This window comes from Carcharhinus amblyrhynchos, chromosome 3 (genome assembly GCF_965287045.1).
Source record: "Carcharhinus amblyrhynchos chromosome 3, sCarAmb.v2.hapA, whole genome shotgun sequence".
NCBI classification, from domain to species: Eukaryota; Metazoa; Chordata; class Chondrichthyes; order Carcharhiniformes; family Carcharhinidae; genus Carcharhinus; species Carcharhinus amblyrhynchos.
In genome coordinates, this window is record NC_137326.1 from 6,939,870 (window position 1) to 7,084,048 (window position 144,179).

Consider the following 144,179-nt stretch of genomic DNA (forward strand, 5'->3'; position numbering starts at 1 on the left):
ACAATCCCATCCAGGTCCTATCCCCGTAATCCCCACTCATTTACTCTGCTCATCCCCCTGACACTAGGGTCAATTTAGCCTGGCCAATCCACCTAACCTGCACATCTTTGGATTGTGGGAGGAAACTGGAGCACCCAGAGGAAAACCGCACAGACACGGGGAGAATGTGCAAACTCCACACCGACAGTGACCCGAGGCTGGAATTGAACCCGGGTCCCTGGCGCTGTGAGGCAGCAGTGTGCCACCAGGCCACTCTATCATTGAGGAACACAGAATAGGCATGGAATTTGGAAGGGGCAGGACTGGAAGAGGTTATTGGAGAAAAAAGGTCGGTTGTTGTGCACAGATCCCTGAAAGTGAGCTGGCCCTGGATCTTTCTGTGGAGATTACAGGACTCTGGAGAGGGAGGGAAGGGAGTAAGTGGTGATCGGCACCCTGACCACCATGTTGTGGGGTTGGCTCGATGGACCAATTACCTCGGGTCAACATTTGCATGCTCCTAAGGAAGTAACCTTGCCACCCCTGTCTGGCCCACTGAGTGTGGGGTTGGCTTCTGAGGAGTCTGTCAAGTTTGAAGAAATAATCACTGGAGGTAGAGGTCTCTCTCCTTCTGAGGACAACAGGAGATAGATCGAATGTTTTTTGTCTGAGTGGTTCAATGAAACAAAAAGGGTGTGTCGTGGCATTAAGCCAAAATGAACTGATTCACGATGACTGTAAACTGGTCATGGCCACTGCAAACAGGAGAGTTAAGATTCCACACTTACCTGAGGACCTTGTGGGCCAGGTTCCCCCGGGTTACCCTGATTAATAAACAGAAGTTAGTGAGCGTGCGACAAGCAAATCTGCTCGTTCCATCAATGAAATTACCATGCACTAAAGTAAACAATCCTTTATGGATAAGGTCCAACGATGGACCTCTCTCTCTCATCACTGCCTCCTCGCAACCCTGCCTTGCCATCCCCATTCCTAGTTTCCATCCCTTCCTCTTTCTTTAAGGAAATGCTCCTTAGCTGGGCTATGTTGCCATGGCCACCCTGAGATATCTCAGCTAAATGTCCAATCTTTATAAGGACACAACTTAAGATCGTAAGAATGGGGCATTTGATCCCATCTTCTGCCATCCAATAAGATCTTGGTGGACCTGACTGCAGCCTCGACTCTACTCTCCCATCCGCCTCCCGCAACCTCTGACTCCCTTGTCACTCAAAAATCTACTGAACTCAGCCTTGAATATCGTCAATGAGCCAGCCTCCACTGGTCTCCAATTCTCTCCACTGTGGAAGAGAATTCCAAACACTAACGACCCTCTCAGAAAGAAATTCCTCCTCACCTCCATCTTAAATGGGAGATCCTTCATTTGGAAACTGTGTCTCTCCCCCCCATTTCTCGGTTCTCCCACGGAGGGGGACTCCCCTCACCCTCTCGAACCCCCTCAGAATCTTATATGCTTCAATAAGGTCATCTCTCCAAACTCCAATGAGTATCGGCCCAACCTTTCCCCAGAAGATACGAATGAGTCTAGACATCCAGGCTGCAGGGAGCACCACACCCTGTCCTGATGTGTCCGGGTGATTCACTCTCCTAATTTCCTTGGCCGCTGGTTGTGGGAAGGAATTGCCACTTCAAGCAGCATTGTAAAGGCCCAGAATCAACGGGCAGGGTTTTACAGTCCACCCTTCGCCCACTACGATGCCATGGAGGGCGGGATGAGAAAAAGTGTCCTATTGTGATGATATCCTATTCTAAACTTTCTCACCCTCCTCTCTGTAAATGTTGACACAGCTGGTGGATGAGTTTGGTTGTCCAAAAGGATAGCAGCTCTCCAGCATCTACCAGAATGGCCAGTCACTTAATACCAGGTTTTGGGGGTACAAGAGGAGGAGGCAAAGTTCAAGTAGAAGTCACAGCACAGCCTGGTCTTGTCCTTAACCCCAGGCATGTGTGCGTAAGATTGTGGAATAGAAGTTCCAGCTATTAGTTCTCCCTCCTCTCTAGCCCTGGATTGCCAAGGTCGATTAGTGTTGCCATTGGCCTGACTCCGATCTGCTAACTCAGCTCTGAGCAGGGTTCAAATCCGGGACTCTCCTTAAACCGGTTCAGTTCCACAGCGTGTTTACCCACTTGGCCAAGGCTCCAATCACCTTCTCCATTCCTGCAAGTGACCCTTCGAAGAACCGCCTAGAAAATGGTCAACTCCAAAGAGGGCCGACGGTGTTCTCGACACAGGGGTGCCAGTGGGATAAAGAAGCTTTATTGTCACATGCAGAATCGCGGTAGTGGAAAGCAATGCTTGGCAAACCTACCGGCCGGCCCAGAACTCCAGGGAAGCCTGGTAATCCCTGCAAACATTTTGAGTCATGCCAGAAAGTTAAGAAAAGAAGAAAAAAAAGTGATTGAGCAAAGCAAGTTCACTGTTGGCATTCTACATTCAAGACTTCAAAATCGGAGACTGATCAAATGTGCGGCAGAAACCAGACTTTGGTGGGCTTTACAAGACGGAGACAGAGACAGGCGCAGACAGACAGACAGGACTGGAACCACATCGCAATGTCACACTTAATGCCTGCTACATACCAGCGCCTGGCCCCTACCTTCAGGTTTACTTGTTATAACATGTACTGTTTTTAATTCTCACTCCCTACACACTCTCCCACCTCACCCCCTGCTGGGTTACGGTTCCAACTGCACCGCTACCTACTGCAAGTAACCCATATGATGTTATGTGGGTCCAGACAAAAGCTTTGCTCCTTAGGACCACACCCAGTTGTGGACTCGCCAACTTTAAGGGCATTCAAACGGTCAGTGGATAGACACATGGCTAACATTGGAATAGTTTAGGTTAGAGGGTCATTAGATTGGTTCCACTGGTCGGTGCAACATCGAGGGCCAAAGGGCCTATACTGCGCTGTAATGTTCTATGTTCTATTGACGTCTACAGCATCCATGCCTGAGAAATTACTCATTTTGATGAGCTTTTCAAAGTCACAAAGGTCAGAATTGTGAGCCAACTGCTTAATGCCTTGGTCTAAGTCCACATCAGGACCTGTTGGTCATTGATACAGAATTCATTCAGCCCGAAGGTTGATAACTTTGTGGGGGGTTGGGGGGGCGGTGCTGGCCTAGTACTATTGCTAGACTATTAATCCAGAGGCCCAGGGTTATGCTCTGTGGGCCCAGGTTCGAATCCCACCATGGCAGATGGAGTTTGAACTCAATAAAAAAAAAATTTGGAATTAAGAGTGTACTGGTGACCATGAAATGATTGTCAGAAAAAACATCTGGTTCAGTAATGCCCTTTAGAAAAGGAAAGCTGCCATCTCTTAGGTTATCTGTTAGGTTGATTGGCCCTGCAAAAATTGCCCCTTAGTGTCCTGAGATGTGGGTCAAATATGTAGGGGTATGGGGTAGAGCCTGGGTGGGATTGTGTTTGGTGCAGACTCAATGGACCAAAGGACCTGTTTCTGCACTGTAGGGTTTCTATGATTCTATGATCCTTACCTGGTCTGACCTACATGTGGTGACTCCAGAGACACAGCAATGTGGTTGACTCTCAACTGCCCTCGGGCAATTAGGGATGGGCAATAAATGCTGGCCTGCCAGCGACACCCATGTCTCATGAATGAATAAAAAAAAATAGTTTGGAAAATGCTGCCAAAGCTCCTCCAAGAGAGGAGAGAGTATGAAGATAAGTTTCAACCACAAAATGCATTTGTATCACCTTCTGGTGTGCAGCATTTACACTGGAGTTAATTTGGAACAGGCTAAGATGTACATGTTTTAAGCATCAGTGCTGAGGGAGGCGATGGTCTAGTGGCTTTATCGCTAGACAATTAATCCAGAAACTCAGCTAATGATCTGGGGACCTGGGTTCGAATCCCGCCACGGCAGATGGTGGAATTTGATTTCAATAAAAGATACCTGGAATTAAGAACCTACTGATGACCACGAAACCATTGTCGATTGTTCCCAAGTGGTTCACTAATGTCCTTTAGGGAAGGAAATCTGCCGTCCTTACCCGGTCTGGCCTACATGTGACTGCAGAGTCACAGCAACGTGGCTGACTCCCAACTGCCCTCTGAAATGGTCTATCAAGGCCCTCAGTTGTGTCCTGGAGTGGTTCAAGAATAGTCATGATGTGGATGTGCTGGCGTTGGACTGGGGTAAACACAGTAAAAAGTCTGACAACACCAGGTTTTAGTCCAGCCGATTTATTTGATCAAATAAATCGGTTGGACTAAAACCTGGTGTTGTCAGACTTTTTACTGTGGTTCAAGAAGGCAGCTCATCACCACCTTCTTAAGGGAAACCAGGGATGGGCAATAAATACTGGGCCAGCTGTGAGGGGTGGCACTGGTGCCATCTTCAGCTTGGCAGTTCTAAAAAAACTGGCACAAGGAAGGGTAATTTTCAGAAAGCCAATCCTTGGGATACCGTATAGTCACTAAGGGTCTATCAGTCGATCTCAGTCCCGTGCAGCGATTCATTCTACTATGTTTATATTTTAGACTAGTGAATGAGATTTCTCAAGCTCTGAAACTTGGTACTGTTGCTGCCATCTAGCTGAAGGTCTCAATGATGAAGATGGGGGATACATGATTATTCACCTCAATTCAATGGGGCGAAAATCAACTTTTTCTGGCAGCTTCAGAAGCCCGACACAGAATCATACAGCGGGCTCGCACCCAAAGATGTGTGGGTTAGGTGCGTTGGCCATCCGAAATCCCCCTTTGTATCCCAGGATTCGCAGATTAGTGGGGTAGGGATAGGTGGGATTGTTTTTCAATGCAGGCTCGATGGGAAGTGTGGGGATTCTATGGGATTCAATGTCACGTCTTCCAGATCATAACAACACCAAGTGAAATATTTTGTCTTCATTTTCCTCTTTAGCCAATTACCTTAAACCTCTAACCTCTGGTTACCAACCTATTTGCCACATTTCCTCGATGGAAATCCCTCTTAATTTTGAATACCTCCATTTAGGTTTCGCCTTAACCTTCTTTGCTCGGAGGAGAACGTTCAGTTTCTCTGATTCCTGCGATATGCACTTTTCCAGTCTTTAACATGGGAGCATCGTGAATCTTGCGCGATCCCAGAACCCTGGGTCTGAATCGTTGGCTCCCATCCCTTCTCACATCAAGTGAGACTCTGTGCCAGGCCGAATGGATGCTCCTGTCCTAGTTCCAGGAGCTGGATATATGAGCAGGCTCAGAAGTAGGTGGCGACATTGGCAATACTAGCAGAGCAGAAGCAGCTTTGCAAGGCAGTGGTTCTAGACTTACAGAGAGTCACTACTGTTAGCACACTACAGACCAGACACAAAGGCCTAACAATGGCAGAGGTGGTCATTGTCCTGGGAATGTGTCTTATAGCCCATTCCAGCACCAAGCCAACTGATTTGATGCTCCAAGGCTAATTTGGTTTACTTACGGGAAGGCCAGATTGCCCTCTGTAACCCAGTCGACCCTGAATTCGGGAAAATAAACGACACAAGACAGAGTAACAAATAACATCAGCACTTGGTCAGCTGAGACATCGCTCGCTCACACACGACAGTGAATGTGATTTAACAGATAAAAAATACACACTTAAACAACCAATGAAGTGATGGGGAGTCCAATTTCCGCTTGGTTATGTTCAATCATTTGATGGATGCTTCCCAATTTTGGCCAGGATTATCCAATCCTTCTCCCGGTTGCCCTGAAAGTTCCCACCCAAATGGACCTTTGGGCTGGTCCATCAAATTTTCTGTCCCACCTGCAACGATTCCCACTCTCAAGTGGGACCAGAAAATCCCAGCCTCTAACACCCCTAAGAGCCGATAGAGATACATTTTAAACACTTTAGCTCCACTTATTCATTGTAATAACCCGTTGGTGTGTAACCCAGTTCAGTAGCGGTGAAGACAGAACACGATCATTGAACTGATTTGAAAGATAGAACGACACGAGAGATAACAAGCAACAGAAAAAGAGGAAGAGAGAAGGTTCGGGTAATGGAGATAGAGAGCAAAGAGGAAAGGGAGATAGTAAAAAAGAGGGTTAAAGAAGAGAGATGGAGAGCGGAAAAAAAAGAGACAGAATGAGTTAGAGCGAATGAAAGAGGGGGAAAAAATGATGCGAAAGGAATTCATAGAGCCAATGAAAGAATTGATTGGACTTGATAGAATGAGTGAAGGGGATGGAGTGAGGAGAAACGGTGGGATTTTACGGACTCGCCCCAGGTCAATGGACATTTCATTGTCCGCCCCTCACGCACTAAATTCTGGCGAAATAGATGTGGTTGGAGAAAATGAAAGATAGACTGATAGAGTGGAAGATAGAGTGAGAGATAGAGTGAGAAGTAGAGAACATGTAGAGTGATGGAACAAGACAGATGGGGGTAAGGGAATGACATAATAACACGCAGAGATAGAGAACCACAGAAAAAGGGGGACAGAAAGAGAAAAGGTGAGGTGAGGTCAGAGAGAAAAGGGAAGCAAATAAATCTGTGGCTAAACGATTCTGGGACTAGATGTAAGTGTCTTTCCTGTTATAAAGCTAGTCTAGTAGAATCTTTTAACTTCATGGAGCGCGTTAAGCTTGCATGGGTTCCCAAAGTTTATTTAACACACAAACATTTAAACATCAAACAACTCTCAATTAGGCTTACATTACCACAAAACAAAAAGACGTTATTGGCTCTCTGAGTTACCCAAAATGGTAACATTTGCTGAAATGCGCCATGGACAAAAATGACAAAGGTTTCGGAGGGGGTGAGACACAGAACGATGAACACAGCGTTACTCACAAATAACAACAACACAGAACACAAAAACCTCAGGCACACTCTGTGAGAATGGAAGACTCGGCACGGACTTACAGAGACCCCCCTGTTGTTTCTATCATTAGGAAGGACAAGTGTCTGGCACGCGGCCCTGTCCTAATGGCTTGTAGGGTGGTTCAAAGTTAAAATCAACATACTTTATACATGAACATGTTAAAACAAAACAAAGGGCTTAACCCCATTGATCACCCGGTTAGGGAAAACTCTCTCGTGCTTGCTATCTGTGAGCAATGGCTGTTCTTAACGGAGGGTATTATATTGAGGCCAATTTCAGAAAACAGCCAAGAAATTATTTTTGTGTCCATAAAGTTTTCGGTAAGTTAACCAGGCACCATGATTTGGCACTTATTGTCAATCTCTTTGGGTTTCAGTTCCTCTGGGAGTTTCTCCCCTCCCCACCTCACCCGAGGCATGATTACTGAAAGCAGAAGCAGCTTTCCACTGGCCACTGGTGGGACTTTCCAGTCCCGCCAATGCCTCTGGCATTTCGTGTGATTCACCCATTCCGCCACCAGGGAACGTGTTCTGGGGGCGGGGGGAGGTGGGGTTGCCTCCGACGGGACCAGAAGATCCCACTGGCTGGAAAATCCTTCAACAAAATAATTTATGCACTGAGCGCAGTTAGCAAGTGAGATCATCTTTCTCATTTGGCTTCTTAACCGAATCACAGGTCATGGGTCAAAGTTCAGAATCTGGTATGAGGTAGTTCAACACCTCGTTCCCCCATAGCAGCAACATAAACAGTTCGGATGTCAATGGTCGGTGCAGCGGTTGAACTCAGGGGAGATGTGGAGGGCGGAGAAAGTCACATCATGTTACCAACACGTCCCCCCAACCTCACCACCTCTGAAATGACCTAGAACCGGGCACAGAAAGGCCACCTCTCCCAGAGGAACAGGGGGCCTAATTTAAATACCAAAGTTGTATCGTGATGATGTCATTCTGGCCACGTGAAGCCCAACTATGATCACCAGGGTGGCACACTGGTTAGCACTGCTGCTTCACAGCTCCAGAGACCCAGGTTCAATTCCCAGCTTGGGTCACTGTCTGTGTGGGGTTTGCATGTTCTCCCCGTGTCTGCGTGTGTGTCCTCCAGGTGCTCTAGTTTTCCCCACAGTCTAAAGACGTACATGGCCATGCTAAATTGCCCCGTGGTATCAGGGGGACTAGCTAGAGTAGATGCTCGGGGTTGCTGGGATGGGGCCAGGGTGGGGATGTTGTCGGTGCAGACTCGATGGGCTGAATGGCCTCCTTCTGCACCGTAGGGATTCTATGAATCTCATGTCAGTTCCTCCACTCCATGTTGGGAGCCACTTTCCTGCAGCCCACACTGACTCTGAATTAAAATTGTGGCCTGTTATACAAGCTCCATGACTCTCTGTGGTACAGGAGGTTGGTTTTGAGGTGTACTCTGCTCTGACATGGGTCAAAAATCTGTTGTAGCAAAAGAATCCTAGAGTGCAGATGAGGCCATTTGGCCCATCGAGTCTGCGCCAACCACAATCCCATCCAGGCCCCATTCCCATAACCCTATGCATTTACCCGAGCTTGTCCCCCAGCACTAAATTACCATGGCCAATCCACCTAACCCTCACAGCTTTGGAGTGTGGGCAGAAACTGGAGCACCCAGAGGAAACCCACGCAGACACGGGGACAGTGACCCCAGCCGGGAATCGAACCCAGATCCCCCGGTGCTGTGGGGCAGCCGTGCTAATCACTGTGCCACCGCGCCAGTAACCCAGGAGCTAATGTGAAGTCCTTATCTGACATTTTAGTAAAGATGTCACATGTCCAAGTGGGCGGTGGATTTCAGCTTTCTCACTGCCAATAAAAAAATGTCCAGAGGAACTTCATCCCACTGAGAGTTGTGACTGACTCCACCCAATTTCAATCCCATTTTCTTTGTCGTCTTCTCACTGAGAGTGTTACTTACTGGCTTTCCTTCCGGTCCCGGTTCCCCTGCGTTCCCCTGGAAGACAAAATCAAATGAGTGAGAACAAGTCTGCTGCTTTACAGCCTCTTTGGGAAGCCTCATTACCGGCCAGTAATTACCAGGCGGTTACTACCAGCCAATTATTACCAGGCGGTTACTACCAGCCAATTATTACCAGGCGGTTACTACCAGCCAATTATTACCAGGCGGTTACTACCAGCCAATTATTACCAGGCGGTTACTACCAGCCAATTATTACCAGGCGGTTACTACCAGCCAATTATTACCAGGCGGTTACTACCAGCCAATTATTACCAGGCGGTTACTACCAGCCAATTATTACCAGGCGGTTACTACCAGCCAATTATTACCAGGCGGTTACTACCAGCCAATTATTACCAGGCGGTTACTACCAGCCAATTATTACCAGGCGGTTACTACCAGCCAATTATTACCAGGCGGTTACTACCAGCCAATTATTACCAGGCGGTTACTACCAGCCAATTATTACCAGGCGGTTACTACCAGCCAATTATTACCAGGCGGTTACTACCAGCCAATTATTACCAGGCGGTTACTACCAGCCAATTATTACCAGGCGGTTACTACCAGCCAATTATTACCAGGCGGTTACTACCAGCCAGTAATTACCAGGCGGTTACTACCAGCCAGTAATTACCAGGCGGTTACTACCAGCCAATTATTACCAGGCGGTTACTACCAGCCAATTATTACCAGGCGGTTACTACCAGCCAATTATTACCAGGCGGTTACTACCAGCCAATTATTACCAGGCGGTTACTACCAGCCAATTATTACCAGCCAATTATTACCAGCCAATTATTACCAGCCAATTATTACCAGCCAATTATTACCAGCCAATTATTACCAGCCAATTATTACCAGCCAATTATTACCAGCCAATTATTACCAGGCAGTACAACTACCATTGGAACATCAACTGAGAAATTACATAGGGACCTAAACAAATGGGAGCAGAAATAGACCACATGACCTCTTGACCCTGCTCCGCCATTCAATAAGATCATGGTTGAAATTCTGCCTCAGTTCTCCTTCCCCCATTAACCTTGATTCCCTCGGTGCCCAACCCCCTATCAATCTTAGCCCTGAATGTACTCACGATGTTGAGATGCCGCTGTTGGACTGGGGTGGGCACAGTAAGAAGTCTCACAACACCAGATTAAAGTCCAACGGGTTTATGTGGCATCACGCGCTTTTGGAGCGCTGCTCTTTCATCAGGTGCCAACTTGTGCTAGGGCCAGTGCCAGGGGGCATTGCCAGGGCACTGCGTGGCCATGCCCCTCTCCCTCGGGGGCTATACTGATCATTGCACCCCGGGGTGCGGGGGGGGAATGTTAGGTTTGGGTAAGCCTGTTGGGAAGCTCGCCAACGTGACATCACGGGTATAGTTATATTTAAATTGATTGACATCTGTTCAAAGACAGATTCACATCCAAACTGGAGGTGAGGCATTGGGTAAACCAATGATCCACACATTCAGAGATCATCGCACCTTGTCGCCTGGCCGAGCCTTTAGAGAATGCTTGGCAAATGTTCTGTTTGAGACCACATTAGCCCAAAGGTGAAAGAGCCCGGTGGCTTTTAATGTGATAATATCACTCTGAAAAAGTGCTTTCAAATCGGTTTATTTTACAATCAATTTCATTCATTCTTTTGGTTGGATATGGGTGGGCGTCATTGGCAGTGCCAACATTTGTTGCCCATCCCTAATTGCCCTTGATCTGATTGGATTGCTAGGCCAATTTCAGAGGGCATTTAAAAGTCAACCACATTGCTGCGGCTCTGGAGTCACATGTAGGCCAGACCAGCTAAGGACGGCAGATTTCCTTCCCTAAAGGACATCAGATAGGTTTTTCCAACGATCGATGATAGCTGTCACGGTCACCATTACTGAGGCTCACTTTATGTGGCACAGTGGTTAGCACTGCTGCCTCCCAGCGCCAGGGACCCGGGTTCGATTCCCAGCCTGGGTCACTGTCTGCGTGGAGCCTGCACATTCTCCCCGTATCTGCGTGGGTTTCCTCCAGGTGCTCTGGTGTCTTTCCACACTCCAAAGATGTGCTGGTTAGGTGTATTGGCCAGATTAAGTTGCCCCTCAGTGTCAGGGGAATTAAAAGGATAAATATGTGGGGTGATGGGGCTAGAGATTATTGTCAGTGCAGGTTCGATGGGCCGAATGGCCTCCTTTTGCACTGTAGGGATTCCATGATAATTGAAATTAAATGACACCAGCTGCTTTTGAACCCATGTCCAGGTAACTGAATTACTAACCCCGGCGACAATATCACTGTCCCTCTATCTCCCTGTTGTGATTCTGACGCATTCTTATGTAGACCGGGATATACTCACCGGAGATCCATCCCTTCCTTTCTCGCCCACTTCACCTCTTTCCCCTCGGTCTCCCTTTGCCCCGACATCACCCTGTAACCAACAGCGCCACATTATTGACAGAGATTAACGATGGACATCAACAGACAATCAAGGAGGGAAGAATATTCATGGCAACATTTCAATGCCTCTACATTGGTCATATATAAAAGCTGTATAAAAGCTGCCGTCTAATGCTTCAGTTATACAGAACGTTGGTTAGACCGCATTTGGAGTACTGCGTCCAGTTCTGGTCACCTTATTACCGGAAGGACGTGGAGTCTCTGGAAAGGGTGCAGAGGAGGTTTACCAGGATGTTGCCTGGCATGGGGGGACTGGGTTACGAGGAGAGACTGAAGAGACTGGGGCTATTCTCCTTGGAAAGAAGGAGATTGAGAGGGGACATGATAGAGGTATATAAGATACTGAAGGGAATAGATAGAGTTAATAGTGAGAGACTGCTCCCTAGACTGGGTACGAACACAAGAGGTCATCACTTAAGGGTGAGGGGGGAGAGGTATAATTTGGAGGTAAGAGGAAGGTTCTTTACACAGAGAGTTGTGGGGGTCTGGAATGCGCTACCGAGTAGGGTGGTGGAGGCAGGCACGTTGGACTCGTTTAAGATGCAGTTAGATAGGCACATGAGTGAAACGAGAATGGAGGGATATGGTAGGGGCTATTAAATAGGGTTAAACCTCGGGAGACACCGGAAGGGCAGGCTGTATGATTAATATGTTTTGTCTTTATTCCACAGGTGGAGGTCCACCTCGTGTCAAGCGAGGGGCATGCACACGGCGGGTCGTGCGTGGGCTGCTCTTGGAAGTCCAGGAGTGGCCTAGTACTTCATGTCGGTGTGTGTGCTTGATCCTGGACCGATAGACGGGCGCCACAACAGCTCAGTGACTAGCACTGCTAGCTGTGCAGATACATGGATTTGGGCCAGTGTCTGTGGGAGTTTGCGCATTCTCCCTGTGGTTGCGTGGGTTTCCTCCGGGCGCTCCGGTTTCCTCCCACACCCCAAAGATGTGCTCTTAGGCTAATTGGTTTCCACCAAATTGACACTATTTCTTCCCTGAATCTGACTGAGTAGGGTCCCATTCGTAGACATGCAGGGTAGAATAGGTGTAGGGCGATGCGGCGGCGCGGGCTCGTTGGGCCGAAGGGCCTGTTTCCCGTGCTGGGTTGTTCTTTGTTCTTTGTTCTTTGTTCTATATTGCCCGAGAATGATCAGTGCAATGAAGACGTTCTTAAAGCTGATGATCTGTACAGTGCCCACTTACACTAATGCCAGTTACTTTCTGAAACATAGAAACTAGAAGCAGGAGTAGGCCATTTGGCCCTTCGAGCCTGCTCACCATTCATCTTGATCATGGCTGATCATCGAATTCAATATCCTGATTTCCCCCGTCTCTATATCCCTTGAGCCCCAAGAGCCCTATCTAATTTCTTCTTGAAATCACACAATGTTTTGGCCCCAGCTACATTCAACCGAAAGGGAGATACAACCAAAATGGACTTTTTATGGCTCCGTACAGTGATGCAACATTGAATCTTCTGTCGTAGACTTTTCTCAAATTTGCTTTTTGGTTTTGAGAATTCTGAAGGAAACTCTCGCCAAACCCCTTGACTCAGCCCAGCCCCGGTTGGCCCCAGTGTTAACCATCATTAGCTTGTGGCCTTTGTGTAACTGTAGTATAGGCTACAAGAAACTTACTATACTCAGACCTTATCTCCTTTAGGTCCAACTGGTCCAACTGGTCCTCTGTCCCCCTGCGATAAAACAGAAAAGCAGATTTAATACCAACGCAGGAGGCAAAACGAAATCACAAAGCAAATATGTGGAAACAATTTGCGGGGTTTTCCAGCCGCACTTGTCTCCAAGGTTGGAAATTCCCATCCAAGGTCAACAGGTCTTTGCACAGTCCTCCCCTGGCCCATTACAATTCCCATGGCAGGTGGGACAGGGAAACTCTGCCCACTATTTCAGGGAAATAAATCATAGAATCATAGAACCCTACAATGCAGAAAGAGGCCCTTCGGCCCATCGAGTCTGCACCGAACACAATCCCACCCAGGCCCTACCCCCATATCCCTACATATTATACCCACTAATCCCTCTAACCTACACATCCCTGGATACTAAGGGGCAATTTCTTAGCATGGCCAATCAACCTAACTCGCACATCTTTGGACTGTGGGAGGAAACCGGAGCACCTGGAGGAAACCCACGCAGACACGAGGAGAATGTGCAAACTCCACACAGACAGTGACCCGAGCTGGGAATCAAACCCAGGACCCTGGGTCTGTGAAGCAGCAGTGCTAACCACTGTGCTACCGTGCCGTGCCAGAATAAGGTCAATCTGCGGGGACAGGCTCTGTAGGGAAACGACAGAAACAGTTGGGGTTAATTGCCTTAGAGTTAAAGGGAATAGATAAGCTAGTAGCAGGGAGGTTGTTTCCACTGACGGGTGAAACTAGAACTAGGGGGCATGGTACTAGGGGGAGCAGATTTAGGACTGAGTTGAGGAGGAACTTCTTCACACAAAAGGGTTGTGAATCTGTGGAATTCTCTGCTCAGTGAAGCAGTTGAGGCTACCTCATTGAATGTTTTTAAGGCAAGGATAGATAAATTTTTGAACAGTAAAGGAATTAAGGGTTATGGTGAGCGGGCGGGTAAGTCCACAAAAAGATCAGCCATGATCTTATTGAATGGTGGAGCAGGCTCAAGGGGCTAAATGGCCTACTCCTGCTCCTAGTTCCTATGCTTTATTCATCTTCGAGATTTTGTTTGGAACATAACATTTTAGGATACAGTACATGAGTACTATCTCAAAAAGGAGCAGGATAATTATTTCCCCTTGTCCTGGCTAATACTTATCTCTCAATCAACAAGATAAAAAGTAGACTCTCTGGTTATTATCACACTTGCTGTTTGTGGGAACTTGCTGTGCGCAAATTGGCTTTTGGATCCTCCGTATCACAACAATGACTTCACCTCAAAATAAAATTACTTCATTGGCAGTATCGTGCTTTGGGATGTCCCATGGTGCTGGCTGAATTTTTTTTTGCCTGTAAGTATTTCAGGCCATTCGGTAGAGATTAATAACTGTGATTAGCCAATGACTCCATTATCATTGGATCACATGGATACCAAGATGGCAGAAGGTGAATTGAATACCAAAGTAGGGAGAGTGTGCTTCAGTTGTTCAAGATATTAGGGAGACCACATCTGGAGTATTGTGCACAGTATTGGTCTCCTTAGAATCATAAAATCATGCGGTGCAGAAGAAGGCCATTCAGCCCATCGAGTCTGCACTGACCACAATCCCACCCAAGGCCCTAGAACATAGAAAAACTACAGCACAAACAGGCCCTTCAGCCCACAAGTTGCGCTGATCATATCCCTACCTACTAGGCCTACCTATAACCCTCAATTCTATTAAATCCCATGTATTAAATCCCAAATTTCAACCCTACCTCCAGAAATCCATGTATTTACCCTAGCCAGCCCCGCTAAAATAAAGGGGCAATTTAACAAGGCCAATCCACCTGACCCGCACATCTTTGGACTGTGGGAGGAAACCGGAGCACCCGGAGGAAACCCACACAGACACAGGGAGAATGTGCAAACTCCACACCGACAGTGACCTAAGCTGGGAATCGAACCCAGGTCTCTGGTGCCGTGAGGCAGCAGTGCTAACCACTGTGCCACCATGCCACCCCCTTATTTAATGAAGGGTGTATATGAAGTGGAAGCAGTTCAGAGATGCTCTACCAGACTAATACCTGGAATGGGTGTGGTGTTTTATGAGGAAAGGTTGGACAGGCTAGACTTGTACCCACTGGAGTTTAGAAGAGTGAGAGGCAACTTGACTGAAACTTAAGATCCTGAGGGGTTTTGATAGGGTGGATCTGGAGCGGATGTTTCTTCTTGTGGAAGAATCTAGAATTAGGGGTCATGGTTTGCAAATAAGAGGTCGCCTGTTTAAAACGGAGAGTCATGAGTCTTTGGAACTCACTTCCTGAAAAGGCAGAAGTGAAAGGTGGAACTTTACCGCCCCAGGTTCATACAATCCCGCCCGAGGCTAGTGCTGTCCTTGGCACCTCGACCGCCCCCGGAATCGGGGCGAGCATGCCGGCAAAATTCCAACCAGAGTCTTTGATTGTTTTGAAGGCAGAGGTGGATAGATTCTTGGTAAGAAAGGAGGTGATTAGGTTATTGGAGTTACGGGATGTAGCTCTGAGGCTACTGTCAGATCAGCTATGATCTTATTAAATGGCAGAGGGGGTTTGAGGGGCCGAATGGCCTTCTCCTGCTTGTTGTTTGTATGAATAAATAAACTTAGGGGTTTTTTTGTTTGGCTATTCCTGTAGTCATTGTATCATTAGCCAAGTGATAATGTTAATGGGTTAGTAATCTAGCAACCTGGATGAACGCTCCCAAGATTTATTTGTAGAAAATGCCACTTGCTTTCAGAACTGGCTGTTCCTTCAGTTCTGAAAACTAGTGGCATTCGCTATAAATAAACCCATTGGACTTTAACCTGGTGTTGTGAGACTTCTTACTGTGTTTACCCCAGTCCAATGCCGGCATCTCCACATCATGTCTACACATCAAACCAGGGAAAACTGCTTACTGGACACGGTTAGTTTTGGCACAAGCAGCCTGTTCGAACCTGGTCAAGATAGCTCATCCAATAATCCCCAAGTATTCCCAGCCATGCTTCTCGTCTTTGCGATACAGACCTTTATCCCTGCTGGTCCTGGAAGTCCTCTTTCCCCAGGAATTCCAAAGCCTTTTCCGGGCTGTTCGACCTGAAGTAGTGATGAGAGAAATATTAGGAGATGACTGCAATGTAAACAACCAGGTTTAGTTCTTGAAAACAATGTTCTACATGTGATACAAAAGACACAATGGAAACACATGCTCATGGCCATTGGGGTGATGGTGGCATAGTGGTATTGTTACTGGACTATTAATACAGGGAAAGATCCAGGTTTCAAATCCCACCATGGCAGATAGTGAATTTTGATCTCAATAAAAATCTGGAATTAAAAATAAAATGGTGACGTAAAATGATTGTTGCAAAATTCATTCGGTCACTAATGTCCTTTAGTGAAGGAAATCTGCCGTCCTTACCCGGTCTGGCCTACACGTGACTCCAGAGCCACTGTCAACGGCAGTTAGAGATGGGCAATAAATGCTGGCCCAGCCAATGACACCCACATCCAGTCCACATTCAGCCTCCAATGGCTGAATTTTTCCCAGGTGGAGGTGGGGGATTGAAACTAGGAAAATTGGGGGTTCCTCCTATGTCACTGGTAGGAGGAGAAAAAAAAACTGTGTGCCAGTCAGGTGACAAGAGTTGTTTTCAGTTTGGTTTCGGTCTCAGTGTTAGAAGCATAGCCAAAAGAAATCTCTGTTTTTCTTTTGAATGTTTTACCAGTTAGCTGAAAGCACATCTTGATTGTCCTCCTGCGCTAAAGTACCTGTGTTTTGGGGAGCTGATGACTACAAGCTGCTCTGAGTTTTCGAGATCATTTGAAATCAGCATTCAGCCCAGCGAACAGGATTCCAGTATCATGTGAGCTTCAGCCCGTGCAGTGATAAATCTGTTTAAAGGGTTTCATTGATTGGATTTTGGTTTTAATTGGAACACATTAGAGATATTCCCTAAGAGTTATTCATTATAGTGGTTGATTTGTTTCTTGTTTGTAATTGATAAAAGTTGTTGCTAACTTTCGTTATATATTAACTATATTCTTAAATAAACGTTGTTTGATAAATGCTCCCTTGTGGGTCACTTGAATCATACCTGAAGTGAAACATCCCATGCTTAATCTAGCCAAATTCAAGATGCAAAAACTTATGGTTCAGGCATTCTCCATAAAACACAGTGGAGTTTCTGACCTGAACTGTAACGCCCACACTATGTGTAATTCATCGCATCCCTACAGTACAGAAGGAGGCTATTCAGCCCATCAAGTTTGTACAACTCTTCAATGGAGCATCCTACCCGGGCTCTGTGCCCATAGCCCTTCACATTGACCCCACTAATCCCCCTAAAATACACAACTTTGAACACTAAGGGGCAATTTACCATGGCTAATCCACATAATGTACACATTTTAGGATGCTAAGGGGCAATTTAGCATGGCTAACCCACCTAACCTGCACATCTTGGGACACTAAGGGGCATCTTAGCATGGCTAATCCACCTAACCTGTCCATCTTTGGATACCAAGGGGCAATTTAACATAGCCAATCCATCTAATCTGCACATCATGGGACAACAAGGGGCAATTTAGCATGGCTAATCCACCTAACCCGTACATCTTTGGACACTAAGGGACAATTCAGCATGGCCAATTCACCCAATCTTTGGACTGGGACGAAACTGGAGCATCCAGAGGAAACCCACACAGACACGGGGAGAATGTAGAAACCCCATACAGATTCCTGCTAATTTCATGGGCACTCTATATCCTGAAGGGTTGCATCTCTCAACCTCAATCTCACAATACTTTTACGAAGAGTTAAGCTTGAAATGATTGACTGATGAGTCTACATCCAAGGCAGTTTCGCAGAGTGCGAGGTGATCATCTCGAAACATCTAAGGTCCTGAAGGGACTTGACAGGATGAATTTTGCAAGAATCTTTCCCCTCATGGGTATTAGCTATGAGAAGAGATTGAATCAACTGGGATTGTTCTCCCTGGAAAGACGGAGAGCCTGAGGGACGACCTGATAGAAGTTTGCAAAATTATAGGGGATATGGATAGGATGAACAGTTGGAATCTTTTTCCAAGGGCAGAAATAACAAGGGCGCACAAGTTCAAGAGGGAAAAGGTTCAGTGGGGATGTACAGGACAAGTTTTTTTTTAAAACAGAGGGTGGTGGGGGCCTGGAATGCATTGCCAAGTGAGGTGATTGAGGTAGATACATTAGCGACACTTAAGATTTATCTGGATAGACACATGAACAAACGGGGAATAGAGGGATACACACAGTTGGTCTAGACAGGACAACATGGTCGGCGTAGGTTTGAAGGGCCTGTTCCTATACTGTACTATTGTTTGTTCCCTGTTACTAGGACCAGGGCATGCAGTTTACGATTGTGACGAGGGGGACGAGGGGGACTTATTTCCCTCAGAGGACCATTACTGTGGAATTCTCGGACAGCACAGGGGGCTGGTTCACTGGATATTCAGGCTGAGTTAGGTTTCTGATTGGTAAGAGAGTCAAGGATTACGGGGGAACAGGCAAGGGAGTTAAGGTAAAGCCACCATCACATCAACCTTGGATCTAATCGAATAGGCTCGAGGGGCCGAACGGCCATACTAATTCTTGTATTCTAATGAATTAGCATTCTAGGTGACCGACCATCCTGGTTAAAGCACGAAGTGCATTGGATATTTCATTATGTTATGAAGGTTTGATAATTACCGCAGGTCCTGGAGGGCCTCTTGGGCCTTGTAGACCATCTCGTCCCTGTAATGAGAGTAAAAGCCATCATTAATGAGTTGGAAACATAAATTGGACTGAGTCGCATCCAGAACTAGGGATTAAAAATACACGACCAATAAATCCGTTAAGGATCTCACTCTTTCAATAGAAAGAGTCGTGAGAATGTGGAACTTGCTGCTCTGGAGAGTATTTGAGAGGGAATAACGTGGATGCATTGAAGAGGAAGCTAGATCAGGAGATGATGAGAGATTGAACAGTTTAGGCCTACACTCTCTGGAATTTAGAAGAATGAGGGGAGATCAAATTGAGGTATACAAGATGATAAAAGGTATGGAAAAAGTGGAGCGGATGCTTCCTCTTATGGGGCATTCTCGGACGAGAGGTCAAACTCTTAGGATAAGGGGCAGCAAATTTAAAACAGAGTTGAGGAGAAACTACTTCTCCCAAAGGGTTGTGAATCTGTGGAATTCGCTCCCCAAAGTGCAGTGGATGCTGGGACAGTGAGTAAATTTAAGGAGGGAGTTAGACAGATTTTTAATTGGTAATGGGTTGAAGGATTATGAGGAGAAGGCAGGAAGATGGGGATGAGGAGCACATCAGCCATGATCGAATGGCAGCGTGGACTCGACGGGCCGAGTGGCCTAATTCTGTGCCAATATCTTGTGAACATATGAAGAATGTGCTGATAGTGTGAGGGGTCATCAGGTTACTGCAAGCTGGTATGGAGTATAACCACCAACATGAACCAAGGGGCCAAATGGCCTGTTTCTGTGCTGTAACTTTTAGTTAATAGGGTATTAGATTCTGGATTGTCAACACCTCACCCCTCCTTACACAGAACCCTCAGTTCCGCATCTCATACAGATCAGCATCTCAGGAACTGTCTTCCTCCCAAACTCCCCTCCGTCTCTCCAGCTTTAAATCTTACCTCAAACCCCCAACACCAAGGAGCTGTTCCCCTTTCCAAACAGTCTGAAACAAGGAGCAAGTGTTGTGTTGGGACGGTGTGGGGATCGGAGATTTGCAGTGGGGGGGCTTACTGCGTTTAGCACCAGCAAGAACCCCCATTGGGTTCTCGCCCCTGCCCCTGCGACCAGTCGTAATCTCCAGTGAGGGCATAAGAACATAAGAAATAGGAGCAGGAGTAGGCCATCTGGCCCTTCGAGCCTGCCCCGCCATTCAATAAGATCATGGCTGATCTGTCGTGGCTCAGTTCATGAACCAGATTGGCAGAGTTAAATATGCTCAGTCGGTTCCAAACCGGATTCTGCCTGCTCCCGGGATTCTCCCACCCTCGGGTGCAAGTCAGAACCGGTCTTCACAAAAGGAGAGTAGACACAATGGCCACGTTGCTGAGATCAGTAGCCACTGAGGCCCCCCAGATGGTCGGGGACACTGGTTTTCTTACCCAGAATGCCACGCAGGCCGGAACATTCCGGCCGTTCGCGTCCCCCTGCCAGAGAGGATGGGGAATATGGCGCTCAGCCAAATCTCCACTCACCGCAGCAGGACTGGAAAATCCCACTGGTGTGAACAGCTGGAAAATTCCAGTCATTGTGTGGGAACATGCTGCCCAACACTTCGAGAGCACATTGTTGATTTGCTGTCATAGAATGTACAGTATGGAGAAAGGCTCTTCGGCCCAACCTAGTCCATGCTAACCAAAAAGCCCATCTAAGCTAATCCCATTGACTTGAATTTGGCCCATATCTCTCTACACCTTTCCTATTCATGTCCAAATGCCTTTTAAATGTTGTCAATGTCTCTGCCTCTGGTTACTCATTCCACACACGTCTCACCCTCTGTAAAACAGTTCGCCCCACAGGTCCCCATTAATTCTTTCCCCTCTTAACCTATGCCCTTTAGAAAACCCTAGTCATGGATTGTGTGCCTTAAATCAAAGTTGCTTCTCGTGTCTTGTAAACAGGTTTACTTATTGCTGTGGTTAAGATGGAAAATTGGATACTAAAGGCGCATCTGCCTGGAGTCCTCCTCTGAGACATCTTCCCAAGGCTCTACTGCTCTCTTCACTTTAAAAAAAGAACAAAACCTCACAGTTCCATCATATCTCTGGCTCCCCCATCCCCACTCCATTCTTACTTCCAGCATGATGTCCAAGCTCTCCTCTCTAAAGTATCTCAGGATCTATTGATGCAAAGCAATGGCTGCACATTCAAATTGTTGTAAGCAGTCACTTGGTGGAATGCACTGTAAACGCTCTATAACATAAGGACAGATCGTTAATACTTACTGGGACTCCTTGGTCACCCTTTGCCCCTTTGTCACCCTGCAAAAAGGAAGCATAATCAGTGGTGGCAAAGAGAAGCAATAAGTAGAAATAACATTCAGACATATTTGACCAATCGCTCTCCCAATCCACACAACAAAGGCCATTCTGTCTCCCTGTGGGATGTTTACCAAGAATGGAAGTAAAACACTCTAAGTTATCATTAAAATCTTTAATAGGGTTATAGTCTTAACAAGATGGTTTTCAAGATGGCGTCAGAGCGCGGTGACTTCTCGCAAGCTGTGCCCAGCGTACCTTCTAGTTCTATCTTTTACTCTTGTTCTAAACACAAAGATTTGGCACCAAAAGAGATCTCACTAAAGCTCAAGTTGAAGGTCTTAAGATCCAACAAACTTGTACACTCCTTCACTCTTGCCATTCATAAAGGTTGGTGCAACTGTGTAGGCGTGCGCATGGAGTAATGAAAATTAGATAACAATCTCGACTGAAGAACTTTGAGCGGCACGGTGGCAGAGGTTAGCACTGCTGCCTCACAGCGTCAGGGACCCGGGTTCAATTCTGGTCGTGGGTCACTGTCTGTGTGGAGTCTGCACATTCTCCCCATGTCTGCGTGGGTTTCCTCCGGGTGCTCCAGTTTCCTCCCACAGTCCAAAGGCATGCGGGTTAGATGGATTGGCCAGGCTAATCTACCTAACGTAAATTGCCTCTTAGTGTCCCAGAATGTGTAGATTAGGGGGTTAGCTGGGTAAAAAGATGGGCTTGGTCAGTGCAGACTTGATGGGCCAAATGGCCTCCTTATGACTGTAGAGATTCTATGAGGAACCCAAATGGAGTATATAGGGACAACCAGGGGAGGCAGTCGTGTAGTGACATTGTCCAGGGTCAAATTCAACGAAATAATTTGGAATTAAAAGTCTAATGATGACCATGAAACCATTGTTAACCATTGGGAAGGAAATCTGCTGTCCTTCCCATGTCTGGCCTACATGTGACTCCTGATCCTGATCTTCTGAACTGACCTCTGAAATGGCCTAGCAAGCCACTCAGTACAAGGGGCAATTAGGAATGGGCAGTAAATGCTGGCCCAGCCAGCAACACCCATATCCCATGACAGAACAGAAAGAAAAACACCTATTCACCTTATCAGAGGGGTCAAAAACCAGGGAGGTATAAACCTGGCAGCAGGATCAAGAGAGCATCGATTCCTTCCAGAGGGAGAACACATTGTCTAAAAGGGTAGTAAAGGAGGAAGCACAGAGACAGGAAAAGAAATTAGGGAAGAGAGTTAAGGAAAATGGGACAAGAGAAGCAGGAGGAGGTTGGGGTGAGGGAGAGAGGAAGAAGGGGAGAGTGCGTGAGACGTGCTGGCCTTTTACTCACCCTTTCTCCAGGACGCGCAGTTTCTCCTTTATCTCCAGCCCGGCCTGGTAGTCCCGGGATACCTGGTTTTCCCGGTTCACCTGGTTTACCTGGAGGACCTTCGGGGCCTCGTTCTGAAACCACGAGGCCCGGTGGCCCCTGGGGCCCGGGGAAACCTTGGCTCCCTTTGTCCCCTTTAAATCCTCTTTCTCCAGGAGCTCCTGGAATCCCCTGTGAAATGACACACAAGACAGAAATTGAAGCTTGTCCCAAGAAACTCTGATCTGTCAAAGTTCGGCCAATCAATATTTCTCATTACACATCCATAGATCTGATGGAAAAATATCTAGTGGTAGGAACCAGGTGAGAAACTCCAAAAATGTGTGGGTTAGGTTGATTGGCCATGCTAAATTGTCCCTTAGTATCTAAAGATGTGTAGAATAGATGGATTGGCCATGGTAAACTGTCCATTAGTGCCCAAAGATGTATAGATTAGGGAATTAGCAAGTTACGGGGTTAGGGTCTCTGTGGGATGCTCTGTCAGAGAGTTGGTGCAGACTCGATGGGTCAAATGGTCTCCGTTTGCATGGTTGGGATTCCCTGGTTCTATATTGTGAAGTTAGCCTGGACTATTTTTGATTTTGACATTAATGTGAGCATAAGGTGTTTCACTCCAGATTCTATTGACCCACTGGGAAGCTTTTATTTAATGATACAGTTAAAATATAACAAAAAGAATTAGAATAACTTTTACCAATTGAAATACTTAAACATGACAAGGAATAGCTGTATAGGGCATTGGTGAGGCCGCAGCTGGAGTACTGTGTGCAGTTTTGGTCGCCGCACTTACACAAGGATATTTTGGCCTTGGAGGGAGTGCAGAGGAGGTTTACTAGGCTGATGCCGGAGTTGAGGGGGTTGAGCTATGAGGAGAGGCTGAATAAACTAGGCCTGTACTCGTTAGAGTTTAGAAGAATGAGGGGAGATCTCATTGAGACATATAAGATGATGAATGGGATGGATAGGATAGAGGTGGAGAGACTCATCCCGCTCAGAAAGGACAGTAGGACTAGGGGGCACAGCCTCAGGATAAAGGGGGGACGGTTTAGAACAGAGTTGAGGAGGAACTTCTTCACTCAAAGGGTGGTGAATCTCTGGAATTCTCTGCCCATTGAAGTGGTGGAGGCTGCCTCGCTAAATATTTTTAAGACACGGGTTGATGGGTTTTTGATAAGCGAGGGGATTCAGGGTTATGGGGAGAGGGCGGGAATGTGGAACTGAGCCACGACAGATCAGCCATGATCTTATTGAATGGCGGGGCAGGCTCGAAGGGCTAGATGGCCTACTCCTGCTCCTATTTCTTATGGTCTTATGTTCTTATCTCTATTAGTTCCAATTTAAGCAATATTCCCTATAGGCATAAACTCCTCTGCAAAATCAGTTCGCAAAACACACAGGTTTAGGTAGGTCGCTAGCCCTCCAGTCTTTTAATTCCTCTGGACAGAGAGACATCTGTCTTCTGACTCTCAGGCAGCAGAACTCCAGTGAGAGAGATATGGATATATGTGAATATCCATTAGAAACACGGCAGTTTGAAGTTGTGGGGACTGTGTTGGTGTACGTACACTTACTCGCAGAAAGGAAATTCAGCAGGATGGGAACACTTTTCAATCATTCCACTTTGATATAGTTACTCATTTTTCATAGGGGATGACCATCAGGTAAACAATTTTGACACCAAAAGACAAATTCCCTCTTTATTTCTCAATAAATACACTCAAATTTCATTAAACCAAGAGGTAACACCAAAGACATCGGCTTAAATTATCTGCCGCCGATTGTAGCTGGGATTAACCATTGAAAGTGAATGGAGTTTTAGATGGGACGCCAGATTTCCCTTTCTAGCTCACAACAGATCCAGCCGTGGACAAGACTGGGAAGTCCCCCCCATAGGGTGGGATTTTCTAGACCTTCCTGTTGTTGGGATCTTCCAGCTCAGCAAAGGAGACCCCTCCCCTTCCCCAACGTGGCGGGTTCCCCAGAGGCGGGATGGCGAGCCACGTAAAATGCCATGGGCCTCAGTGAGACTGGCGCCATCGCCCCTTCCTTCCATCAGAAAACAAACCACAGGGCGAAGGGGGAGGGGAATCCCACCCACAAACTCTGATGTTAAATACACTCCTCTTCAGTGTGAGCCAAACATGCCGAGTAATGCTCTCAAGCTCTCGGCGGCCTACATACACATAGTTATGACTTAGACTTAGACTTAGAATCTCTACAGTACAGAAAGAGGCCATTCGGCCCATCAAGTCTGCACCGACCACAATCCCATCCAGGCCCTATCCCCTGTATCTCTACATATTTACCCATTAATCCGTCTAATTTATGCATCTCAGGACACTAAGGGGCAATTTTAGCATGGCCAATCAATCTAACCTGCATATCTTTGGACTGTGGGAGGAAACCGGAGCACCCGGAGGAAACCCACGCAGACACGAGGAGAATGTGCAAACTCCACACAAACAGTGACCCAATTGAACCCAGGTCCATGGAGCTGTGAAGCATCAGTGCCAACCACTGTGCTACCATGCCGCCCCCAAACATAACTACCTTGAGGCCAGTATTCAAACACTGGATAGCATGGTGGCACAGTGGTTAGCGCTGCTGCCTCACAGCACCAGGGACCTGGGTTCGATTCCCAGCTTGGGTCACTGTCTGTGTGGAGTCTGCACATCCAGCTGCTCCGGTTTTCTCCCACATTCCAAAGATGAGCAGGTTAGATGGATTGGCCGTGCTAAATTGTCCCTTAGTGTCAGGGGGATGAGCTGGATAAATGCATGGGGTTTTGGGGCTAGGGCCTGGGTGGGATTGTGGTTGATGGGCCAAATGGCCTCCTTCTGCTCTGCTGGGCTTCTATATTTTATTTGTGCCCTTCCATCATCCACATGCACTAACAGGGGGGAAATCTCTGATTACCTGGGTTCCCTGTTGGCCTCTATCTCCCTGATCTCCTTTCTCCCCCTTTTCCAAAGCTTGGAGATGGTCGGACTTCTTCACGATTTCCTGCAGGATCGATATCTGAAGAGATTCAAACAAGGAAATAGAAATGGGGTGAGTGCATAGTTACGCACATGTTTTCATCACAGAACAGAACATATAAAGGTGCTGGTGAGGCCACACCTGGAGTACTGTGTACAGTTTTGGTCTCCTTACTTGAGAAAGGATACACTGGCACTGGAGGGGGTGCAGAGGAGATTTATTAGGTCGATTCCAGAGTTGAGAGGGTTGGAGAGACTGAGTAGACAGGGACTACACTCTTTGAAATTTAGAAGAATGAGGGGAGATCTTACAGAAACATATAAGATTATGAAGGGAATAGATAAGATAGAAGCAGGAAAGTTATTTCCACTGGGGAATGAAACTAGAACTAGGGGGAATAGCCTCAAAATAAGGGGGAGCAGATTTAGGACCGAGTTGAGGAGGAACTTCTTCACACAAAGGGTTGTGAATCTGTAGAATTCCCTGCCCAGTTGAGGCTCCCTCATTGAATGTTTTTAAGGCAAGGATAGATAAATTTTTGAACAGTAAAGGAATTAAGGGTTATGGTGAGCGGGTGGGTAAGTGGAGCTGAGTCCACGAAAAGATCAGCCATGATCTTATTGAATGGCGGAGCAGGCTCGAGGGGCCTGATGGCCTACTCCTGCTCCGAGTTCTTATGTTCAATCATTCAGCGCATGGACTACCCTGCGAAACATTCCAGGTCAAAACCAACAGCCGGAAGTCTCCAACCTCGCCCATGGTTGGGATTCTCCGGTCCCGCTGCTGTGAATAGAGATCTGTCGGAGTGCCAAATTCTCCATTCTTGCTGGCAGTGGCAGCAGGGCCGTACAACATCGGAGCATTGAGGCCAACTTTTTTTGGGGGGTAAAAACAAATGACTGCGGGTGCTGGAATCTGAAACAAAAACCGAAAATGCTGGAAAACCTCAGCAGGTCTGACAGCCCCTGTAAGGAGAGAGAATAGAGCCAACGTCTCGAGTCTGACACTTCACCAAAGAAATATAAATCAATGCCAAAAAATGAAATTGGAAGAATGAAGCAATGGATGATGAGGGAATTATTGAAGCAAGGAAAGAAAAATTGACAAGTGAGTATGAGCAGAGGAACTTCCTCTCATTAAAGGTTCATTTTCTGCTGTTTACCTTAACACCGAATTTTGACAGAGCTTCTTCAACATTCTGCAAACAGAAATAAATTGAATTAATACAAAGAACAAAGAAAATTACAGCACAGGAACAGGCCCTTCAAGCCTGCCCTGCTGTCCAACTGAACTAAAACCCCCTACACTTCCGGTGACCATATCCCTCTCTTCGCACCCTATTCGTGTATTTGTCAAGACTCGTCAAGGCTGTTCCTTAAAAAGCGACGATAATGGTTTAGGTAAAGTTGTCATAGTCCCAGATGACCCTAGGCCGCTTTCCCCTCTGAGGCGGAGAGCTGATTGGTGATGATTTACCCTGAGGATCACCACACAAGGGGCATGGTTGAGAAGGCAGGGCCTTCATGAATAACCTCTGATGACGGAACTGAACCCATGCTGTTGGCATCACACTGCATCACTCACCAGCCATCCAGCCAACTGAGCTAAAACCTTTCATCATAGAACCCTAGAGTGCAGAAAGAGGCCTTTCGGCCCATCGAGTCTGCACCAAACACAATCCCACCCAGGCCCCACCCCCCATCCCTACATATATACCCATTAATCCCTCTAACCCCTGCTACCCTGGACACTAAGGGGCAATTTCTTAGCATGGCCAATCAACCTAACCTGTACATCTTAGGACTGGGGGATAGAAACCGGAGGAAACCCATGCAGACACGAGGAAAATGTGCAAACTCCACACAGACAGTGACCTGAGCTGGGAATCGAACCCAGGACCCTGGAGCTGTGAAGCAGCAGTGCTAACCACTATGCTACCGTGCTTTATGTGGGAATATATGAGAATGGTGACTACAGGAAGATTGGCAGCATGTTGAACCCTAACCAACTGATTCTCCCAAGTTCTTCCTGAAGTAATTCCGTTTCAATCACCACCCTTGGCTATTTTTGTAAAATAGAATGACCTGTGAGTGATACAATAGCCACTCAGCTCCTCAGAGAATGTAACCTTGTATATTTCCTTTGAGAACATGTGTCCATCTGCCACTTAGATTCTGCGGAGATTCAACCAACGAGCTTCGATGGGAAAATGAAGAAGAACTTTCAACACAGAGACAGGCCATTCGGCCCCACAGATCCATCCTGGCATAAACGCTCCAACCCAACTTTAGGTGTAGTATGAAATCTTAGAGCTGACATGCCATTTGCCTCATCCACTCATTCCCGAGCAGGGGGATTGATTCTCGCTGTTGGACGGGATTTTCCAACCAGTTTCGGCACTGAGATCTTCCAGTCCTGCCATCGCTGAGGCTGCGAGCAACGGGAGAGAATGCAGTTGACAGCAACAGGACTGGAAAATCCCACTGCCAGCCAACGGCAGGCTGCACCGCCACAAAACACACTGCCGGGGGAGGGGGGGGGCTGAGTGGTGAGATTCACAGAAGATCCTGCCCATTAGGCCAAATTCTCCAATCTCGCTGGGATTCTCCCGCCCCGCTGCAGTGAACAGAGATTTGGTTGAGTGCCAAATTCTCCGTTCTGTCTGGCAGCAATGGCGGAGCGCGAATGGTCGGAGAATTCTGGCCATTGGCTGGAATTTGACCGTCCTGTCCCCCATGGGAATCGGAGCGGGACATGGAAAGGTCCGCTGACCTCAGGCGGGATTTTACGGTTTCGGGACAAGTGAGGCTGTAAAAAAAAATCCCGCCTATTATCCTTTTCTTTGAGTTGAGTGTTTTAATGATGGAGCTTAGTGCACTAACTGCAATATACTGGTAATAACCTGCTGCAAACTCTTGAGAACATTACAATCAAAGAATGAAAAATCAATGCAAGTGTGACCATGGCATGTAATTGCTACAGTAAGAAGTCTTACAACACTAGGTTGAAGTCCAACAGATTTAGAACATGAAACATAGAGCATAGAACACTACAGCACAAACAGGCCCTTCGGCCCACAAGTTGTGCTGATCATATCCCTACCTACCAGGCCTATCTATAACCCTCAATCCCATTAAATCCCATGTACTCATCCAGAAGTCTTTTAAAAGACCCCAGTGAGTTCGCCTCCACCACCACCGACGGCAGCTGATTCCACTCACTCACCACCCTCTGAGTGAAAAACTTACCCCTGACATCTCCTCTGTACTTGCTCCCCAGCACCTTAAACCTGTGCCCTCTCATAGCGACCATTTCAGCCCTGGGAAATAGCCTCTGAGAATCCACCTGATCTATTCCTCTCAACGTCTTATAAACCTCTATCAGGTCGCCTCTCATCCTTTGTCTCTCCAGGGAGAAGACACCGAGCTCCCTCAACCTAATTTATTTGGAAGCATAAACTTTTGGAACGCTGTTCCTTTCTCAGGCACTTTGAAAGCTTGTGATTCCAAATAAACCTGTTGGACTTTGACCTGGGGACTTCTTACTGTGCCCACCCCAGTCCAACGCCGGCACCTCCACATCATGTAATTGTTAGAATGCAGTTGTGTCTGTGAGGCTCTGTGGCACAGTGGGAAGTGACCCTGCCCCTGAAGCAAAAGCTCTGGGTTCGAGTCCCACCACAGCCTGACGGTCAAGGACGGCCACTTCATGGCACTGTCAAACAGATTAAATGTACCAATCTGTAAATCCTTCCAACGTACGCCAAAGGCATGGGATTAAGAGTTCGAGAGATTGTGAGTCAGTCATGTGAAGGAAACAACGTTGGATCCTCTCCCATCACTATCCACATCTCCAGGCTACAACATACATGTAAAAAACCGCACACTGCCACAGCAACTCCCTGTCTGAATTATATCACACTGCCACAGCCATTCATTAATGGGTCTCCCATCTTTGCGACACCAAACTAAGATCGAAAAACAAAACTCAGAAAGCGTTCGGTACTTACAGCGGATGTCCCTGGTATCCCAGGCTGCCCAGTAAAACCAATTTCACCCTGTCAGGGATCAAAGAATGAGGAAGTTCTTCAGAATGTCTGACCAAGCTTCTCAAGATCAAAAAAGATCACAGAGTTGCCTTTAATAGTTTTTTAATATCGGTTTGTTTGAGGTATATTCACTGTGGTGATGTGGGAATCCCAAATTGTGGACTGCAAACTCTTACTGAGAGCAATAAGATAATCAGAGAATCCCTACAGTGCTATTTGGCCCATTGAGTCTGCACCAAACACCATTCCACCCAGGCCCTGTTCCTGTGACCCCACATATTTACCCCGCTGGTTTCCCTGACACTAGGGAAAATTTAGCATGGCCAATCAACCTAATCCACACTTTACTCTGGAGGAAACCAGAGCACCCAGAGGAAACCCACACAGACAAGGAGAGAATGTGCAAACTCCACATAGACCGTGACCCAAGGCCGGAATTGAACCTGGGTCCCTGGCGCTGGGAGGCAGCAGTGCTAAGCACTGTGCCATCGTACCGCCCCAATAATGATCTACTCTTCTTTCGTAAACTATTTCAACTTCCAATCTATGTTTTGTCATCTTTTTGAGGGATACACCTCAACAATGAGGACATCTGGGACAACTGCCTTGCTCTTCTCTGAGTGAATGTCCATGGGATCTTTAACATCCATCTGATTTGGTCTGACATCTCAGCCAAAAGATGACAGATATGTTAGTGTAGCCCTCCCTCAGTACTACAGTGTAGGGTCAGCCTGAGTGACACACTCAACTCCCTAGACTAGGACTTGGCTCAAAGGCGAGACTGCTGTACACCAATCTTTAAAGTTGCTGAAATGATGATGACAGATTTGGAATTCTCTTAAGATTAACCTGCAGGTTGATTTGATAGTTCAGAAGGCAAATACAATGTTAGCATTCATTTTGAGAAGACTAGAATACAAAAGCAGGATGTATAAGGCTCTGGTGAGACCCCATTTAGAATATTGCCAGCAAATTTGGGCCCCGTATCTAAGAAGGATGTGCTGGCTTTGGGGAGGGTTCAGGGAAGGTTCACAAGAATGATCCTGGGAATGGAAAGCTTGATGTATGAGGAGTGTTTGAGAATCCTGGATCTGTACTCGATGGAGTTTAGAAGGAAGAGGGGGGATCTCATTGAAACTTACAGGATATTGAAAGGCCTAGATAGACTGGATGTGGGGAAGATGTTTCTGTTGGTAGGTAAGACTATGACCTGAGGAGAAAGGCCTCAGAGTAAAAGGGACAACTTTTTGAGCTGAGATGAGGAGAAATTTCTTCAACCAGAGGGTGGTGAATCTGTGGAACTCATTGCCACAGGAGGCTGTGGAGGCTGGGTCATTGAGTATCTTTAAGACAGAGATAGATAGATTCCTGATTTGTCGGGGATCAAAGGTTACGGGGAAAAGGCGGGAGAATGGGTTGAGAAACCTATCAGTTGCTGAAGTGACGATCAGTCCACACCCAACTGGTGACCCAAAGAACTCGAGAGTCCTGTTCAGGATTCTCTTAAGGTTGATTTGCGGGTTGAGTTGGCAGTTGGGAAGGCAAATGCAATGTTAGCATTCAGTTCGAGAGGACTGGAATACAAAAGCAGGTACTGCCGAGGCCATAGAAGGTTCTGGTCAGACCACATTTAGAATATTGTGAGCAGTTTTGGGCCCTGTATCAAAGGAAGGATGTGCTGGCCCTGGAGATGGTCCAGAGGAGGTTCATGAAAACGATCCTTGGAATGGAAAGCTTGTCGTATGAGGAGCGTTTGAGGACTCTGGGTCTGTACTCGATGGATTTTAGAAGGACGAGGTCAGGAATTCATTGAAACTTATAGAATATTGAAAAACCTGGATAGAACAGATGTGGGAAAGATGTTTCCATGAGTTGGAGAGACTGGGATCCAAGGGCACAGCTTCAGAGCAAAGGGACGACCCTTTAGAAATGAGATGAGGAGAAATGTTGTGAGCCAAAGGGTGGTGAAATGTGGAATTCAGTGCCTCAGAAGGCTGTCGAGGACAGGTCTTTAATACAGAGAAAAAAAATGTCTTCATCGGTAAGGGGATTAAGGATTATAGGGAAAAGGCGGGAGAATGGGGTTGAGAAATCTACCAGCCATGATTGAACGGCGGAGCAGACGTGATGGGCTGAATGGCCTGATTCTGCTCCTATATCTTATGGACTTATAACCCATCTCCTCACTTTACAGATATTGATGGACCCAGACTGTATTTAGCACATGTACTTGCGAGAGAGAGAGCTTTAGATACTTACTTTCTGTCCTTTGGGACCCGTGTCTCCTTTCTCTCCCTGAAAATACAAGATATGAACTTGAGTGACACAATCAAGTGAATGTTATCCACACGATCGGTGTGGCTCAAGGTGACCCCTTCACCTTCTCCTTGACAATACCTACACTGCCCAATCAACCAAGCTGCTGCTCGTTACATAGGCCGTCTCCGCATCTCCCAAGACGTCACAAAGGACTTTGTACCCAACAGCTTAACATTCAGTCACTGCAGCTTTATAGAAAAACTCAGCAAATATTTCATAGGCAACATTGAGATGAGTGGCTAGTTCATGGGGTTTTGCTTTGACAGTCTAAGGTGATGAATAAATATTGGCCAAGGGGGATTTCTTGGTGTATTCAAACATCACATCACACAGAGTCTTCCTCAAGTTGTCTTCCTGCAACAAATTCTTAACCTCAATTATGTGCTGGAGGTCCCACAGTGGGGCTGGAATCATACAGCCATGGAGTTTACAGCATGGAAACAGGCCCTTCAGTCCAACTTGTCCATGCTACCCCTTTTCTTAACCTCTAAACTAGTCCCAGTTGCCCATGTTTTGCCCATATCCCTCTATATCCATCTTACCCAACTAATTTACCCATGTAATTACCAACCCTAGCCTTCTGAAACAGAAAGCGTTATCAACCAAGCTAACAATAAAGCTATTTATTGCTCACAATAAAGTGTAAACAAACTCAATACCCTCATCTCAGACCATGCTCTTCACTTGAAACAAAGAACAAAGGACAGTACAACACAAAAACAGGCCTTTTGGCCTTCCAAACCTTTGCTGATCATGTCCTATCGAGACCAACCACTTGTATCCTCTATTCCTCATCTGTTCAGGTGACTATCCAGATAACTCTTACTTGTCGCTAACGTATCTGCCTCAACCACGTCACTTGGCAGTGCATCCCAGGCCACCCTCTTTCCCAGTTCACTGGTCTGTAACTACCCGGGTAATCCTTGCTAACCTTCTTAAATAACGGGACAACATTGGCTATCCTCCAATCCTCTGGGACCAGGATGTGTGCAAAGTGCAAAGAGATTTGATTCTCTTCAAATAGTGAATGCTGTGGGTACTGTGAGGGATAGCACATGCTCAGAAAGTTGACTGAAGAACTTTAAGATTGATGCCCTCCACATTTCAATCTAAAAATTATTCTGAGTCACTTAAAGTGAAGGATATCAGTACTAGGGAACCGAGCCTATTGCATTTCAAGCTTCCTGTCTCAGGATTGGGCACTGCAGTGATAATTGAAGCTTTCAGATTTGAATCAATAGTGTTTGAATACCAGAGCAGAAACCCCAAAGAATGTTCTGAAACCCAACTAAATCCCAACGGTTGTTTTAATTTTACATTAGTGTGAGGATAAGGTGTTTCACTCCAAGTGTGATTCCACTCACCCACTTGGAAGCTTTTATCAAAACAAACTTAACAGTTCAGTTTAACTATAACAAATGAATTAGCTTAAGTTTTACCAATTGAAATACTTAAACATGACAAGATACAATTCGTAACTGCTAACCTATCTCTATTAGTTCCAATTTAAGCAATGTTCTTCTGATAGACTTAAACTCCTCTTCAAAGCCAGTTAGCAACACATAGGCTTACATGATTTTACTTGTTAACTGTCTGAGAGCCTTTGAACACTTCTGGAGACAGATAAAGAGAGACAACTCTTTTCTGATACTTCAACAGTGGCCTCGAGAGAGAGAGAGAAAGACACCCCTTGCTTCTTTTTAGACCAGGCAGAAACTGCTTGTTTTTTCCTATAAGCTTAGCTCCTCCCAATAGCACATGACTCTGTTTCTCGTCAATTAACCTAATCAAACCCCACTTTGAAAACCCAGGGGAAAAAAACAAAACAAACAAAAATGCATTAAGTCAGATTAAAACAAACACATCCCCAGCTAGAATCAATTATTCTCCTGCATTCTCAGCATGGAGTTGATGGGGAGGCAATGGCCTGGTGGTATTATCGCTAGACTATTAACCCAGAAACTCAGCTAATGTTCTGGGGGACCTGGGTTCAAACCCCGCCACGGCAAATGGTGGAATTTGAATTCAATTAAAAATATCTGGAATTAAGAATCTACTAATGACCATGAAACCATTGTTGGAAAAACCCATCTGGTTCACTAATGTCCTTTAGGGAAGGAAATCTGCTGTTCTTACCCGGTCTGGCCTACATGTGACTCCAGAGCCACAGCAATGTGGTTGACTCTCAACTGCCCCCAGGGCAACTAGAGATGGGCGATAAATGCTGGCCCATCCAATAACACCCGTGTCTCATGAATGAGTAACAAAAAAAGTTCTACAGGCTGAAAATCAACTCAGGAATCTTTCCTTTGCTTTCTCCCCCCAACTATTCCCCAAAGGGTAAAAAAAGCGTGTGAAGATGTGTTTAAGATAAATCTAAGAGAAAATAATGTAAAGAACTTACACGTGCACCTGCGGCTCCTGGGATACCTGGAATTCCCTGTAAAAAAAAACAAACAGAGCCAATCATTTATAAATGTTATATTCATGTTTGCATTGCATACTGGATTTCACTCAATATGATGAGGACTTGGTAAGAACATAAGAACATAAGAAATAGGAGCAGGAGTAGGCCATCTAGCCCTTCGAGCCTGCCCCACCATTCAATAAGATCATGGCTGATCTGTCGTGGCTCAGTTCCACTTTCCCGCTTTCTCCCCATAACCCTTAATCCCCTCTCTTATCAAAAACCCATCAACCTGCGTCTTAAAAATATTTAGCGAGGCAGCCTCCACCACTTCAACGGGCAGAGAATTCCAGAGATTCACCACCCTTTGAGTGAAGAAGTTCCTCCTCAACTCCATTCTAAACCGCCCCCCTTTTATCTTGAGGCTGTGCCCCCTAGTCCTACTGTCTTTTTTGAGCGGGAAGAGTCTCTCCACCTCTATCCTATCCATCCCATTCATCATCTTATACGTCTCAATGAGATCTCCCCTCATTCTTCGAAACTCTAACGAGTACAAGCCCAGTTTATTCAGCCTCTCCTCATAGCTCAACCCCCTCAACTCCGGTATCAGCCTAGTAAACCTCCTCTGCACTCCCTCCAAGGCCAAAATATCTTTGCGCAGGTGCGGCGCCCAAAACTGCACACAGTACTCCAGCTGCGGCCTCACCAATGCCCTATACAGCTGCAGCAAGACCTCCCTACTTTTATATTCAATCCCCCTCGCTATGAAGGCCAGCATCCCATTCGCCTTCCTGACCACCTGCTGCACCTGCAAGCTGGGTTTTTGCGACTCATGCACAAGGACCCCGAGGTCCCTCTGCACCGTCGCCTGCTGCAGTTTTTCACCCCGTAAGTAATAGTCCTTCCTACCATTATTCCTACCAAAGTGGACCACCTCACACTTGCCAACATTAAATTCCATTTGCTAGTTCCTGGCCCATTCGCCCAGCCTATCTAGATCCTTCTGCAGACTCTCCACACCCTCCGCACAATTTGCCGTTCCCCCAATCTTGGTGTCATCAGCAAATTTCGACACCCTACACTTGGTTCCCTCCTCCAGATCACAAGAATCTAATGTCAACTGCTTGAGAAAGAAACCATGGGTTTTGGGGTCACCGTCTCAGCTTTTCGCTCATGAATGAGGTCTTAGTTTGATGTCACATCCGCTACAAGGCATCTCTGACAGCGTAGCACTCTCTCAGTCCTACCGAAATAAAGGTAAAGATGCCATAGTGCCAGGGGACCACAGGCACTTTGAGGGAGAGAGTTGACTGGTGGTGATTTTAACCTGATGATCACCAGACTCCAGGTGAGGGGCAAGGTCGTGAAGGCCAGGCTTTCGAGAACAACTTCAGCTAATGCGGGAATTGAACCCACGCTAATGGTACCACTCTGCATCATTAACCGGCAGTCCAGCTGACCGAGTTAAACTGACTAAATACCAGATTACTCACTCACTCAGATCCTGGTGTGAGGATCAATTGCATGAACTATTGACCCCAGACGGAGGTCATGGTCTTCTGCTGATCATTACTCTTTTATAAACAAGAGAAAAACTGCACAGTCTTCCATAGTAGCAGCATCTCATCCAAATCTTCCCAGTTAGCTGAGAGAATCAACAGACAGGGGAATTAAGGGTTATGGGGAGAAAGCGGGAAAGTGGAACTGATCCACTTCAGATCGGCCATGATCTTATTGAATGGCGGGGCAGGCTCGAGGGGCGAGATGGCCTACTCCTGCTCCTATTTCTTATGTTCTAACTTGGTTCTTGCTTAAAAGGAACACAGGGCACTTAGGGCGGGATTTTCCCAGCTGCATTCGACCCAAAGACCCAAAAATGCCTATGTTTGCATGGCCCGTGTCCCGCCTGCTATGATTCCCATGGTGGGCTCCCACCCTTAGAACCAATTCATTTCTATAGCACCTTTCATGACCACAAGACATCCCAAAGTGCTCTGCAGCCAATGACTGAAGTTCCGTCACTGTTGTCATGGAGCAAATGCAGCAGTCGATTTGTGCACAGCAAGCTCCCACAGACAGCAACGTGGCGATGTTCGGGTAATAAAATTTAATGATGTCAACCGCAGGATTAATATCAATCAAGACTCTGCTTCTGTTCCTCGAAATACTGCCATGGGATCTTTTGCAACAGTTTGAGGGGGCAAATGTGGCCTTGTGTAATCCAAAAACCAGCACCTCCAATATGGAGAGCATTGGAATATCAATCTTGACTTTGGCGTTTGAGTGCTGGATGGAACTTGAACCCATAACATTCTAACTCAAAAGCAAGTTCAAGCTTCAAAATTTATTCATTAGTGTCATAAGTAGGTTTACATTAACGCCTCAATGAAGCTACTGTAAAAATCCCCGAGTTGCCACACTCCAGTGCTGTTCGGGTACACTGAGGGAGGATTTAGCACAGTCAATGCACCTAACCAGCACGTCTTTTGGTCTGTGGGAGGAAACCAGAGCACCCTGAGGAAACCCACGCAGACACAGAGAGAACGCGCAAACTCCGCAGTGACCCAAGCTGGGAATCGAACCTGGGTCCCTGGCACGGTGAGGCAGCAATGTTAACCACTGTGCCACCTAAATGTAATCAACAGGTTTTGGCTGACATAGATTGAAGTTTAGCCTTGGGATTGGCCTGTTATTGTAACCATAAAGACAGCACTAATTACCATGAGCTTTGTTCACTTTTTGCTGCAACTGATTCATGTGCACAGATTTACCAATTACTCAGTCAGCATCTACACAAAAGTTATCCAATTATTATTCCCCTTGTATAATGAATGACATCTCAGAACAGTGTAAAACACACAGTTATGTGCACACACAGGCACTTCTCCACTTCACAATGAACAGAGTACGCGAACACGATTCTAAACATGGATATAGGGTAGTAACTGTACAGGGATACAAGATGCTAGTTCTTTTGGAGAGTTCATGTTCTGAATGGAGATTCCTCTGCACAGTGTGTATAGGATGTCGTACAGGGTGTGTTGTATAGGGTGTTGGTGAGACCTCATCTGGAGTATGTGTGTCCAGCTGTGACCTCCTTATTTGTGACCTCCTCATTTGAGGAAGGGTGTGGTGGCATTGGAGGCAGTTCAGAGGAGGTCCACTCGACTGATTCTGGGGATGAAAGGGTTGGCGTGTGAGGAGAGATTATAAACAGTTTGGGTTTGTACTCGCTGGAGTTTAGAAGGATGAGAGAGGATCTGATCGAGGTATCTAAAATATTAGAAGGAATTGATACATTAAATGTAGATCAAATGTTTCCCCTTGTAGGGCAATCTAGAACAAGAGGTCACAGGTACAGATATAGAGGCGGTAGATTTAAAACTGGGATGAGGGGGATCACAGAGAGTGGTGAATTTGTGGAACTTGCTTCCCCATAGCGTGGTGGAGTCTGAATCATTGAATGGTTTCAAGAAGGAGATAGATATATTTCTAATAAAAATCAGGATAAAGGGATATGGGGAATAGGTGGGGAGGTGGATTTGAGACCAGGGAGATATCAGCCAGGATCTGATTGAATGGCGGAGCAGGCTCGAAGGGCTGAATTTGCCAACTTCTGCTCTCAATTCCTACGTTCCCATGTGTCATCTGCCTACAGTGGGGATCAACTTCCAAGAAACCAAAGGTTAGCTCCCCATTCGATCTCACATTTAGAATAAGATGTTGAATTGCAAAGAGCTGCACAGCTCTGGAAAAATGCTGCAGTTACGCCTAATAAAAGATTACATGGCAAGATATTGATTGAAACTATGAGACCCAGAGAGCACTCAGACTCCAGCTGTGAGATTTAAGTTATTAGAAACATTGGCCAAAATTTTCCAGCCCTTCCCACATACGGGATCTTCCTATGCCGTGGTCCCCAGTGGGGGAGGGTGTGAGGCATGCAAAACCCCGCAGACATCGCCACAGAGGGTTGTAGAGGCAGGAACGTTGAGTAGATTCAAGGCTGAGACAGACAGATATTTACTCAGTTAGGGCAGCAAGGGTTATGGGGATAAGGCAAGAATTTATCCCCATAACCCTCGTCGAAGATCATCACAACAGATCAATCATGGGGTGGGATTTTCTGACCGGAAATTCCTGACCTTTAAATTGAAATCCTGAAATTCAACAGACCTTTAAATGGACTTCCTGTCCCACCCGCTACGATTCCCACAGGGAAATTCTGCCAACGGTCTCATTGAATGGCAGAGCAAACTTGGTGGGCCGATTGGCCTACTTCTGCTTCTACATCTTATGGTCTGATGGGCCAGAAAGTCTTGCTGTCGGCCAATGGTGTGGCCACTTATGCTGTCAGAAAACAGTGCAGGTAGGGAAGGAGCTGGAAAATCCCCATCCGTTATGGGCATTTGTTCTAGAGCATTAATCATGCTTGACCAGTTGTTCTGCGGCTCTGCACTAGCTACAGGTGTTGTGAAACATGCTTTAACCTGGCTGGTTGCGGTGCCTTACTGCAGTGTTGTAGATCTATTTCAGGTTAATGCAATTCTGTACGATGCTTATTCCACATCAATATAATATAATGCAGGTTAACTAGCTGCTGTAGACTGATTTCATTGTAGGAGAGGTGACGGTATTATCACTGGACCAGAAACTCAGCTAATATTCTGGGGACCCGGGTTCGAATCCCAACACGGCAGATGGTGGAATTTGAATTCAATAAAAAATATCCGGAATTAAGAATCTACTGATGACCATGAAACCATTGTCGGAAAAACCCATCTGGTTCACTAATGGGAAGGAAATCGGCCGTCCTTACCTGGTCTGGCCTACATGTGACTCCAGAGCCACAGCAATGTGGTTGACTCTCAACTGCCCTCCAAGGGCAATTAGGGACGGGCAATAAACGCTGGCCCAGCCAGCAACGCCCATGTCTCATAGACGAATAAAAAATAGCATCCTATTCTAGAATGATGAGACATACTATAATGTCCCTGGTTATCAACAAGATAACAGGGTAGCTAGAACAATAAGTACCCGCAAATTATACACAAGATTCCTTCTAGAACATAGAACACTACAGCACAAACAGGCCCTTCGGCCCACGAGTTGCGCCAATCACATCAACACCTACCAATCCATGGACCTATCTATAACCCCCAATCCCATTAAACTTCTGTTTGAGAAGTATTTTTGTCCCCCTCAGCATTCCCCTCAAACTCACTTCACTGTCACGGAACGCAAAATCTGACATGAGCTGGCACATCTGGAAAATATCGCCTCTTAAAAAGAATTGTTTTGAAAGATTTTTTTCTATTTAAGAATGGTAACCTGATGCAGTTTGATTAATACAGCTGCAAATGCGGCTGTCACAAAAAAAGGATTTAAACCAGCGTTAATTCATCGCCTCTGAGTAACCCCAATTTTCAATGACTGACAATCATTTTTAAAATATTAAAAAACTCAGAGCATTAAATTTACCCCTAATAGTGAGACGCAGAATGGATTTAAAGGCTGGACTGCATTATGAATCGAAAAGGGCTGTAACATTAACCAAGCTGCTTCAATATATCAAGAGGATGAGAGATCTCGAACAGTTGAAGGATTGAATGGAGTTATCTTTTAAGGACGGTTTTGTTATGTTATTAGTTATATTAGAAGAGTGCTAAAGGAATTGGATTACTCATAGTTAAAGACTTGGATACGCAGATCTCTGTACTTACATGTTCTACAATCACTGGACCCTGTATTAAACCAAAGCAGGTCATTGTATGGACAACACTTCTTCAATATGAAATCCTCTCTCTTTTCCTCACACACAGAGGATTAGGACAGCTGTAAATTTCTTCATGCCTGTCCTTTCAAACTACTCTTCTTCAAAGTTCTTCAGAATCACGGAATCATTACAGCACAGGAGGCGGCCATTTGGCCCGTCATGTCTGCTCCAGCTCTCCGAAGGAGGAATCTGCCTAGTACCATCTCCCACCTTCTCCCTGTAACCCTGCACATTCTTCCTTTTCAAATCATAATCCAATTCCCTCTTGAATGCCTCCATTGAACCTGCTTCCACCACACTCTCAGGCAGTGTATTCCAGATCCTGACCACTCTCTGCCTCCACTACTCCTTTTGACAATCTCTTTAAACCTGTGTCCTTCCATTCTCGATCCTTCCACCAATGGGAACAGTTTTTCCCTATCGACACTCCCCCCGACCCTTCAGGGTTTTGAACATCTCAATTAATTCTCTTAATCTTCTCTTCCTAACCTCCCCAATCTTTCTACAGAACTGGAGTTCCTTGTGTCTGAAACTGTTCTCATGAATCTTTTCTGCAGCTTCTTGTAAGGCATCCACTTCTTTTTAAAAGTGGTGCCCAGAACTGGACGCAATGCTTAAGCTGAGGCCTCACTGCTGTCTTATACAAGTTAGACATAATCTCTTTGCTGTTGTACGCTATGCCCCTATTAATAAAACCTAGGATACTGTATGCTTTATTAACCACAGTCTCTACCTGGCAATCACCTTCAATAATTTATGTACATATACACCCAGGTCCCCCTGCTCCTGCATCCCTTCAAGAATTGCACCCTTCACTTTCTCAGAGGGCTAAGGAAATTTGGCATGTCAGCTATGACTCTCACCAACTTTTACAGATGCATCATGAAAAGTATCCTCTCTGGTTGTATCACAGTTTGGTATGGGCTCCTGCTCTACCCAAGATCTCAAGAAACTACAAAAGGTTGTGATTGTAGCCCAATCCATCACTCGAACCGGCCTCCCATCTATTGACTCTGTCTACACTTCCCGTTGCCTCAGAAAAGCAGGCAGCATAATTAAGGACCCAATGCATCTGTCAGTCTCTCTTCCACCTTCTTCTGTCGGGAAAGAGATACAAAAGTCTGAGGTCACATCCCAACCGACCCTTCCCTGCGGCCATCAGACTTTTGAATGGACCTAACCTCATGTTAAGTTGATCTTTCTTTATGCCCTAGCTATGACTGCATCCTCTCCTTTCCTTCTCTATGAATAGTATGCTTTGTCTGCACAGCACACAAGAAGCAATACTTTTCGCTGTATACTAATGCATGTGGCAATAATAGATCAAATCAACTCTTTGACTCTCCATGTTTGCAAGGGAATCACTTCACTTGCAAAATGAATCACTTCACAATGGTCTACAGCGAACTTTATCTGCCACCTATCTGCCCACTCTACTAACTTGCCTATATCCTTCTGAAGTTCTAACTGTCCTCAGTGTTTCCAGGTTCCCCATCATCTGCAAATTTGGGAGATGTAGGTCAGGAAGTTCACGGATCCCAATGCATGGGGAGGTCCACTACAAACCTTTCTCCACTCTGACAGACACCCATTAATTACTACTCTCTTCCCGTCATTCAACCAACTTCATGTTGCTCCTGTCCCTTTTACTCCAGAGGCTGTATCTTTGCTTACAAGACTGTTGTGCGGCATTGTAGCAAACGCCTTTTGGAAAATTACATAGACTACATTTGTACACCACCAAATTCTACGTGTTCGGTAAGGTGACAGGCCAATCCCGGCCAGAGCCTCAGTTCCTATGGTAACAAGGGCCACATGTGGTGTAGAGCTCCCTCAGTTCTGCTCAACAAGATGTTTGATACATTTACTTACATTATTTTAACCATATTTTGACTCAAAATTCTCTTTGGTGTTGTTTTTGCAATTGGAGTCAAGGGCTCCCAGCTTTCCATCAATTGGCGTCTGATATTGGTTAAGTTGCCTGAGTAATGATTATCTTGCCATCTTACCGGGGTTCCTGAGGGTCCCTGAGGTCCTTGTACTGGAGCAGCTGTATCAAGCCCTTTGAAAAATATGACCTGAAAATTTACAATAAATAAATTAAGCTTGTGACTGAAATACATGCGAATATACTCTACTTCCCACTTGCCTGGATGGGTGCAGCTCCAACAACACTCAAGAGGCTTAACACCATCCAGGACAAAGTTTGATTGGCACGCCACCCACAAACATCCACTCCCTCCACCACCGACCCTCAGCAGAGCAGGATTATCAGAATCATAGAACCCTACAGTGCAGAAAGAGGCCCTTCAGCCCATTGAGTCTGCACCGACCACAATCCCACCCAGGCCCTATCCCCATATCCCTACACATTATACCCACTAATCCAGCTAACTTACACATCCCTAGACACTAAGGGGCAATTTCTTAGCATGGCCAATCAACCTAACCCGCACATCTTTGGACTGTGGGAGGAAACCGGAGTACCCGGAGGAAACCCACGCAGACACGAGGAGAATGTGCAAACTCCACACAGACAGTGACCCGAGCCAGGAATCGAACCCAGGACCCTAGAGCTGTGAAGCAGCAGTGCTAACCACTGTGCTACCGTGCTGCCCCTATGAACTATCTACAAGATGCACTGCAGCAATTCACCACAGATCCTTAGACAGCACCTTCCAAACCCACAACCACTTCCATCAAGGACAAGGGAACACCAACACTTGCAAGTTCCCCTCCAAGCCACTCACCATCCTGACTTGGAAATATATCGCCGTTCCTTCGCAGTTGATGAGTCAAAATCCTGGAATTTCCTCCCTAACGACATTGTGGGTCGACCCACAGCACGTGGGCTGCAGCGATTCAAGAAGGCAGCTCACCACCACCTTCTCAAGGCCCACTAAGGATGGGCAATAAATGCTGGCCAACCAGTGACATTCATGTCCCACAAATGAATAAAGAAAAATTCTACCAGGGCAGTGTGCTTTCCTCAATCCCTTTACAAGCGGAATATTACATACCTGCCCAGGGGGTCCTGGAAGTCCAATCACACCTGGGAGCCCTGGTGGGCCGATAAGTCCTGGCAGCCCGACATCTCCACGTTCACCTTTAGCACCGTCTCGTCCCTGTTGGATCATCACATAAAATAAACAATGAGATACATTTACGTCAAAGAGATTGATCTGTGTCCATTTCCCCAGAAGTCTTCACCACACTTGTCCCACTAATCCATAAGAACATTAGAATTGGGAGCAGGAGTAGGCCATCTGGCCTTTCGAGCCTGCTCCGCTGTTCAATAAGATCACGGCTGATCTTTTTGTGAACTCAGCTCCACTTACCCGCCCGCTCACCAAAACCCTTAATTCCTTTACTGTTCAAAAATGTATCTATCCTTGCCCTAAAAACATCCAATGAGGTAGCCTCAACTGGGCAGGGAATTCCACAGATTCACAACCCTCTGTGTGAAGAAGTTCCTCCTCAACTCAGTCCTAAATCTGCTCCCCCTTATTTTGAGGCTATTCCCCCTAGTTCTAGTTTCATTCCCCAGTGGAAACAACTTTCCTGTTTCTATCTTATCTATTCCCTTCATAATCTTATATGTTTCTATAAGATCTCCCCTCAGTCTTCTAAATTTCAAAGAGTGTAGTCCCCGTCTACTCAGTCTCTCCAACCCTCTCAACTCTGGAATCAGCCTAGGGTTTTTCTCCTGCTCGGTACCTTCAATCTAGAAGTGCTTGACCAGTTCCGAAGAAGAATCATACGGCCTCAAAACATTGACCCTGATTCTTTCTCCACAGATGTGGCTGGGCCTGTGGAGCTTTTCCAGCATTTCTGTTTTTCATTTTGGAGAGCTTGGTTCTCAGACAGGTCAGAGCTCTGAGTTCAGGGACCTGCTTATTGCCTGAACCCCCATTGCCTCAATTATGGCAAAAGCACACAAGAAATCATAGAACGTTACAGCGCAGTACAGGCCCTTCGGCCCTCGATGTTGCACCGACCAGCGGAACCAATCTAATGACCGGAGCAGGAGACCCACTGTGCCTGCTCTACCGTTCAATAAGATCATGGCTGATCTTTTTGTGGACTCAGCTCCACTTACCCACCCACTCACCATAACCCTTAATTCCTTTACTGTTCAAAAATCTATCTATCCTTGCCTTAAAAACATTCAATGAGGGAGCCTCAACTGGGCAGGGAATTCCACAGATTCACAACCCTCTGTGTGAAGAAGTTCCTCCTCAACTCAGTCCAAAATCTGCTCCCCCTTATTTTAAGGCTATGCCCCCTATTCTAGTTTCACCCGCCAGTGGAAACAGCCTTCCTGCTTCTATCTGATCTGTTCCCTTCATAATCCGATATAAAATTGCCCCTCATCCTGCTTTTCACCATGTTCTTAATTCTTTGGGAGCCAGGAGGTCCCAGTCAGGGCTCTGAATTAGAACCTCACCGCCGGAGTAACATAAACTCGGGGCTCAACACGGGAAAAATCATCAGGAATTCCCGATCACGATTACAATCCAGTGAGCAGCACTGGAAAGCACACTGGGATGGGAAACAAATGATAGATTTTTCATCTGTAATGCCTTAAGACCTTTTTTTAATTCATTCTTGGGACATGGTTGGCATACTTAAGAACCACATTTATTGCCCATCCCTATGTTTAACTTTATTTATTAGTGTCACGAATAGGCTTACATTAACACTGCGATGAAGTTACTGTGAAGATCCCCTGGTCGCCACACTCCGGCACCTGTTTGGGTACACTGAGGGAGAATTTAGCATGGCCAATGCACCCTAACCAGCATACCTTTCGGACTGTGGGAGGAAACCCACGCAGACACAGGGAGAACGTGCAGACTCCACACAGAAAGTGACCCGAGCCGGGAATCGAACCTGGATCCCTAGCGCTGTGAGGCAGCAGTGCCCTGTGCTACCGTGACCTTGCAAATGTGGTGGTGGAAACTGAGTAAAATTGAAGTGTGACTTGCCATATCAGGAAAATTGTTAATCAGCGATCAGTGGGGTTATACAAATGATAATGGCTGAAACGGTCGCTACGAGAGGACACAGGTTTAAGGTGCTGGGGAGTAGGTACAGAGGAGATGTCAGGGGTAAGTTTTTCACTCAGAGGGTGGTGGGTGAGTGGAATCGGCTGCCATTGGTGGTGGTGGAGGCAAATTCGATAGGGTCTTTTAAGAGACTTCTGGATGAGTACATGGGACTTAATAGGATTGAGGGTTATAGGTAAGCCTAGTAGGTAGGGATATGATCAGCGCAACTTGTAGGCCGAAGGGCCTGTTTGTGCTGAAGTTTTTCTACGTTCTATAACTTCCAAAGGCAAGAAATTTGAGAAATATCGATAGCCAAATCCACATGGTGTTATATCAAAGAGACTGAATAATATAACTACTGGCATCCTCATTGGGGAAGTAGACTAGTTTTCCATTCAACAATTAGATTGACCAAATCCTTATCTTCAGAGAGGCCGGTTCCATCTATGATCAGAGCCATGGAGGCCTATTCCATTTAACATTTGGAGCCATGGCAGATTGCAGATATTCTCCACAGTTTGTGCCTTCGTTGGCATGGTGGCACAGTGATTGGGGGCACTACAGCCTCACAGCGCCAGGGATCTGGGTTCAATTCCCGGCTCGGGTCACTGTCTGTGTGGAGGCTGCACGTTCTCCCCGTGTCTGCGTGGGTTTCCTCCGGGTGCTCCGGTTTCCTCCCCACAAAGGTGTGCGGTTTAGGTTGATTGGCTATGCCAATTGCGTGTCAGGGGCAGGGTAAATAAGTGCGGTTACGGGATGGGACCTGGGTGGGATTGTGGCCGGTACAGAATCGATGGGCTGAATGGCCTTCTTCTCCATTGTAGGGATTCTACGTTTCCCTAGTGTTGTGTACTTGGGGAATTACTGAGGTGACCTAATTGAGGCATACAAGATGGTCAAAGGATTGGATAGGGTGGATAGGGAGAGCCTTTTTCCTCGGATGGTGATGGCTAACACGAGGACACATGGCATTAAATTAAGGGGTGGTAATTATAGGACGGATGTCAGAGGTAGGTTCTTTACTCAGAGGGTAGTAAGGGCGTGGAATGACCTGCCTGCAGCAGTTGTGGACTCGCCAACTTTTAAGGGCGTTCAAATGGTCAGTGGATAGGCATATGGATAACATTGGAATAGTTTAGGTTACAGGGTCATTAGACTGGTTCCACTGGTCGGTGCAACATCGAGGGCCGAAGGGCCTGTACTGCGCTGGAATGTTCTATGTTCGCGGCCTGGTCCATTTAAGAGGGTGACCAAGTGGTCACCCTGTAACATAATTGGGGCCTCCACAGCTTGCTGGGAGTTGGGAGCTGAAGCTTTTACAGGGTGTATGTATGGATGTCCCGAATTGAACTGATCTCTTCAAGCTTCCAGCCACAGGCAACACAGCACCCAGGCTCGGTCATCGAAGCTGTATTGTGTGCTAACTATTACCTTGATTTCTAGAGTTACAAAATTGGATGTTGTTTGGGAAAAGTGGTGTCTCAGTGAGTTCAGGGAACATGGGAATATTTTGGGAAAAGAAGTAATTCCAGATAAAATGCTGTGTTTACTTATTAATCGACTTCACTGCCATGGTGCATATTAGTCTTTCTTGGGCGTTTTTCTTTTCTTTTACATTAATAAATACTCTTTATGAATTGTTTACACACTGATTGGGCTGGTTCCTCACTGGGATGTATATTGTTCCTCACGTTATCCCAAATATACACCACTAAGAGCCAATGTTTCAAGTTATCCTTCGGGATTTTGAGACACTCCTCACAATTAACATCAGCAAGTTTCTTAACAATTCACATCCCCACATCTTAGTTCAGGCTACTAGATTAATCACCCACAGTGGCACAGTGGTTAGCACTGCTGCCTCACAGCGCCAGGGACCTGGGTTTGATTCCCAGCTCGGGTCACTGTCGGTGTGGAGTCTGCACATTCTCCCCGTGTCTGTATGGGTTTCCTGCAGATGCTCCGGTTTCCTCCCACAGTCCAAAAGATATGCGGGTTAAGTAGATTAGTCATGCTAAATTGCCCATTAGTCTTTGGGGGACTAGCTAGGGTAAATGCATGGGGATAGGGCCTGGGTGGGATGGTGGTCGGTGCAGAATCGATGGGCCAAATGGCCTCCTTCTGCACTGCAGGGATTCTATGAGTAACGTAACTACTCTGCAGCGTATACCCAGAAGATACAAATGACCATTTATTGAAGTTACTGATATAAATCCAAAGAGTGCAGCACGTATTGTACTCTGCTTTTATTGAACTGCCAGGTCACGGCAGAGGTGACATCACTACAACATGTTAGGTGGGACTTTTGGTACATGATTTGGTACCGGAGATGAGGGGGTTGGCCTATGAAGAGAGACTAAATAGACTGGGTCTGTACTCGTTGGAGTTTAGAAGGATGAGGGGGGATCTTATAGAGACGTATAAGGTAATGAAGGGGATGGATAGGGTAGAGGTAGAGAGATTCTTCCTGCTTAGAAAGGATAGCAGGACTAGAGGGCACAGCCTCAAGATAAGGGGGGGGGGGAGGGGGGCAGTTTAGAACGGAGTTGAGGAGGAACTTCTTCACTCAAAGGGTGGTGAGTCTCTGGAATTCTCTGCCCGTTGAAGTGGTGGAGGCTACCTCGCTAAATATATTTAAGTCACGGGTAGATAGGTTTTTGATAGACAAGGGAATTAAGGGTTATGGGGAGAAAGCGGGAAAGTGGAACTGATCCACTTCAGATCAGCCATGATCTTATTGAATGGCGGGGCAGGCTCGAAGGGCTAGATGGCCTACTCCTGCTCCTATTTCTTATGTTCTTATTGCATTTTAATCTAAAGATTAATGATCCAGAAGCACTGCCAGAAGAAGCGAGGTGGATACAGACTAAATCGTACAGATTAGAAATAAATTTAACACATATTTGAAGGGGTAAAGTATAAATTGTATTCAGGGGAAAGAGTGGAACTAATTGGAAAGGCCTTTCATAAAGCCAGCAGGGATCTAATGGACTTTGTCTGTGCTGGATGCCCTGTGATTCAATATGGAAAAGTGAGACTGTTACTTCAAAGTGGGCCAAGAGAACAGACAATAAACAGGAATCAGTGCTCACCTTCATCTAAAATATTCAATCAGGGAAAACCTCTTGGCTCCAGTAATGAATAGTTGAATAATCTATGAATCTATGTGGGGTTATTTCGGAATATAATGAAACAATATACTGGGAAAGTCACTGCAGGCAGGTGGCCCCCATCTCATAATCCTCGGGTTCCCAACAACTCCTTGACTGTGACATACAAGAAGTTAAAGCGTCTTTCACCATGACTGGAGGCAATCCCACGACAAATACGTACGTCTCTTGCGGGGGTTCCTGGGTCTCCTTTCTCGCCCTAAAAACATGAACAGAATACAGAGATGTTAACAAGCAAACTGAACCTCAGCGTACGGTCGAGAGTGTATTTAATTCTCACTGACCACTGCCCAAATTCGTTCACCTACAAAGGCAGTGGGAGCTTATCACCCACACTCCGATTGCCCCGACACCCCAGTTTACCTTCCCTCTCCGCACTCCAGTAACCCCCCAGCACTCCAATTTCCCCCCCCATCACTCCAGTAGCTGCCCCTCCTGCACTCCAGTAGCCCCCTCCACACTTCAGGAGTCCCCTTCCACAATTCAAAAGCCCACCCCACCCCCAGCACCCCAGCGGCGCCCCCTCCCAGCGGCCCCCCTCCCAGCACTCCTGTAGCCCCCCCAGCACCCCCCTCCCCCCCCCACCTACCCCAGTTCCCCGCACTCCAGTTCCATGCACATTTCTCCCCATTTTAATGCAAGGAGTATAGTGAATAAGGTAGATGAGCTTAGGGCGTGGATAGCTGTTTGGGATTGTGATGTGGTGGCCATTACGGAGACTTGGATGTCTCAGGGACAGGACTGGGTACTTCAGGTGCCAGGCTTCAGGTGCTTCAGGAAGGACAGGGAGGGTGGCAGAAGGGGTGGTGGCGTGGCACTGTTGATCAGGGATAGTGTCATGGCTACAGAGAAAGAGGATGTCGTGGAGGGATTGGCTACAGAATCTCTGTGGGTGGAAGTTAGGAACAGCAAAGGGTCAAAAACTTTGCTGGGTGTAATCTATAGGCCGCCCAATAGTGACAGGGAAGTTGAAGTGCAAATAGGGAAACAGATTCTGGAGAGATGTTTTAATAACAGAGTTGTCGTGATGGGAGACTTCAATTTCCCAAACATCGACTGGAATATCCCTAGGGTAAGGGGTATAGATGGGGAGGAGTTTGTTAGGTGTGTTCAGGAGGGTTTCCTGACGCAGTATGTGGACAAGCCTACGAGGGGAGAGGCTGTACTTGACCTGGTACTGGCGAATGAACCAGGGCAGGTGATGGATCTTTCGGTAGGAGAGCATCTTGGATATGGTGACCATAATTCTATCTCCTTCACAATTGCGTTGGAACGAGATAGGATCAGGCAGGCTAGGAAGGTGTTTGTCTGGGGTAAGGGGAGATACGAAGAAGTCAGGAAGTTACTTGGACAAATAAACTGGAAGGAGGCGTTCTTAGGGAAAAGTACCGAAGGAAGGTGGCAGATATTCAAGGAATGTGTGTCTGGAGCTCTGAATGACAACGTTCCGATGAGACGAGGGGGTTTTGGTGGGTCGAGGGAACCGTGGTGCACAAAGGATGTGTTGAACCTAGTCAGGAAGAAAAGGAAGGTGTACAAGAGGTTCAGGGAATTAGGAGATGTTAAAGATCTTGAGGAGTATAAGGACTGTAGGAGGGAACTTAAAAGGGAAATTAGGAGAGCCAGAAGGGGTCATGAGAAGACCTTGGCGGGTAAGATTAAGGAGAATCCCAAGGCCTTCTATAAATATGTGAAAGGTAAAAGGATAAGAAGAGAAGGGATAGGACCTATAAAAGGTGAGGGGGGAAAGGTTTGTGTGGAACCAGAAGAAATGGCGGAGGTGCTTAACGAGTACTTCGCCTCAGTATTCACGGTGGAAGCCGATCTGGGAGATTTTGTTATGGATTTGCAGCAGATGGAAAGGATTGAGTACGTGAATATTAAGGAGGAGGATGTGTTGGAACTTTTGAATTCTATCAAGGTAAATAAGTCGCCGGGACCAGATGGGATGTACCCCAGGATACTGTGGGAGGCGAGGGAAGAGATTGCAGAGCCCCTGGCGATGATCTTTGCGTCGTCAATGGAGACGGGAGAGGTTCCAGAGGATTGGAGGATTGCGGATGTAGTTCCTATTTTTAAGAAAGGGAACAGAGATAGCCCGGGAAATTACCGACCGGTGAGTCTGACCTCAGTGGTTGGTAAGCTGATGGAGAGGCTTCTGAGGGACAAGATTTACGAACATTTGGAGAGGTTTGACATGATCAGGAATAGTCAGCATGGATTTGTCAAGGGCAGGTCGTGCCTTACAAGCCTAGTTGAGTTCTTCGATAATGTGACTGAACACATTGACGAAGGAAGTGCCGTGGACGTAGTGTACATGGACTTCAGCAAGGCGTTTGATAAGGTCCCCCATGCAAGACTTCTTGAGAAGGTGAGAGGGCATGGGATCCAAGGGCCTTTGGCCTTGTGGATCCAGAACTGGCTTGCCTGCAGAAGGCAGAGAGTGGTTGTGGATGGGGCTTTTTCTGAATGGAGGTCAGTCACCAGCGGAGTGCCTCAAGGATCTGTTCTGGGACCCTTGTTGTTTGTCATTTTCATAAATGACCGGGATGAGGAAGTGGAGGGATGGGTAAGTAAGTTCGCTGATGACACGAAGGTCGGTGGTGTTGTGGATGATCTGGAAGGATGGCAAAAGTTGCAGCAGGACATAGATAGGATGCAGGACTGGGCGGAGAAGTGGCAGATGGACTTCAACGCGGATAAATGTGTAGTCGTCCATTTTGGCAGAACCAACGGGATGAACGAGTACACTATCAAGGGCAGAAGTCTGAGTAGTGTTGAGGAGCAGAAGGATCTTGGGGTCCGGGTCCACAGGACTCTTAAATCGGCCTCGCAGGTGGAGGAGGTGGTCAAGAAGGCATATGGTGTACTGGCCTTCATTAATCGAGGGATTGAGTTTAGGAGTCGGGAGGTAATGCTGGAACTTTATAAGACCCTTGTCAGGCCTCATTTGGAGTATTGTGCACAGTTCTGGTCGCCTCACTATAGGAAAGATGTAGAAGCTATTGAAAGGGTGCAGAGGAGATTTACAAGGATGTTGCCTGGACTGGGAGGCATGCCTTATGAAGTTAGGTTGAGGGAGCTGGGACTCTTTTCCCTGGAGAGACGAAGGTTGAGAGGCGACCTGATAGAAGTTTACAAAATGTTGAGAGGAATAGATAGGGTGGACTCTCAGAGGCTATTTCCCCGGGTTGAAATGGTCGCTACGAGAGGACACAGATTTAAGGTGCGGGGAGGGAGGTTCAGAAGTGATGTTAGGGGTAAGTTTTTCACTCAGAGGGTGGTGAGTGAATGGAATCGGCTGCCGTCAGTGGTGGTGGAGGCGAACTCGCTGGGGTCTTTTAAAAGACTTCTGGATGAGTATATGGGGTTTAATGAGATTGAGGGTTATAGATAGGTCTGTAGGTTGGTAGGTGATGTGATCGGCGCAACTTGTGGGCCGAAGGGCCTGTTTGTGCTGTAGTGTTCTATGTTCTATGTTCTATGTTCTCAGACACCCGACAAGCTGTTCTCTCACGTTTGGGCTGCTCTTCTTAATTACCATTGGATTTAACTTCAGTTCCACAGCTGGATTATTAAGGTGAGAAATTGGGTAGCCTGGATTATCATTTTCTATTATTAAAAGGACAAAGAAGAGTACAGCACAGGAACAGGCCCTTCGGCCCACCAAGATATGTCGACACAGATGCCTCTCTAATCTGATATTTTCTTGCCTTTACGTGGTCCATACCCATCTATTCGCAGCTCACTCATGTATTTCTCCAGATGTTTCTTGAACATTGTTATAGAATCTGCTTCCACCACCTCCTCCGGCAGCTCGTTCCCGGCATTCACCACCCTCTGTGTGAAAAACTTGCCCCTTACATCTCTTTCAAACTTTCCCCCTCTCACTTCCAACCTGTACCCCCGAGTAATTGACCCTTTGACCCCGGGAGGAAGACTTTGACTATCCACTCTATCCAAGCCTGACATAATCTTGTAAACTCCATCAGGTTCCCCACCCCCCGCCAACTTCACCCTCCAACGCTCCAATGAAAACAATCCAAGTGCGTTCAACCTTTCTTCATAGCCCATATCCTCCAAACCAGGCAACCTCCTGGTAGATCGCTTCTGCACTCTTTCCAATGAGTCAACATCTTTCTGGCACTGTGGCGACCAAATTGTATACAATACTCCAAATGTGGCCTAACCACAGTCTTATAGAGCTGCAACATGATTTCCCAATTCCTATACTCAACTGATGAAGGTCAACATGCCATTTAATCTTCTTCTTGAGAATGGGTATAGAAACGTAGAAGATAGGAGCAGGGGGAGGCCATTCAGCCCTTCAAACCTGCTCTGCCATTCATCACTATCATTGCAGATTGTTCAACTCAATAGCCTAATCCTGCTTTTTCCCCATAACCTCTGATCCCATTTGCCCCGAGTGCTCTATTCAGCCGCCTCTTGAATACATTCAATGTTTTGGCATCAACTAATCCCTGTGGTAATGAATTCCAGAGGCATTTCTTTGAGCGAAGAAACATCTCATCTCCATCTTCAATTGTCTACCCAGAATCCTCAGACTGTGACCCCTGGTTCTGGACTCTCCCACCATCGGGAACATCCTCCCTGCGTCTACCCTGTCCAGTTATAGACTCATGGAGTCATAGAGGTTTACAGTTTGAAAGCGGGCCCTTCAGCCCAAGTTGTCTATGCTGCCCCTTTTTTTAATCCCTAAATTAGTCCCAATTGCCCATGTTTGGCCCCTATCCCTCTATACCCATTTTACCCATATAACTGTCTAAACGCTTTTTAAAAGACAAAATTGTACCCGCCTCTACTACTACCTCTGGCAGCTTGTTCCAGAAACTCACTACCCTCTATATAGAAAAAATTGCATCTCTGGACCCTTTTGTATCTCTCCCCCTCACCTTAAATCTACACCCTCTAGTTTTAGACTCCCCTACCTTTGGGAAAAGATATTGACTATCTAGCCAATCAATGCCCCTCATTACTTTATAGATCTCTATAAGATCACCCCTCAGCCCAGTCTATTCAGCCTCTCCTTATGATTCAAACCATCAAGTCCCGGTAGCATCCTAGTAACTCTTTTCTGCACTCTTTCAAGTTTAATAATATCCTTTCTATAATAGGGTGACCAGAACTGCACACAGTATTCCAAGTGTGGCCTTACCAACGTCTTGTACAACTTCAACAAGACATCCCAACTCCTGTATCCAATGTTCTGACCAATGAAACCAAGCATGCCAAACACCTTCTTCACCACTCTGTCCACCTGTGACTCCAGTTTCAAGGAGCTATGAACCTGTACCCCTAGATCTCTTTGTTCTATAACTCTCCCCAGTGCCCTATCGTTAACTGAGTAAGCCCTGCCCTGGTTCAATCTACCAAAATGCACCACCTCGCATTTAACTAAATTAAACTCTATTTGCCATTCTCAATCAGATCTTGTCACCATCTTAACCTCCAAGACTTCCCAATAGCGCAGCAATTGGTGGAAAGTGGGATTTGGACAGAGGAGACCCAGGTAAGATTTAAATCTTTTTTGTTAGTCTCCTTTCCATGCTCCTCCTGGCCCACCAAGTAAGTGTCAGGCCTCCAATTCGCTTTGCAACACCTCCCCCCCCCACCCTGCACTTTCTCCAAGGCACCATCTCCCCAGCAACTGTTTCCATAGATACCCAGCAAGCGCTCTACATCATCCCCGCCGTCTGCAGGCGGGACTCAGTGTGGGGAGGATAAAATGAGGCCTGTGAATTTTTTTTGGAAGGGGAGTTGAAGGCGACTTTGGGAAGAATGGGAGGGGGGGGGGGTGCCAGACTCCCCATCCCGTCATTCCCACCCCAGTTCGAAATAGAGCTTTAACCACATTCCGTTCCCACTTACTTTCTTTCCATCTTGTCCTGGAATCCCGTCTTCTCCCTAGGGAAAAGCAAGAAGTTTAACTGGTAAGTATAAAAATATTAGAAACGTCAGGAGAAAAGGAGCAGGAGGAGGCCATCCGGCCCCTCGAGCCTGCTCTCCCTTTTATTGATCATCCAACTCAATAGCCTGATCCCAACTTCCCCCCATTTCCTTCCATCGCCTTCGCTCCAAATGTAATATCCAACTCCTTCATGGAATCATGGAATCCCTACTTTGCAAGAAGAGGCCATTCGGCTCATCTAACCTGCAGCAACAACAATCCCCCCACCCCCCCGTAACCTCACATATTTACCCTGCTAATCGCCCCCAAAACTAGGGTCAGTCTAGCATGGTCAATCAACCTAACCTGCATATCTCTGGACTGTGGGAGCGCCCGGAGGAAACCCACACAGACACGGGGAGACCGTGCAGACTCTACACAGACAGTGACCCAAGCCGGGAATCAAACCCGGGTCCCTGGCGCTGTGAGGCAGCAGTGCTAATCACTATGCCACCCTGTTGCCCCACTTCTTAAAAACATTCAATGTCTTAGCCTCAACTGCTTTCTGTGGGAGTGAATTCCACAGGCTGTCCACCCTCTGTTCTAAACAGTCTATCCTGTAGCCTCAGACTGTGATCCCTGGTTCAAGACACCCCCACTATCAGGAACATCCTTCTTGCATCGACCCTGTCTAACCCTATTCAAATGATATAGGTTTATATAAGATTCCCCCTCATTCTTCTGAGCTCCAGATTGTGTTAGTTGGGATTTTGGCATACCTCATGCTGTGACTTGTTATTAATTCCACACCTCCATTCTCCCAGTAGGGGGCAGTGCTTTGGGAGGGTACCTCTCACGGTGCCAGCACTTTGACTCACGATCCATACATTTGGCCGTACATCAGGAATTTCCCATTGCAGATTCTCTGGGGATGCAATGTTAGCTTTAATCTGTCTATAACTGGCGGCACAGTGGTTAGCACTGCTACCTCACAGCGCCAGGGACCCGGGTTCAATTCCCGACTTGGGTCACTGTCTGTGTGGAGTTTGCACAATCTCCCAGTGTCTGCGTGGGTTTCCTGCGGGTGCTCCGATTTCCTCCCACAGTCCAGAGATGTGTGCGTTAGATGTATTGGCTGTGCTAAATTGCCCCTTAGTGTCGGGGAATTAGCAGGGTAAATATATAGGGTTATGGGGATAGGGCCTGATGGGATTGTTGTTGGTGCAGACTCAATGGGCCGAATGGCCTCCTTCTGTATTGTAGAGATCCTATGATTCTATAACTTATGAAGAAGGAATTTATATAGCACCTCAGGACTTCCCAATTCACTTTGCAGTCAATGAAGTCCTTCTGGCATCGAGTCACTGTTGCAACATAAAGCAATGTGCTAGTCAAGCCCCATTGCTACACAGCAAGCTCCCGCACACAGCAACATGACAATGTCTAAATCATCTATTTTTTGAACATTGGTTGAGAGATAAATATTTGGGAGAGTTCCATTGCTCTGTTTTGAAATAGCACCTCAGGGTCTTAGAATCATCGAATCCTACAATGCAGAAGGAGGCCATTCAGGCCATCGAGCCTGGACTGACCACAATTCCACCGAGGCCCTATCGTCTTACACATTTACCTTAGCTACTCGCCCTGATACTAAGGGGAATTTTACTATGGCCAATCCACCTAACCCGCACATCTTTGGACTGTGGAAGGTAACCGGAGCACCCGGAGGAAACCCACGCAGACACAGGGAAAGTGTGCAAATCCCACGCAGACAGTTCTGCTATACTTACATTCTTTCCAGGGAGTCCCGGCTTCCCATCATCCCCAGATTTGCCCTAAGGTGGACAAGAAAAAAATTGGTACAGTTACAATGAACGTGCATTGGAATATTTATGATGAGAGAGGCATATTGTTGAAACTTTTCATCTCACACTCACCAGCACAGGAATGCCAAATTGCAGACTAACTTGCACTACAGGAGAAAAGGCTGCAGATTGGTTGGTAAGCTGACCCTGATTGGCCAAGGTGTTGCCGTGGAAAAAGCAATGGGGAACAACTACACACTTCCCAAACCACCCTACTGCCCCCCACCCAGTAATTCATAAAAGGCATAAAGCTTGAACATATTCCTTTTGTTTGCAGAGGATGGGTCCCTCCGTGTGTGAATGTATGTCAATTCCAGCAAGTGGGACTGAGTCACATTATGAGTTCCACTAATGATCTTATATTGGTTGTTAGTGTAGCTGTTAGCACACTCAGAATTATTTGGCAGATGCTGCCCATTCGCAGAATACAGTAAAAAGTCTGACAACACCAGGTTTTAGTCCAACCGATTTATTTGATCGTAAACGCACAAGCTTTCGAGGTTTCCCTCTTCGTCAGGTGAATGGAGAGTTCTGAACTCTCCATTCACCTGACGAAGAGGGAAACCTCAAAAACTTGTGCGTTTACTATCAAATAAATCGGTTGGACTAAAACCTGGTGTTGTCAGACTTTTTACTGTGTTTACCCCAGTCCAACGCCAGCATATCCACATCCTTCGCAGAATCACATTGAACAGTGGAATGATTTTGGGACTTACAAGCGCCTCTCGTGAAATATACATTTGCATATTTTATTTTCTCCTATTTTCTCCAGTAATAAGGACTGGTACTGGCTGTGATTGGTGGAACATTGACTCTTGGCAGTTTCATCTCATAATATCCTCAGGTTACAGCTCAGTAAACAGGAGTGGAAACTCTCCCCTCCGTGGTAGCGGTTTACAAAAAAACAATTGTTACCTAGATGCGCGGAGGTCTAAACAATGGGGTCAATCAAAAGGGAACAAAGTTAAATCCTGGCTGCCCCCCCATGTCCCATCCTCTGCTCAATCCACTGTTTAACGCAATCTTCATCACCCGAGTATAGACAACTCCAAATCTTTATAACTCATCCCAAACCATCCATTAGCTCCCATTCATTCAGGTTCAAAGTTCCACATGTCCGTCTCCAATGAGCTTTTAACCTGAGGCAGGGTTAATGAGCTGCGTGAATTGGAGATGGATTGTGTGTAACTTACCGGATTCCCTGAAAGACCAGAGGGTCCTGCTACTCCTGGTGTTCCTTGTTCTCCTCTCAAGCCGGGCAGACCCTGTGTTGGAAGATCAATAACATTTCGACATTTCTTCAATTTCAAACAAAGGTAAACCAGACAGAACAGGTTTCAACTGTCTTCACCAACGATTCAGAGAACAGGTAAGCTCATGAAACACACACACAGGTCTGTTTACCAAAAAGCAAGGATAGCAAATGGCAGTCTGATGTAAAAAGAAAAGTTTAGGTTTATTTATTAGTGTCATAAGTAGGCTTACATTAACACAGCAATGAAGTTACTGTGAAAATCCCCTAGTTGCCACACTCCGGCGCCTGTCCAGGTACACTAAAAGAATTTAGCATGGCCAATGCACCTAACCATCATGTCTTTCAGACTGTGGGAGGAAACCAGAGCACCTGGAGAAAACCCACGCAGACACGGGGAGAATGCGCAGACAGTGACCCAAGCTGGGAATCGAACCCACGTCCCTGACACTGAGAGGCAGCAGTGCTAACCACTGTGCTACCGTGTCACCCAGACGTATGCCTGTTATCCCAGTTTGAATAACTTAATGGTGGGAAGGGGAGATAGGGAACAACCTGCATTTATATAGCATCTTTCATGACCCATGGGATGTCCCAGGGCATTTCACAGGCAATGAAATACTTTCAAAGTTCACTGCTGTAATTTTGGAAAGGCAGAGACCAAATTGCACACAGCAAGATCCCACAATGTGACAATGACCAGATTGCTTGTGCTTGTGGTGTTGGTTGAGGGAAAAATATTGGGCAAGACACTGGGGGGGGACTAGTGGGTGGCACAATGGCACAGTGATTAGCACTGCTGCCTCACAGCGTTAGGGGCCCAGGTTTGATTCCAGCCTCAGGTCACTGTCTGCGCAGAGTTTGCACATTCTCCCCGTGTCTGCGTGGGTTTCCTCCCACAGTCCAAAGAAGAGCGAGTTTTTCGTTACAACAACTTGTTTTTCTACAACATCGGAAAGGATCCTCAGTTACTTCACTTGAACATTATCAAACCAAGCTGAGGAAGGAGTCATTAAAACGGATGACCGCAAAGCTGGGTCAAAGATGGAAGCTGAAGGAGGGGGAGGGTTAGGGAGGGAATTTCAGGAGTTGGAAACGAATGGTGGGCGGAGAGTGTGGGGATACGCAGGAGTCTAGGGTCAGAGGCAGGGAGGAACAGAGATCTCAGGGGGTTGTAGGGAGATAGGGAGGGGATGAGGTTACAGAGCAATTACAATCCTTAACATGGGAAACATCAGAGGAAGCGTGCCTGAGCACAGCAGGCCTCAATCTGTATGGTCAACGTGTTGATCACTTACATCTCTGCCAGGCTCCCCATTTTTTCCCTGTTCACCCTGAAAAGAAAGTGCATGAAAACCCTTGAAGACAACTGGACAGATTTAATGAGGCATACAGCTTTGAGTTAATCCGTTATCACTTCCAGCAACAAGACAGAGCAACCCTCCAATCACGCAGGACCTTAGAGGTCAGGAAAACCCTGGTCTCCACTCTTGGAACAGCAGGGAATAATCCGTCACACTGCTGACTTGATAGCCAATTCCGCACACGAGGATGGCCTCAACTAGGATCTTGGGTTTGTGTCACGCTATCTGTAACCCCCACGACTTGCCTGGGCTTGCAAAATCTCACTAACCTGGCTGGAGACAACACACACCTCTTCAACCTGTGCTTAACCCTCTCTCCATTCACATTGTCTGCATCTGTAAAGACTTGAATACCTGTAAAGACTCGCATTCCGACCATTATCTTGTAACTGAGTTTATGTCGACATACACCCTGTTTGTGAACTGAACTCTTCACTCACCTGATGAAGGGGCAACACTCCGAAAGCTCGTGCTAAAAATCGAACCTGTTAGACATTAACCTGGTGTTGTGTGACTACTTACTCTGTCTACCCCAGTCCAACTCCACATCTGAAGAGACTTGGCAGGGTGGATGATGGAAGAGTGTCTCTGGCTGGTGACCAGTGAATCAGGGGTTCTAGTCTTGGGATAAGGACTTTAATGCAGGGATGATAAGAACCTCTTCGTTTAGAGGGTTGTTGATCTTTGAAATTCTCTACCCCAGAGAGCTGGAGATGTTCGGTTGTTGAGTGTGTTCAAGACTTAGATCAACTGATTTTTTTGCACATCAAAGAATTCAAGGGATAGGGCAGGGAAATCGAGTTGAGGTGGAAGATTGGTCATGATCTTACCAAATGGTGCAGCAGCCTCCTGAGGCTGAATGGCCTACTCCTGCTCCAATTTCATATGTTCTCAAGTCACGTGTCATGTATCATTTGGTACCCAAGTAACAAAGCTTCCACAACCATTTAACTTTTCTTCTCAAATTTCTGCAGTTGTGCCCTTGATAAGAGAGACTCAAACTGTGCAAGGTTGTGGGCGGCCATCTTTGAGACATGGCAGTTCAGTCAGTCTCGCCTCGACCTTCGATGGACTTCTCTGCCGATCTGCTTCCTTACATCCGGCGCACCCTACAATTCTATCCCACGGGAAGCAAGCCCCCCTCTCGACCAGTCAACCAGGTGAGTGCTTCGTACAAGGCCCAATACTCACCCTCAATCCAGGAGGCCCGGGTGGGCCATTCTTCCCATCGACTCCATTCCTGCCAGCCAGCCCAGGTGGTCCTCGGTCACCCTGTGTTCAGAAAGCAGAGAGAGGGGTTCAGGTTTTGCCCTTTTATCTATATTTCTGGAAGAAAATGAGAGTCAAGGCAAAAACACTATTGAGAAAAATATGATGGCAAGCCAAAATGGAGTAATATTTTAAATGTTACTCATGTAGGGGGTGGGGGTTGGAGAGTTTAGTCATGGTTTTGCTCATGAATTCCTGCATTGAGAAGGTAGCGCTGACTAAAGTTTATTTATTAGTGTCACAAGTAGGCTTACATTAACACTGCAATGAAGTTACTGTGAAAATCCCCCAGTCGCCACACTCCGGTGCCTGTTCGGGTACACTGAGGGAGAATTTAGCACGGCCAATGCACCTAACCAGCACGTCTTTCGGACTGTGGGAGGAAACCGGAGCACCCGGAGGAAACCCATGCAGACACGGGGAGAACATGCTGACTCCACACAGACAGTGACCTTGAGACTGGAATTGAACCTGGGACCCTGGCACCGTGAGGCAGCAGTGCTAAGCACTGTGCCACCCCATCGTCTTTGTAGGGTGAGTGCCCTCAGGAAACCTGCGGTTAAACCAGTGACCCCCTAAACGGTGAGTGTTTCGCTTCAACAGCCCTGGGTGGTGGCTGCCCAGTGGGGGTTTGACAGTCCCTCACCGGAGAAGAGGCAACAACAGCCCAGGAAAAGCAGCCCAATGCTGGACAGGAGCTGAGACAACGGAGGAGTTGTTACAAATTACTGCGGATGCTGGAATCTGAAACCAAAAGAGAAAATGCTGGAAAATCTCAGCAGGTCTGGCAGCATCTGTAAGGAGAGAAAAGAGCTGATGTTTCGAATCCAGGTGACAATTTGTTAAAGCTTTGACAAAGGATGCCAGAGGAATTGTCACTCTGGTTCACCTGCTGCTAGTCACAACAGTCATGGAGTTTCTCTGAAATGAGAGACAGGTTGTTGAAGCTTTTCATCTCTCACTCATCAGGACAAACACAAGAATGCCAAGTTTCAAACCATCATACAACAATTTATGCCATACGATAGAAGCTGATTGATTGGTCAAGGTGTTGCCATGGAGAAAGCAATAGGGAACTCACCAAGCTCTCAGGCAAGTCAAAGAAGGCACAAGGCTTTTTTCCTTCTGCTGTGATCATTTGAAATTTGGCATTCTTGCATTTGTTCTGATGAGTGCAAGATGAAAAGTTTCAACAACATGTCTCTATTTTCAGCAACCTTCAAGTTCTGTATGACCAAGTGACTGGTAATACATTTGTTGACCAATAGCAGTGATTACTCACCAGCACTGGGTGCGATCTTACAACCTCGCCCTGCCTGACTTTCAGCGATGTGCGGTGGTAAGATCTGGCAAAGGGCGAAAAGCGGGAGATGCCTGGCTTCTCGCCCCCACCAATCTGTTTTGCCAGTGAAATATTAGCAAGTTATTAACGAGTCCCGGGTGATATCGTCCAGGCTCATTCACCTGAGCCAGCTTTCCGGCCGAGGTTCTCTCCTAGCGGGAATCACTAATAGTCTCCACCAGCGGAGACCAGACTTGATGCCTCACCAGGGGGATCAGAGGCCGTTGAGGCCTCCTGGGTGGTCTGGGATTGCGTGAGGCGATGCCCACCAGGTGAGGGGGACAATTGCCGAGGGGAAGGTGCAAACTCTACAGACAGGGGCAGTCAGTGTGGGGGGAGAGCGAGAGCGCAAGAGACAGAGAGAGAAAAAACCAGTCTTGAAATTCAATTCACTCAACCTGTAGAATATTTTTATCCCACCTGCCAGGGAACCATATAGGGTGAGACATGGGCCATGCAAAGATCCATTGATTTGGGCGGGATTTTCCAGTTTCAGGACAAGCGCAGCTGGAAAGTCCCGCCCAACATCTCAAAGCAGACAGACCATGAGTGAAGCCAGGAGGCCCAAGGCTGTCAGTGACAACCATGTAGGTCTGAAATAGCCTCCGAGCTCTGTTGCTGTCGAGTTCTCCATTCACTTCTTGGGAATCAAAGCAGCAGCTCCACCCATCCGGGTGACATGACACTGATGATGGTGCGAGAGGACAGGCTTCCGGTGCTCACGGGCACACCTCATGCGCCTCATCTCACTGGGAATCTGGATCGGAGACGGACACAGACTCCGGTGGAATGAAGGACATCAGAATGTGTCTTCCTCGTCACGTTATTCACCAATTCCACCGCGTTGCCTCGTGGCTGACTAACTCCCTTCCCTCTCCCGCACATCTCTCCCACTCTGTTCACGGGTCAGATCAGCAGGGGGCCTGACAGGCAAGGACAAGCAGGGGCCTGGATTTCGCTGTGATACTGATGGGAGGTTAGCTGGGATTGGGAATACGCTACAGCCACAGCCCCCACTGATAGACCCAGCACTGAGGTTGCTACAAGGGTCGAAACTTAGGACACTTATACATTCGGCACAGCTGAAAAAGCTGCACCTAGGACATTTAGGTCTAAATGAGATTTTAATAGCAGAAGGGGTGGCACAGTGGTTAGCACTGCTGCTTCACAATACCAGGGACCTGGGTTCGATTCCCGGCTTGAGTCACTGTCTGTGTGGAGTTTGTACACTCTCCCTGTGTCTGCGTGGGTTTCCTCCAGGTGCTCCGGTTTCCCCCCACAGTCCAAAGATTAGGTGGATTGGCCAGGCTAAATTGCCCCTTAGTGTCAGGGTGAGCGTATGAGGTTAGAGGGATAGGGGCCTGGGTGGGATCATTAACAGTGCAGACTCAATGGGCCAAATGGCCTCCTTCTGCACTGTAGGGAATCTATGACTCTATGAGAATAAGTGATGATTACTGCTGAACAACCTCTGTGGCTCAGAAAAATACAATGGCAGGTCTGGAGCCCCACTCCCTCGAGCAGAATTTAATTTTACTTTTCTGATTATTATCCCTCTTTTTTAATCTTCAATCTGATTGGTTGAAGGGTTTCAATGTTGCTTACCCCATTGATGGATGTCTGGTATTGGCTCCTGCATCGGGTCAGACAGTGGAAATCCACCCTGTCTAGACTACGGTAAACTCTCTGTATTACTGCTGGCAACACAGCAGCCAGAAGCTGTTCCTACGCTGCTGGGAACACAGTCTGGGTCATAGCCCCAGTGCTGATGCATATCTGCATCAATTATATGTTGAGAATGAGGGTGTCAGCAAATTCTCAACAGCAAGGAGTGAGTTAAGATCAGATGTTTAATAAACTAAAGAATTCCATGTTGCCTGACTTAGAAATGGAGACTGGACAGAGAATCGTAGAATCCCTACAGTGCAGAAAGAAGCCATTCAGCCCATCGAGACTGCAACAACCACAATACCCAAGCCCACAACCCCATGCATTTACCCTAGCTAGTCTTCCTGACACTTAGGACAATTTAGCACGGCCAATCCACCTAACCCACACATCTTTGGACTGTGGGAGAAAACCAGAGCACCCGCAGGAAACCCATGCAGACATGGGGACAATGTGCAAACTCCACACACACAGTGACCCGAGCCGGGAATCGAACCCAGGTCCCTATCGCTGTGAGGCAGCAGTTCTGTGCCGCCGTGTGCAAAATGGTTAGCACTGCTTCCTCTCAGCGCCGGGGACTCAGTTGGATTCTGGCCTCAGGTGACCATCTGTGTGGAGTCTGTACGTTCTCCCCATCTCTGCATGGGCTTCCTCCCACAGTCCAAAGATTGCAGATTCTGGCCATGGTAACTTGCCCCTTAGTATCCAGATTTGCGTGTAGGTTAAGTGGATTAGCTATGGTATATGTATGGGATTACAGGAAAAGGGCAGAGGAGGCTGGACATGGGTGAAATGCTCTTTCGGAGAGATGGTACAGACATGATGGGCTGAATGGTCTCCTTTGGCACTGTGGGGATTCTATGACTCAATGGTGAACTTCAACTCAGGATTGAATGGGAGATGAAAGTTCAAAAGTTTTTAGGTATCCTTATCTGAGGAAGGATGTCCTTGCTATAGAGAGAGTACAGCGAAGGTTTCCCAGGCTGATTCCTGGGATGGCAGGTCTGTCATATGAGGAGAGACTGAGTGGGTTAGGATTATATTCCCTGGAGTTTAGAAGATTGAGAGAGGATCTCATAGAAACTTATAAAATTCTAGCAGGGTGGATTCAGAAAGGGTGTTCCCCATGGTGGGGGGAGTCCAGAACTAGGGGGCATAGTTTGAGGATAAGGGGTAAACCCTTTCGAACTGAGATGAGGAGAAATTTCTTCACCCAGAGGGTGGTGAATGTGTGGAATTCACTCCCACAGAAAGTAGTTGAGGCCAAAACATTGTCTGATTTCACAAAGAAATTAGATCCACCTCCTGGGGGTAAAGGGATCAAGGGATATGGGGGGAAGGGGGAAGGAGGGAATCAGGATATTTAATTTGATAATCAGCCGTGATCAAAATAAACAACAGAGCAGGCTCAAAGGGCCAAATGGCCTACTCCTGCTTCTAGTTTCTATGAAAAAGTATTCTTTAGTTTTAGTATGAATCAAATAACAATGCGTACATTTCAACAGCACTTTATTACATCATTAAGTGTCTGCACAATTTTGTTTTGGAACTCAGAGGCTGTTGCTCTGTCAAAAAATATTGCAGCCATCCTGAGGCAGCAAAACCCCACAGACAACACTCAAAAAAGGATTTATTCACCTCTCTTTTATGACGTTAATCAAGGGAGGAATGATGGCCATAGGACTGGGAAAACTTCCAACTTTTCTTTGGATATTAAGGTTAAGGCCGGGATTCTCCAGCCTGGTCAGTTCCTGGCGCGAGAGCAGGAAATTTGGCGCACAGCCAAATCTCGGTCCACTGCAGCGGGACTGGAAAATCCCAGCTGCAGATCCACATAGGATCATCCCTTAAAAGGGGCCACGTTACCACAATCTCATTGAATACCAAGTGGCTAAAAGGTGTCTTCCTGCTTGCTCTGTAGTATCTTTGGTTTGTACGGGAAATCAGCCATAATGGCCCTCAAGTTAGTTCCACCATTTGCAAGTTGCCGAGAGACATCTATTCTCCCTGCAGAGTGTGTGGGATTTCTCCCAGATTCCCAGAGGTGAAAGAGTCAAGCCTTAAACATTCAGCAAGCAGGCCTCTCTCCCTGTAGAAGATTCCCTTTGCCCACAGCCTGGAAGGATATTCCAGGTGGTCATTGACAGCTTTCCCAGTGGTAAATAAGCCACACAAGGAAATATCAGGTGAAGCACAATGTAAAGCCCAATCACAGTTTATATACAAGCATGATAAGAACATAAGAACACAAGAACTAGGAGCAGGAGTAGGCCATCTGGCCTCTCGAGCCTGCCCTGCCATTCAATAAGATAATGGCTGATCTTTTCATGGGCTCAGCTCCACTTACCCGCCCGCTCACCGAAACCCTTAATTCCTTTACTGTTCAAAAATTTATCTATCTTTGCCTTAAAAACATCCAATGAGGTAGCCTCACTGGGCAGGGAATTCCACAGATTCACAACCCTTTGAGTGAAGAAGTTCCTCCTCAACTCAGTCCTAAATCTGCCCCCCCTTATTTTGAGGCTATGCCCCCTAGTTCCACTTTCACCCATTAGTGGAAACAACTTCTCTGCTTCTATCTTATCTATTCCCTTCATAATCTTGTATGTTTATGTGATGCTAGATCTGTATCAAAGAGTTGAGATAATGGATTACCTTTTCTCCCGGGAATCCTCTTGGACCTTGGTCACCCTATGGGAAAAATTGGACAAAGAATTAAATTGTGCTTAAGCAACAAGATGATCGTAACTGGACCTCGAGCCCATGTGAACTCCAAAGCAACTCCTTTTCTCTACACTCCCCTTAACCAAGTCCTGAGGTTTCAAATTCCCCTCCCGCATCCACCAATCCCTGTGTCCTCCCCACGGAGTCACCCCTCTTCTTCTCCATCATCCCATCCCCACACACCCCCCAATCCGCAGAAACAATGGCTGCCGCCATTCCAGGATGCAGGACCAGCAACCTCTATCCCGAATTCCAGGGGCATCCCCAGGCATTGTTCAGGTGTGTCCCAACATCTACACGCCATCTTGTTCCGGATGCATCCTGGATTGACGTGTTTTCCCACTGGCGCCGCAGAGAATCGGGCATTGGCGGGGGATGATTCCGGTCGAGCCTTTGTTTCCATCCCATCAGCGAGATGTAAATCATTTCCTGATCCCCCATGGTGGGCACCAGTGGGAGATCCCACAGGAAATTCACGTCGGTAAGAGACCAATTTTTTGGGCCTTCCCTCCGAATTCACCCACCCCGTCCACTATTGGCCCTTCATCAGGGGCACAGGACAATTCCACCCATTGTCAAAAAACCTCTGCTGTATTAATGGCTCTGACACGCAGATACATCATCTCCTACACAACTGAAGCTCAGGCAGAATGGGAGCTCAGTATAAATAAGCACAGCAGGGAACTTACCTGTGGCCCTGGGAGACCTCTTTGACCTTCCAAACCCTGTCACGATAATAAGAAGGGAAAAATTAACACATCGTGAAACACATTTCCTTTTGTCATTTACGTCCACCAAGACTCGTGAGGAAAGAAAGCATTTTCTTGACACAAGAATTGAGACCTCCTCTTCAGACACCCAAACCAGCTCCAAGCAGCTTTGCAATAGAAGGCAGGGCACTCTGGGACATGTATGTCATCCAAATCCCACCAATTCACTCACATTTATCTTAGTGACTTACGATAAAGAGCAGAGAGTAATGTATCTGAGTTTGCTGATGATACCAAACTAGGTGAAAAATTAAGCTACAGGGAGGATTCAGTAAAGCTGCAACGCAATGTAGAAAGGTGAGATAAGAGGGCAATAGGATGGCAGATGGATTGTAATACAGGGAAGGGTGAAATCATTCACTGAGGTCGTAAGAATAAAAAGGCAGGATTTTTTTTTAAAGGATGGTCAACACTAAGTATTGATGTTCAGAGAGACTTGGGTGCCCTCATCCAAAGAATGCAAATTAAAAGTTAAACATTAACAAAAAAAAAGTTTATTTATTAGTCACAAGTAAGACATACATTAACACTGCAATGAAGTTACTGTGAAATTCCCCTAGTCACCACAGTCCGGCCCCACCTGTTTGAGCCAATGCACCTAACCAGCATGTCTTTCAGAATGTGGAAGGAAACCAGAGCACCCAGAAGAAACCCACACAGACACGTGGAGAATGTGCAGACTCCACACAGACAGTGACCCAAGGCCGGAATTGAACCTGGGTCCCTGGCGCTGTGAGGCAGCAGCGCTAACCACTGTGCCACCATGCCGCAGAAAGTTAACATGCAGACACAGTAAGCAATTAGCAAAACAAATGGCATTTTGACCTTTATTGAAAATGGATTGGGATACAAAGTGAAAGAACTCTGGTAATGGATTACGTGGTTTTAATAAGACTGCATCTAAAGTAAAGTGAAAATAAAGTTTATTTATTCATCACAAGTAGGCTTACATTAACACCGCAATGAAGTTACCATGAAAATCCCCTAGTCTCAGAGGTCTAATCCCCTGGATTCTCAGAGGCTATTTCCCCAGGTTGAAATGGTCGCTACGAGAGGACACAGGTTTAAGGTGCGGGGAGGAAAGTACAGAGGAGATGTTAGGGGTAAGTTTTTCACTCAGAGGGTGGTGAGTGAATGGAATCGGCTGCCGTCAGTGGTGGTGGAGGCGAACTCGCTGGGGTCTTTTAAAAGACTTCTGGATGAGTATATGGGGTTTTATGGGATTGGGGGTTATAGATAGGTGTTGATGTGATCGGCGCAACTCGTGGGCCGAAGGGCCTGTTTGTGCTGTAGTGTTCTATGTTCTAGTCGCCACACTCTGGCACCTGTTTGGGTACACTGAGGGAGAATTTAGCATGGCCAATGCACCTAACCAGCACATCTTTGGAGCGTGGGAGGAAACTAGAGCACCCAGAGGAAACCCACGCAGACATGGGGAGAGCATACAAACTCCACACAGACAGTGACCCAAGCCAGGAATCGAACCCGGGGCACTGTGTGCAGTTTTGGGCTCCATATTTAAGAAAGAACCATAGAATCCCCACAGTGCAGAAAGAGGCCATTCGGCCCATGGAGTTTGCACTGACCCTCTGAAAGAGCATCTTATCCAGACCCTATCTCTTAATTCCACATAGTTACCCTGCTAATCCCCCTAACCTGCACATCTTTAGACACAAAGGGATAATTTAGCATGGTCAATCCACCAAACCTGCACATCTTTGCACTGATATGAGTTTATCGGAGGTGGTATAGCGAAGGTTCGTTAAATTGGCCCCTGAGATGAGAAAGTTGTCCTGATGAGAAGCTGATTACATTGGATTTATATTCTTTGGGGTTTAGAAGAAGAAGAAGAATGAGAAACAATCTCATTGAAATCTTAACAATTCTGATGGGGTTTGATAGGGTGGACGCTGAGAGATCATTTCCATTGACTGGAGAATCTAAAACAGGATAAGGATAAGGGGCTGGTCGGTTAGGACTCGGATGAAGAGAAATTTCTGCCCTTGGTCTCTTGGAACTCCCTATCCCAGAAGGTTGTGGATGCTCCATCATTGAATATACTTAAGGCTGGAATAGACCGATTTTGGTCTCCAATGGGGAATGGAGTTGAGACTCAAAATCAGCCAGAAGTCTATTGAATGTTGGAACAGGCTCGATGAACCGTGGCCTAATCCTACAACCATTTCTTATGTTTTATGCAAACTCGAAACCAAAACATTGAATGATTTCAAGGTGTTAGATATTACACTTGGGGGCAAAGGGGATCAAAGAATATTGAGGGAGGGGGGAGGCAGGATCGGACTATTGAGTTGGGTCATCTGTCATGATGATATGAATGGCAGAATAGGATTGACGGGCCGAATGGCTGTTCCTAATTTCTATGTTTCAGCACCAAGCCTTGTTGCCTCAACATGTCCATCAAAGTGCCTGGACACGATTACCATTAATCCATCTCTACCAGAAGGTTGCTAAAGAATGACAAAAACTTGCCAATACAATTGAACTAACTTCAGTAAACCTTAAAGCTGCACCTTTTGAAGAATAGTTAAAATCAAATTCATACTTTGCAATGCAAAATCATTATTCAGTCAATTATACACCAACAACATTGCGACTAGCGCCGCTATACATTTAGAAGAAACATCAGGTTCAAACTTACTCGGCTCCCGACAGGTCCTGGGAGGCCAGGCTCTCCTCTTAACCCACTCAATCCAGATTCACCCGGCTTGCCCGGGTCACCCTAGAAAATAAAACCGAATAAATGTTGAGAGACCAGTGGTGATATCGGCAATTTTTTAAAATTCATTCATGAGATGTGGGTGTCACTGGCTGGGCCAACATTTATTGTCCACCCTTGAGTACAGTTAAGAGTCAATCTCATTGTTGTGGCTCTGGAGACACATGTAGGCCAGACCAGGTGAGGACAGCAGATTTCGGTACAGGTTTGGAGGGCCAAAGGACCTGTACTGTAATTTGCTTTGTTCTATTTCCGTCCCTAATGGACATTAGTGAACAAGGTTAGCTTTTATTGGTAGAGGGATTGAATTTCGGAGCCGTGAGGTCATGTTGCAACTGTACAAAACTCTGGTGCGGCCGCACTTGGAGTATTGCGTACAGTTCTGGTCGCCGCATTATAAGAAAGATGTGGAGGCATTGGAAAGGGTGCAGAGGAGGTTTACCAGGATGTTGCCTGGTATGGTGGGAAGGTCTATGAGGAAAGGCTGAGGGACATGAGGTTATTTTCCTTAGAGAGAAGAAGGTTAAGAGGTGACCTAATTGAGGCATACAAGATGATCAGAGGGTTAGATAGGGTGGACAGTGAGAGCCTTTTTCCTCGGATGGTGATGGCTAACACGAGGGGACATAGCTTTAAATTGAGGGGTGGTAATTATAGGACGGATGTCAGAGGTAGGTTGTTTACTCAGAGGGTAGTAAGGGCGTGGAATGCCCTGCCTGCAGCAGTTGTGGACTCGCCAACTTTAAGGGCGTTCAAATGGTCAGTGGATAGGCATATGGATAACATTGGAATAGTTTAGGTTAGAGGGTCATTAGATTGGTTCCACTGGTCGGCACAACATCGAGGGCCGAAGGGCCTGTACTGAGGTGTAATGTTCTATGTTCTAGATGGGGTTTTGTTTTACAACAATCGACAATGGTTTCATGGTCAGCGTTAGACATTTAATTCCAGATTTTTAATCGAATTTTAATTTCACTGTCTGTCGTGGTGGGATTCAAACCCGGGTCCCCAGAGTACCCCCTGGATTACAAGCCCAGTGACAATACCACTACACCACTACCTCCTGTTCAACTCGACAGGGCCGCAACTTCTAACCGTGCGGGCGTTTAATTACTTTTATCTTTAAATGTCAGTCTATTTACACAGGTTTAGAAGATGACTTGTGGACCATACTGAGGTCACGGAAGCAAAACCGGAAAATGCTGGAAAATCTCGGCAAGCCTGACAGCACCTGTGGAGAGACAGAACAGCCAACGTTTCGAGTCATGATGACCCTTCACAGGTGCTGTCAGACCTGCTGAGATTTTCCAGCATTTTCTGTTTTTGTTTCAGATTCCAGTATCCGCAGTATTTCACTTCTGTGTTATTATGATACTGAGCTCCACGTCATGTGCTGTTTATTTAGAATGGCTTTATTCCTGAACGCCCTGTGATTCTTCCCCAGAACTAGAAAATAAAAGCAGCAAAAACCAGGAAAATAGGAATACTGGTCTTGTATACCTTAAAACGGAACGCCCTGTTGTGAAGTCGGGTACTGTAATCGTAGATTAGTGTTTGTGAGATTGTAAAATTTATTGTTACCCTCGTCAGTTATAATCTTCTAATCGTAAGAATGAGGAATCATGGATAACATATTTGTTGGAAAATAGCGATTGTTACCTTTTCTCCTTTAATGCCCGGCATTCCGCTTTCCGGACTGATCTACCAAAGGACAGAGAAGATCAACATTTAGATATCCAGTCAGACTCCTGGTCAGGATGCCGACCAACTCCGATAACTTGTTCAGTCACCACTACTCAACTGGATAGTCTCAACAGCGCGGTGAACTTTCCTGCTGAAGGTAACTGGGGGAGGGGGGAGTGCCTCCCTCAACAGCCTCCCTCCCAAATCAAGCAGGCCCACGCCCATCCCCCACAAGGCCTGCCCCTCCCGTCACCTCAACGCCAGCCCCCATCTGCAGGTGATCCCCGCCCCTCAGCCTCCCCAAGATCCTCAACCCTCCCTCGCTCCACCTCCCCAAACCTCATTCCCCCCCAACCCCTCGACACCCTTCACACTTGCTGGCTTCCGGATGCCGGGACTTCTAACTTAGGGACTACTTGCAGTCCCGGTCCTGGCCACCGCTGCTACTGGCGCTACAGAGCCGTTGGCCTATCCAATTAGGCAGCAGCTCTCGGAGGTGGGACTTCATCCGGAATGAGGGCGGAGGCCTCTTATCCAATAATTGAGGGATGTAGAAGTTCCCACTGCAAAAGTTTGAAGGAAAGCAGTGGAGTTATCCCGGGTGTCTTGGGCAATCCCTCAACAAACATCACAAAAATAGACTTCTCTGGATATCAGATATGGGAGCTTGCTGTGCACAAATTGGTTCTTGTGCTTTTTATATCACAACAATGGCTAAATGAATTTAGTTTGGTGGTAAATCAGTTTGGGACATTCTTGGGTTGTGAAAGGTGTCCATTACGATGCTGGAAATCATTTCTTTCTCCTTTAACCAACATGCACTCAATTCAAATACAGGCAGACGCAACATATTAGAAATTTATTGAAACTTGTTCATTTACCAGCTTTCCTGGAGCCCCTGGGGGTCCGGGGGGTCCCACTGCTCCCTGCATTAAGGAACAAAAGATTAAATTAAAACTTATTCTACATTTTTATCACCATCTGTGTCATTCCAAAGGTATTGTGTTTAGGACAGAGATGAGGAGAAATTTCTTCACCCAGAGAGCAGTCAGCCTGTGGAATTCACTCCCGTAGAAAGTAATTGAGTCCAAAACATTGAATGTTTTCAAGAAGCAGTTAGATATAGCACTCAGAGCAAATGGGATCCAAGGATATAGGGGGAAGGTGGGAATCAGGTTATTGAGTTGGATGATCAGCTATGATCGGAATGAATGACGGAGCAGACTCGAAGGGCCGAATGGTCTCCTCCTGTTCCTGTTTTCATTCTATCTATGGTTCCGACAGCAAGAAGGGGTGGGTAGATTGGACAAACCAGCTCATCTCTGTGCTCTCACCGGAGGTCAAAAGGCCTGACCTGAAGAGGAGAGATTGAGTAGACTGGGGCGATACTCATTGGAACTCAGAAGAATGAGGGGCGATCTTATAGGAACATTTAAGATTATGAAGGGAATAGATGAGATAGAAGCAGGGAAGTTGTTTCCACTGGTGGGTGAAACTAGAACTAGGGGGCATGGCCTCAAAATAAGGGGGAGCAGATTTAGGACTGAGTTGAGGAGGATCTTCTTCACACAAAGGGTTGTGAATCTGTGGAATTCCCTGCCCAGTTGAGGCTCCCTCATTGAATGTTTTTAAGGCAAGGATAGATAGATTTTTGAACAGTAAAGGAATTAAGGGTTATGGTGAGTGGGTGGGTAAGTGGAGCTGAGTCCACAAAAAGATCAGCCATGATCTTATTGAATGGTAGAGCAGGCACAGTGGGTCTCCTGCTCCGGTCATTAGATTGGTTCCACTGGTCGGTGCAACATCGAGGGCCGAAGGGCCTGTACTGCACTGTAACGTTCTATGATTTCTTGTGTGCTTTTGCCATAATTGAGGCAATGGGGGTTCAGGCAATAAGCAGGTCCCTGAACTCAGAGCTCTGACCTTCTGTCTGAGAACCAAGCTCTCCAAAATGAAAAACAGAAATGCTGGAAAAGCTCCACAGGCCCAGCCACATCTGTGGAGAAAGAATCAGGGTCAATGTTTTGAGACCGTATGATTCTTCTTCGGAACTGGTCAAGCACTTCTAGATTGAAGGTACCGAGCAGGAGAAAAACCCTTTCCACCTGGAGGAATCTGGAACTCTCTGCCGAAAGAAACATTTACTTGAAATGCCATAGTGTACAAGCTTATGGACCAAGGTGGGATTAGTGTAGATGGGTGGTCGGTGGCTGACACGGACAGTGTGGGCCGAAGGGCCTCTTTCTATGCTGAAAATGACCATGACTATGACATTCCAGCTACTTTGCCTTTGGAGAATTTCTACTGCAACTTAAAGCAGTCAATTCCTTCCAACAAAACCAAATCCTTTGGAACTTAAGAACCATTGAGCGGAAACTGAACTGGACTAACTATATAAATACTGTGGCTACACGTACTGATCAAAGGCTCGGGAATGTTTCTTTATTAATCATCACAAATAGGTTTACGTTAACACTGCAACTAAGTTACTGTGAAAATCCCCCAGTCGCCACACTCCAGCGCCTGTTCAGCTATCCCAAGGGAGAATTTAGCATGGCCAATGCACCTAACCAGCACGTCTTTCGGAATATGGAAGGAAACTGGAGCACCCGGAGGAAACCCACGCAGACACGGGGGAAATGTGCAGACTCTGCACAGACAGTGACCCAAGACCGGAATTGAAACGGGGTCCCTGACGCCGTTAGGCAGCAGTGTTAACCACTGTGCCTCTCATGCTACCCATTAACTTGCCCTTTGGATTAGCAAGAACCTTGTTATGTATTTCCCACATTTTTCTGTTGTTAATTCAGGCTCCCATTCGCATCTTTCATCTCCACAACTTTTCTGTAACTGCTTTTCTCTGGAACTTTCCGTTTTGACATCCAGGACGCACTTACTTTGTCGCCTTGATCTCCTTTGGAACCTGTCGGACCCCTGATCCCCTGAAGGATAAATCGAGAAAAGAGAAACAACAGAAATCAGTGAGATTAAAGCTTTTATGAAGCAACTGTATTTCTGGTGAACTTCGACCCGGAAGTAGAGCGCCGCAAATCCAGACAGAACTCAATGTCGCGCCGATTGGACTCACATCTCTCCCTGATTGGCCGGGTTCACCCGCGTCGCCCTTTAGTCCAGGCCTGCCATCGTTTCCAGGGAAACCCTAAAAACAATAGACCACTTTTAAACACAATTCCTTCCTTTGTCACAAGGAGTTCATTTTTTTTAAATACAATTCTTGAAAAAAAAAGGCTTCAGCTCCAAGTAAACCCTCCTGAATTCTATTTTGGATTGTGAAATGGAAAGATTCTGTCTATCAGAACTGAATAAACTAGGCTTGTACTCGTTAGAGTTTAGAAGAACGAGGGGAGATCTCATTGAGACGTATAAGATGATGAATGGGATGGATAGAATAGAGGTGGAGAGGCTCTTCCCGCTCAGAAAGGACAGTAGGACTAGGGGGCACAGCCTCAAGATAAAGGGGGGGCGGTTTAGAACGGAGTTGAGGAGGAACTTCTTCACTCAAAGGGTGGTGAATCTCTGGAATTCTCTGCCCGTTGAAGTGGTGGAGGCTGCCTCGCTAAATATTTTTAAGATGCGGGTTGATGGGTTTTTGATAAGCGAGGGGATTAAGGGTTATGGGGAGAGGGCAGGAATGTGGAACGGAGCCACAACAGATCAGCCATGATCTTATTGAATGGCGGGGCAGGCTCGAAGGGCTAGATGGCCTACTCCTGCTCCTATTTCTTATGTTCTTATGTAGAACGGGCAGTGTTAAGGCAAGACAAACTACTTTCCCATGGGAATCCTCACAATCCACAGGAACAGGCTTCTGGTTCAACAAAATGGTATTTGATTGGAAGAATTGGGCACAGTTCTAAACTCCATGCACCAATACCGGTCTTAGATTGACCCGAGTGGTGAATAATCTGCCAAAATCATGAACCTGGCCTTCTCGAAGCTTGGATTTGATGCGTGTTGTTGGATCAGACAGACAGTCTTGCGATGCAGCGGGTAGCGCCCCTGCCTCTGAGTCACGAGCTCTGGGTTCAAGTTTCCCTCCAGCCCTGGGTGGTTGAGAAAGGTGTGTACATAATGTGGCCAAACGGGCTGAGCGTACACTTGTAAATCCTTCCGACACGGCACGGTGGTATAGTGCTTAGCGCTGCTGCCTCACAACTCCAGGGATGTGGGTTCGATTCCCGGCTTGGGTCACTGTGCGGAGTTTGCACATTCTCCCCATGTCTGCGTGGGTTTCCTCCGGGTGCTCCAGTCTCCTCCCACAGCTCAAAAGAACCATAGAACCCTACAGTGCAGAAAGAGGCCCTTCGGCCCATCAAGTCTGCACCGAACACAATCCCACCCAGGTCCTTTCCCATCTCCCTACATATTATATCCACTAATTCCTGTAACCTACACATCCCTGGACACTAAGGGGCAATTTCTTAGCATGGCCAATCAACCTAACCTGCATATCTTTGGACTGCGGGAGGAAACCGGAGTACCCTGAGGAAACCCACGCGGACACGAGGAGAATGTGCAAACTCCACACAGACAGTGACCCGAGCCGGGAATCGAACCCAGGGCCCTGGAGCTGTGAAGGAGCAGTGCTAACCACTGTGCTACTGTGCCGCCCAAAAGACGTGCTGGTTAGGTGGATTGGCTGTGCTAAATTGACCCTTAGTGTCAGGGGTACTAGCTAGGGTAAACGGATGGGGTTATGGGATAGGCCTCGAGTGGGATTGTGGTCAGTGTAGACTCGATGGGCCGAATGGCCTCCTTCTGTACCAGTAGCAGGCAGGAAGAGTGGGAGGGATTCCTGGTCAGCCAAAGAACGCTGGAGACTCGACCAGAATTATCCATAACTCCGGACTGCAAACACGAGTGTTAAAAAATAGTGCATGTTGCCACAGCGGCTCAGAGTCCTTGGGGAACTGGCTGGCTCCAGTGACTGGATAGAGAGAATGGTGCCAACAGCACCGGGACTTGCTTTATTCTCTCCCAGGTTGAGGTGGATTCGGGTGCTGCCTCCTATCCCCCCTCGTGCCGGAGGTGGTGACAGTGATGTGGGTCGGACTTACCTTCAGTAAAGAAGATTGGTGCAGGATGGAGAGAGCTGTTCTCCGCATTTTACCCTCTGTGGGGCAAACTGGAAACCATTGGCCGCTGACTTAGTCACAAATAACTACAAGGAGAATTGGGGCAGTTTAGCTGGGTTAAAATCAATGTTTTTGTTTTGTTACTCATTGACTGCATAAGGGTCTCATTGGCAAGGCAACATTGAAGTCCATTCCCAATTGTGCTGGAGGAGATGACGATGAGTGGCTTTCTTGAGGACAGTTAAACTCCAACCACTCTGGAGTCACCCCGACCTGGTCTACATGTGATTCCAGAGCCACAGCAATGCGGTTGGCTCGTACCCGCCCTCTGAAATGGCCCAGCAAGCCACTCTGTTCAGGGGCAATTGGGGATGTGGTAATACCAATGGCGCCCACATCCCATGGAAGGATAAATCCTTTAGGTTTTGCCTTGGAGAGGAAGCTACCATGCACTCAATTAGACAATATCTAGGAGGTATTACTCGAAGTCCTCTCTCCCCTGTCCGGCCTGGTAATCCAGCCTCTCCCTGGGGGGAAAAGGAAACAACAGAACAGCAATTACGTGACTGAAATCTAAAAACATGCAACTTAAAATTTCAAGGCAAATTCGGTTAAAAAAGTGAAGTTACCGGCGTCCCTTCATCTCCTTCGTTCCCCTTTTCGCCCTGGGAAAGAAATGGAGATACATTAGCTTTCTCAGGCCTTCGCTAATACAGGCCTGGACAGGAGCCTGGCTTAGTCTTTGATTCTCGCTGCCTCTGCATCGCTACAGAACGTGGATTCAAGGGCTATTCCTGGCGTCTGGAAGTACTGCACTATATTCCTTCAATGTCAACCTTCCAGCGAGGTAAAGTCCCTTGTTCAGGCCACACCTACATATCTCTGTAGCTTGGGTAGACGCTAAAGATCCCGTGGCATTAATTAAAGGGTGGGGAAGGCCTCCCAGAGACCTGGTCAATATGAGGCCTTCAACCAACAGCACCAGAAGAAATCAAACAACCATTTCTAAGCAGGCAGGACATTTAGAAACTCACAATACACCCTTCACCCGCGAAACACTCCCCGTGCCCCATCCATGCCACCTCATGCCCTCTACCCACCCCGATACCCCTCATGTGTCCTACACCAAGCTCTGCCCTTCCAGCCATCCCTTATGACCCCTCATGCCACCTATGCCACTCCCATTCCCACTGACTCCCACAAATTTTCTAAAATTATGGATCCTATAGTGCATAGAGGGATGTGTAAAAAAATTGAAAAATGGTAATTTATTGATACCTTTTTTACATGTTTGAAAAAAAAATCTGCACTACAAGCGAATAAGAGTATCATTCATCCAAACCCTTTATAGGCTACGAACTCCTGATACTATTTAACTTGTGTACATAAATACTGTGAAATTGACAGCAGAGATCAGAGAGTCTGAGCTGTCATTCAAAAAGTGTTCCTCTGCAGAGCAGATGTTCACATATTCTAACAGTTGTCTGGGCTCTCAGCCAAGCTTCAATATGACGGTGATACGGGAGGTGTTAGGCCAACAGTCTGTTAGTGGGGCAATTGACACAATTAAGTGGCAAATTAATGGCTAGTTAAGGGCTTCCTGCTGCTGCCACTTGTATTTTACCTGTGCCCCGTTGGGGTGATGTGTTCATGTACCATGACATCTACCTGCTGGCACTATCGCGAAATGGGAGGGATCATCCTGTTAGGTCACAGTGGAAGCCCCCCTTGCTATCCCATCCCTCACTCCTGTTTGTTACCACCTGGTCCTCCCAATGATAGGACCCGATCCTGCCCCCTCCTCCACCCCCTGACCCCACAAGGGCCTGATGTGGAGATGCCGGCGTTGGACTGGAGTAAACACAGCAAGAAGTCTCACAACACCAGGGCCGCTCACCTGACGAAGGGACAACGTTCCGAAAGCTTGTGGCGTTGCCTGGCATGGAAGGACTGAGTTACAAGGAAAGGTTGGAGAAACTGGGACTTTTCTCCTTGGAAAGACGGAGATTGAGGGGAGACATGATAGAGGTATATAAGATACTGAAGGGAATAGATAGAGTCAATAGTGAGAGACTGCTCCCTAGACTGGGTACAATTACGAGAGGTCATGATCTAAGGGTGAGGGGGGAGAAGTATAATTTGGATGTGAGAGGAAGGTTCTTCACGCAGAGGGTCGTGGGGGTATGGAACGCGCTACTGAGTAGGGTGGTGGAGGCAGGAACGTTGGACTCGTTTAAGGTTTGCTTAGATAGACACATGAGTGAAACGAGGATGGAGGGTTATAGTAGGGGGTATTAAATAGGGTCAGAGCCTCGGGGGACACCGGAAATGTAGACTTGTATGTTAACGTTTTTGTCTTTTTATTCTGCAGGTGGAGGTCCACCTTGTTGTCAAACGAGGGGCATGCACACGGTGGGTCGTGCGTGGGCTGCTCTTGGAGGTTTCGAGAGTGGCCTAGTACTTCGTGCCGGTGTGTGTGCTTGATCCTGGACCGGTAGACGGGCGCCGCAACAGCTCAGTGACTAGCACTGCTAGCTGTGCAGATACATGGATTTGGGCCTGTGTCTGTGGGAGTTTGCACATTCTCCCTGTGGTTGTGTGGGTTTCCTCCGGGCACTCCAGTTTCCTCCCACACCCCAAAGATGTGCTCTTAGGCTGATTGGTGTAACAAATTGACACTATTCTCCCCTGAATCTGGCTAAGTTAGGGGTTCCACTCGCAGACACGCAGGGCAGGGTAGGTGTAGGAGGATGCGGCGGCGCGGGCTCATTGGGCCGAAGGGCCTGTTTCCCGTGCTGGGTTGTTCTTTGTTTGTTCTTTGTACAACCAAATAAACCTGTTGGACTCTAACCTGGAGTTGTGAGACTTCTCACAAGGACCTGCTAGACTGGCCCTGGAACAACTCCCCCTGCTTATGTTGTCACCTGGTTCCAGCGATGCTCTCTGCGGGGGGACTGGCTGTATTGGCCAACCCTCCCAGTGACGTTGTTGTGACTGGAGAACCTGCTGGGCATTTGATTCATGGAATCTCCACCCAGAGAGGGAGCAGAAGACTCGATGGGCGTATAACTAAGTTGGAGTGTCCCGACCACACAGAGGAAGGCCCGGCCCTGACTTGGGAGTCAACGGGGGAGGGGATGATGAAGGAGGCCTCGTCAATGCATAGATTTCTACCTGCAATACTCGTGCTGTAACATCACGACATCAGCGTCATACCCTTCTGTACCACTCATAAACCTGCTAGAAAAAAGCAACTCGTCGCTAGGTTCTGAACAGAGAGAATTTCATCAAAAGAGACCAATTCTAGGAAACTAAGTGAAACAAGAGCAGGGAGCACAAATGGGCCTTCACCTCTTTCCCTCGGGGTCCACTCAGTCCGGGCGGTCCTGTTTTACCAGGCTCTCCTTTCTCTCCGGTCCCTCCCCGATCCCCCTGCAACACAAACAGTCGTTAATCACCACTTCCCCGTTCAAAAGCTGAGTAAATTCGAGACAGGCGCTGAGTACCCCTTACCTTTTCTCCTGGTCTCCCGGAAAGCCCGATATTCCCCTAAAACGAGATGCGGACAGGTCAGTGAGGAGGCCCACCACGTGTGGACCATTAAACACATCACCCAGCTGATGACCATAGAGAGATGTGGAGACTAGAAGCAGGAGTAGGCCATTTGGCCCTTCAAGCTTGCTCCACTATTCATTTTGATCATGGCTGGTCATCGAATTCAATATCCTGATTCCCCCCCTCTTCCTCCCATATCCTTCAATCCCTTTAGCCCCAAGAGGTCGATCTAATTTCTTCTTGAGATCACACAATGCTTTGGCCTCGTCTACTTTCTGTGGTAGTGAATTCTACACGTTCACCACCCTCTGGGTGAAGAAATTTCTCCTCCCTTCTAAAAAGGTTTACCCCTTATCCTCAAACTATGACCCCTAGTTTCTGACTCCCCCACCCTCGGGAGCACCGATCGATGGAATACGGATGTTGCATTGCTGAAACAGGCCATTTGCCCTACCCAGCCCATGTTGCCATTTCTCCCACCATACAAGCAAATATTTCCAATGAACTTTCTCTCTAAGACGCGGAAAATCAGGAATGTGACAGATAGGGAGCAAAGAAGCTACACATTGGCAGTGGCTCCTTTAAGATGTGCAACCTTAAAGGGATCACGCAGTGCATTAAAGAAATTAAATCTCTTCATCTTCCTTTCCAATCTGATCCTGAATGTTGGCACAGTTTCTGTCTCAACCATTCTCCCTGTGGAAGGGAATTCCACACCCTCCAAATTCTCTGTGTGAAGAAGCCTCTCCTAGTTTACTTATTAGTGTCACAGGTAGGCTTACATTAACACTACAATGAAGTTACTGTGAAAATTCCCGAGTCACCACACCCTGGCACCTATTTGGGTACACCGAGGGAGAATTTAGCATGGCCAATGCATCTATCCAGTGCATCTTTCGGAGTATGGGAGGAAACTGGAGCACCCAGAGGAAACCCACGCAGATACGGGGAGAACATGCAGACTCTGCACAGACAGTGACCCAAGCCAGGAATCAAACCTGGGTCCCTGGCGCTGTGAGGCAGCAATGCTAACCCACTGTGCTGCCATGCTGGAACTGCTCCATTTCCTCCTAAGGTGAAAGGCTATGGTGATGCAAGATGGTGACATGACAATTGGGGAATAGCAGGACAAATTAGATGGTTCTTCTAAGAGCTGGCAACCACACAAAGGGCTGAAGGGACTCACTCATTGCTATATGGTTCTGTAGTCATTTGTTTCTTTAAAACGGGAAGATTGAAGACTTACTCTGTCACCTGGCTCTCCTTTGGGTCCTGGTTGCCCTGGGATGCCATATCCAGCTTCGCCCTATTAAAAACAAGCATTCATAATGTGAAACACAAAAAGAGGCCAATCTGTAACCACATACTGCAGATACTGAGATCCAAACTAAATAGACAAAACGCAAGAAACACTCAACAGCTCAGGCAGTATCCGTATAGAGAGAGTCTGACCCTTCCTGCCACGGGGTCAATGCAGTAAATCCCACCCTTAATGTTTCAGTTCAACGATGGGGAACTGGAGATAGAGATATGACGGGTTTTTCAAACAAATACAGGGCAGAAAGAATAAACAGAAAGGAAGGTCAACGATAGGGTGATTATGTGGAGGCAGTGGTGTCGTGGTATTGTCATTGGACCCATGATCCATAGACGCAGGGTAATGCTCTGGGGACCCGGGTTCAAATCCCACTGCGGAAGATGGTGAAATTTGAATTCGACCGAAATCTGGAATTAAAAGTCTAACGATAACTGTGACCGCATTGTCCATTGTCATAAACCCCAGGATAAAAGCAAATTCCTGTGGTTGCTGGAATCGGAAACCAAAAGAGAAATCTGGCAGCATCTGTAAGGAGAGAAAAAAGCTGACGTTTTGAGTCCAAATGACCCTTTGATCCCCCAGACTTGAAACATCAGCTCTTTTCTCTCCTCACAGATGCTGCCAGACCTGCTGAGATTTTCCAGCATTTTCCCATCTGGTTCACTAATGCCCTTTAGGGAGGGAAATCCTTCTGACACGAAAGGGCAGTTTAGCACGGCCAATCCATCTAACCTTTGGAGCGTGGGAGGAAACCGGAGCACCCGGAGGAAATCCACGCAGACGCAGAGAGAATGTCCACACAGACAGTGACCCAAGGCTGGAATTGAACCCGGGACCCTGGCACTGCCAGCCCTACATCTTACATTCTTCTAATGCAAGTGAGAAGTTTTGCAAAGTAAAACATTGTGAAGACATTTGTTGAGATGTAGTACATGCGAAACACACAATAACCTATCTTCTAATCTATACTAAAATGCCAAAAGTGTGCACGGTCTCCCTCAATTCCTCATACAGTTTGCTGATTTTCTATAATTCCTGCCTCACCTTATTGCCTTTCTCCGCAGGGTCTCCCTTTGCTCCCTTCTCACCCTGGTGTCCTGGGGGTCCCCGTTCACCCTATAATAGAGAAGAGGAAAAGTTGGCTCAAAAGCGAGAATACGCAACAATCCCCAACAAGCTGAGAAAAGTACAGTTTAACAGCACGGGTGACACAGGATGTACCAGAGAAGATCAGACATAGAAAGGAGAGAGAGAGAGAGAGACCTTACCTGGTCACCTTTACTTCCTGATGGGCCAGTGATCTGCAATAGAATGAGAGAGTTGGCACTGTTAGAAAAACTCAAGGACAGATCGGGACACAGGTCGTGAAGTGGATACAAAGGACGAAATTTTACAGCCAATCTCGTGGATGGGATCTTCCAGCCCCGCTGTGGGTTTCCAGGAGCAGGGAATGCGTAGAACGGGAAACTCTGTTGATAGCCAATAGCAGGCCACCACTGAGACTCCCGCCCCAGGAGCCTGCAAAGGGATATAGATGGATTAAGTGAATGGTCAACAGTTTAGAAGATGGAGTATAATATGGGACAATATGAACTGGTCCACTTTGGCAGGAAGATTAGACAAACAGCATATTATTTCAACGGAGAGAGTTTGCAGAACTCTTGAGTTACAGAGGGATCTGGGTGTCCTGGTTCACAAATCAGGAAAAGTTAGTCTGCAGGAACAGTGAGTGACTAGGAAGGCAAATGGATTGTTGGCATTTATTGGGATTTGTTATCGTTGTTAAGGGGCATTAGTGAGACCACAGTTGGTTTTACTGTGTATAGTTTTGATCTCCTTATTTCAGGAAGAGTAGAAACAGGAATGGTTCACTCCTGATTCCTGGGGCAGTGAGGGTTATCTTACGTGGAAAGATTAGACAGGTTGGGCCTGTATCCATTGGAGTTTAGAATAATGCAAGATAAAGGGAGGGCGGTTCAGAACGGAGTTGAGGAGGAACTTCTTCACTCAAAGGGTGGTGAATCTCTGGAATTCTCTGCCCGTTGAAGTGGTGGAGGCTGCCTCGCTAAATATTTTTAAGACGCGGGTTGATGGGTTTTTGATAAGAGAGGGGATTAAGGGTTATGGGGAGAGGGCGGGAATGTGGAACTGATCCACGACAGATCAGCCATGATCTTATTGAATGGCGGGGCAGGCTCGAAGGGCCAGATGGCCTACTCCTGCTCCTATTTCTTATGTTCTTATGTTCTTATACTTACAGTCCGTCCTGGTTCTCCCTGTCTCCCTTCATTTCCCTGGAAAATAAACACATTTAAAATGGTTCTTCAACACATATTGGTTCCTGAAACAACCATGACACAACATCACAAGAAAGGGAAAGGCACGATATGTGAGGGCAAGGGGAGTAAATCACTCTGAGCTATTGAAGGTCTAATGCAGAGATTGGACTCTGATCTCAATGAGAAAGCTGGAAAACACAAGTTTGATTCAATCCAGAAACAGAGTAGGCAGAAAGAAGGACCCAAAATTCAACATTGGATGTACAAAATGCAGCACAGGAAAGTAAAGACTTTATTATTATCACAAGTAGGCTTACATTAACACTGCAATGAAGTTACTCTGAAGATCCTCTAGTCGCCACACTCCGGCGCTTGTTCAGATAAACTGAGGGAGAATTTAGCACGGCCAATGCACCTAACCAGCACGTCTTTCAGACTGTGGCAGGAAACCGGAACATCCGGAGGAAACCCACGCAGACACGGGGAGAACGTGCAGACCCCACACACGCAAGTTGGGAATGGAACCCCGATCCCTGGTGCCGTGAGGCAGCAGTGCTAACCACTGTGCCACGCATTGGGTGCACGAAATGCTGCACAGAAAAGTAAAGACCTCAATTTCTATAGCACCTTTCATGATCTCGAGATGTCTCCTGAGTTCTGTACAGGCAATTGGGTGCTTTTGAAGCACAGCCACTGTGATAATATCAGAAATGCGACAGCTAATTTGTGCACAGCAAGCTCCCACAAACAGCAGTAACCAGCCTGGATTGGCTGGAGTTGTGGTCTTTGGAATAGTGGGGGCTGAGGGGAGATTTATGGAGATGTGCAAAATTGTGAGGGGCCCGGATAGAGTGGACAGAGGGGACCTACTGACCTTAGCTGAGAGGTCAGTGGCATGGGGACATCGATTTAAAGAGATTGGATTAGATGTTTTTCACCCAGAGAGCTTTGGAATGTCTGGACCTCACTGCCTGAAAGGGTAACAGAGGCAGAAACCCTCTGAAAAGGTGACTGGGTTCGCACCTCAAGTGCCACCTCTGTAGGCGGGATGTGGGATGAGGCTAGCTGGCTCATTTTCTGACCAGCGTAGGCACGATGGTCCGAATGGCCTTGTTCTCTGCAGTAAACCTTCTTTGATGCTAATCTGTTTTTCAATGCTGGTTGATGGATAAATATTAGCCAGGACACTCAAACAGCACTGTGAGACTCTTACCATCCAACCATGAGAGCAGATGGGGCCTTGGTTTGAGGTCTCGTCCGAGAGAAGGCACCATTGACAACGTAGCACTCCCTGCGCTGGAACATCAGTCCCGATTCTGAACTCAGGTTTCTAGGGTGGGACTTGAGCTCACGCTTCCGATTCAGGGGCAAGAGTGCTACCCACTGAGCCACTGCTGACACACGGTACCCCGGGGAAATGTACCTCACAAGATAAAACTGCGCCGCCTCATTGGCGCATCGCACCCTCGGCAAGCTGGGGTGACAACTTCAGCGATGTCAAGTTTGTGTTTAACCAGGAGGGAGGGAGGGGCCAGGCTTTCTGGGGCAGACGCGTGCGGGTCTCACGTTGGCCACATCGCCGGTCAGTGCGCGAGGAGTGCCGAGCTGCCCAACCCTCGGGTCAGCAGCTCCAGCGTTCGCAGTGAGGTGGCGCTGTCTCCGGAGTTGACCCGCGAAACTCAGCCACTCTCACGTGTCTGGGAGGTTATGGGGAAAAAAATCAAAGGGAAGATTGGGTAGTGTAGCCTTAGACACCACAGAGGTTGAATCATTCACAAACAAAGAAGCTGGGAGACATCTTTCTTCTATGGGCCTCCAAGGATCAGTGTAGCAGAGGAAGGAGGAGGTGACATGAGCTGAATGTGTTGTGTTTTGTGCGGGGAGAGAACCTCAGCGATGGGCTGAACGATCTCCCTTCTCCTCCTTACGAGTGACATTCTCACCTTTTCGCCTCGGGGACCACTGGGGCCTGGCAATCCCTGTTGAATGGAGGGGGGGGGAAAAACGTCAGAAATTACTGCAGGAATGGCAAAAAACGATCAGCAAATGATTCTAAAATAAGCAAAGTACTGCGGCCGCTGGAATCTGGAACTGAAACTGGCCACTGCGCGTGTCAGTGGTGGAGGGAACTGAATCCTTCAGCTGCTGGATGGGGCACCGATCGAACGGAGCTGCTTTGCCCCGGACGGTATCGAGTTTCTTGAGTGTTGTTGAAGCTGCACCCCATCCAGGATATCATTCCCTCACACCCCTGACTTGTACATAGGGGACAGGCTCTGGGGAGTCAGGAGTTACTCACCATATGGCATCCCCAGCCTCTGACCTGCTCTTATAGCTACACTCTATTCAAACAACGAACAGGCCCCTTCGGCCCTCCAAGCCTGCGCCGATCACATCCTATCGAGACCAACTGCTTATATCCCCCCATTCCCCATTTCTTCACATGCCCTATCCAGATAAGCCTTAAATGTCACTAATGTATGCCTCACTTGGCAGTGTATGCCAGGCCCCCACCACCCTCTGTGTAAAAACTTCCTCCGCACATCTCCACTGAACCTTTTCCCTCTTATCTTGAACTTGGGCCCCCTTGTAATTGTTAATCCCGCCCTGGGAAGAAGCTTCCAACTGTTCACCCTATCTAAACCCCTCATAACTTCTATCAGGTCACCCCTCCGCCCCCACCTTTCCAGGGAGAACAATCCCAGTTCGTTCAATCTCTCCTCATACTCTCCATTCCGGGCAACATCGTGGTAAACCTTCTCTGTACTCATCCTCGAAGCCTCCACAGCCCTCAAGTTCGATAGGGCCTTTCAAGAGACTTCTGGATGAGTACGTGGAACTTAATAGAATTGAGGGTTATAGGTAAGCCTAGTAGGTATGGATATCATCGGCGCAACTTGTGGGCCGAAGGGCCTGTTTGTGCTGTAGTTTTTCTATGTTTCTACTCTTATTCCTACTCATATTGTTCTTGCTCCTGTCCTGGGATACGCCTTCAAGGCTTCACCAATGGAAGAGAAACGGACGAGAGCGAGACGATACTTACAACTGATCCTGGCACACCGGGTGGTCCGAGTTGTCCTTGGTCCCCCTAACAGTAGAAATATTGACCGGTCAGTGGAAGGATTGGAATCATAAATGTAAGAATCAGAAGATATCGGTGAACATTGCGGGAGGATACAACGCAGCGATGGGAGCTGGACGTCCCTGAAACAGCGCGAGTTCCGATTCCTGCTACATTGGAAACTATTACATTTCTCACACTTTTTCACTACAAAGGACAGCTGCTTGAACAAATGGGACCCAGTAAAGGAGTGTGTCATTCAGTCTTGGATGGTTTGCCCCATTGATACACTTCTTTGCTCACTCTCTGGCTCCTTTACTGACACCAAACAGCTGGAAATGAAACAATGACACGAGCTTTCCAATCTACACGTGCGCCACGCGGGTCTCACGTCAGTTTATGTTTCTCCCCCCCCCCCCCCCCCCCCCTCGCAGTATCGAAACACTGGCGCCGAACTGGGCAATGTACTCAGAGAAGGAAAAAAGGGGATGGGGGTCATGAAAAGTGAGAAAGAGAGACAAATAACGAGTGAGAAGAAAAAGAAATGAAACAGAGGGAAGAGAAGGAGAGAGAAAGAAAGAAATGGAGGGCGAAAGGCGGAGGAGAAGAGAAAGGTTGGAGATTTCCAGTCCCGCCTTTACGGGGACCCGTTGTAGGCGGGAATGGAAAATTTGCAGAGCATGTCAAATGTCCGTTGATGTGCGATGGCACCGATAATCCCAGCCAATGATAGAATGAAGAAAGAGAGAGAAAGAGGGTAAAATGATTTTCATGTATTCAAAGTGCCTCACAATCTTAGCTTGTCCCACAGCATTGCTGCGGCAATAGTACTTTTGAAAATGTGGTCAAGTGTTTTAAGGCAGGAACCAAATCTTTTAAATATCAGCATCGTGTTCAACCTGACGGTGCTCACTTACCTTGGGGCCTGATGGTCCTCGGTCTCCCTGCAAAAAATAACCAACACCAATAATTACACAATTCCAGGGATAGCGCGACTGATTTGTGAGGAGGGACCAAATTGGTTAGGATTACATTCACTGGCGCTCGGAAGAATGAGGGGGGAATCTCGGAGAAACCTATTCAATTCTAACAGGGTTAGGAAGCAAGGAGGGTGTTCCTGGTGGCGGGGGCGGCCATCACTAAGGAGAAGGGAGGCTGAAAGGCCTGGAGGTGGATAAACCACCTGGAGCGGATGGACTACACCCCAGGGTTCTGAAGGAGATAGCTGAAGAGATAATGGAGGCACTAGTGGTGATCTTTCAGGAATCAGTGGGGTCAGGGAGGGTCCCAGAGGGACTGGAAAAATGAAACACCCCTATTCAAAAAGGGAGGGAGGCAGAAGATGGGAAATTATAGGTCAGTTAGGCTGACCCTGATCATGGATAAGGTCTGGGAGTCCATTATTAAGGATGAAATTGGGGAGTACTGGGAAATGCGTGGTAAAATAGGGTGGAGTCAGCATGATTACATCAAAGGGACGTCATGTCTGACAAATCTGTTAGAATTCTTTGAGGAGATAACAAAGAACTTACCCACAGGAGAGCCACTGGACTTGATTTATTTGGATTTCCAGAAAGCCTTTGACAAGGTGCCTTATTGGAGGCTGCTAAATAAGCTCAGAGCCAATGGTGTTAGAGGCAAGCTACTGGCATGGTTAGAAGATTGGCTGACAGAGAGTGGGGATAAGGGGGTCCCTTTTCAGGATGGCAACCGGTGACGAGTGGAGTTCGGCAGGGGTCAGTGTTGGGACCACAATTTTTCACCACGCACATTAATGATCTAGATGAAGGAACTGAAGGCATGGTTTGCAGATGATACAAAGATATGTAGAGGGACAGGTAGCGTTGAGGAAGTGGAGAGGCTGCAGAATGACCTGGACAGGTTAGGAGAGTGGGCAAAGAAATGGCAGATGGAATACAATGTGGGAAAGTGTGAGTTAATGCACTTTGGAAGGAAGGATAGAGACACAGGCTATTTTCTAAATGGCGAAAGGCTTCAGAAATCTGAAGCACCAAGGGATTTGGGAGTCCTGGTTCAGGAGTCTCTTAAGGTTAACGTGTAGGTTCAGTTGGCAATTAGGAAGGCAAATTCAATGTTAGGATTCATTTCTAGAGGGCTAGAACAGGAATGTCTGCTAAGGCTGTATTAGGCTCTGGTTGGAGCCCATTTGGAGTATTGTGAGCAGTTTTGGACGCCTACCTGAGAAAGTATGTGCTGGAAGGAGTCTAGAGAAGGATGGCAGGGGGGGATCTAATTGAAACTTATGGAATACTGAGATGCCTAATAGAGTGGACGTGGAGAACATGTTTCCACTAGTGGGAGAGATTAGAACAGGGGGCACAACCTCAGAGTGAAGGGGCGCTCCTTTAAAACTGAAATGAGGAGGAATTTCTTTAGATGGTGAATCTGTGGAATTCGTTGCCATAGAGGGGTGTGGAGGCCAGGTCATTGAGTGTCTTTAAGACAGAGATAGCTTCTTGATCAATAAGGGGATCAAGGTTTATCGGGAGAAGGCAGGAGAATGGGGATGAGAATCATATCAGCTGTGATCGAATGACAGAGCAGACTTGATGGGCTGAATGGCCTAATCCTGCTCCTATGTCTTATGGGTTTCCAGAAACTGGGGTCACAATCTGAAGCTAGACCGTTTAGGGCTGAGATGAGGGCAAATGTTTTCACCCAGAGAGTGGTCAGCCTGTGGAATTCGCGACCACAGAGAGGCCAAAACATTGAATGTTTTCAAGAAGCAGTTAGATCAAACACTTGGGGCGAAGGAAATGAAAGGATATGGAGGGAAGGCAGGGAAGGATTGGTGGAAGTACACCCACAGGACTGGTAGAGAGGGTGTGACAGGATTTTGACACAGTGACAGTGAAGGAACAGTGATATGGCTCCAAGCCAGGATGGTGTGTGACATGGGAGTGGCCAAGGATTTGAGAGGTGCTCCGAAATGGCCTTAGCAAGTTGCCACAGTGACTTTTCACCGGAAAGGCATGCCACAATCCCACAAAAAGGGTTGTAATGAAAGGGACAAATCACTTACCTGCGATCCCGGTGAACCAGTCTCACCTGGGTGTCCTCGGTCTCCCTGTCCATCGAAAAGAAAAATAAGATGTCCCATTAAAATGCCGGCCTGGAACAATAAGTCTTTTTGGTTAAAACTGTTTAACCCAATCCCTCTCATCTTTCTAAACCAGCCTCAGATAACCTTCGCACGTCACCCATTCATTTTCCAAATTTAGAACCAAAAAAAAAACTGCAAGGATATTAAGCCAGCAAGCTTTACCCAAGCTTTAACCTATGGCATTTAGCTTTTCTTCTCTCCTTTGAATGGCACAGTGGGTTAGCACTGCTGCCTCACAGTGCCAGGAACCCGGATTCAATTCTGGCCTCGGATCACTGTCTGCGCGGAGTCTGCACATTCTCCCCGTGTCTGCGTGGGTTTCCTCCGGGTGCTCTGGTTTCCTCTCATAGTCCAAAGATATGCGGGTTAGGTTGATTGGCCATGCTAAATTGAGCTTAGTGTCAGGGGATGAGCAGGATAAATATGTGGGGGTTACAGGAAGAGGGCCTGGGTGGGATTGTGGTGAGTATGGACTCAATGGGCCAAATGGCCTCCTTCTGCACTGTAGGGATTCTATGATTCCCCCTACCCATAGAGACGTAGAAAAATTCCAGCACAGGAAGAGGCCATTCAGCCCATCTTGTCTGCACTAGCTGAAAATAAATACTAGCCACCCATTCTAATCCCACCTTCCAGCGCCCAGTCTGTTGTCTTGTAGGTTACAGCATTTCAACTGCAGATACAGGTACCTTTTAAATGACTTGAGGGTTTTTGCCTCAGCAACTAACTTAGGCAACGAACACCAACTAAACTCTGGGTGAAAAAACTTTTCTCAGTACCCCTTCTAATCCTTTGACTAATCACCTTGAATCCCATTCCCTGGTAACTGACCTCGCCACTAGGGGAAATAAGTCTTTCCCATTTATTGTCTCTAGGCCCCTCATACTTTTGTACACCTCAATCAAATCATCACCCAACCTCCCCTGTTCAAAGGAAAAAAAACAGACGGGATTTTCCAGCCGCGCTTGCCCCAAGACTGGAAAATCCTGCCCGAAGTCAACAGGCCTTTGCATGGTCCTGTCCCACCTGCTACGATTTCCGTGGCAGGCGGGACAGGAAAATTCCGCCCGACATCTTTCCTCAATTTTCCAACCCCGACAACATTCTTGTAACTCTGCTCTGACAAAGAGTCATCCAGACTCGAAACGGTGGCTCTATTCTCTCTCCACAGGTGCCGTCAGACCTGCTGAGATTTTCCAGCATTTTCTGATTTTGTTTCAGATTCCAGCATCCACAGTACTTTGTCTTTATTCTTGTCAGTCTCACAGAGTCATAGAGGTTTACAGCATGGAAACAGGCCCTTCAGCCCAACTTATCCATGCTGCCCTTTTTTTTAAACCCCAAAGCTAATCCCAATTGCCTCTGTTGACCCATATCCCTCTATATCCATCTTACCAACGTAACCGTCTAAACACTTTTCAAAAGACAAAATTGTACCTGCCTCTACTACTACCTCTGGCAACTTGTTGCAGACACTCACCACCCTCTGTGAAAAAATTACTCCTCTGGACCCTTTTGTATCTCTCCCCTCTCATCTTAAACCTATGCCCTCTAGTTTTAGACTCCTCTACCTCTGGGAAAAGATGTTGACTTTTTAGCTGATCTGTGCCCCTCATTATTTTATAGACCTCGATATGATCACCCCTCAGCCATCTACACTCCAGAGAAAAAAGTCCCAGTCTACCCAGCCTCTCCTGATAACTCAATCCATCAAGTCCCGGTAGCATCCTAGTAAATCTTTTCGGCACTCTTTCCAGTTTAATAATATCCTTCCTATAATAGGGTGACCAGAATTGCACACAGTATTCCAAGTGTGGCCTTACCAATGTCTTGTACAACTTCAACAAGACATCCCAACTCCTGTATTCAATGTTCTGACCAATGAAACCAAGCATGCTGAATGCCTTCTTCACCACTCTGTCCACCTGTGACTCCACTTTCAAGGAACTATGAACCTGTACCCCTAGATCTTTTTGTTCTGTAACGCCCTACCATTAACTGAGTACGTCCTGCCTTTGTTCGATCTACCAAAATGCATTTATCTAAATTAAGATGTACGAGGCAATTTTTTTTTACACAGAGGGTGGTGAGTGCCTAGAACCCGCTGCCAGGGGGAGGTAGTGGAAGTAGATACGATACGTGGATAGGATGGGAATAGAAAGATATGGTCCCCGGAAGGGTAGGAGGTTTTAGTAAAAATTAGACACAAGTAAGGCTTACATTAACATTGCAATGAAGTTCCTGTGACATTCCCTTAGTCGCCACATTCCGGCACCTGTTCAGGTCAATGCACCTAACCAGCACATCTTTCAGACTGTGGGAGGAAACCAGAGCAAACCCATGCAGACATGGGGAGAATGTGCAAACTCCACATAGACAGTGACCCAAGCTGGGAATCGAACCCAGGTCCCTGGCACTGTGAGGCAGCAGTGCTAACCACCGTGCCACCCCACGGTGCTATGACTAGTTCAGTCGGGCAGTATGGTCAGTGCAGGCATAGAGGGCCAAAGGGCCTGTTCTTGCGTTGTAATTTTCTTCGTTCTTTAAACTCCAGCTGCCATTAGTCAGCCCACTGGCCCAATTTGACCAAGATCCCTAGATAACCTTCTTCACTGTCCACCATGCCACCAATCTTGGTGTCATCTGCAAATTTATTAACCATGCCAACTAAATTTTCATCCAAATCATTAATATATATGGCAAATAACAGTGGACCCAGCACCGATCTCCTCTACACTCCCTCCACAGCAATGATGCCCTTCCTATAAAGTGGTGACCAGTCTATTTTTTAGTCCAATAATAGAACTCTCCCTTTTGCTGTCACCGTGTTAACCCGACTTTCCTATTCTCAGATACTATCCAATCTGTGAGGACATTTCCAGTTCTTATCCCAGACTTTCAGCAATTGTTTTTTTTCCAATATCTCTAAAGGACCAGGTTTTCTGGCCAGTGGACACACTGCCACCCATTGGTTACATTTTTACTTCCTCCATTGACTTTCGATGGGATTTTGAACTGGAATCTTCTGTCAGCTAATGAGCCTAAAAGCACAGCACCCTTCCCCAGGGCGTCTACGACAGAAGTGAATGAGATAGGCAGCTGCATCTCCAATCCAATCGAAGAGTTGTTTAGCAGCAGTGAGCCAGATCAGTGCGAGTATTTAATTCAATATCAAATCAGGTACAAAAATCAAAATAAAGGGAAGGAAGCAAAAACTGAATTCAGAGAGTTAAAAGAGACAAAAAAGGGAAAAAGAACACATCTTTTCTATTTTTTTAAAGTCTCAAACAACAATTAAAAGCTGAAGGAATGAGACATTGCATTTTTCAGTGTCAAAGAGATTGTTTTGTTGAAATAAAACACAATTAAGGACCCCACGCACCCCAGACATCCTCTCTTCCACCTTCTTACATTGGGAAAAAGATACAAAAGTCTGAGGTCATGTACTCAAGAACAGCTTCTTCCCTGCTTCTGTCAGACTTTTGAATGGACTTACTTGTATTACTTGTGCATGAGTCGCAAAAACCCAGCTTGCAGGTGCAGCAGGTGGTCAGGAAGGTGAATGGGATGCTGGCCTTCATAGCGAGGGGGATTGAATATAAAAGTAGGGAGGTCTTGCTGCGGCTGTATAGGGCATTGGTGAGGCCGCAGCTGGAGTACTGTGTGCAGTTTTGGGCGCCGTACTTACGCAAGGATATTTTGGCCTTGGAGGGAGTGCAGAGGAGGTTTACTAGGCTGATGCCGGAGTTGAGGGGGTTGAGCTATGAGGAGAGGCTGAATAAATTAGGCTTGTACTCGTTAGAGTTTAGAAGAATGAGGGGAGATCTCATTGAGACGTATAAGATGATGAATGGGATGGATAGGATAGAGGTGGAGAGACTCTTCCCACTCAGAAAGGATAGTAGGACTAGGGGGCACAGCCTCAAGATAAAGGGGGCGCGGTTTAGAACGGAGTTGAGGAGGAACTTCTTCACTCAAAGGGAGGTGAATCTCTGGAATTCTCTGCCTGTTGAAGTGGTGGAGGCTACCTCGCTAAATATTTTTAAGACGCGGGTTGATGGTTTTTGATGAGAGAGGGGATTAAGGGTTATGGGGAGAGGGCGGGAATGTGGAACTGAGCCACGACAGATCAGCCATGATCTTATTGAATGGCGGGGCAGGCTCGAAGGGCTAGTTGGCCTACTCCTGCTCCTATTTCTTACGTTCTTATGTATTAAGTTAATCTTTCTCTACACCCTAGCTATAACTACATTCTGCACCCTCTCCTTTCCTTCTCAATGAATGGTATGCTTTGCCTGTATGGTGTGCAAGAACCAATACTTTTCACTGGATACTAATACATGTGACAATAATAAATCAAATTTTTTAAAATCGTAATAAAGACCTATTAGTCTGTTTGAAGGAGGCTTGCATTACAATGGGTAAGGCCTAACTTTTTTAGTGAGTTTGGTTGCTACCTATTCAGCCACTTCATACCAGTCCAGTGTTTCATTGCTGAGTCGCTTGGTGAGATACCTACAGGCCATAGCTTCTGGTGAAGCAGAAGGATATCAGACAACAAATTCCAGTGTGGTGGGAGGAAGTTACTACCCAGTTTCCATGTAAATAACAATGAACAGTAAGAACCTCGCCCTTAACTCCACTACAGAATCCAAGCCCATTGACAGAAGCACCTCGCACTGTCAGTCCACTGCCTCTCCATACTTGCTTCACACTTTCGCTCTGAAATATTCACCCAGCCTCACTGACTCAACCGTAGACTCTCCACTGACATTATTCCTTCTCACCCTACTAGCCCAAAGAACATCTATGGCTTTTGATTAAGAAAAGGCAAATCAAGTTTATTATCGTAGTGCAGAAGGCCGTTCGGCCCATCAAGGCTGCACCAACTCTCCGACAGAGCATCTTACCCAGGCCCTGTCTCTGTAACCCCATATATTTACCCTGCCAATTTCCCTAACCTATACATCTTTGGGCATTAAAGGTCAATTTAGCACAGCCAATCCACGTAACCTGCACATCGTTTGGACTGTGGGAGGAAATTGGAGCACCCAGAGGAAACCCACGCAGACACGGGGAGAACGTGCAAACTCCACACACACACACACACACACACACACACACACACACACACACACACACACACACACACACACACACACACACACACAAAGTCACCCGAGGCTGGAATCAAGCCTGAGTCCCTGGCGTTATGAGTGAGCAGTGCTAACCACTGTGCCACCCAATTATTAATAGAATATCAGAGACAGACTATTCAAGACAAAATATTAGAGACAGAAACATTTTTTAAAATACAGTAGCTATGGAATTTAGCACAAAAACACTTACCTTGTCCCCATGTTCACCCTGAAATCCTCTGGGACCCTAAAATCATTGGAAAGATGAACAATTAATCAAAAGAACTTTGTGATGTGTGTCGCACTCGAGGTTCTGCACATGCACATTTCATACCCTTCTTTTTAAATAATTGAATAGGAACAAACAATTTCTTATCTGTTTATTCTGAAGTCAAATTAAGTCAGCATCTTGCTAAGCACAGTTAGCCTCCAGCTGGCTTCAAGGAAGTATTATCATCTCAAGCTTGTGACCACAGCGGGAAACACAAAGCTAAATCCTTTAGCAGCGGATAATATCTCACTTGTCAAACGGTGTGACACAGTAAGTGTACCCTCCATCTCACACTGTGAGCAATTCCTCAGGGGATGTATTATTCTCAAATCCACGAAATACTCCACTGCCCCAGAGCGTGGCACTGACTCCGAACATGACGCTGCCTCAGGGAGTGGCACCGACCCAGAGTGTGGCGCTGACCCAGAACATGGTGCTGCCCCAGAGCGAGGCAACTGCCCCAGAGCGAGGTGCCGACCCAGAGCGTGGTAGGAGACAGGGCTTTGAGTAAATTTAATCAAGTACCTGTAAAGACTCACATTCCAATCATTATCTTGTAAATTGAGTTTGTGTCTATATATGCCCTGTTTGTAAACACAACTTCTCACTCACCTGATGACGGAGCCTGAGATTCTGAAAGCTACTGCCAAATAAACCTGTTGGACTTTAACCTGCTGTTGAGAGATTTCTTACTGTGCCCACCCCAGCCCAATGCATCTCCACATCATGTGTAACATTGGAGCAGGAATACCTTAACATGGATGTTTGAAAAGGTTTTCTTCATTAATTTAACAAAGGTTGTAATGCATGTAGTTTGTTGAGATACGTAACGTCACTAACCCGGTCACCTGGTTCTCCCTGGCGGCCTGGAGGTCCTGGGAAACCTTCACCCTCATTCCCCTGGCGACGGAAGAAAGAAAATCTCAGGAATCATTTCAAAAAATGCCATTTTTTTTTCAAACGACTTTGTTTTTTATTTCTCGAACCGCCCTGCGGTTAATTCAGGAACAGTTACACACCAACCTTTCTTCCATTCAAAGTAATGTGCAGGGGATGGACCCCAGTGTCACCCCTCCCCCGCCATTTGGTGAAACAGGTTCCAGAATATTGCAATCGAGAAGCCAAGTTAACAATTGCTTAATGATCCTAAAAGGTTTTTATTTCCAGTTACAGAGAAATCCGTAGACGGTGGGAATCACCATTCTACACTCTTAACCCACACTCAGTCCAATTATTAAGCTACATTCCTACTCTGTTCTCTGTATGGTCAAGACCTTCAAGTTTCCAGATGTCCAGATCACCAACACTTGTCCTGGGCCCTCCCCATCAACGCTATAGTCAAGAAGGCCCATCAACGCCTTGACTTTCTCAGGAGGCTAAGGAAGAGTGAGATAATGCATTTTGGAAGGTCCAATGCATGTTGGAATTATACAGTAAATAGTACAATCGTTAGGAGTATTGACATGCAGAGGGATCTGGGCATACATGTCCATCGATCACTGAAAGTGGCAACGCAGATGGATAGGGTAGTCAAGAAGGCATATGACATGCTTGCCTTCATTGGTCAGGGCATTGAGTATAAAAATTGATAGGTCATGTTGCAGCTCTCCAGAACCTTAGTGAGGCCTCATTTAGAATATTATGTACAATTCTGATCGCCACTCTGCCAGAAGGATGTGGATGCTTTGGAGAGGGTGCAGAAGAGATTTACCAGAATGTTGCCTGGTCTGGAGGGCATTAGCTATGAGGAGAAGTTGGATAAACTCGATTTGTTCTCATTGGAACGACAGGTTGAGGGGTGACCTGATAGAAGTCTACAAGATTATGAGTGGCATGGACAGAGTGGATAGTCAGATGCTCTTTCCTAGGGTAGAAAAGTCAAGTGCTAGGGGATGTAGGTTTAAGGTGCATGGGGAAAGGTTTAGAGGAGATGTGTGAGGCAAGTTTTTTTACACAGAGGGTGGTAAATATCTAGCATGCTCTGCCCAGGGAGGTGGTGGCAGCAGGTACTATAGTGGCATTTAAGGGGCAACTAGATGAATATATGAATAGGATGGGAATGGAAGGATACAGACTCCGTAAGTGCCTATAGTTTAAGTTTCGGCAGGGCCTGTTCCTGTGCTGTAATTTTCTTTGTTGAAATTTGGCATGTCTGCTGCAACTTTCAACAACTTTTACAGATGCACCATAGAAAGCATTCTTTCTGGTTGTATCACAGCTTGGTACGGGCTCCTGCTTTGCCCAAGACCGCAAGGAACTACAAAAGCATCTATTGATGACACCACCTTTGACACTGCAGCCTCCGGTTGCAACGTCTTCTGCTGTCTCGTCTCATTTGGCTGGCGTTCCAGCCAAAACCCCATTCAATAGCATCGGACAAATTGCAGCCATGATCGAGGACGGAATATTTCGGCCACTGTTCCTGCGTTTATCTTGTGGATAAGGAGATTATTAAACTAGAAAGAGTGCAGAAAAGATTGACTAGGATGCTACCGGGGACTTGATGGTTTGAGTTATAAGGAAAGGCTGAATAGACTGGGACTTTTTCCCTTGGAGTGGAGGAGGTATAGGGGTGATCTTATAGAGGTCTATAAAATAATGAGAGGCATTGATAAGGTAGATAGTCAACATCTTATCCCAAAGGTAGGAGAGTCTAAAACTAGAAGGCATAGGTTTAAGGTGCAAGGGGAGAGATACAAAAGGGTCCAGAGGGGCAATTTTTTCACACAGAGGGTGGTGAGTGTCTGGAATGAGCCGCCAGAGGTAATAGTCGAGGGAGGTACAATTTTGTCTTTTAAAAAGCATTTAGACAGTTACATGGGGGTAAGGTGGGTATAGAGGGATGTGGGCCAAATGCGGACAACTGGGAAGAGCTTAGTGGGTAAAAATTGACGGCATGGGTAAGTTGGGCCGAAGGGCCTGTTTCCATGCTGTAAACCTCTATGACCCTATTGATCTTTAAAACAGGAATGGAAATAATCCATATTTACCTTGTCACCTTTCTGTCCCGATGGACCAGGGGGTCCTCTCGGTCCTGGGCTACCAGGTTCACCAGGAATACCCTGGAAATGCAATGCATTGTTAGTTCTGCCTGGTATCATCACTCAGCCATGCAAGTTCATTATTTTGGGTGCCGCTCCTAATTCCTAAATACTCACCTGCCGACCAGGGTCTCCTTTCTGACCAGCTCCATCTTCCGGGGTTACCACACCCTGCGGGTAAAGTTTAAATCATCAATCCGTTAAGTTTCTCCATTAAGTTCACGCAAACCAGGCTCACATCCATTGACTATGTCCACACTTCCCACTGCCTTGGTAAAGCAGCCAGCGTGATCACGGATCCGACGCACCCCGGACATTCTCTCTTCCACCTAGCCTTCCATGTATCTTCACCATACCCTGACACCTTTCCTTTTCTGAAGCTGAGTGTGCTGTTTTCAGCTAAGGACTCAGCTAAATACCCCCACCTCAACGAATTCCAGCATTGACAAAGGGTCTTCTAGACTCGAAACGTCAGTTCTTTTCTCTCCTTAGAGATGCTGCCAGACCTGCTGAGATTTTCCAGCATTTTCTCTTTTGGTTTCTCTCTTCCACCTTCTCCCGTCGGGGAAAAGATACAAAAGTCTGAGGTCAACCAACCCAAGAACAGCTTCTTCCCTGCTTCTGTCAGACTTTTGAATGGATCTACCTCGCACTAAGTTGATCTTTCTCTACACCCCAGCCATGACTGTAACACTACATTCTGCACTCTCTCCTTTCCTTCTCTATGAACAGTATGCTCTGTCTATATAGCGTGCAAGGAACAATGCTTTTCACTGTATACTAATACATGTAACAATGATAAATCAAATCAAAATAAGCACATTGAAAAATCTTTGTTTTTCTGTGTGATCTTAATTAGAACAGGATTGGAAATTCTATTTTTTTTTGTTGTTGTTTTTGTGTGGTGTGTCACTGGCAATTTATTTCCCATCCCAAACTGCCCTTGAGAAGGTGGTGGTGAGCTGCCCTCTTGAATCGCTGCAGTCCACACGGTGTCAATGTTATATATTTAAAAAGGATGCTTTAAGAGCTAGTCACATGATATGACGGCGGTGTCATTAGGGTGTGTGCCCAGGCTGCTGCTTTACCTTCAGTTTTGTGTCTGTGCTGAGCAAAGAGCAGCTCCTCAATAAAACCTGTTGTATGTTACTTTGAATCGACATGTGTAAACCAAGTCTCTTTCCGTTCCAAACCCACAACCGTGGCACAGTTAGGATATTGCAGTCGGTATATCCCGTTTGGGAAAAGAGTTCCAGGATTTTGACCCAGTAACAGTGAAGGAACACTGATATATTTCCAAGTCAGGATGGTGTGTGGCTTGGAGGCTAATTTGGAGGTGGCGGAGTTCCTATCTGTCTGCTGCCCTTGTCTTTCTAGATAATAGAGTTTGTGGATTTAAGAGTGCTTCTTAAATAAGATGCAGGAACATACTTCCTAATATTAATAATTCACAGGAGAACTAGTTATGCTTTACCTCTTGAAACTTAACAACATGCCATCAAATAGTGAGAAATGATGCTGATGTGAATCCATTGCATATTTTGGATGCAAATGTTGGATTTTTTAAAATGCTTTCACGGGACATGTGTGTTGCTGGCAAGGCCAGCATTTATTGCCCATCCCTAATTGCCCCTTGAACTGAGTGACCGCATTGTTGTGGGTCTGGAGTCACATGTAGGCCAGACCGGGTAAGGATGGCAGATTTCTTTTCCTGAAGGACATTCGCAAACCAAATGGGTTTTTTACAACAGCTGATAGTAGTTGTCATAGTTACCGTTACCAAGACTAGCTTTCAGTTCCGGGTACATGCTCAGCGATGGAGTTATATGTAAGGCTGTGAGGCAAACAGGGAGGGAAATATGCATGCCCAGGATCCCGCCAAACTGCGTACCAGGAAGGCCGAGGGCTCAACCACACTGGACAATGAACGGGGTCTGAAACACACATAGCATGATGCAGTAAAGAAACCCAACTGAACAGGGCAACAGGGATCACCGGGAGTCATTGGGACGAGAAAAGAGAAACCCACCAGGCACAACCATAGACAGGTCACCATAAGTGGCTCAGATACAGGGATAGGATATTTGACCAATTGGAGAAACAGGAATCCGTGTGACCTGCACCATTGTCCAGTCAAACAGTTGAGGGGGGAGGCGATGGCCGATTGATATTATCGCTAGACTATTAATCCAGAAACCCAGCTAATATTCTGGGCACCCGGGTTCGAATCCCACCACGGCAGATGGTAGAATTTGAATTCAATAAAAAATATCTGGAATTAAGAATCGACTGGTGACGTGAAATCATTGTCGTTTGTAGGAAAAACTCAGCTGGTTCAATAATGTCCTTTTATGGACGGAAATCTGCTGTCCTTACCCCGGTCAGGCCTACATGTGACTCCAGAGCCACAGCAATGAGGTTGACTCTCAAATGCCCTCTGAAAATGGCCGGGCGAGCCATTTAGTTCAAGGGCAACTAGGGATGGGCAATAAATGCTGGCCAGCCAGCGACATCTAGGTCCTACAAATGAATATATGAAAAAAGTATTCAGTGTGGGATATTTAAGATGGTAACATTCATGTTTTGGGGCCATGAGTGTATAACTGACCTCATCATCTCGGGAGAAGGGGAGAAATGATGGGCATTATCTGAAAGCACCATCCGAGGCCAATGGTATGTGTCACAAGACCAGCCTATACAGGACATGGGGTAGGTGCCCTGGTGCCCAACAATAAAGGGCTGGACTGGACCAGACATGGGCAGGGAGACTGCCCTAACAGAAAGCACTAAAGAATCGGGTTCCCACGTAAAGGACAAGTGGAAGGAGCAGAGTCACATCCTTGGAGAGAAAGGGGCAGAAAGAGTAAGCAAAATAACACAGCATGGTGGCGCAGTGGTTAGCACTGCTGCCTCGCAGCGCCAGGGACCCAGGCTCAATTCCTGTCTTGAGTCACTGTCTGTGCAGAATCTGCACATTCTCCTCGTGTCTACGTGGGTTTCCTCCGGGTGCCCCGGTTTCCTCCCACAGCCCAAAAGACGTGCTGGTTAGGGTGCACTGGCCATGCCAAATTCCCCCTCAGTCTACCCGAACAGGCGCCAGAGTGTGGTGACTAGGGGATTTTCACAGGAACTTCATTGCAGTGTTAATGTAAGCCTACTTGTGACACTAATAAATAAATTTAAACTTATAAAAGGAAATCAACCTCTAAAATAAATCAGAAAATGCTGGAAAATCACAGCAGGTCTGTCAGCATCTTTGGAGAGAGGATAGAGCCAACGTTTCGAGTCTGGATGACCTGCGGAATTGCAAGGTTTCTTTAAGAGCTGACCACATGATATGATGGTGATGTCATTAGCGTGTGTGCTGAGGGTACCGTTTTACTTTCAGTTTTGTATCTGTGCAGAGCAAAGAGCAGCTCCTCAATAAAACCTGCTGTATGTTACTTTGAATCTCCACGTGCAAACTAAGTCTTTTCTTTTTCTGTTAAAACCCACAAACCCCTAATGGACAACTCATCCAGACTCAAAGCGTTGGCTCTACTCTCCCTTCACAGACGCTGTCTGACGTGCTGAGATTTTCCAGCGCTTTCTGTTTCGGATTCCAGCATCCGCAGTACTTTTAGTCGAGAATAAATCAGTTTGAGATGATGATCGAATGGAACATTCACTTACTCTCTCACCTGGTTCTCCCTTTTCCCCCTGCAACAGAATGAGAAACATAATAAGGAAAACATCCTGAGAAGAACCACCTCCAGAGATGGATAAACTATCCATTTTGCAATGCCATCAGACAAAATTGAACACTGAACAATCTTCAAATAATTCTGGTACTGAACACAGTCAATATTGACTCTTATCAAAATACAAGTACATAATTAAAAGCAATATTGAACTCGCAAGTTTAAGTTGATTATTCTGTAGCCTTCCAACTGAGTTTTTGGGCCAATAACCTCTCGCCAAATTGACAAGAGATGATACAACTGAGAGCGAGAGCGATGTTGAGACAGGCTCAGATTGGTTTACTCTTGTAAGCAAGGGATGTTCCTCAGGTTGGAGAGCAGTAACCAATGTAGTGCCGCAGGGATCAGTGCTGGGACCCCCTGCTCTTCACAATACAGGTTCATGATTTGGAAGAAGGAACTGTGGCCAAATTTTTAGATGATACAAAGGTGGGAGTGAAGGCAGGCTGGAAGAAGAGATAGGTACAGGCAGAGAAATAGCGACAGGTTAAGTGAGTGGGTCGAGAATTGGCAAACGGAATTCAATGTGGGAAAATGTGAGATTCTTCATTTTGGAAGAAAGAATGGGAATGTGGATTATTATTTAAATGGAGAGAGACTGCAGAAAGCTGGAGTACAAAGGAAATTGGGGAGGCCTTGTTCATGGGCCCCAGAAAGCCAGCATAGAGGGGCAGAAGGTAATTGGAAAGGCAAATAGGGTGCTGGCTCTTATTTCAAGGGAGCTGGAGTACAAATGTTGAGTTGCTGCAACTGTACAAGTTACGAGTGAGGCCACATTTCGAATACTGTGTACAGTTTTAGTCCCTTTATATAAGGAAAGATATGTCAACATTGGAGGCAGTACAGAGGAGGTTTACTAGGATGATCCTGGGTGTGGAGGAACTGCCACGTGAGGAAAGGCTAAACAGGTTGGGTCTGTACTCCTTGGAGTTTAGAAGAATGAGGTGATATGATTGAAGCGTAGAAGGTTCTTAGGGAAGAGATTCTCATGGGAGAGTGTGGGACCAGAGGGCAGCGTCACAGAATAACAGGGAGCTCATTTAAGACGGATTTGAGGAATAATTTCTTCTCTGTGAATCATTGGAATTCTTTGCCCAGGAAACTGTGGAACATTTTAGAACATTTTCAAGATTGAGATGGATAGAATTTTAATCAGTCGGGGAATTAAGGGACACTGTGAAAAAGCAGGAAAGTGGACTTAGTGCATGTTAGATCAGCCAGGATCTTATTAAATGGCAGGACAGGCCTCAAGGGCTGAGTGGACTACTCCTGTTCCTTGCCCTGGTCTGTAGTTATACCAGCATTCGCGCATTGCAGTTTTGAGCACAACTGGAAGAGTAGTTTCCATATGGGAGGGCGGCAGATGGAAGTATGTAAAATTTAGATGGGGAGCAGACCATTCGACCACAGAAAAACTTCTTCAATCCCCCCACAAATAACATCATCAGATCTTTTACAGCCACCTGAGGAGGCGGACAGGATCTCAGTTTGAAAGTCCCATCAAAAGACAGCACCTCCGGCAGTGAGGCACTGCCTCAGTACTGCCTATGGAGTGTTGGCCTACATTTCGTGCTGAGGGCTCAGGAGTAGGACTTGAACCTATGACCCTCTGAGTCGGAGCGTTCCCCATGGAGACACAGCTGACACCAAACAGCATTCGTACCGAACATCACCTCCGAGAGATTCAGCTTTAGGTCAACGACAAACATCAAGCACAACAGAGGAGCTTCCAAGCAACTTAAAGGGATGGGGTGGGTATTTCGCACTTGCTTTTCATTTGATTGTTCACGCAAAGTCATTCTGTTTGGATGAGATCACAACGTACCTTGATAGACCTCCCAGGGGGGCCTGGAGGACCAATGGGACCTTGTGGTCCTATTTGGCCACGAGGTCCAAATTCGCCCCTCAGTCCAGGGAGACCAGGTGGCCCAGGAATACCCTGCAATAGAGTATCGAAAGAGGTGTTAACCACTGACCATTTCTAGCTACCATTCGCAGACTGCGTCAGATAATAATTTACTGCATTTTTATAGCCCCTTTACTTGGCTAAAAATGTCCCAAGGCCCTCGACAGGAGCAACAAGATTAAAAGGAGGCATTGGCCTAGTAGTATTATCACTAGACTATTAATCTAGGAATGCAACTAGGGGACCTGGATTCGAATCCCGCCACGACTGATGGTGGAATTTGAATTCAATAAAAAAAACCTGGAATTAAGAATCTATGAAACCATTGTCGCTTGTTGGAAAAACCCACTTGGTTCACTAACGTCCTTTAGGGAAGGAAATCTACTGTCCACCATCTGCTGTGGCAGGATTCGAACCCGAGTCCCCAGGACATTAATCAGTTCATCAGCTCTGACAAAGGTTCATCCAGGCTCGAACCGTCAGCTCTATTCTCTCTCCACAGGGGCCTGTTGAGATTTTCCAGCTTTTTTTTTCCTTGCCTCAGAACATTAGCTGAATTCCTGGATTAATGGTCTACTGATAGTGCACTAGGTCATCACCTCCCCACATGCTGTGGTGGGATCCAAACCTAGGTCCCCAAACCAGTCCCCTGGATCTCTGGTTACAAGTCCGGTGATGACACTGCTTTGTCATCATTTTGGACTCTATGCCTCTAATAATAAAGCCCAGCATGTAATATTCTTTATTGACTATATCTCAACCTGTCCTGTCACCATCAGTGGTCTATGCACATAGACACCAAGGTCTCTCTGCTCCTACATCCACTTTAGAATTGTACCCTTCACTTTATATTGTCTCTCTCAATTCTTCCGACCAAAATGAATCACTTCACGCATCTCTGCGTGAAATTTCATCTGCTACTTGTCCAACCATCCCACCAAATTGTGCAGGATGGCACAGTGGTGACCACTGCTGCCTCCCAGTGCCAGAGACCAGGGTTCAATTCCAGCCTCGGGACAGTGTGTGGAGTTTGCACGTTCTCCCCGTGTCCGCATGGGTTTCCTCCGGGTGCTCCGGTTTCCTCCCCACAGTTCAAAGATTAGGTGGACTGGCCATGCCACATTTCCCCTTAGTGTCAGGGGGACTAGCTAGGCCAAATACATGGGGTTTTGGGGATAGGGCCTGGGTGGGATTGTGATCGGTGCAGACTTGATGGGCCGAATGGCCCCTTCTGCACTGTATGAGTCTATAATTCTAAGTAAAGCCACATGTTTGAGAAATTGTATATTAGACATGGTAAAATTGTGTGAGTTAGCGCATGGGTAAGGTGCTCTTTCAGAGAGTTGATGCAGACTTGATGGGCTGAATGGCCTCCGTCTGCACCGTAGGGATTCTATCAATACTAAGGTTACAATTTCCAAAAGGTTCCTCAAGTTTTCTCACTCCTGTGGGGAATGTACATTCGCTGAACAGTCAGAATGAGATGGATCAGACTGCTCGTCAATGGAGCTGGCACAGACTCGATGGGCCAAATGGCCTCTTTCTGTGCTGAACCTCTTTATATTCTACACCACCGCCCACTGCTCAAGTGAAAATTGAACTCAGGCTGTGCATCACGAAGAAATTACACATCTCTCTCGACGAGAGAGAGGTCTGAGTGTGACCTGATAGAGGGCTTTAAGAGTTTGCCAGGATAGATATGGAGAAAATCACAACATGAATACAAATAGACACTAATAAATCTAATAGGGAATTCAGGATAAATCTCTACATATTTTACCCTCTAATTCCTCCAACCTACACATCCCTGGACACTAAGGGGCAATTTTAAGCACGGCCAATCAACGTAACCCGCACATCTTTGGACTGTGGGAGGAAACTGGAGCACCCGGAGGAAACCCACGCAGACACGAGGAGAATGTGCAAACTCCACACAGTGACCCGAGCCGGGAATCGAACCCAGGACCCTGGAGCTGCGAAGCAACTGCGCTAACCACTGTGCTACCGTGCCATGCTTACCCTGGAAATGGAAGGACTTGTTGCTGGGATAAGAGGAGGCGACTTGCGTGGGGCATAAACACCAGCACCGGCCTGTTGGGCTGAACGGCCTGTCTCTGTGCCAGGCATTCTGTGTAACTGAGTCTGAGCAGTGAGAGAGTGTACTTACAGGATTACCCGGGTCGCCCTTCCTGCCAGGATAACCACCACCTCCGGTTACAAAGCCAGGTTCACCCTGTAAGAGGAAGAAATGCACAAATGATAGGAGCAAAGAATCTGCACTGATGTAGCGCCCCCCCACCCATCCACAGGACATCCCACAACACCTGACAACGAAGAGATGGCAAGAGTGCCATAATCTGAACCTTACGCTCTCTCGAGGGGGGGGGATCTTGAGGTGGGAACATGAGAGATTAGTGGTGAGATTCTCTGGCCTCCAGCCAGAGGAAGGACATGTGTTGTTTTGGAATTGCCATTAGCGTCACCCCCACATTGGCAGGAATCCCAAGGGTGGGGGTGCACGGCCAGCGCGACTGGAGAGTTTCACCGACGTGAACAGCCAGAGAATTCCAGCCAACATGGCCAATTCCTCAACCACGGAGTCAGGTAAAAAATCAGCCCCATCTCCTCTGTTTCTCCCTCCAGACAGACCTTCTGAGTATCTTCATCAATCTCTCTTCATACCTTTAATTTCTGGCATCTGTGCTAATTGGTGCCACAAATTAAGAGTTTGCAAGGATAGATATGGAGAAAATCACAATATGAATACAAGATAGACACTAATAAATCTAACAGGGAACTCGGAATAAATGTCTTTAAGCCAGAGAGTGGTGAGGTTTTGGAACTCGCTACCAGTTGAGAGAAATGCCACATTCAAGGGAAAACGAGATAAATAAATAAGCAGAATCATAGAGTCCCTACAGTTCAGGAAGAGGCCATTGGGCCCATCACCCTCTGAGCCGCCAAGGTGGTGATGTTTTTCCTCATATTTAAATCTATTTAAATTGATGGTAATCGGGTTCAGGCTGGGTGTGAATATGATTATGTCACCGGCGGGGATGAGGGGGTCATTCTAAGATCTCCCCGGCACAGATCCCATTCCGGCTCTCTGGCAAGAGTTGGTGGACACCGTGGGAATGGCGGTCTACGGTGAACAGGGCCCCCCAGTATCTCCTACTGCCAATTTTCAGGGAACTGCGATGGGAGCACGGGACTTGGGAGCAGGAGTAGGCCACTTGGCTTTTCAATAAGATCACGGCTGATCTGGTTGTGGTCTCATCTCCGTCTGACCCACCCCCCCCCCACCCCCCCCACCCCCCCCCCCCACCCCCCCCCCCCACCCCCCCCCCACCCCCCCCCACCCCCCCCCCAACCCCCCCCCAACCCACCCCCACCCCCCCCCCAACCCCCACCCACCCCCACCACCCACCCCCCACCCCCCCCCCAACCCCCCCCCACCCCAACCCCCCCCCCCCAACCCCCCCCCACCCCCACCCACCCCCCCCCCAACCCCCCCCCACCCCAACCCCCCCCCACCCCAACCCCCCCCCACCCCCACCCCCCCCCACCCCCACCCACCCCCCCCCAACCCCCCCCCACCCCCACCCCCCCCCCCCCAACCCCCCCCCACCCCCCCCCCCAACCCAACCCCCCCCCACCCCAACCCCACCCCCCCACCCCAACGACCCTCGAATCCCTTGTCAATCAAACATTCGAAAATTTAGTGACCCAGCCTCGACTCTCTGGGGGAGAGAATTCCGCCCGATCCTTGAAGAGAAAACAAGTCCTCAGGATATATCAATACGGCACAAGAAGCTTGAACGCACACACACTTAAATACAATTCATATTCTTTGTGCATTGTTAAAGAGGAGATGCGTACAGACCTTTTCTCCTTTTTGACCTCTCGGACCAGGATGTCCTGGTATTCCGTGTTCTCCCTGAAACGAGAAGCTGATATTTTACCATCAATGGCCATGGTTATCCTCCCTCCTGTTTGGGCACCATCCTCGCCAGCTTGCGGGGAGGCATGAGGAATTAAACACCTGCCCTTTCACAACCTCAAGACAACCCAAAGCTTCACAGCCAGTGAAGTGTTTTTGTGAGGTGCGCCACGATTGCAATGTGGGAAATTCTGCAGCCAACGCCTGCGCAGCTAGCCCCATTACTACTGCTCTTAGAATCATAGATTTCCTACAGTGCAGAGGAGGCCATTCGGCCCATCAAGTGTGCACCAACTCTCTGACAGAGTATCTTGCCTCGGCCCTCTCTCCCACCCTATCCCTGTAACCCCCCAAATTTTACCATGGGTAAGACAGTATCGACAGTACAGAAGGAGGCCATTCGGTCCACTGAGTCTGCACCAACACTCCTGAAGAACATCTTATCCAGGCCCTATCCCTATAACCCACTTACCAGGGCTAATTCCCCTAAACTACACACCTTTGGACACAAAGGGGCAATTTAGCATGGTCAATTCATCTAACCAGCACATCTTTGGGAGGAAACTGGAGCGCCCCGAGGAAACCCATGCAGATACGGGGAGAACATGCAAACTCCACACGGAGTCACCCAAGCCGGGAATCGAACCCGGGTCCCTGGAGCTTGTGAGGCAGCAGTGCTGCCCATAGCTCAGCTCCAACAGGAGAGGATTCACTGACTAACAGAGCCACTACCCACAGCTCCCCACTCAAACAAGAAATGGCCATAAGAGACTTCAGCTGATAAAACTCTATTGACAAATCTTAAACTGAAGAAAGATGTGGCCACAATGATCCTTTGCTTCAATTTATACTTACACGTTCACCTCGCAATCCTGGGACACCTTGACTCCCCTAAAAAAGAATTATAGAGTGAGTTATGGAGTCATAGAGGCTTACAGCACAGGCCCTTCAGCCCAACTTGTCCACGTTGCCCAGTTTTTACCACTAAGCTAGTCCTAATTGCCCACATTTGGCTCATAGCCCTCTATCTTACCCATTTAACTCTCTAAATGCTTTTTAAAAGACAAGATTGGACCCGCCTCTACTGCTGCCTCTGGCAGCTCGTTCCAGACACTCACTCAGAAGTTTGGAATGTGGGTGTTTATTGTCTAACCTTCCTTGAACACAACTGAGCGACACGCTTAGACAATGTGAAAAAATTGCCCCTCTGACTGAGGGATTTCCATAGTAACTTCATTGCAGTGTTAATGAGAGTCATAGGGGTTTACAGCATGGAAACAGGCCCTTTGGCCCAACTTGCCCATGTTGTCCTTTTCTTTTAATCCCTAAACTAATCCCAATTGCCCGCATTTGGCCCATATCCCTCTATATCCATCGTATCCATGTAACTATCTAAATGCTTTTTGGAAGATAAAATTGTATCCGCCTCTAATACTACCTCTGGCAGCTTGTTCCAGACACTCACCACCCTCTGTGTGAAAAAATTGCCCGTCTGGACACTTTTGTATCTCTCCCCTCTCACCTCAAACCTTCCTAGTTTTAGGCTCCCCTACCTTTGGGAAAAGATATTGACTATCTACCTTGTGTGTGCCCCTCATTATTTTATAGACCTCGATAAGATTGAGGAAAGTATTCAAATAAACATGTTTATCTGAGTGAAATGCAAATGAAAATTTGCTTGTATTTACTTATCACGATGACATAATACAGTTTACTGGCTATTGGTGTGTCCCAACTGCACAGAGGCACAGTCACAACTTCCATCACCATTTCTATATCCACATTTATTATTTGTTCTTGGCATCTGCACATTATCCTTGAGAATCAATGCAAGATAGAACTTGTGCACAGCTAAACTGAGGCACCACCCCCACTGCTAAGGAGGACTGCCTCAAAGGGGCAGGACCTAAAGAGGGAAGACCCTGAAGAGGGCAGGGCCTGAAGGGGCAGGGCCTATAGGGAGACCAATTTACGGGGTACCCCATGCCATTGAGCACTGAGGGGGCGTGGTGGATAAGGGAGGGGTGTGGCGGGTGGTGAAGGGGGGATTGTGCATGTGATCATACGCCAAATCACCAGTCACTGCAGCGGGACTGGAAAATCTGACCTACAAGCAAGGTCGGAGAATCCTATCCACTGGTTTTCAGTCAGAACCTGACACTTTAGCATATTTTGGGAAAATTCCATCTCTTGTATCCGGATCCAGCAGGGTCTGTATGATTGCGATTTAAGTGTTCCCAGGAATTTTGTGTGAAGTCAAAACCAGGGTCTTTGTCAGATCTTTCTCGAGGTGTCACCATTTCTGAGGCTAACTCTTAGTACCAGATTGAGTTAGTTAATTGAATTTGAAAGTTGAACCTGTGTCTCTGGATCATTAGTCAGGTCTCTAGATCACTCATCCGGCAACTAATCCAATTCGCCTTCTGTTACCGTACCCCAGTTTATATTCATTCGTGGGACATGGGCGTCGCTGGCTGGCCAGCATTTAGTGCCCATCCCAAAGCCACATGTAGGCCAGGCCAGATAAGGAAGGCAGATTGACCAGGTTAGGATTGTTTTTGCTGGAGTTCAGATGAATGAGGGGGGGGGTTTCTCATCGAAATTTATAAAATTCTAACAGGACGAGGCAGGGTAGCTGCAGGGAGGATGTTCCTGGTGGTGGCGGGGTCACAGTCTGAGGATTCAGGGTAGACCATTTAGGATGGAGATGAGGAGACATTTCTCCATCCAGAGAGTGGTGAGTCTGTGGCATTCATTACCGCAGGAAGTAGTTGATGCCAAAATATTGAATGTATTCAAGAGGCAGCTGGATATAGCACTCGGGGCGAATGGGATCAGAGGTTATGGGGAGAAAGCAGGATTAGGCTACTGAGTTAGACGAGCATAGATCATAATGAATGGCAGAACAAGCTGGAAGGGCCAAATAGCCTCCTCCTGCTCCTATTTTCTATGTGTGTCAGTACTCAGCTACTCACCGGCAGTCCAGGTGAGCCTGGGTTCCCCGGTCTACCTGGTGATCCCGGAACGCCATCTCTTCCTGGGTATCCCTGCAAATCAGACACATTCCACACGTCACTGGGTTGTTCATAGAAACGGGAGTGGGCCACTTAGCCCCCACCGAGCCTCTCCCACCATTCAATGAGGTCTTAACTGATCCGAACTCCATCGTCCTCCCGTTTCCCCATATCCCTCGGGGAAATTCCACCAGTCCCAGTTGTCAGTTTAGCAACGGAGCTGCTATTGATTGTCTCTTGCGGAAGAGAGTTCCGATCTTCTGCAAACCCTTTTGGGTGCACAAATGTTTCACATCGGAGAGTCTGGCACTAATTTTAAGCTCCTGATATCTAGGGCCAGGATTTCTCCCATTCCCCTCCACCAACCCCCCTCCACCCCCGCACCCTGGCATTCCACTCCCCCTCCACCCCCTCCCCTGAGCACTGAAAGTGACTTGCCGCTGATGGAATCTTCTGGTCCCACCAGCGTCAAGGGCCATTTGTCTCGCTGGCCATCTGTGCTGCCATGGGAACCGTCTGCGAAGACGGCCTCCTTCCACAGGACCAGAAGATCCCAGCAACAGGGAGAGCTTCCCAACCAGTGGGAATAGTTTCCCTCTATCCATTGAAAACATTGAAAAAATCACTCCATAACCTTCTAACTTCCAATGGAAACGGGCCTAGTTTATGCAATCTCTCCTCAAAATTTAACTCTTTGAATCCTGGTACCATTCTGGTAAATCTACACTGCCCTTCTTCCAAATCAATATATCCTTCTAAAGATCTAGCATGGTATAGTCTAACCAAAGCTTTATATAGCTGAAGCATGATTTCTCCCTCCCCCACTTTGTATTCTCGTCCTCTAGGTAAAAAGCCCAGCATTCCTTTAGCCTTTCTGATTATTTTCTCTACCTTTTAATGATCGATGTGCCTGGACTCCCACATCACTTTGGACCTCCACTGCCTCTACCTTTTTACCATATAGAAAGTACTCTCGTTCATTCTTTCAAGGTCCCATTTGGATGATCTCACATTTGCTTGCATTGGAATCTTCCGAGAGTGTGTGGTTTCATCTGGGCAATAAATGAGGATAAGCTGCATGTTAGATACTCACCGGAGATCCTTTCTCACCCTTCAGGCTTGGACGGGGTCCTTCGAAGGTGCCTGAAGGTCCTGGTGGTCCAACTGGTCCACGTGGGCCATGAGGTCCTGGCAAACCTGGCCGACCCTGGACGACAAAAAACCACCATAAACCATTTCAACACGTTATTCCCTGCAATTTTCAAAATCCCCATTGCCTCTTGCATTCAGGATATACTTATTGCTGGTCCTCCATTTATTCCTTGATGGTACTCAGTTCTGAATCAGTCCATACTCGTGACACCATTGAATGAAATAAAGACTTACAATCGCTTTGGGAAATTTTTCGAAGTACTTTTATTTGCCTTATTGGCCCAAGGATTTTTACCCACTTTTCTTGTCACTCTCTCAGGAGATTGCAGTGATGGGTGAGAGGTGTGGGGTGATGTGGGTGTGGGGAGGAAGTCTCTAGTCATTATGGCAGGTCATCCAGTTGTGTGAGAAAGGCCCTTAGACAGTCAGTCTTATCATATGTTCATGATCTCAGAGACAAATACAATGCCAGAGCTGCGAAATGGCCAATGATGGGTGGCACAGTATCACAGTGTGGGCAGCACGGTGGCACAGTGGTTAGCACTGCTGCCTCACAGCACCAGGGACCTGGGTTCGATTCCCGGCTCGGCGACTGTGTGGAGTTTGCACATTCTCCCCATGTCTGCGTGGGTTTCCTCCGGGTGCTCCAGTTTCCTTCCACAGCCCAAAGATGTGCGAGGTAGGTGGATTGGCCATACTAAATTGCCCCTTAGTGTCAGGGGGACTAGCTAGGGGAAATGCATGGGATTATGGGGATAGGGCCTGGGTGGGATTGCAGTCGGTACAGACTCAGCGGGCCGAATGGCCTCCTTCTGCACTGAGGAATTCTATGTGCGCGTTGGATAGATAGGCCAATTAAAATTCCTCCTTAGCATCTGGGAATACACTCAGCGTGGATCTGGTTGGAATGCTTTGTTGAAGAGTCGGTGCAAACCTGATGGGCTGAATGGCCTGTTTCTGCACTTTATGATTCTATGTCCTCACCCACAACCTCTCTCTCTCTCTCTCTCTCTCTCTCTGTCTCCCCCCTACCCACCTCACCGCCCCCTCCCCCACAACACACTCTCCCCCCCGGCCCTAGGTATCCGACACACCCTCCCAACATACATGAAAAGACAAGAAGCGAAAGAGGTTAACCAAATTAATTAACGCTGGAGAGATGAAAAGTAAAGCAATAAAAACTTATTTATTGACTGCTTATTTGAGTAAACTAATCTTGCCAGATTTTGATAAACGTCGATCTTAAGTCACTTGTAAACGTGTTACTTACGTCTCTTCCTGGTTCTCCTTTCTCGCCCTGTTTAAAATAAAACACAAAATTCCATGAAACTTGTACAAAATCAACATCAAATTTTTTTTTTAGGGGATTGAGAGTCTTTGGAGTTCTCCAGAAGGCTACACCCTCTGTTGCTGAGTGTAGACAAGGGCCCAATTTAGTGGCAACGACTGGAGTTCTGTCAACAGCTTGGAAGTGGGGGAACGACCTATTAAGAATGGTGGTCCGCCCCGAAGGGCTGCTGGCCAATGAGATGGTCTGCAACTCAGCAGTGCCACCAGGAGCGGTGGCCACCACTAGTACTGCGCCTGGAGGAAGCGCTCACATCAATGGCCACGCACACGAGCCACCAGGTGAGTAAGGTCTGAGTTTGCCAGGGCCAACCAGACAGGCCTTAGAAATAGTTGGGGGTTGAGGTGGGGGGAGGGCATTGAGGATGGGGAATGGGGAAGTGGAGTGCCGTTGCTGAGGGCAGGCTGTAGCCATTGCTGCCAGGATTCTTCCTACATTGGCAACAGGAAGAGGCCCTTCATTGGCCAGTGAAGTGGTTCAATGTTCCTTCCCCACTGCCGGCAGTGCAGGAAAGATGATGGCCACGCCACCCCTGACTTTCCTCACCATTTTACGGCTACCGTGTCCCTCCGCCCAGCCCAAAACCTCAAGGATTGGTGAAATCCTCCTCCAGTAGGTTCCTGGGCACCAGGGGGAATGAAGGGCTACGAGGAAAGGATGGGAAAGTGGGGTTGAGACTGGAGATCAGCCCTGATCGCATCGAACGGCAGAGCAGGCTCAAGGGGCCAAATGGCCTAGCCTCCTGCTTCTGTTATGTTGGCGCCACAGACTAATATCTATATTCCACCAAGGTTTATATGGGTGATGCCAGTTGAAGCAGGAATGAGCGGCTGGGATTGTGATCCTGATAATGAAAAATGTTCAATTGGGAATAATCTGAGGGTAGATCTCCGGTGATGGGCCCTGGGTAATGTCCAATGGCAGCTTGTTCCAATGTGGGATTGTCCTTTCGGGATCTCTAGGGATCATTTGCTCCTATTTGTGGGATTTTCCAGTCAAAACAAATCCCACGATGTCCCAACCCCCACCCTGAGCGGTCAATCTTCAAGATATCGGGGTGCTTGACCCTGCATCAGCCGCCCCTCCAACTGCACCCTGCATCCCCCACACCCCCACTCCCCACCCCCCTCCCACACCCTCACCCCTCTCCTCCCCCACCCTTGTCTTCTCAGAAACACTCCGACCTCTCAGCTGCCTTTTGACGTCCAGGCTGGGATTTTACCGGGATTCAGTGGCTCGCAGGACGGAATTCTCCGTTGGTCTCGGGCAGGATTTTACAATCTCGCCCCGGCGAGGTCGGAAAAAATCCCACCCTCGAGCTCGCGACGTGATCGATAGCAGGAATATCGAATGGGGAGAAACTCCTTCGGGTCCCGAAACAGCAAATGCGAGTGGTGGGGTTTAATAAAAACACACTGGCCACACTCGATGTTAATTTGCTGCAAGGTGGAAATTGCAGTGAGTGAATTTTCGAGCTCCCTGGTACAGAGACGTCACGGGTAGAAAGCGTCACCTCCAGTAAATAGCCAGGATTTAGTCAGGGCAGCAGGGACTAACCCCACCTCAGCTGCAATTTAGGCCCAACATTTGTTTGGTCTCAACTACACTCAATTCCACACATTCACCACTCTCTGGCTGAAGAAATGTTTCCTCTTTCTATGATTTACCCTTTATGACCCTTCGTTCTTGCCCCCCACATGGGGGACATTCTTTCTGAATCGACCCTGCCTAACCCTGTTAGAGTTTTATAAGTTTCTATGAGATCCTCTCTCATTCTTCTAAACTCCAGTGAATATAATCCTAACCGACTTAACCTCTCGTTGTGTGACAGACCTGCCATCCCAGGAATCACCTTTGCTGTACTCTCTCTATAACAAGGACATCTTTCCTCAGATAAGGACATTAAAACTGCCCACAATACTCCAGCTGTGGCCTTACCAACTGCAGCAAAACATCCCTATCCCTATACTCAAACCCTCTCGCTATAAAAGCCAACATACTATTTGCTTCTGTAAGACTTTTGCAATACCTACCTTTGGACACTGGGTGGTACAAGGGTCTGACACATGGATCTGAAATAAAGAGATTATAAATTAAACCCTACTTTCCATTGAGGCACCGCTGTACTTCCAGTTCAATCAACTTGGTTACAACAATAGCAACGCGCATTAATATAGCACCTGCTTCTGAGGAATATCATCCTAATGGGGCGGCCCGGTGGTTCGATTCCGGCTTTGGGCCACTGTCTGTGCAGAGTCTGCATGTTCTCCCCGTGTCTGCGTGGGTTTCCTCCGGATGCTCCGGCTTCCTCCCGCAGACCAAAATTGTGCAGGTTAGGTGGATTGGCCACGCTAAATTTCCCCTTGGTGTCCCAAAATGTGTAGGTTGGGGGGGATTAGCCAGGGTAAATGGGTTACAGGGAATAGGGCCTGGGTACGATGCTCTGTCAGAGAGTTGGTGCAGACTCATTGGAACAAATGGCCTCCTTCTGTAGATTTTTTTCATTCATTCGTGGGACATGGGCATCACTGGTTGGCCATCATTTATTGCCCTAGTTGAAACTGAGTGGCTAATGAGACCATTTCAGAGGGCAGTTGAGAATCAACCCCATTGCTGTGGCTCAGGAGTCACATGTAGGCCAGACTGGGTAAGGACGGCAGATTTCCTTCCCTAAAAGGACATTAGTGAACCAGACGGATCCTTCTGACAATCGACAATGGTTTTATGGTCATACCAGCGATAATACCACGAGGCCATCACCTCTCCTAGGTATTCTCCGATTCTAAAATGTTTAACATGAGCAACATAAGGAAACGTTGGGACATATAGGAGATAGGTTATAGGGAACGTCTTAAGGTCGGGCCAAGATGTTGAGAGGTTTAGAGGCGAAGTGTAGAGTTTAGGGCCCAGCCGAGGCCACCACTGATGAAGCAATTCAAGTTGGGGAGGCTCCGAGAAGGTATAGATGAAAAATAGGCAGTGGGGGATTGAGGGAGCACCACTACTTCGCCACATTCGCTGGTCAGATTTGCGCTGAGGTAGACTGTCACTTACATCTGGTTTGCTGGCGGCTACACAGATTACATCGGCGAGGGCGCCTTCAAACTGGGCAAGTGAGTCGAAGTTCTCTGCGTAGATGATATTCTTAAAGTCTCCATCAGTAACGATACTCTGCAATTCATTAATGTCCGCTTCACCAACTCCCACAGCGTACAGGTGGACACCTAACATTGAGAAGGAGGACATTAGGATGGTCAGGTTCCTTGGGCAGTTTAGTTTTGTTGCCCATTTCCAATTGCCCCGTGAGAAGGTCGCCTTCTTGCGCCGTTGCAGTCTCCGAGGTGTAGGTACACCCACAGTGCTGTCACCACTGACCAGTTACACTCTCCCAACAACAGTCCCCTGTTCCTAACAGGATTCAGTCCTGAACCAAGGTCCCAGTGGAGGTGTCCCCTAACCTCACTATTTAATATTCTAAGTACCACTTTTTGCATCTACTTTGGGGGGGTGGTGTTATTGGCAATGCAGAATTATTGCCACTCCCTCATTGCCAGGAAGGTAAGCAACCTCATTCCTAACCTGCTCCACAATACGAAGTGCAGATGTGCCCACCCTGGTGATAGGGAGGGCATTTTTTTATGATATGGACACCATTGGCAAGGCCACCACTGGCTAGGCCAACACTGGCACCAATGGCTGGTCCAGAACTGGCTAGACCAACACTGGCACCACTGGCTAGGCCAGAACTGGCAAGACCAACACTGGCACCAGTGGCTGGTCCAGAACTGGCCAGACCAACACTGGCACCACTGGCTGGGCCAGAACTGGCCAGACCAACACTGGCACCACTGGCTGGTCCAGAACTGGCCAGACCAACACTGGCACCACTGGCTGGTCCAGAACTGGCGAGACCAACACTGGCACCACTGGCTGGTCCAGAACTGGCCAGACCAACACTGGCACCAGTGGCTGGGCCAGAACTGGCGAGACCAACACTGGCACCACTGGCTGGGCCAGAACTGGCCAGACCAACACTGGCACCACTGGCTGGTCCAGAACTGGCAAGACCAACACTGGCACCACTGGCTAGGCCAGAACTGGCAAGACCAACACTGGCACCACTGGCTAGTCCACAACTGGCCAGACCAACACTGGCACCACTGGCTGGTCCAGAACTGGCCAGACCAACACTGGCACCACTGGCTGGGCCAGAACTGGCCAGACCAACACTGGCACCACTGGCTGGGCCAGAACTGGCAAGACCAACACTGGCACCACTGGCTGGTCCAGAACTGGCCAGACCAACACTGGCACCACTGGCTGGGCCAGAACTGGCGAGACCAACACTGGCACCACTGGCTAGTCCAGAACTGGCCAGACCAACACTGGCACCACTGGCTAAGCCAGAACTGACTAGACCACCACTGGCTAGGACAGCACTGCCAAGGCCACCAGTGGCATCACAGACAAGCCACCACTGGCAAGGCCATCACTGGCACCATTGGCTAGGTGACCATTGGCAAGCCCCATCTCTAATTGAACGCAGTAGCTTGCTATCTGTTTGTCTGGAGTCACGTGTAGGCCAGCAGAATTCCTTCTGGAAAAGATCCAGATGGGTTTTAATGACCATGTTAGTTAATTTGCAATTATATTCCTGATTTATAATTTGAATTCCACCGGTTGCCGTGGTGGGATTTGAACCGGTGCCCCCAAAATATTAGCCTGGGCCTCTGGATTGCTGGTCCCCTGATATTCCCACTGTCCCCTGTGAAGGAACAACAACTGAGTTCCAGGCCAGCGCGGCGTGAGACACGGAGGGAAACCTGCAGGTACCGGGGTTTCCAGGCCAAAACATCACGCAGTCACGTCGCTCCAAAGGAAGCCATTCAGCCCTTCTTCCCTGTGCTAGCCCCTTGAAAGAGACACCCACTTCGCCCCCACCGTGCGGTGTGCCCTCCTGCCCTTCCCTCACCGTGCTGTAAAACATTCGCACCCCCCCTCCACTCCCTCAGGAAACACGGCGAGGGAGAGGTGAGGAAAATACCTGCAGCTTTTGCCCTCGCGACGGCCTCCGTCACCGGGTCTTCTGACCGACTGTCCGTCACCAGGACCAGCAGAGCGGGCACCCGCGGGCGCCTCCCAGCTGCGAGGAGCACGTAATCCAAGACAAAACTGATCGCTTTGCCTGAGGAAGAACCAGAAAAGGAGATGGTGAAGGGAAGCGAAAGGAGTTCACGTTCATCAACGGCACCCACCACAACATCAGGGAATGCGGTTTGTGCAAAGCAAGATCCCACAAGCAGCCAAAAAAAAAAAATCAATGGCCACCCAATCTGATAGATTTTTATTGGCATCTGCTGAAGGATCAATAAGGAGGAATTCCAAGCTTCCTTCTAACTGCGTTGTGCACGTTCTCCCGTGTCTGCATAGATTTACTCCGGGGTGCTCCAGTTTCAAAAGAACAAAGAAAATTACAGCACAGGAACAGGCCCTTCGGCCCTCCAAGCCTGCACCGACCATGCTGCCCCGACTGAACTGAAACCCCCCCCTACCCTTCCAGGGAAAACATCCCTCTATTCCCATCCTATTCATGTAGTTGTCTGGATGTCTACACTCCAAAGATGTGTGGGTTACGTGGATCGGCCAGGGGAAATGCTTGGGGTTATGGGGATGGAGGGGGTGGGGTGGGCAGTGCCTGGCTAAAATATTCTGTTAAAGAGTCAGTGCAGATTCGATGGGCCGAATGGCCTCATTCTGCCCTTTAGGGATTTGACGGTCCAACTGCTCGTCTTCGGGGGCATCTGTTTAACATCTCAGCTGATACATTGACGGCAATCTGTGCAAGATTTGGGGTGGCACAGTGGTCAGCACTGCTGCCTCACAGCACCAGGGATTACTGGCTTGGGTCACTGTCTGTGTGGAGTTGGCACCTTCTCCCCGTGTCTGCGTGGGTTTGCTCCGGGTGCTCTGGTTTCCTCCCACAGTCCGATAGACACGCCGGTTAGGTGCATTGGCCGTGCGAAATTCTCCCTCCCTCCTAAATTTTAAACCCCAAACAGGCGCCAGAGTGTGGCGACTGAGGGATTTTCATAGTAACTTCATTGCAGTGTTAATGTAAGCCATAGAGTCATAGAGGTTTACAGCATGGAAACAGGCCCTTCGGCCCAACTTGTCCATGTCGTCCTTTTCTTTTAGCCCCTAAGCTAATACCAATTGCCCGCATTTGGCCCATATCCCTCTATACCCATCTTACCCATGTAACTATCTAAATGCTTTTTAAAAAATAAAATTGTACCCGCCTCTACTACTGCCTCTGGCAACTTGTTCCAGACACTCACCACCCTCTGTGAAAAAATTGCCCTTCTGGACACTTTTGTAGCTCTCCCCTCTCACCTTAAACCTATGCCCCCTAGTTTTAGACTCCCCTACCTTTGGAAAAAGATGTTGGCTATCCAGCTAATCTATGCCTCTCATTATTTTATAGACCTCTATAAGATCATGTCTCAGCTTCCTACACTCCAAAGAAAAAAGTCCCAGTCTCTCCTTATAACTCAATCCATCAAGCCCCGGTAGCATCCTAGTAAATCTCTTCTGCACTCTTTCTAGTTTAATAATATCCTTTCTATAATAGGGTGACCAGAACTGCTCACAGTATGCCAAGTGTGGCCTTACCAATGTCTTGTACAACTTCAACAAGACGTCCCAACTCCTGTAAGAGTGCATTGGCCATGCTAAATTCACCCTTCGTGCATCCGAACAGGCACTAGGGGATTTTCACAGTAACTTCATTGCAGTATGAATGTAAGCCATAGAGTCATAGAGGTTTACAGCATGAAAACAGGCCCTTTGGCCCAACTTGTCCATGCTGCCCACAGCCGACTTGTGACTAACAAACAAACATGACCACCGTGTCGCTTCCTGACATCATCCCCAAAAGTCCTGGTTTTTACAGTTGGGCAGAGGTGTCTGTGTCCACCTATCCTTGGTTAATGGGTACCCTCCCATCAGCCTTGCAGACTCGGGCAGGCTTAGTGACTGCATCCCACCAATGGGATAAGTGGAGCTCCCTGGTTTGCAAACAACAGGTTTTTCCAGTGTCCTTTCAAATTGTTGAGTAAAGCTCCTCTTCAAACAAGGTGCCTTTTATACATCAACTTCCAGGCTGCAGACAACGATCTGTCTAATTACCCATGCACACGTCACCAACATATTCAGGCAAAAACATGTCAGTATTGGTTGTGCTTCTTTTTCAAAGCAGGCTATCTTGTACCTCAGGGTTGTTTGAAAGAATCCCAACAGTGCAGAAGGAGGCCACTCAGTCCACACCGACCATAATCCCATCCAGGCCCTATTCCCATAACCCTACATATTTACCCTGCTAATCCCTTGACACTAGGGTCAACTTAGCATGGCCGATCCACCTAACCCGCACATCTTTGGAGTGTGGGAGGAAACCGCAAGCACCTGGAGGAAACCCACGCAGACACGGGGAGAATGTGCAAACTTCACCCAAGGCCAGAATCGAACCCAGATCTCCAGCGCTGGGAGGGAGCAGTACTAATCACTGTGCCACCGTGCCGCCCTAGAATGAGTAACCTGATCCTGCTCCCCACCCTCCCCACACCCACAAACCTCGCTGCAGTGCCGCAGACCAGAATGCATCACAGCCCAATCATATTTCCCCCTTTTCTCTGAGGGCAGTCTCGATGTTGAGCGGCATTCTGATACTCTACCTGTTTTAGTGCCACCACCTTGATATGGGAGTTCTCTTATGGCCTGGAGCAGTTCCTGGTAGGTGCCAAATTTACCAAGCGGAATGTCAATCTTTGCGTCATCACTGTATTGAACCACTGCCACCTGTACCGAGAGAGGGGCAAAACGACATTATAAAGGAACCATCCTGTCAACCAAACTACTCAACGCAACAGATGGGACACTTTAACTTTTTAATAAGTTTTGGAGTGGTCTAAGGGATTTGTTTATTCACCGCTGGGAGAAGATTTAGTTGTAGCTCACACTCATGGTATTAAAGGGTCACTCCTTGTTAAGGATAACTTGCATTTCATAGAATCCCCACAGTGCAGAATCTTTATCCTTTCATGGAACATGGGTGGCTGGCCAGCATTTATTGCCCATCCCTAGTTGCCCTTGGAGGGCAGTTGAGGGTCAGCCATATTGCTGTGTCTCTGGAGTCACATGTAGGCCAGACCGGATAAGGATGGCAGAGTTCCTTCCGTAAAGAATCACAGAATCCCCACAGTGCAGAAGGAGGACATCGAGTCTGTATCGACCACAGTTCCACCCAGGCCCCATTCTCACCCTACATATTTACCCAGCTAATCCCCTGACGCCAGGGTCAATTTAGCATGACCAATCAGCCTAACCCTCACATCTTTGGACTGTGGGAGGAAAGCAGAGCACCCGGAGGAAACCCACGCAGACATGGGGAGAACATGCAAACTCCACATAGACAGTGACCTTGAACCCAAGTCCCTGGCTAACCACTGTGCCACCGAGCTGCCCGACAGACAAAAGGACATTAGTGAACCAGATGGGTTTTTCCGACAATCGACAATGGTTTCATCGTCATCAGTAGATTCTTAATTTCAGATTTTTTTTATTGAATTCAAATTCTACCAGCTGCCATGGCAGGATTCGAACCCGGGTCCCCAGAACATTAGTTTAGTTTCCAGATTAATAATCTAGCGATTATACCACCGCCATTGCCTCCACATTCGGCCCATCGAGTCTGCACTGACTCTCCAATAGAGCAATCAGGGAGTCAGGCCCATCAAGTCTGTGCCAGCTGCCTCCGAGAGCAACTTAACAAGCCTCACCCCCCCTGCTTTTGCCCCCACCCCTGCAATTTTCTTTCTCCAGGTGTGGATCCAATTTCCTTTCAAAAGCCATCACTGAGTCTGCCTCCATTACACACCCAGGCATTCCTGGTCCTATCCACTTCCTGTGTAAAATAATTTTCCCTCATGTCATGTTTGCTTCTTTTGCAAATCATCTTGAACCTATGTCCTCTGGTTCTCATTTTGTTTCATTCATTTGTGGGTCATGGGCATCGCTGGCTGGCCAGCATTTATTGTCCATCCCTAGTTGCCCTTGAACTGAGTGTCTCGTTAGACCCTTTCAGAGGGCAGTTGAAAGTTAGCTACATTGCCATGGCCCTGGAGTCACATGTAGGCCAGACCGGGTAAGGGCGGCAGATTTCCTCCCCTACAGGACATTAATGAACCAGATGGGTTTTTCCGACAATTGACAATGGTTTCACGGAGCAGAGTGGTTAACACAGCGCCAGGGACCCAGGTTCAAATCCCGGCTTGGGTCACCGTCTGTGTGAAGTTTGTACGTTCTCCCCATGTCTGCGTGGGTTTCCTCTGGGCGTTCTGGTTTCCTCCCACATTCTGAAAGACGAACAGGCGCCAGTCTGGGGGGATTTCACAGTAACTTCATTGCAGTGTTAATATAAGCGTTACTTGTGACTAATGAATAAAAAAAAGTAGACTCTTAATTCGAGATTTTTTTTTATTGAATTCAAATTCCATCATCTGCTGTGGCAGGATTCGAACCCAGGTCCCCAGAACATTAGCTGAGTTTCTGGATTAATCCTATTTGCAATAATCCTATTTGCCCATCACCTGCTTATCACTTCTAGTAATGGGATCAAACTTCATGATTTTGAACACCCCTATCACATCTCCCCGGAACCTTCTCTTCTCTAACTTCTAACGTCAACCCATGGCTTTCTGCCCCAGTTACCAACTGTGCCAGGCCAGCAGTAAACTCCGGAGCCAAACAGCCCAAATCCCTCCTGATGTTCGGGATGCTCATGAGGACACAACAGAGTGGTAGCCAATCCTCCCAGCGTTAGTGAGAGCACTGGGGAAGAGCGGACCTACCTGAGTAGCATCAGGCCCAATGCGACGTAGATGAGAGACCACATTGTACAGGAACTGCTTCACTTTCTGAAAGTCACTTTGCCCGACGCTCCAGGACCCGTCGACCAGGAACACAATGTCCGCCCGGGCTCGACTACACACTGCGGGCAACACAAAACCAAATCAGTCTCATCGGACATGAGAAGGTGTGGGAGGAGGCCATTCGGCCCCTCAATTCTGCTCCACCAGTCAATAAAATCATACCAAGGTGCAAATTTGGAATAGGAGCAGGCCATTCAGCCCCTCAAGCCTATTCTGGCATTCGATGAGATCATGGCTGATCTGATGTAGCCTGAATAAGAGCAAATTACTGCGGATGCTGGGATCTGAAAACAAAGGAGAAAATGCTGGAAAATCTCAGCAGCATCTGTAATTTTACTTAATTTTTAACTGTTCTCTACCTTTTATTTCTTTATCGTCTTTCTTTATTTTTCTCCCCCCCCCCCCCCCCGTTCTATCCCCCCTTCTTCTTAATTTTACCCCTCTCTCACCCATCCCCTTTTTCTCCCACATCTCCACCTGTCACAGTTTACCCTCTGATTCCAGTTTCTCTGCCGTTTGGCCGTTCACACCCATTATTCTCTCTACGAGCTGCCATTAGCAGCCTTTCTCCTGGTTTCTGTGCCTCTAACTCATCTTTCATTCCCTCCCCCTGCAGTGTAAATATCTCCCACTTTTAAGCTTTGACAGAGGGTCATCTGGACTCGAAATGTCAGCTCTTTTCTCTCCTCACGGATGCTGCCAGACCTGCTGAGATTTTCCCAGCGTTTTCTCTTTTGATGTGACCTGAATGCCACTTTCCCACCTCATCCCGATGATCTTTGGTTCCCTTGTTGGTGAAGAATGAATCTCCCTCTGCCTTAGAAATATACAGTGATCCAGCCTCCACTGTTCTCTGGGAATAAGAGTTCCACAGACCCAGGACCCTCAGGGAAAATAAATCTCTTCATCTTGTCTTAAAAAAGGACAGCCCTTATTTTTAACCAAGCCAGTCTCTCCCACAAGGGAAGGCGCCCTCTCAGCATTCACCCTGTCAAGACCCCTCAGCATCTTATATGCTTCATAACCACCTTCTCTCGTTCTTCTAGACTCCAATGGATACAGGACTAATCCGCCCAACCTTTCCTCATAGGGCAATCGCCTCATCCCAGAAATCCCTTAAAAATACAGGGAATCGGTTTGAGAGGGGGATACATTAATGGGAATTGGGAAGCGAGCGGGGAGTAGGATTAGACTGGACAGTTCTTGTGGGAAAAGAAGACATCTGGGCTGGGATTCCCCGTCCTCCCCCAGGGCTGGGATTCCCTGTCACCCCCTGCCCCGCAGCTGGGATTCCCCGCCCTCCCCCTTGCAGCTGGGATTTTCCAGTCCCGCTGCTGTGAATGGGGCTTTGCCGACCGCCAAATGCTACTTCCTCGCCGGCAGCTGTTGCGGGACATACGAGATCGGAGAATCCCCGGCCTCGGTGGTTCCTGTGCCTCTGGAACATTCTATGACTCGGCACTTACCGGGTTTTTCCGTGATGGAGGTCTCAGGTCCAAACTCTGTTCCAAACACTGGTCGGATTGTGAAGATGTATTCTCTACCAATTTGCAAATTGCTGATTTGGTAAGAGCCAGTTGTTTCTGCTACAGTGACCGACTGCTGTTCATTTTGCACTGAAACATATAAATATTATAGGATTAATTAATTATTGGGGTGGCGCTGCTGCCTCACATGGACCCGGGTTCAATTCCTGGCTTGGGTCACCAACTGTGTGGAGTTTGCACATTCTCCCCATGTCTGTGTGGGTTTCCTCCAAAGATGTGGGAGCTAGGTTGATTGGTCATGCTAAATTGATCCTAGTGTTCAAAGATGTTGAGGTTGGGGGGGGTTAGTGGGGTAAAGGGAATGGGGCGGGGGGTGGGTGGGCCTGTTCTGTTGGAGAGTCAGTGCAGACTCAATGGGTGAGATATCCTCCTTCTGCGCTGTAGGGATCCTATGATTCTTCACTGTTACGAAGATCTCTGCCTCCAACACCCTTTCGGGCAGTGACTCTCACCACCCTTTGTGTGAAAAGATTCCTCTTCAACTCCCCTCTTAACCTTCGACCTCTGACCCTGAACCTATGCCCCCTGCCGATTGACCTCTCCACCAATGGAGAAGGTGCCTTTCTATCCGTTCCATCAATGCCCCTTATAATCTTACACACCTCTTCTTTGTAGGATAATCCTGTCATCCCAGGCAATGTGATGTAGGTACACCCACAGTGCTGTTAGGGAAGGGATTCTCAGGTTTTGACCTCATGACAATGAAGGAAGGTGATGACGTTCCACGTCAGGACGGTGAGGGACTTGGAGGGGAGATTTCAGATGGTGACGTTCCCATGGCTCCACTGCTCTTGTGGTGGGTTTGGAAGCTGATATTGTTTAATCAGGCCGTCTTGGTTTGTAGCTCATTTCTTTGGAGCTCAGACAATCTGCGATATTAACTTGGTCTTTCAGTGTGGGTCACCTATAGCTAGGGAACAAGGCACCAAAGAAACAACCTCGTGTGGCCAGACTACGCACAAAACCTTATTTGTGACGAGAAAGGCAATGAATCTGAATCACACAATTGTTACGGTGCAGAAGGAGGCCATTCGGCCCATTGTATCTTCACCAGGTCTACAAACGAGCCTCATGACTTAGTGTCATTCCTCTCCCTTTTCCCTGGACCCCCTGCACATCGGTTTCATTCAAGTAATTATCTAATGCTCTCTTGAATGCCCCAATTGAAGTTGCCTCCACCACATCTCCAAGTAGCACTTTCCAGACCCCAACCACTCACTGCCTGAAAATTAAATTCCCCACATCACATTTGTTTAGATTCCACCTGATTTTTTTTTATTCATTTGTGGGACATGTCACTGGCTGGACCAGTATTTATTGCCCATCCCGAGTTGCCCTTGGTGGACAGTTGAGAGTCAACCACATCGCTGTGGCTCTGGCATCACACGTAGGCCAGACCGGGTAAGGACGGCAGATTTCCTTCCCTAAAGGACATCAGTGAACCAGATGGGTTTTTTTTTTCTCCAATAATTGACAATGGTTTCATGCTCGTCAGTAGATTCTTAATTCCAGATAAGGGCGGCACAGTAACACAGTGGTTAGCACTGCTGCTTCACAGCTCCAGGGACCTGCGTTCGATTCCCGGCTCGGGTCACTGTCTGTGTGGAGTTTGCACATTCTCCCCATGTCTGCGTGGGTTTCCTCCGGGTGCTCCAGTTTCCTCCCACAGTCCAAAGAGGTGCGAGTTAGGTTGATTGGTCATGCTAAAATTGCCCCTTAGTGTCCTGAGATGCGTAGGTTAGAGGGATTAGTGGATAAATGTGTAGGGATATGGGGGTAGAGCCTGGGTGGGATTGTGGTCGGTACAGACTCGATGGGTCGAATGGCCTCTTTCTGTACTGTAGGATTTCTATGATTTTGCTTTTATTGAATTCAAATTCCACCATCTGCCGTGGCGGGATTCGAACCCGGGTCCCCCACCTTAGCTGAGTTTCTGGATTAATAGTCCAGTGGGAACACCATTAGGTCATCATCTCTTCAATTTGCTATTGTGTGGCCATTCAGGACGTTTAGATACACACAACAGAATCTGAGGAACTTCAATATCTGAACTTACCGGTAGCAAGTCTCCAAGAGAGGATGTAGCTGGTAGCTCCGGGGACACGATACCAGCCCAGCGTCATCTTGCCTATATCGACATCGGTCACTCGGAACCCCCGTACTTTCTCAGCCTGGGCTGCCAATAAAGTAACAGAGAACTCTCAGAAACCAGGGTCAGCATAGACTTAATGGGTGAATGGCCTGCTTGTTGTGCCGTGAAAAAGCTATAACTATGGCTATGAGATTACAATTGACTCAGACTAACCCATCCGACATCTATCTCAATGTCTCCATGCCAATTTCCAGTCCATTCCACAGGGAGTTCAATGAACGTCCATCCATTGGAACATCCCAAATCATCTCAGTCCAAACCGAGGAACATCCTTTGTGTAGAATGGGCACAATCTTGGATCCAGCCCCACCCAACCCCTTATGCCTATCATACTTTCCCTCGTTGTCCCAGGTCAAGCATTGGCAGGAACCTTGAGCACAGAGTGAGTGCCACACTGTTGGCGGTCTGATGAAAAGGATCAACATTTTGAAGGAAAGCATTAGGATTCCCCCCTGTGCCTGGTTATCATTAAACCCTCAACCAACCATTAACATATCTCATTATCTTATCACTGTTCTTGTGCTGTGCACAGAATAGCTGCCATGTTTCCCATGTTAGAGTCCCGACTACAACTCAAAAGTATTTTGCTGTCTCTAACGCGTTTGGGGTGCCCTGTGAAAGGCGTTACTTGTTGGGTGGCACGGTGGTTAGCACTGCTGCCTCACAGGACCAGGGACCCGGATTCGATTCTGGTCACTGTCTGTGTGGAGTTTTCTCTGTGTCTGCGTGGGCTTTCCTCCAGGTGCTCTGCTTTCCTCCCACACTCCAACGCTGTGCGGACTACGTAGATCAGCCATGCTACATTGCCCCTTAGTGTCAGGGGGACCATCAGGGTAAATGTGTGGAGTTACGGGGATAGGGGATGGGTGGGATCGTTGTCAGTGCAGGCTTAATGGGCCGAATGGCCTCTTTCTGCATTGTAGGGATTGTGTGACTAAATTATACCTTCAGTAAATGCACGTAATCAAGCAAACACACACATAACCCCCTTGGCAAAAGAATTCACCAACTCTTACCTGTAGCAGCGGTGATGGTTACAGGAGCTCCTTCACGATCACCAAAGAGCGCGGTGACCCTGATGAGGTAATTCATCCCTGATTGTAGATTCAGGATGTCAAATGAGTTGATGTTTGATGTCACCGTCCGACTGTTCTCTGGGCCACCTATCAGCAGGACGTCAAACAGTGATTAGAATACAGGCCAGTGCAGAGTTCATACAAGTCGCACGTGTTTTAAGTGCGAGGCAGGAGTGCTAACCACGGTTAAAAAATACCACCCGGTAAGGAGGAAGAAATTGAAAAAAATGGAATCCAAAGCTGCTGGAAAAATAACACAACCTTAGCTTTATATACAGCCTTGAACATGATAAAACCTCCACAGGCCCTTCACAGGAGCGTTCTAAAACAAAATATAACACGAGGGTGGCACAGTGGTTAGCACCGCTGTCTCACAGCGCCAGGGGCCTGGGTTCAATTCCGGCCTTGGGTCACTGTTTGTGTGGAGTCTGCATGATCCCCCCGTGTCTGCGTGGGTTTCCTCCGGGTGTCCCGGTTTCCTCCCACAGTCCAAAAGATGTGGGGGTTAGGTTGATTTAGCCATGCTAAAAATTGCCCTTAGTGCGCTGAGTTGCGTAGGTTAGAGGGATTAGTGGGTAAATATGTAGGGATGGGGGGAGTAGGGCCTGGGTGGGATTGCGGTCAGTGCAGACTCGATGGGCCGAATGGCCTCTTTCTGTACTGTAGGGTTTCTATGATTCTATGTGCAGGTTAGGTGGATTGGCCATGCTACATTGCTCCATAGTGTCCAAAGATGTGTAGGTTAAATGGATTATCCATGGGAAATGTGTAAAAGTTCAGGGATGGGGGAGAAGGCCTGGATAAGATATTCTGACAGAGAGTCGGTGCAGATATGATGTGATTTATTATTGTCACGTGTATTAACATACAGTGAAAAGTATTGTTTCTTGTGCATTATACAGACAAAGCATACCATTCATAGAGAAGGAAAGGAGAGAGTGCAGAATGTAGTGTTACAGTCAGAGCTAGGGTGTGGAGAAAGGTCAACTTAATGCGAGGTAGGTCCATTCAAAAGTCTGACAGCAGCAGGGAAGAAGCTGATGGGCCAAATGGCCGCCTTCTGCTCTGTAAGTGTTCTATGATTCTAAGATTCTAATCTACAAGTCATTAAGTCAGATGACCAAAGGGGTGGGTGAAGAAAAAGGTTTTGGGGGGGGAGAGAGGGGTAGAGGGGTTTAGAGAGCAAATTCCAGAGCGCAAGGCCCAGGTAAACGACCACCAATGGTGTTGAAGAGGCTAGAGTTGGACAAGTGTTGGGATGTCGGAGAGTTATGCGGCTGGGAAAGGTTACGGACACAGGGAGCAGTGAGATCATGGAAGGTTTGGAAATGAAGGACGAGAGTATTGAAATGAAGCAATGCTTGATTGGAAGTCCAATGTTGGTCAGCAAGGACAGGGTGATAGGGGCAACACTTTCAGATGGCGTCCTGTTTACAGAGGGTAGGATGTTGGAGGCCAGCCAGAAGGGTATTGGATGGTCAATCCCAGAGGCAACAGGACCTGAACAGGAGTCAGATACAAATCAAACCAACCAATGCCTTCCATTTCCTTCACTAACAGCACTGTGGGTGCACCTACACCACATGGACTGCAGCGAAGGCAGCTCACCACCATCTCCTCAGGGGCAATTAGGGGTGGGTGATGAATGCTGGCCCTTGCCAGAGATGCCGATATCTCTTAAATAAATAGAGGGAAAAAGGCTAACTCCCTGCCAACAATGACTGGGTACACATAGGCTGGGATTCTCCACTGGTGCCTGTGAGGATAGGGAATTTGGCGCACAGTCAAATCTCCATTCACTGCAGCGGGACAGGAAAATCCTGGCCGTGAGTGAGGTCGGAGAATCCGGTCGGTAGGCTGCAGCCGTGTTGGGAACGATGGCTGTTCCGTCAGCCCACTCAGCTGCTCTCGTGATTTTCCACAACACATTAAACGCACTAAACCGTTTACCCTCCACCAGTCTCCAGTAGATCCGATATCTGGAGCTTCCCGGCACACCATTCCAGGCTATCTGAATCCGCTTTGTCGTCACGCCGACGATCCGGAGATTCCCAACTGTTCCCACAGGACGTTCGACAGCAGCTGCGGTTTAGACAATTAGAAATAACAATCCGACAGGTTAGTGCCGGCACACGGGGAGAGAGGGGCGGGTTTATGGGAATGGGGTCGGGTATAATCATTCCCTTTGGAAAACCAAACACTTTAGCCCTGCCACCGTGAAGCTGAGATGCCAAGGTGAGACTGGGGTGGTCACGGTAATAAGTCTCACAACGCCAGTCACCTACCTGATGAAGGAGCAGAGCTCCGAAAGCTCGTGATTCCAAATAAACCTTCAAGCAGGTGTTGTGAGACTGCTTACAAAGGAGCTGTTAACATTCTTCAATGATGGGCTGATCTACATCGTGGTGGTAAAGGGTGTTTCAAATGTAAAATAAGGAGAACACTTCAGCGGTCACAGGCATTCAGCCTCTGATCTTCAGGTGAGCGTTCTCCAAGGCGCCCTTCACGACACATAACAGCACAGAATCGCTGAGCAGAAACTGATAGCCAAGTTCCGTACACATGAGGACGGCCTCAACCGGGACCTTGGGTTCATGTCGCACTATCTGTAACCCCCGCGACTTGCCTGGGCTTGCAAAATCTCTAACTGTCCTGTCTGGAGACAACACACATCTCTTTAACCTGTGCTTAACCCTCTCTCCACTCACATTGTCTGCATCTAAAAAGACTCGATTGCCTGTTAAGACTCACATTCCAACCATTAGCTTATAATTGAGTTTGTGTCTCTACACACCCTGTTTGTGAACCAAATCCTACACTCACCTGATGAAGGGACAGCGCTCCGAAAGCTCATGCTACCAAATAAACCTGTTGGACTTTAATCTTGTGAGGTTAAAGTGTTGTGAGAATACTTACTGTGAAATAAGGAGTGTTTAGTTGGTGCCCATTTTTGCCCAGTGGAGAACAGATGGAGATAAGTCCCTAGGGTGAGGTGAGAGGGTTGGAGGGGGCCACTCAGCCCATCTGAGTTCATTCGTTCACATAAAGAAGTTCTGCAATCTTTTAGTTCAGCACTTTAGTGGTTTCTGAAGATTCCCGGGATTTGGCCCCACTTCTTCCATCTATGTCTCATTCATTGGGTGGGATTTTTTGGCCACGTTCACCCCGGAACTGGAAAATCCCACCCGAGGTCAACGGACCTTTCTGTGGTCCATCCTTCACCCACTCTGATTCCCGTGGCGGGCGGAATGGGAAAATCCATCCCTCTCCGTTTAAAGCACTATTTTGAGATATCAATTCCAAATTTGTCTTCCTGACCTGGATGGGGAAGTGGAGGGATGGATTGGTAAGTTTGTACATGGGATTTAATGGGATTGCGGGTTATGGATAGGCTAGTAGGTAGGGGTACGATCAGCGCAACTTGTGGGCCGAAGGGCCTGTTTGTGCTGTAGTTCTTCTATGTTCTACTTCTTAAACTCACAATCCCATTTCCTTATTACCTCAAAGATCATAGAATCACACAGTGCAGAAAAGCCATTCGGCCCATCCAGTCTGGACTGACACGTTAGAAAAACCCGAACTCCCACCTAATCCCATCTGCCAGCACTTGGCCCGTAGCCCTGAATGTTCTGACGTGCCAAGTGCTCATTCAGGTACTTTTTAAAGGATGTGGGGCATCCTCCCTCTACCACCCTCCCAGGCAGCATATTCTAGACCGTCACCACCCTCTGGTTAAAAAAGATTTCCCTCACCTCCCCCCCCACAAGCCTCCTGTTCCTCACCTTGAATCTATGTCCCCTCGTAGCTGACCCTTTATCTAAGGGTTCTCTCTAGGGTGTTTCCCGCTGACACAGAATAGCCCAGAGCGCAGCCTCCCAGTGTTTCCACACTCCTCTGCATCCTCTACAATGCCGAAAGCATTCTCTGCCCCCTTTTCAATACTTTCACTGCAAACTCAGACAGCTGAGTAGTTGCAGTGCGCAACTTTGTCAGAGAAAGAGGTTGACGCAAGTCCTGAGAGATTATAACGATTTAAACCTGACACGTCAATAGGCAAAAGCAAATTCCTGCGGATGCTGGAATCTGAAACCAAAAGAGAAAACGCTGGAAAATCTCGGCAGGTCTGGCAGCATCTGTTAGGAGAGAAAAGAGCTGAGGTTTCGAGTCCCGATGATAGAAGGTGAGAGATATTTGTGCTGCGGGGCAGGGAATGAAAGATGAGTCATAGCCACAGAAACCAGGGGAAAGGCTGCTAATGGCAGCCCATAGAGAGAGTAGAGGGTGTGAATGGCCAAACAGCAGAGAAACTGGAATCAGAGGGTAAACTGGAGGGAGGGAGGGAGAGAGGGATAGGCTGAATTAGACTCTCACAAAACCAATCAGAGAATAACCAGGCTGTGGAGTAGAATTGTGAGTGACTTACGAGTGGTCGCAGTGATGGTGACGGGCTGTCCCTCGCGATTCTTGATCAAGGCAACCACTTTGACGAGGTAATTAACCCCACCTTGCAGGTCCACGATGTCAAAGGTTGTTACATCTCCAGGTACGACCCGGCTCACCTCAGGTCCCCCTGAAGGTAGAGAGGAAACATTGGGTGGAGTCAGGTTATTTTCCAAACGATATTTACGTGACATCTGGTTCAAGTTGGCGCCAGAGTGTGGCGACTTCTTGCAATCTGTCCCCAGCATATCCTCTAACTCTCTTTTACTCTCGTTCGATGGTCCTAAAAGTCTATCTTCTCTAACAATGCACTATTCTGCCATCAGGCTTTTGAATGGAAATATCTCCTTTTAATTTGATCTTTCTCTACACCCTAGCTATGACTGTAACAGTACATTCTGCACTTTCTCCTTTTCTTCTTTATGAACAGTATGCTTTGTCTGTACAGCATGCAAGAAACAATACTTTTCACTGTATGTTAATACATGTGATAATAAAAAGTTAAATCAAATAAAAACAATTATTTTATTATTCATTCAGGTTGTGTGGTGTTAGGTAGACCAGCATTTATTGCCCATCCCTAGTTGCCCTTGAGAAAGTGGTGGTGAACCATCTGATTGAATACATGGCACGGGTGGCACAGTGGGTTAGCACTGCTGCTTCACAGCTCCAGGGTCCTGGGTTCGATTCCCGGCTCAGGTCACTGTCTGTGTGGAGTTTGCACATTCTCCCCGTGTCTGCGTGGGTTTGCTCCGGTTTCCTCCCACAGTCCAAAGATGTGCGGGTTAGGTTGATTGGCCATGCTAAGAAATTGCCCCTTAGTGTCCAGGAACGCGTAGGTTTGAGGGATTAGTGGGTATAATATGGAGGGATATGGGGGTAGGGCCTGGGTGGGATTGTGTTCGGTGCAGACTCGATGGGCCGAAGGGCCTCTTTCTGCACTGTAGGGTTCTATGATAACTGAATGGCTTGCTAGGCCACTTCAGAGGGTGGTTAAGTGTCAACCCACAATGCTGTGGATCTGGAGTCACAGACTGGGTAGGGTTAGAATCATAGAATCCCCACGGTGCAGAAGAGGCCATTCGGCCCATTGAGTCTGCACCCGACTCTTTGACAGAGTATGTTACCCAGGCCCCAATCCCTGCCCCATCGCCATAGTCCCGCACATTGACATGGCTAATCTATCAAATCCACAAATCTTGGGACAGTAAGGGGAAATTTCTGATGGCCAATTCACCTGACCTAACCTTTGGAGTGTGAGAGGAAACCGGAGCACCCGGAGGAAACCCACGCAGAATGGTGACCCAAGACATTGGCCCACGCCAGGAATGGAACACAGTTCCCTGGCGCAGCAGGGCAGCACTGCTAACCACCGTGCAGCTCTGCAAACTTCATTTTCTTAAAGACGTTAATGAACCAGGTGGGTTTTTAAGACATGCTGCCGTTCCACCCTCACTGATATAAAGTTCTTCCTTATTTTAACACAAGTTACCTACCATCGCTGCGTTTCCAACTGATTCGATAAGATGTGGCTCCGTGGACACCAACCCACGAGACTCGGAGGACATCGCTGCGGGCTTCGAGCACTCGGACATCGCTGACGCCAGCCACCTGACCCTCTTTGGCCACTGTAGTGACAACATAGAGGTTACCAGGAAGCATTCACATCAAACTGATATCAAAGACAGCACAATCAATGTCCTAATACATACAATCACAACACACTTAACATGGCTTTTGAACGCAAAAAGGCAAAGAAAAGGAATTTGAGTGGGCCATTCGGCCCCTCGAGAATCTTCTGCCGTTCTGGGAGATCATAGCTGATCTATCACAGCTCCACCTTCCCACTGGCTTCCCTTCGAACTCAAAGAATTACTGACATCTCTCCTGAATACACTCAAATACTGAGCCTCCACAGCTCTGCAGGGTAGGAGATTCCATAGATTCACCATTCTCTGAGCAAAGAGATTTTTCCTCATCTGAGTCCTAAATGGACTGTCCCACAATATCATTTAGGGAAGGAAATCTGCCGTCCTTACCCGGTCTGGCCTACATGTGATTCCAGAGCCACAGCAACGTGGTTGGCTCTCGACTGCCCTCCAAGGGCAACTGGGGCCAGCCAGCCAGCGACACCCATGTCCCATGAATATATAAAAAGGAAAATACTCTGAGACTGTTACCCCATCTTCTACACTCCCTAACCAGGGGAAACGTTTGCTCATCATCTACTCAAGCCCCTTAAGAGCTTTGTCTGTTTCTACAGGCAGCCGATATCTCAGGTAGGAATTTCTTCAGCCAGGGAGTGGTGAATCTGTGGAACTCTTTGCCGCAGAAGGCTGTGGAGGCCGGGTCATTGAGTGTCTTTAAGACAGAGATAGATAGGTTCTTGATTAATAAGGGGATCAGTAGTTATGGGGAAAAGGCAGGAGAATGGGGATAAGAAATAAAATCAGCCATGATTAAATGGTGGAGCAGACTCGATGGGCCGAGTGGCCTAATTCTGCTCCTCCGTCTTATGGTTTTATGATTTCAGTTTGATCGTCTCTCATTCCTCTAAATTACAGAGAATGTAAATAGACATGAGGCAGGATTTTCCATTCCTGCCTGCCATGGGTATTGTAGCAGGCGGGGGGCAGTACTGTGGAAAAGTCTGTTAACCTCCGGAGAGATTTTCCCATCTTGGGGCAAGCGCAGCTGGAAAATCCCTCCACTGGTCTGCTCATTCTCTCCCCATGGAGCAAACCATTTCAGCCAGCAATCAGTCCAGTTAAATTTTCTTACACTCCTTCTAATTCTTCCTCAGGTAAGAAGACCAAATCTGAGCGCACTACTTCAACTGTGATCTCACTGATATATTTTATGTTTAAGGGGACTGTTTTAAAGTTCAGTTTTATTCTACAGACAGCCAGTATGTCTGGTAGGAATGCAGCATGGATGCTGGGGAAGCAGGATAATTACTCATTTTAGTCCTGTAGTGTTTACTTAGGAGACAGCCAATGGACTCTTACTTACACAATAAAAAGTAACCCTGAGGTTTTTTGATTAAAGAAATGGAAGGTTAATTTAGGTATACCAGGCCAGTGAGAATGGGGTTAATGGGAGGTGCTCGGTATGTAGCAGAGAGAAAAACAGCTTTTTGTTCAGTTTCCAGCTGGGGTTGTTAAAGGCAGAAGTCTGCATGCTGCGCTAAAAATCAAAACCTCTCTGAAAACTTAAAGGTTATTAACCCAATTATGCCTGGGTATGCTAACTGTATTTAAAGTGGCATTTGAGTCTGTAAGAGGAACATTGCTTATCTGGAACTGAAATAGTGATGTTAGAAATTGAAGTTGTTTCCTTCCAATTTTTAACTATGTCGTTCAACTGTTAAAAGTTAAACAATTTCATAGAATCAGAGAACCCTACAGTGCAGGAGGCCATTCGGCCCATCAGGTCTGCACAATCCCACCCTGGCCCTATCCGCATACATTTACCTTAGCTAGTCCCCCTGATAGTTAGGGGCAATTTAGCATGGCCAATCCCCCTAACCTGTGTATTTTTGGACTGTGGGGCGAAACCGGAGCACCCAGAAGAAACCCATACAGACACGGGGAGAATGTGCAGGCTCTGCACAGACAGTGACCCGAGCTGGGAATTGAACCCTGAGCCTGTGGCACTGTGAGGCATTAATGCTAACCACTGTGCCACCCATTTCCTTTGTAATGTTATATTTAAACTGTGTTATGAATAAAGCTCATTTGGATAAAAGATCCCTAATTTGTCCATGGAATTACTCCAAGAGTGAAGTGTCGTTTCTTCACACTGTAGAAAAATTGTTGGGGACTAGTCTGGCTTCATAATATACCAATATCATTACAGTAAGATCTCTTTATTCTTACACTCTAATTACTTTGTAACAATAGGGGGGGGATTAGCTCGGGTAAATGCGTGGGGTTATGGGAATGGAGTCTGGGTGGGATTTTGTTCGATGCCGACTCAATGGGCCAAATGGCTTCTTTCTGCACTGTAGGATTCTATGATCCTTCCTAAGACAGTACAACAGCTAACATCCCATTTCCCCCTTGTACACCGTTCAATGTACTTATTTTTAAGAAACACATTCTCTTCATTAGAACGTCCTGCATCGATTATCTGTGGGTCTCCCAAACTGGATCCGCCCTGCAACGGATCTTGTCCAACGTAGAATCTTTGCCTCATCTCTGCTCCCTTTCACAGTTTTACTGGAGTGACGAAAGTTGAGGAGCAGCCTGATAGAAGTCTACAAGATTATGAGAGGCATGGACAGAGAGGACGGGCAGGAGCTTTTTCCCCAGGGTGAATCACTAGGGGACACAGGGTTAAGGTGCGAGGGACAAGGTTTAAAGGAGACGTACGAGGCAGATATTTTACACAGAGAGTAGTGGGTCCTTGGAACTCGCTGCCGGGGGAGGCAGTGGAGGCAGATCCGGTAGTGACTTTTAAGGGACATCTTGACACGTACTTGAATAGGATGGGAATAGAGGGATATGGTCCCCGTAAGTGTAGAGGGTAGCATGGTGCAGGCTTGGAGGGCCGAAGGGCCTGTTCCTGTGCTGTAATTTTCTTTGTTCTTTACAAGCATCACATACTCACCGGTTTTTGTCATGATGGTAGCAGGAACCCCTTCTCTATTTCCCATCACAGGAGTGACTCTAACAGCATAAGCCGTGTTGGGTTTTAACTTCTGGATGGTAAACGATTTGACATCTCCATTCACCATACTGCTCTCCTCCACTCCTGAATTAACAAAGGACATTTCTACTGTAAAGCCAACAATCAACGGTATTTATTACTGCACACTTAACCAAGTAAAACATTGGGTGGGACTTTCCAGCCGTGCTCACCCCAGACTGGAAAATCCCTCCCGAGGTCAATGGGCCTTTGCATGGTTCATTCCCCCCAGTCCCTCCCTCCGCCCACTACGATCCCCGTGGCAGGCGGGACAGGAAAATTCTGCCTAAGTTTTACAAGATGATTATGTTTTAAACTGTCCCCTTTAACTGAAGGTTAAACACAACATTCTGATGGTGGAGTCGCGATGAATACCTGCTTGGAGACGTGCTGGTTAGATGCATTGACCTGAACAGGCACCGGAGTGTGGCGACTAGGGGGGATTTCACAGTAACTTCATTGCAGCGTTAATGTAAACCTTACCTGTGAAGGATTAGCGGGGTAAACATGTGGGGTTACGGGGATGGGGCTTGGGTGGGATTGTTGACAGTGCAGACTGGATGGGCTGAATGGCCTCCTTCTGCTCTGTAGGGATTCTGAGACGACAATGATTTCAACAACGCTAATTACAATAGTGGCTTCAAAATGGCTATCCTGGGCTGAGGGTAAAGCATGATGGGATTTTTGGTCAACTTATAATTAAAACCGGATGCAGGTCATGAAGTAACTGTGAGTCAGGGAATTGTCTCTGGTCTGGGAACTCTGAAGCTTCCTGTGTTGACCAAACATGGGAAATTGTTTACTTTCGAGTGGACACAATTTTATTTTCTTCATGTGAGGGACATGCCATTTAAACTAAACGTAATGGCATTGTTTACGAGTGATTTTATTGGCTGTTGGAGCCAATTTTCAGTTTCCAGTTACACAATTAGCTGGATGACACAGAACCTTCTGGAAGCTTGTGAAGCAATCGGTAGATAAAAGACATGTGCAGTGCTTCGCTTGCCAGCGATAACACTACAGAAACGTACCATTGTATGAAGCACGCCCTGAAGGAATTTCTCAGACAACTACGAAGATACGTTCTTATGTTCAACATGGAACCTAAGAAATAGGAGCAGGAGTAGGCCATCTAGCCCCTCGAGCCTGCCCCGCCATTCAATAAGATCATGGCTGATCTGAATAAGCTGTGTATGTTTATTGATTTTTTTTTTACATCCGCAGGCGATTGGGCCTGCCTTGTTGTCCAACAAGGGGCACACACGCGGTGGGTCATGCGAGGGCTGCCATTGGATGTTACTTCAAGAGTTGCCCAGTGCTTCACGTCGTTAGTGTACGCTTAAACTAGACCAACTGACGGGCAACACGACAGCTCAGTGACTATCACTGTTTACTGTGCAGATATATGGATCTGGGTCGGATCTCCGGCTTGGGTCGGTGTCTGTGGGAGTTTGCACATTCTCCCCGTGCTTGCGTGGGTTTTCTCCGGGTGCTCCGGTTTCCTCCCACACCCCAAAAACGTGCTTTTAAGCTGATAGGTGTTAACAAATTGTCCCTAAATTAGACCTCCCTCAATCTGGCGCACATATAATTCTCTAAATTTGCACCCCTTTATTATGGAGTCCAAGAGGTAGACAAAGGTCGTAGGTAGAAGGAGGATTGGAGTGAGGCGCTCACTGAGTGTTAAAATGGGCGGTGCGGGCTTGTAGGGCCAAAGGGCCTGTTTCCTGTGCAGTGTTGTTCTTTGTTGGAGTGGATCAGTTCCACTTACCCGCCTGCTCCCCATAACCCTTAATTCCCTTATCGATCAGAAATCTATCTACCCGTGACTTAAACACATTCAACGAGGTAGCCTCCACCACTTCAATGGGCAGAGAATTCCAGAGATTCACCACCCTCTGAGAGAAGAGGTTCCTCCTCAACTCTGTAAGTTGGAAAGAACTTGGCCAGTTTCCCTAAACCTGGTAGAGTTTATTTTTGGTTAAATAGTTAAAGGTAATGTTCAGTTAAGAGTTAAAGTTCGTTAAAAGAGTTGTAACTGTTTAAGTTTGAGTTGGTACCCACAGTGTTGAATAAAGGGAGGGTGTTGAATCAGTTAAAGAATCGCCTCTCGTTCTTGTTTGCCTCACTAACCTGGAATGCTTGGGAGGTGTTTAAATTAATTACACGGAATCCCTATAGTGCAGCAGGAAGCCATTCAGCCCATTGAATCTACACCGACAATCCCACCCAGATCCTACCCCCATTACCCCATCTATTTTCCCTGCTAATCCCACTAAACGAAGGACCAATTTAGCATCCACCTACCCCGTGGGAGGAAACCGGAGCACCCGGAGGAAACCCACGCAGACATGGGGAGAACGTGCAAACTCCACACAGACAGTGACCCGAGGCCGGAATCGAACCCGGGTCCCTGGTGCTGTGAGGCAGCAGTGCTGACCACTGTGCCACCCAATAGTTGAGTAAAATATCCATCTGGTCCACTAATGTCCTTTAGGAAAGGAAATCTGCCATCCTTACTCGGTCTGGCCTACACGTGACTCCAGAGCCACCGCACTTAACTGCCCTTGGAAACAACCGAGTGAGACACTCAGAGAGGGATGGGTAACGGCCTTGTCAGTGACTCCCACATCCCATGACGGAATAAACCTTTAAAGCTATGGCACTGTTGCAGCAGTGAAAGTGACCATCCGCTGCACCTCTCATAACGTCACCAAACCCAATGAACTCACCATCAGCGCTCTTCCAGGTGATTTTATACGCGGAAGCCCTGCCCACTCCAGTCCACGCGATCCGGAGTAAGTTCCGTCGAGCCTCAGTCACTCGAACATTGGTGACGTCTCCTACAATGGGGCCTGTTCAATAGAAGAATGCAGGAATATATCAGTTGTATGTAACAGGATTCGGAAGCAGAAATATGGCCAATTTCCCTTTTTCCTCCACTCAGCCAATCTATATTTTTTTTATTCGTTCATGGGACATGGACGTCACTGGCTGGCCAGAACTTTTGCCCCTCCTTAGTTGCCTGAGGGCAGTTGAGAGTAACCACATTGCTGTGGCTCTGGAGTCAGATGTAGGCCAGACCGGGTAAGGACGGCAGATTTCCTTCCCTAAAGGACACTCGCGAACCAGACGTGTTTTTTCCAACAATGGTTTCATGGTCATCAGTAGATTCTTAATTCCAGATTTTTTTTATTGAATTCAAATTCCACCACTTGCTGTGGCTGGATTCGAACCCAGGTCCCTATATCATTAACTGAGTTTCTGGATTAATAGTCTACTGATAATACCACTAGGCCATCGCCTCCCCTATATCTGTGGGTTCGGGTCATCACCTTAGACCCATATAGACCTGGCCCACCCCTGGCAGAGCTGGCAACCACCTCTAGCCCAAGAAGCCTCCAGCAACTAGCAATGGCCAATGGTGACAGGTTTTTCTCTCCATTGTTGCAACGCAACAGTTAATGCCCATCCCTAATTACCCTTGACAATCTCACCCTGAGACACCAAGGGCAGGATTTTATGGCCTCGCTCACCCCAAAGCCAGAAAATCCCGCCCCAGGTCCCATGGCAGGCAGGACAGTAATATATCTTTGCCACTGCAGGAGGTTCTTCTGGGCTTGGGGCTAGCTGTATATTGCTGGAGCATACATATAGGTTAGTATAGATAAGTGGAAGGGGAGGCAATGGCCTTGTGGTATTATCACTAGACTATTAATCCAGAGACTCAGCTAATGTTCTGGGGGACCCAGGTTCAAATCCCACCACGGCAGATGGCGGATTTTGAATTCAATAAAATATATCTGGAATTAAGAATCTACTGATGACCATGAAACCATTGCCGATTGTTGGAAAAACCCATCTGGTTCACTAATGTCCTTTAGGGAAGGAAATCTGCCATCCTTACCCGGTCTGGCCTACATGTGATTCCAGAGCCACAGCAATGTGGTTGACTCTCAACTGCCCTCAGGCAACTAGGGATGGGCAATAAATGCTGGCCCAACCAGTGACGCCCAAGTCCCATGAATGAATAAAAATTTTTAAAATATAAGGTGTTAAAGGGATAGGGTGGAGGGGAGCGCTTGGGTGGGACGCTCTTTCAGAGAGTTGGCACAAATTTGATGGGCCAAACGGCCTCTTTCTACACTGTAGGAATCCTATTGTATGAATAAATGGAATAGGAGCAGAAGTAGGCCATTCGGTCCCTCAAGTCATCTCCGCCGTTCAGTTAGAACATAGAACATGGAAAACTACAGCACAAACAGGCCCTTCGGCCCACAAGTTGCACTGATCTTATCCCTACCTACTAGGCCCATCTATAACCCTCAGTCCCATTAAATCCCACGTCCTCATCAAGATCATAACTGCTCTGAATCCCAACTATCCCCAATAATGCTTGCTCCCCCTTGCCTAACAAGAACCTTATGAATATTCAGTGACTCCACCTTCACCGCCTTCTGGAGATAGAGAGTTCCAAAGCCCCACGACCCTCACAGAGAAAAATATTCTCCTCGTCTCTGTCCTCCAAGGGTGACCCCCTAATTTTAAAACAGCGCCCCCTAGTTCTGGCCTCACCCACAAGAGGAAACATCCTTTCCACCTTCACCTTGTCAATGCTGTTCAGGATCTTACACGGTTCGATCAAGTCGCCCATCACTCTTCTGAACCCCAGTGGAAACCAGCCTGGTCTGCCCAACCACTCCTCATAAGACAACTCATTCACTCCAGTACCAATCACTAAACCTCCTCACAACCACATCCAATGTACTTACACACCTGAGGAGACCAAAACTATGGACTATATAGAAACAAAACAGAGGTACCTCTATCAGATAATACAGAAGGAGACCATTCAGCCTATCGCATCTCTTTGAAAGAGCTACCCAGTTGATCCAGTTATTTTTTCCCTTTTATTGTACTTACCAAATTCCCATCTGGAGATTTCTACAACGCCTGTTTCTATGGCTCTCAGGCACAGCCATCCAGGCCTCGTACTCCCCCTAGACTGTCTGTACTCGGTGCTCACAATGAAGAGTGTTCCATTCCCCAACATAAACAACCCTTCCAACCCAAAGAGCACCAAAGTCACCAGCTAGCCGAATCCGAATGGTGATGTTACTATCGGTGGAACTTACTGGTTTTCGTAGTCACCGTGACGACATTTCCCTCTCTGGATCCAACCAGCCCCGATACCTCAATGGCGTAAGCAGTGTCAGGCTGCAGGCCTTCAACAGTGAACGAGGTGGTGTCTCGGCTCAGAATTCTGCTGTCCTTAACGCCTGAGGGACACAAAGTAAGAATGCAGCAAAAACAATTTGCATTTATATCTGCATTTATATGAATGTAGGTATGCAGGTGCAGCAGGCGGTGTGACAATACTGTGCCTTTAAGAAACCTATTTGTGTCACGTTTCCTGTGCAGGATCTGTTCCAGCAGTCCTATGCACTCGGAGCCATTCTGTCTTTATCCAGCAGGCCGGCATTGTTACAGCAGCAACATTATTGCTTCTAAATGCGAGAATGTTTGTTTTTAATCAGAATGTATGCTGTTCTACTGTTCTTGGTGGTCCCCTGGGGTTTTGCAGAGTAGGGCTTGATTCCAATGATTACCAGGTAACAGCATATGACTGGGTGGAGTTAGGCTTACACAAAGAATTCAGGCTTAGTACTGTTTAGATGCTGCTTTTGAGTTGAGAGCAGGGCCTCTCTTTTCCCTTCTCCAAAGTTAGGAGACTGGGAGCTACCAGAGACAAGATTTACTTCTCTGAAATTCTGATGTTTTCAGGATTTATCCTTCTCTGGAAACTGCTGTCTTGATCTCTATCCAGAAGTGTTAAAAAGCATCGTGTGAGCATATTTTGTGCTAACTAATTCTGAAGAAGGATGCATGTCTATGAGGATATTGCTTTAAATTGGAACAACAGAGATAGCTAGCAGTTAAGAATTGTACTTTGTCATGGTTAAGTATTTTAATTGGTAAAAGTCGTGCTCATTCTTTTTGTTATTATATATTAATCATTACAGGATTCACAGCCTCTGACCTGCTGTTGTAGCCACAGTATTTATATGACCAGTCCAGTTCAGTTTCTGGTCAATGGTAATTTTCAAGATGTTGATAGTGGGGGATTCAGAGATAGAAATGCCATTGAATGGACAGATTCTCTCTGGCTGGAGATGGTCACTGCCTGGCATTTGTGCAGCATGAACATGCTATGCTGTAAATTTGATATAACTCAATGTAGGTCTGAACAGAACAAGAATAAGAAACAATCTCTTCAATCCTCATTTGGTCAAAACTGGAACCTCATAGTTATAGAGTCATAGAGATATACAGCATGGAAACAGGCCCTTCGGCCCAACTTGTCCATGCCGACCAGGTTTTATAAACTGAACTAGTCCCATTTGCCAGCACTGGGCCCAAATCCCATGTACCTGTCCGAATGGCTTTTAAATGTTGTAATCACCTTTAGCAGGGCAGGACACCTACCATCAGCCCGTCTCCACGTGACCCTGTACGCTGTGGCCCTGGCAAACCCAGTCCAGCTGATACGAATCCGAGAGCTTTGGGTTTCAACCACTTGGAGGTTGGTCACACCCCCCACCACAGATTCTAACAAAGAGAAAGGCGATATATTGTTTAAGACAGAGAGACAAACGACGTTTAGTAAGAGAGAGATCGTTCTGTTGATCGGACCTTTTCTGTTCGAAAGATCGAACCCACGGAATAGAATCATAGAATCCCTACAGGACAGGAGGAGGCCATTCAGCCCATCGACTCTGCACTGACAACAATCCCACCCAGGCCCCATCTCCGTAACCCCATATATTCATCCTTCTGACACTAAGGGGCAACTTAGCGTGGCCAACCAACCTAACCCGCATATCTGTGGAGTGCTCAGCCAAATCTCCGGTCACTGCATCAGGATCAGAGAATCCCACCAGCACAAACGGCCGGAGAATCCCACCCTACGCTTCCCCCCTTTTGGGTGGGTGGGGAGGGAGGGATCTCAAGCTCGGGGTCAGAGTTTCAGAATAAGGCGTCTCCCAGTTAAGGGAAGGAGGAGAATTTTTTCTCCGAGTTGTTAATCTTTGGAATTATTCTACCAGGGAGAGCCTGGGCTGACGTAAATTCTTTCATGACTTAGAGAGGAGTCAAGCAGGGAAATGGAGATGAGGTCAAGACCAGGTCAGCAGGCTGGGAGAACGGTGTGGCCTATTCCTGCTCCTGTTACCCTCACTTAGCCTAAGGCAAGGAAGGTGGCGGGGTGTTGGGAGGGCTTTTTGGGGTGGGGGGGGGGGGGGGGCGGTGGTTTGCATGGTTACCAGCGAGGTGGGGAGGAGGGGATTGGTTGGTCTGGGATCCGGGAGAGGCCTTTTCGAGTCAGAGCCTCAGGCCCAACGCCCGCTCAGTTTTCGTGCAAAAATATGAATCACTCGGAACAGAGAGCTGTTGTAATCCGGAACGTTCCACCTGAAAAGGTGTTGGAAGCTCATTCCGTCAATGGTCTCAGAAGGGAAATGGAGAGGTGCTCAGGGCCTAAAAGCGAGGGTGTGGAACTAGCGCTCTTTGAAGAGCCAGACTAGGAAAGACGGGCCAAATGGCCTCTTGCTGTTTTGCAAGCATCTCGAATTTCTACAATGGTGAAAAACTGGACTGATTTCTCCCGGAAG

General features: G+C 47.3%; 1 protein-coding gene and 8 long non-coding RNA genes across 9 annotated transcripts; all 9 read right to left on the reverse strand.

The window, feature by feature from the left end:
• Positions 1-766: 766 nt before the first annotated feature.
• LOC145341310 (uncharacterized) lies at positions 767-18,658 on the reverse strand. The gene is made up of 7 exons (XR_013886349.1): positions 18,614-18,658; positions 15,914-15,982; positions 12,893-12,937; positions 11,150-11,221; positions 8,759-8,794; positions 5,431-5,466; positions 767-803 (listed from the first exon to the last, which is right to left on the reverse strand). It is a non-coding gene; the product is annotated as an uncharacterized LOC145341310 (long non-coding RNA).
• Positions 18,659-19,952: 1,294 nt separating this feature from the next.
• On the reverse strand, positions 19,953-28,990 carry LOC145341600 (uncharacterized). Its single transcript, XM_080186568.1, has 6 exons — positions 28,970-28,990; positions 26,443-26,478; positions 25,218-25,319; positions 22,263-22,472; positions 20,886-20,921; positions 19,953-20,087 (listed from the first exon to the last, which is right to left on the reverse strand). The coding sequence occupies exons 1-6, from the start codon at positions 28,988-28,990 to the stop codon at positions 19,953-19,955; spliced, it is 540 nt and encodes a 179-aa protein (XP_080042694.1).
• Positions 28,991-29,289: 299 nt separating this feature from the next.
• LOC145341311 (uncharacterized) lies at positions 29,290-41,911 on the reverse strand. Its single transcript, XR_013886350.1, has 4 exons — positions 41,840-41,911; positions 34,052-34,087; positions 31,588-31,623; positions 29,290-29,337 (listed from the first exon to the last, which is right to left on the reverse strand). It is a non-coding gene; the product is annotated as an uncharacterized LOC145341311 (long non-coding RNA).
• A 6,298-nt stretch (positions 41,912-48,209) lies between these two features.
• Positions 48,210-55,795, reverse strand: LOC145341312 (uncharacterized). Its single transcript, XR_013886351.1, has 3 exons — positions 55,750-55,795; positions 53,941-53,976; positions 48,210-48,250 (listed from the first exon to the last, which is right to left on the reverse strand). It is a non-coding gene; the product is annotated as an uncharacterized LOC145341312 (long non-coding RNA).
• A 3,836-nt stretch (positions 55,796-59,631) lies between these two features.
• On the reverse strand, positions 59,632-68,955 carry LOC145341313 (uncharacterized). The gene is made up of 4 exons (XR_013886352.1): positions 68,873-68,955; positions 66,133-66,168; positions 65,375-65,410; positions 59,632-59,712 (listed from the first exon to the last, which is right to left on the reverse strand). It is a non-coding gene; the product is annotated as an uncharacterized LOC145341313 (long non-coding RNA).
• Positions 68,956-79,088: 10,133 nt separating this feature from the next.
• LOC145341314 (uncharacterized) lies at positions 79,089-81,951 on the reverse strand. Its single transcript, XR_013886353.1, has 5 exons — positions 81,871-81,951; positions 81,647-81,718; positions 80,531-80,590; positions 79,243-79,278; positions 79,089-79,161 (listed from the first exon to the last, which is right to left on the reverse strand). It is a non-coding gene; the product is annotated as an uncharacterized LOC145341314 (long non-coding RNA).
• Positions 81,952-97,632: 15,681 nt separating this feature from the next.
• On the reverse strand, positions 97,633-103,168 carry LOC145341315 (uncharacterized). Its single transcript, XR_013886354.1, has 3 exons — positions 103,082-103,168; positions 101,189-101,215; positions 97,633-97,687 (listed from the first exon to the last, which is right to left on the reverse strand). It is a non-coding gene; the product is annotated as an uncharacterized LOC145341315 (long non-coding RNA).
• Positions 103,169-105,341: 2,173 nt separating this feature from the next.
• On the reverse strand, positions 105,342-107,994 carry LOC145341316 (uncharacterized). The gene is made up of 3 exons (XR_013886355.1): positions 107,958-107,994; positions 107,046-107,099; positions 105,342-105,395 (listed from the first exon to the last, which is right to left on the reverse strand). It is a non-coding gene; the product is annotated as an uncharacterized LOC145341316 (long non-coding RNA).
• Positions 107,995-129,353: 21,359 nt separating this feature from the next.
• LOC145341317 (uncharacterized) lies at positions 129,354-133,426 on the reverse strand. Its single transcript, XR_013886356.1, has 3 exons — positions 133,317-133,426; positions 131,804-131,950; positions 129,354-129,462 (listed from the first exon to the last, which is right to left on the reverse strand). It is a non-coding gene; the product is annotated as an uncharacterized LOC145341317 (long non-coding RNA).
• Between the last annotated feature and the right edge of the window lie 10,753 nt (positions 133,427-144,179).

What these genes read in the sequence shown, in the direction of transcription:
- LOC145341600 (XM_080186568.1), bottom strand. Translation starts at nt 28,990, where the DNA reads ATGAAGTGGCCGTCCTTGACC. An exon ending in TGTCAAAATTCGGTGTTAAG is followed by an intron (nt 25,320 to 26,442) that starts GTAAACAGCAGA and finishes GAATCTCTTCAG; the next exon opens with ATATCGATCCTGCAGGAAAT. An exon ending in GAGGCCAACAGGGAACCCAG is followed by an intron (nt 22,473 to 25,217) that starts GTAATCAGAGAT and finishes GTCATTTCACAG; the next exon opens with GGGATTCCAGGAGCTCCTGG.